The sequence below is a fragment of the Ranitomeya variabilis genome, chromosome 7 (genome assembly GCF_051348905.1).
Source record: "Ranitomeya variabilis isolate aRanVar5 chromosome 7, aRanVar5.hap1, whole genome shotgun sequence".
Taxonomy (NCBI): Eukaryota; Metazoa; Chordata; class Amphibia; order Anura; family Dendrobatidae; genus Ranitomeya; species Ranitomeya variabilis.
In genome coordinates, this window is record NC_135238.1 from 5909552 (window position 1) to 6053730 (window position 144179).

Sequence of the window (144179 nt, forward strand, 5' to 3'; positions counted from 1 at the left end):
GGCCGAAGCCTGAGAAAGTCGAAAGGGAACCTTTAACCCCCCCCCCCAAGGCGTTTGTAGCTGAAAGAGCCAGCTTGTGCAGCACAAAAGATGCAAAAGGAAAAGGTGGCTCTTTTCATCACGCTCCTTGCAAACACAGAACTAAACACTTATAAAATGTGTCCCCTGAAACCGTGAAACCGTCCCGGAGGTGGGACTTTCCTTCGTAATATGACGCAGCACAGCCGTCATTCCTACCCCCCCGGCGCCGCGCCCCGGCTCCTCAGCGTTGTTTGATTCCGTCCCGGAGCCTGCGCTGTTATGTTATCCCTTGGCCAGGCACACTTAGCGCTGCCCATCTTCTGACATCATTTGGTGTCAGGCTGGCTGCGCCTGTGCGGCCGCGCTGGCCGAGAGCCCGCCTCGCAGTGTCTTCTGATTTAATCCCACTGGGGGCCTGGGATCCATGGCCATGCGCAGTGCATATCCTCGCCTCTCACTCCCCTCCCTACAGCTTCTTAAGACTGTGCGGTGTCACGGCCGTGGCATGCTATTAGGGACTAGCTGACACCGAACAGTCTGAAGAAGCCATAGGGAGATGAGTGAGAGGTGGAGGTTCAGATATGCACTGCGCATGTCCATGGATCTCAGGCCCCCAGCGGGATGAAATCAGAAGACAATGCAAGGCGGGCTCTCGGCCAGCGCGGCCTCACAGGCTCAGCCAGCCTGACACCAAATGATGTCAGAAGATGGGCAGCGCTAAGTGTGCCTGGCCAAGGGATAACATAACAGCGCAGGCTCCGGGACGGAATCAAACAACGCTGAGGAGCCGGGGCGCGGCGCCGGGGGGGTAGGAATGACGGCTGTGCTGCGTCATATTACGAAGGAAAGTCCCACCTCCGGGACGGTTTTACGGTATCAGTGGACACATTTTATAAGTGTTAAGTTCTGCGTGTGCAAGGAGCTAAAACAAAATAGCTACCTTTTCCTTGTGCAGCATTACTGCTGCACAAGGTGGCTCTTTCAGTAACAAACGCCTTGGGGGGGGGGGGACAGATTCCCTTACATTTCAGTTGTTGTGTCAGCGTGGCGGTCGCAGGACACATTGCCGGCTACACAGCTGGGGATCAGCTGACGTTACTGAAACCCAATAACACTGGGTCGTATGTTTTGACTGTGCAGACGGCACTTCTGAGCCTCAACTGGCGGTGTTGGAGCCCAGGAATTTAAGTTCAGGTGGTAGAAAGATGAACACAACAGGAGACCTGGATAACATATACAGTGACCTAATTATTTAATCAGGAGGAGGAGTGGCAAATTCCTGCGAGATCCAGGCCTTGTTCATTTTCAGGAAAGTAAGCCGGTCAACGTTATCGGAGGATAGTCGCATGCGACGGTCAGTTAGTACACCACCTGCAGCACTAAAGACACGTTCCGATAATACACTGGCCGCAGGGCAAGACAGCACCTCCAATGCATACTGGCTTAGCTCTGGCCATGTATCCAGCTTTGAGACCCAAAACTTGAAAGGGGAAGAGCCGTCTGGGAGTACAGCAAGAGGGCAAGACATGTAGTCTGTCACCATCTGACGGAACCGTTGCCTCCTGCTGACTGGAGCCGTCTGTGATGGTGTAGACTTTTGTGGGGGGCACAGAAAACTGTGCCACAGTTGGGCCATACTGGTCTTGCCTTGGGCAGAGGCACTGCTTCTGCTCCCTCTTTGTGCAGAGCCTCCACCACTGCCTGGACGCACTGAGCTGCTTTGGAATGCACTAGCAGCACTTCTCTCAGTTGGAATGGAGAAGATGATGGAATTGACCAGTGTGTCTTGGTACTCCCGCATTTTTTGCTCCCGGTTCAACGGTGTGATGAGGCTTTTTCTACGTTGTCCCGGTAGCGAGGATCGAGGAGGGTGAACACCCAATAATCAGACATGTTGAGAATGTGGGCGATGCGGCGGTCGTTTCTCAGGCACTGCAGCATGTAATCCACCATGTGCTGCAGACTGCCAACTGCCCAAGAAACGCTGTCCCCTGCTGGAGGCGTGATATCTGCCCGCTCGTCATCACCCCACCCTCGCTGTACACACTGAGTACTGGACAATTCGGTAACTCCCTCCTCTGGACGGATGTCTTCCTCCTCCATTGACTCCTCCTCATCCTCCTCACAAACTGTCCCCTGCCTACGCGTTTGTGAGGAACCACGTGGCGCTGACTGTCCAGAAGATGATGGAAATGGTGAATCCTCATCCTCCACCTCTTCCACAACATCATCCCTTAGCGCTTGCAGTGATTTTTCAAGCAGGCAGATAAGGGGGACAGTCATGCTGACTAGTGCATCATCTGCACTCGCTATCCGCGTGGAATAATCAAAGGGACGCAAAACCTGGCAGACGTCATTCATAGTGGCCCACTCTGTGGTTGTGAAGTCTGTACGGCGCTGACTGCGACTTCTTTGCGCCTGAAGCAGCTGGTACTCCATTACAGCTTGCTGCTGCTCACACAACCGCTCCAACATATGTAACGTGGAATTCCACCTGGTAGGTAGGTCACATATGATGCGATGTTCCGGCAGGCGGTGTCGGCGCTGCAGAGCCGCAATGCGCGCTTTTGCCGTGCTGGAACGCCGCAAGTGAGCACACTCTAGGCGGACCTTGTGCAGCAGTGCATCAAGATCCGGATAGTCCCTCAAAAAGCTCTGCACGACCAAATTGAGCACATGTGCCAGACATGGGATGTGAGTGAGGTTGCCGAGGCCCAGAGCTGCCACCAGATTTCGGCCATTATCACACACTACCATGCCTGGCTGGAGATTCGCTGGCACAAACCACACATCGCTCTCCTGCTTGATGGCATTCCAGAGCTCCTGCGCTGTGTGGCTACGATTCCCCAAAAAAATTAATTTCAAGATGGCCTGTTGACGTTTGGCCATGGCTGTGCTCATGTCGGTCGTAACAGGTAAACGTTCATCACGGGTCCATGTGGAGGTGGACTGTGACGGCTCCTGCAGCGATGATTCTGAGGAACTGGTGTAAGAGGAGGAGTCAATGCGTACAGAATGGATTCCTGCAATCCTTGGAGTGGGCAGGACACGTCCTGCGCCACTCGCACGGTCTGTACCCGGCTCAACGACATTAACCCAATGGGCAGTGAGGGAAAGGTATCGCCCCTGTCCATGTTGACTGGTCCACGCATTGGTGGTGAGGTGGACCTTGCTACTGACGGCGTTCAGTAGCGCGTGTTTTATGTGTCCCTCCACATGCTTGTGCAGGGCAGGGACGGCTTGCCTGCTGAAGTAAAAGCGGCTGGGCACATTGTACTGTGGGACTGCCAATGACATCAAGTCACGGAAGCTGTCAGTCTCCACCAGCCTGAATGACAGCATTTCCAGTGAAAGAAGTTTGGCAATGCCTGCAGTCAGAGCCTGTGCTCGTGGGTGGTTTAACGAGAAAGGCCGCCTTTTCTCCTATGCCTGTACTACCGATGGCTGTAGACTGGGCTGGGAGTGTGTGGATGACTGGGAAAGTGGTGCTGCGGGTGGAATTACAGCGGGTCTCTGGACAACAGGGCCAGAGGTTCTTCCACGGCGATCCTGGGAGGAAGCCGAACCAGCTGCGTGTGAGCTAGAGGAAGAGGCAACACGAGCTGAAGAGGTGGTAGCTGCCGCTGTTGGTTGGCCTAGCTCTTCAGTGTGTTTTTCTAACTCCGCCGGGTGCCTGTTGCGCACATGTTTCCACATGTTGGAGGTATTGAGGTTGCTGACATTTCGACCTCTTTTGACTTTTTGATGACACACCTTGCATCTGACATAGCAAATGTCATCTGCAACTGTGTCAAAAAAGGACCAGGCACTGCAAGTCTTGGGAGCGCCCTTTTTGGCTTTTGGAAGAGACGTGCTCCTAACGGGTGCCAAAGCGGAGGCTGCAGGATCCGCAGTCTTCCCCCTCCCTCTCCCTCTTTGGGCCGTACGGGGAATCTCTTCCTCAGAGCTGCTCCCACCACCTTCCTGTCCCTCACGCCAAGATGGGTCAAGGACCTCATCATCTACACTACCCTCTGCCCCCAACTGCTCCTCCTGGGTAGTCTCAGCAGCAGAGCACGCACCAGTAAGTGGCACCTGAGTGTCATCATCAGCTGATGCGGCCTGCGATGTGGTGACCGGAGCCACTGGCCCACCCGCCTCTTCAGAGGAAGAGAGAAAAAGCTGTTGGGCATCACTGCACCCTGCCTCTTCTTCCATTTCTCCAATGCTGCTTGGCTGGCCCCCTGTTTCCAAGCCAAGAGATTCAGAGAACAGAAGTAGAGACGGCTCCTGTCCTGGGCTCTCTGTCTGCCTGGGCAATTTGGCAGGTGGTGAAGAGACAGATGGCTGCTCTCCAGTGCTCTGTGTCTGAGAGGATGTGGCACTAATTGAAGTTGATGCATTAGCTGCCATCCATCCGACAACGGCTTCAATTTGGTCTTCACGCAGCAGCGGTGTATGGCGCTCTGACACAAAGCTGCGCATGAACGACTGTTGCCTGGTGAATGTGGATGCTGATGAGTCACCGGTGCCCGCAGCAGGCACAGAATCCCCACGTCCCCTCCCTGCTCCGCGCCCACGCCCACGCCCACGTGCCTTACTCACTGCCTTCTTCATCTTGGTTGACTGATAAAGATAAGCAGAAAAGTACTAACGGCTTTGTGTGCTTATTCCTGAGCAACTCCTCCTAACAGGTATAAGAAACACTAATTTTCTAAAGTGTGGACTAGACTTTAATATGAGCTAATGTGGCCTACACAAATGTAAAGTGGTGTAACTGGTGTGTTTGGTGAACTTTATTATTTATTTATTTTTTGGGGGCTGAACTGACAACGGATAGAGCTGCAGTCACACGGAGACCGTGCAGACAGACGTAAACGGCGCTGCAAGGCCCAAAAACCCTCCTCTACGTTATCCTATGTAGTGTTTTTCCACAAGTTAGCTGGAGACGGGTGGAAAGACACTAATAGGAATTTTTTGAAAAAATGTGCAGCAGCCTGCACTACTTAAAACAAAATGAAAATTGATTTGGCGGTATGACGCAGTGAACAACCCTGAGCTGGAGACAACCAGGCTACGGCTGCTCACAGACTACAGGGCGAGCTGCAGTCACACGGAGACCGTGCAGACAGCCGTAAACGGCGCTGCAAGGCCCAAAAACCCTCCTCTACGTTATCCTATGTAGTGTTTTTCCACAAATTAGCTGGAGACGGGTGGAAAGACACTAATAGGAATTTTTTGAATAAATTAGCAGCAGACTACACTACTTGAAAAAAAAAAAAAAAAAGAACAGTATGAGGCAATGAACCACCCTCCCTGAACTGAATACAACCAGCTATGGATGGCCTATGTGGCTGCACTCAGACTAGAGAGTGGGCTGCACTCACACACACACACACACAGACCCTGCAGATCGCTGTGAAAACAGCGCTACAAGGCAAAAGCAAGGTGAATAGTAGGTGAACACAGCGGTTGCTAAATTAGCCTTTGGAAAGCACAAAGAAGCAAATCGCTATCTCTAAACTGGCCCTCAGTCAGCAAACAGCGTCCTGTCACTAACTGAATTCACAGCAGAGTGATCGCAAAATGGCGCCAGCGACTTTTAAACTGCATCATGACATCATTTCAGCAGCCAATCACAGCCTTGCCAGTAGTTTCATGCCCTCCATGCTAAACAGGATGTGCCCACACTTGGAATCATTCTCATTGGCTGAATTTCTGCATTTTGAATCTTGGAACTTCCGATTCCGGTATCCGATACGCGGCAAGTATCGGAATCCCGGTATCGGAATTCCGATACCGCAAGTATCGGCCGATACCCGATACTTGCGGTATCGGAATGCTCAACACTACTGATGACGTGAAGTGTTAGATGTGTGTATTATAGTCAGGAAAGTGAAAGTGAAAACATTTAAGGCACATTTACAAGAAACTGCAGATGTTTCACTTGAGGGGCCTCACCCTAGATCAGAAATCCTTGTTTCCTGGCTATATAAAATATCGCAATGTATCTCAGGTCACTGCAGTACTAAAGCTCCATTCTCCATATTATCCATTACTTCTGCTTTGTGTGTGACTTCTCAATATCTTTTTACTAAGAACTGGGGCGGGGGTTGGGTGATCAGGAGCCCAAACCCGAAGGAATATGTCCCCTTCTGCCACCAAAAATGAAACTCTACACACATACCATCATATATGTATAGCTCATGATATCTCTATTGGTCAAAGACCGTTATTACCAATAATACCTCTACACAAGGCTGAAATAATACCACCACACCACAACCACTGCATAGTCAATACATAATACTTCTATGGAGCAAAACAAACTACAAAGACCGCTATTACCAATAATACCTCAATGCAAGACTGAAACAATGAAACTGTTACCTAATTTAAATAATTAAAAAAAAACACTAAAATGAACCAATATAACTGTCAGTTATAGATGAAGTGGGGCCCTGGGAAAAAGCTTAACGTGGGGCCCCACATGCTCACATATTGCACCATCACAGAAACATTTTGGTTGCATTAACATGCGCTGAGTTCACTGTTATGATCCTTAGTGGTTGAGGATCACAAATTACTCCAGCAAGGTGACTAAACATAGGACAAGCTCTAGGGAGGTGGAAAACTGGACTGACCGCAAAACTGAACCTATCCAACCACACTAGAGGTAGCCGGTGAACGTGCCTAAAAATCTTAGACGTCTCGAGCCAGCCTGAGAAACTAACTACCCCTAGAGAGAAAGAAAGACCTCTCTTGCCTCCAGAGAAATAATCCCCAAAAATATAGAAGCCCCCAACAGATATTAACGGTGAGGTAAGAGGAAGGCACATACACAGGGGTGAAAACTGATTCAGCAAAAGAGGCCCACTAATTCTAGATAGCAGAAAATAGAAAAGGGGTCTGTGCGGTCAGTAAAAAACCCTTACAAAATATCCACACTGAGATTTCAAGAACCCCCACACCAACTAACGGTGTGGGGGGAGAAACTCAGTCCCCTAGAGCAACCAGCAAGTAAGAAATCACATTTTAACAAGCTGGACAAAAAAACATGATGAACGCTGATAATCAGAAAATGAGCAAACAAGAACTTAGCTTGTCTTGGAGAGACTGGGAGCAAGGTAGTCACAAGGAATCTGAAGAGCACTGAATACATTGTTAGCAGGCAAGGAACTGAGTATCCAGGTGGGCTAAATAGGAAACCAACCAAGGATAACGAACCAGCTGACGAAGCAACCTGCAGAAAGACAATACTACCCAGTACCACTTGTGACCACCAGAGGGAGCCCAAAAACAGAGTTCACAACAGTACCCCCCCTTGAGGAGGGGTCACCGAACCCTCATCACGACCCCCAGGGCGATCAGGATGAGCTGCGTGGAAGGCGCGAACCAAATCGGCCGCATGAACATCAGAGGCGACAACCCAGGAATTATCCTCCTGTTCATAGCCCTTCCACTTAACCAGATACTGAAGTCTCCGTCTAGAGATACAAGAATCCAAAATCTTCTCCACCACGTACTCCAATTCGCCCTCGACCAGCACCGGAGCAGGAGGCTCAACAGAAGGAACCACAGGTACCACATACCTCCGCAACAAAGACCTATGGAACACATTATGGATGGCAAACAATGCCAGGAGATCCAAACGAAAAGACACCGGGTTAAGGATTTCCAAGATCTTATAAGGACCGATAAAGCGAGGCTTAAACTTAGGAGATGAGACCTTCATAGGAACATACCGAGAAGACAGCCACACCAAATCCCCAACACGAAGTCGGGGACCCACACCGCGGCGGCGGTTGGCAAAGCGATGAGCCCTCTCCTGTGACAATTTCAGATTGTCCACCACATGGCTCCAAATCTGCTGCAACCTATCCACCACAGAGTCCACCCCAGGACAGTCAGAAGACTCAACCTGACCCGAGGAAAAACGAGGATGGAAACCAGAATTACAGAAAAAAGGCGAGACCAAGGTAGCAGAACTAGCCCGATTATTAAGGGCAAACTCGGCCAATGGCAAAAAAGTCACCCAATCATCCTGATCAGCAGAAACAAAACATCTCAAATAAGTCTCCAACGTCTGATTAGTTCGCTCGGTTTGGCCATTAGTCTGAGGATGGAAGGCCGATGAAAAAGACAAATCAATGCCCATATTAGCACAAAAAGTTCGCCAAAACCTGGACACAAACTGGGATCCTCTATCAGACACAATATTTTCAGGAATGCCGTGCAAGCGAACCACATTCTGAAAAAATAGAGGAACCAAATCGGAGGAGGAAGGCAGCTTAGGCAAGGGCACCAAATGGACCATTTTGGAAAAACGATCACACACCACCCAGATGACAGACATTTTCTGAGATACTGGCAGATCCGAAATAAAATCCATGGAAATGTGCGTCCAATGCCTTTTCGGGACAGGCAAAGGCAAAAGCAAACCGCTGGCACGAGAACAGCAAGGCTTAGCCCGAGCACAAATCCCACAAGACTGCACAAAGGAACGCACATCCCGCGACAAGGAAGGCCACCAGAAGGACCTAGCCACCAAATCTCTGGTACCAAAAATCCCAGGATGACCCGCCAACACCGAAGAATGAACCTCGGAAATAACTCTGCTGGTCCATCTATCCGGGACAAACAGTCTCTCTGGTGGACAACGGTCAGGTCTATCCGCCTGAAATTTCTGCAGCACACGTCGCAAATCTGGAGAAATGGCAGACAAAATCACTCCCTCTCTGAGAATACCAGCCGGCTCAGAAACTCCCGGAGAGTCAGGCACAAAACTCCTAGAAAGAGCATCAGCTTTCACGTTCTTCGAACCAGGCAGGTATGAGACCATGAAGTTGAAACGGGAGAAAAACAACGACCAACGAGCCTGTCTAGGATTCAGGCGCCTGGCAGACTCGAGGTAAATCAGATTTTTGTGATCAGTCAGGACCACCACACGATGTTTAGCTCCTTCGAGCCAATGTCGCCACTCCTCAAATGCCCACTTCATAGCCAACAACTCCCGATTACCAACATCATAATTTTGCTCGGCAGGCGAAAACTTTCTTGAAAAGAAAGCACACGGCTTCATCACAGAGCCCTCAGAGCTTCTCTGCGACAAAACAGCCCCTGCTCCAATCTCAGAAGCATCAACCTCGACCTGGAAGGGGAGAGAGACATCTGGCTGACATAAGACTGGAGCTGAAGAAAACCGGTGCTTAAGCTCCCGAAAGGCCTCCACGGCCGCAGGAGACCAATTAGTCACCTCAGAGCCCTGCTTGGTCAAATCCGTCAAGGGTTTAACCACGCTAGAAAAATTAGTGATGAAACGACGGTAAAAATTAGCAAAACCCAAGAACTTCTGAAGACTCTTAACAGACGTGGGCTGAGTCCAGTCATGAATAGCCTGGACCTTGACTGGGTCCATCTCCACAGTAGAAGGAGAAAAAATAAAACCCAAAAAGGAGACCTTCTGTACTCCGAAGAGGCATTTTGAGCCCTTCACAAATAAAGCATTAGCACGCAGGACCTGAAACACCATCCTGACCTGCTTCACATGGAACTCCCAATCATCATAAAAGATCAAAATGTCATCCAGATAAACAATCATAAATTTATCCAGATATTCTCGGAAAATGTCATGCATGAAGGACTGAAACACAGAAGGAGCATTAGAGAGTCCAAAAGGCATCACCAAGTACTCAAAATGGCCTTCGGGCGTATTAAATGCTGTTTTCCATTCATCTCCCTGCTTAATGCGCACAAGATTATACGCACCACGGAGATCTATCTTGGTGAACCAACTGGCACCCTTAATCCGAGCAAACAAATCAGACAATAGTGGCAAAGGATACTGAAATTTGACTGTGATTTTATTCAGAAGACGATAATCTATACACGGTCTCAGAGAACCGTCCTTCTTGGCCACAAAAAAGAATCCTGCACCAAGAGGGGAAGAGGATGGGCGAATATGTCCCTTCTCCAAAGACTCCTTTATATAACTCCGCATCGCGGCATGCTCTGGTATAGACAGATTAAAAAGTCGTCCCTTAGGGAATTTACTACCAGGAATTAAATTTATAGCACAATCACAATCCCTATGAGGGGGCAGGACACTGGACCTGGGCTCATCAAATACATCCTGGTAGTCAGACAAAAATTCAGGGACCTCAGAAGGAGTGGAAGAAGCAATAGACACCAATGGAGTATCGCCATGAATTCCCTGACAACCCCAACTAGACACAGACATAGCTTTCCAATCTAAAACTGGATTATGAGCCTGCAGCCATGGCAGACCCAAAACGACAACATCATGTAAATTATGCAAAACAAGAAAGCGAATCACCTCCTGATGAACAGGAGTCATGCACATGGTCACTTGTGTCCAGTACTGAGGTTTATTCGTAGCCAATGGTGTAGCATCAATTCCCCTTAGTGGAATAGGGAATTTTAAAGGCTCCAAAACAAAACCACAGCGCCTGGCAAATGACAAATCCATCAGACTCAGGGCAGCACCTGAATCCACAAAAGCCATAACCGGGAAAGATGACAGGGAACAAATCAGGGTAACAGACAAAATAAACTTAGGCTGTAAAGTACCGATGGTGACAGATTTATCAATCTTTTTTGTGCGCTTAGAGCATGCTGAGATAACATGAGCAGAATCACCACAGTAAAAGCACAACCCATTTTGACGTCTATGACTTTGTCGCTCAATTCTGGTCAGAGTTCGATCACATTGCATAGACTCAGGTCTCTGTTCAGAAAATACCGCCAAAGGATGAGCAGATTTGCACTCCCGCAAACGCCGATCAACCTGAATGGCTAAAGCCATAGAATCACCCAGACTTGTAGGGGTGGGGAACCCCACCATAACATCCTTAATGGCTTCAGAAAGACCTTCTCTGAAATTTGCAGCCAGAGCACATTCATTCCATTGAGTAAGCACTGACCATTTCCGAAATTTTTGACAATACACCTCAGCTTCATCCTGCCCTTGAGAGAGGGCCAGCAACGCTTTTTCTGCCTGATTCTCAAGATTAGGCTCCTCATAAAGCAGTCCAAGAGCCAGAAAAAATGCATCCACATTAAGCAATGCAGGATCTCCTGGCGCCAGAGAGAAAGCCCAATCCTGAGGGTCGCCCCGCAACAAGGAGATAACAATTTTTACTTGCTGAGCGGAATCACCCGAGGAATGAGGTCTCAGAGATAGAAATAACTTACAATTATTCTTAAAATTCTGAAACCTAGATCTATCTCCAGAAAACAACTCAGGAATCGGTATCTTTGGTTCTGACATAGGGCTATGAATAACAAAATCCTGAATACTTTGTACCCGTGCAACAAGATGATCCACACTAGAAGTCAGAGTCTGAATATTCATGTCTGCAGCTGAGCTCAAAACCACTCAGAGTTCAAGGGAATGAAAAGAAGCTAGACAGACTACAGCACACAAAAAAAAATGTACTCAGGTCATCTTTTAATCCCACTTCTGCGATGCTTTAAACACTTTTGGGCCTGCTATACTCTTATGATCCTTAGTGGTTGAGGATCACAAATTACTCCATCAAGGTGACTAAACATAGGACAAGCTCTAGGGAGGTAGAAAACTGGACTGACCGCAAAACTGAACCTATCCAAACACACTAAAGGTAGCCGGTGAACGTGCCTAAAAATCTTAGATGTCTCGAGCCAGCCTGAGGAACTAACTACCCCTAGAGAGAAAGAAAGACCTCTCTTGCCTCCAGAGAAATAATCCCCAAAGATATAGAAGCCCCCAACAGATATTAACGGTGAGGTAAGAGGAAGGCATATACACAGGGGTGAAAACAGATTCAGCAAAAGAGGCCCACTAATTCTAGATAGCAGAAAATAGAAAAGGGGTCTGTGCGGTCAGTAAAAAACCCTTACAAAATATCCACACTGAGATTTCAAGAACCCCCACACCAACTAACGGTGTGGGGGGAGAAACTCAGTCCCCTAGAGCAACCAGCAAGTAAGAAATCACATTTTAACAAGCTGGACAAAAAAACATGATGAACGCTGATAATCAGAAAATGAGCAAACAAGAACTTAGCTTGTCTCGGAGAGACTGGGAGCAAGGTAGTCACAAGGAATCTGAAGAGCACTGAATACATTGTTAGCAGGCAAGGAACTGAGTATCCAGGTGGGCTAAATAGGAAACCAACCAAGGATAACGAACCAGCTGACGAAGCAACCTGCAGAAAGACAACACTACCCAGTACCGCTTGTGACCACCAGAGGGAGCCCAAAAACAGAGTTCACAACAGTTCACTCCGTAAAATGAGCGCGATCGACAATATTTAAGTCTTCGTTTGTCGACCTCTTTACACAGGATGAGGAAGAACATTGGAGAACAGTACATTATTTTTCTTTTAATGGATTATAAATATTAGCAATATCTTATTACCTGGATGGCAGTTTTGGATCATTCTCCTTCCCCCCTCAATCTTAGCACTTCACTGCTATCACCATATTTATGACCACAATGGCGTGGTGAGCTAGACCAACTCTTTTCCTTTTCCCAGATGTTTTTTTTTCAGATGTTTCAGTTGTTGCAAGAAAAACAAAAAGTTGTAGGAGAAAAGTGTAGGAGAAAGATAACCCCCCCCCCCCCCATGATTCCTCTATGTGGAAACATGAAGGATTTGATCCCATTAGTCATTTCTGTTGAGTTCATACACAGAAGCTATTTTCAGGAAGGCTGGACTTTCTAGACAAATCGTCAACAATCTTAAATATGCATACTATACAACATTGATAGCAACAAGCGTAGATGGAATAAAGGACTTTGTTACAGTGGTGCAAGTAGATTTGTGGATCCACTGTGCCTCTTCTTCCTGACACCTCAGTACAGTCCAATGTACCTCTGGTATCTGAGTCTCATCAGGATCACCTCCACCCTTGGTAGTTAATGTCTGGTGATGAGGTTCTGGATTCTGCTCAGACCCTACTTCTTCCGACCTGGATCCAACCTGAAAAAATGTTGGGCATCAGTGCAGATGCTTTCCACCTCTGGACTCTGTGATTCTTCAGAGCAGACCTCTGATGCCCATGGAATACAATGTGTGAACAGCTCTTCAGAATGGCCCATCTGGGGTTCCCCACAGTCAGTTGGGGGGAAACAAGGATGTTTGAAAAGTCAAATGGCGCTCCTTTCCTTCCGAGCTCTGCCATGCGCCCAAACAGTGGTTTACCCCCACATATGGGGTATCGTCGTACTCAGGACAAATTGTACAACATCTTTTGGGGTCCATTTTCTCCTGTTACCCTTGGTAAAATAAAACAAATTGGAGCTGAAATAAATTTTGTGTGAAAAAAAGTTAAATGTTCATTTTTATTTAAACATTCCAAAAATTCCTGTGAAACACCTGAAGGGTTAATAAACTTCTTGAATGTGGTTTTGAGCACCTTGAGGGGTGCAGTTTTTAGAATGGTGTCACACTTGGGTATGTGGTCCCTAAAAAAAAATGGTGTTGTAAAAATGAGAAATTTCTGGTCAACTTTTAACCCTTATAACTCCCTAACAAAAAAAAATTTTGGTTCCAAAATTGTACTGATGTAAAGTAGACATGTGGGAAATGTTATTTATTAAGTATTTTGCGTGACATATGTCTGTTATTTAAGGGCATAAAAATTCAAAGTTGGAAAATTGCGAAATTTTCAAAATTTTCGCCAAATTTCCATTTTTTTCACAGATAATCGCAAGTTATATCGAATAAATTTTACCACTAACATGAAGTACAATATGTCATGAGAAAACAGTGTCAGAATCGCCAAGATCCGTCAAAGCGTTCCAGAGTGATAACCTCATAAAGGGACAGTGGTCAGAATTGTAAAAATTGGCCCGGTCATTAACGTGCAAACCACCCTTGGGGGTGAAGGAGTTAAGCATAGTGATCAAAATATATATATTTTAAATATATTTATGGAAAGTAAAATATATAATTCTAGAGGCAGGACAGCTCTTTATTGGGATCTCTAGTTGTGCGACTGTCAAGGTTATTGAATTTATTGTTGCACCAAAAATATAAGCGTCTAGTGTAGAAGAAATAATCCCCATGTTTCCTGTGTGTGTCATTTCTATTGTTTTTTTGTGGTTTACCATAGCATATGTTTCTGAGAATCAAGTCTGCACTACCTGACCTTCAGCTGAAATCGTAAGCACCAAAGGCAGGAAGCTCTGGATATCATCTACAAGGTCCAGGCTTTTGATACTGATTAGTGTCTACCATGGTGGAAAACATAGAAAGTTCAAAGTCAGCATTCGGTGCAAGCCATACAGAGTTTTATTCTTCCACCTTTATACACAATGGATACAAATATGTTGCATACATTATATATTCTGATGGCTCCATCAGACAACATAAGCCTATAGGTTGGTATAAGGATATGATGTCACAACCCAATCTGATGGTTCGTTAGGGTAATTAGGTGTGAAATTTGTAATTATAGGGATGTAGAATTCATAGGACCCGGAGTCTACTAATAAGGACCCACATACAAGCAGATACATGGTAACCATGGCTGTAGTATGGCCACTTTATGACCATACGAGGACAGGTATATAATGTAGGGTAACAATCTATTCGACAATTGGGATGAGAGCATGGAAATAACATGGAATGATGCCGATAGAGGAGCTGACTCCAGGCCTGTAACGCTATTTTCATTACACATAATATGACTATATAAAAAATACTTTGTATACAGTCTTGGTCAAACGTCTCCACCTGTTTGTATCTACAGTTCTAATACAGACCTAATATATCAAGTCCTGTGGAGTCTAATGTCTTATTCTTGGTTATTTCTCTTTCTAACTGCAGAATAAGGACATTCGGAAATTTTGTTAAAAGAAGTGCTTAAATTAAAGAGAGTCTAACCAAAGGATCCGACCACACTGCTTGTTTGTAGTCTGTTACCATAGAGATGCATAGGTCTAAATAGGAGCTGAGAACATAAAACAATGGTAGAGGTCAAAACGGGCTGAGTAGAAAGGAAATGTAAAGGTAAATTCCCCTCTATATTTACTGTAAAGTGCATCCACCTTCCGAAGCTTTCTTCTTCTCTTCCTCTCTGAGTCTCGCTGCCTCTCTTCCTCTCTCTTCCTCTCTGAGCTTTCTCTTCACCTCCTCTTCCTTCTTTTTCATTTCTCTTTCATACACAAATTGAAGTACAAATTGTTTCCTCTTTTCCCTTTCATCCTCTGGGGAAGAAAATCTTTCCATTCGATATTCAATGTCTTTAATGACTTCAATGTAGAGCTTCAGAACATCTTCATGTTTTCCTCTTGTCTTTAAGTGATCTTCAGGGGTGAAGTTCTCAAGAGGGAAGATCCTCTCCACATCCATGTCCTCAAACTTGGCCCGGACGTCTCTCAGGTTAGAGTTAGTCTTATGGGTGAGAACGACCACAGGGCATATTCCTGCAAAAGAAGAAATGTTCTCTTGAGTAATTGTGTAATGAGGAGAACTATGTCCTCCAGAATCTACAGATGGTGGAACTACGGACGAAAGATCTAGATAAATCTATAATAACGAGATTATCCAATTTTCTATTCATGGTAATTTCTGTGGCTCATTTTGGAAATTAAAATCATAAACAAAAGAAAAAAGGGACAGACGAGAAATGGAAATGTTAAACTTTACTTTTAGAACTAGAGAAAATATCATACAGTGGAAATAAAAAAATCCTTGAGTCAGACATGACATGTAGCCTCACCTTAGGGCTCATTCCCACTTTCGATGAAATCGGACAAAGGCAATCTGATTAAAAATCGGATTGCATTTGGACCAATGTTATTCTATCATTGTGTGTTCATCTGTGACTTTTATTCTAGCTCGGATCACATTCAGGAACAGAACTCAATGAATTCGAGAAAAAAATTGCACAGCACTCTGACCTTTTCTTTTCGAGTGCTGTCCAATTTTTACACACTGATCTCCTTTGAAAAGCCGGTAATTCATCTGCTGTGTAGTGTAAAGTCACCGCAGGAGCCGACAGGATAGAAGAGATGGATTACAAACATTATATACACGTAGAATAGGTAGATATTTAGATGTCTGTGACAAATACAATTAGTACAGTGTGTGCAGCTTACTGTGCATGTATTTAATTATGAAAAGATTATTTTTCTGAAAAAAATGGCGTAGGCTCCTGCATAATTTTCTTAACCAGCACTTGGAAATCCAATGGCTGGGGGCGAGATGTTTATAGCCTGGGAAGGGGGTGATACCCATGGAGATTCCCAGGCTATTAATATCAGCTCACAGCTGTATACTTAACCTTTACTGGCTGCTAAAATGGGGGACCCTGAAAAAAATGATGTAGGGTCCCCCTATAATTAATAACCAGCAAAGGCTGGGCAGACAGTTGTGGGCTGATATTAATAGCCTAGGAAAGGACCATGATATTGACCGCCAGGCTGAAAACATCAGATCTATCTATATATCTATCTAAAAATGCAGAAAAATTGGAGTCAGCACACCGTTTGTATTGAAAAAAAAGAGCTATTTAATAAGCCCAGTTTTGGTTCAAACAACAGGAACCTTTATCAAGCCTAGACCGAAACGTTGCCTTTCGGGCTTATTAAATAGCTCTTGTTTTCAATTCAAACGGTGTGCTGCCTCGAATTTTTCTGGATTTTCATAATTTAGGTTTGGTATTTGCCTGGGGGGCTCCGCACCCGGACTCTTTATTTGTGCTGCTCTAATTTTCTTATTCTTATCTAGCAATCATCTATCTATCCATCTATCTATCTATCTATCTATCTATCTATCTATCTATCTATCTATTATCTATCTATCTATTATCTATCTATCTATTATCTATATTATCTATCTATCTATCTATCTATCTATCTATTATATATATGTTTAGAGAGTATTTCCTTTGAAAACGATGTGTAAATGACAGAGAATTTCTCTATGTAAAAGCTCATGTTAAAATTGCATTGCAGTTGGATGCAAATGAGATGCTTGGTGTGAAAGATCGTATTGTACTCACGTGAAAAACGCATGACCCTTGCATTATATTCGTCCGACTTTGCCAGAACAAAATCGGACCAGTTTTAAAATCGCTAGTGTGACTCCGGCCATAGGCTGCGGCCGCACTATCAGTATTTGTTCAGTAGTTTTTCTCACCATTTGTAAGCCAAAACCAGGTGAGGAACAATCAGAGGACAAGGTATAATAACAACAAGTGCACCAAATCTGCATGTTTGACCCACTTCGGGTTTGGGCTTCCAAATACTGATGTGAAATACTGATTAAATACTGACAGCATGGTTTTAGCCTTATGCTGAATGTATTCTGGGATGGTCATAATCATTGGATGAGAAAATTATAGAGAAAAAGAAGAAAACGTTAACGCTTGGTATGCCGGCTCTATTGTTACCTGTTAGGTTTCTGGCTGTGGTCAATAGCTCTTTTATTTCGACTGCTTCACCACTGGAGAGCCCTTTTTTTACACTGCAAATGTGAAAAAATGATAATCACATGTTTATAAATAGAAAATCCTACAGAGACTGTTAACTTTAAGGCTTGTTATCAGCTCACACAGTGGTCTTCTAACAATTTCCATACTTATCCAATCATTTGTGTGAATATCACTTATTTTGGTATGTGCCCCTTAAGGTTTTACCCTAGGCTTCATCTGCCACTCTGGTTACCATTGGCTCTGTCCTTTGGCGGTTCCCCCTGGAGGAGCCCACACAGTGCAGTATTAGCTGGCTCCAGCCTAGTTCTGATGTGCCTGCACCACGGACATTGAGTTTATTCCAAGTTGGGGTTATATATACATTATACATTACATTAGATGCATCTGTGCACACTCTGGTCCTGATCCTGAAAAATAATCTATCAGACACATTTTATCTTCTCCTGTTACACACAGCAATATCCAGTATATTGGAGTGCACTAAATATACTGGATATTACCTTTAGCTCATTATACAGTTTACAGCAGCTTGCAAAATTATTCACCCACTTGGCTTTTTACCTTTTTTGTTACATTACATCCTCTGTGTAAATATTATAGTAATCAGATTTGTGTGTGATGTATCAGCATTAAATAGTCTAAAATGGTGAAGTGAGAAAAATATTGGCATAAATTAAATTTATGGAATCAAGTAAATAAAATGTGGCATGTGCATACGTATTCACCAATTTTGCTATGAAGCTCCTAAAAATTTGTGGGGCAAGGAATTCCCTTAATTGCATACTTAGTGACAGGACGTCCCACTGTGTGCAACCTAAGTCTCACATGTGTCCGTATATATACTTTACCTTCTCTGAAAGGCCATAGAAGATATAACACAATTAAGAAGAGGTGTTACTAAGCAAACAACACCATGAAGACAAATGAAATCTCCAAGCAACACCATGAAGACCAACTAGATCTCCAAACAACACCATGAAGACCAATGAGATCTCCAAACAACACCATGAAGACCAAGAAGATCTCCAAACAACACCATGAAGGCCAATAAGATCTCCAGAAAGCATCAGAAAGACCAAAGAGATCTCCGAACAACACCATAAAGACCAAGGAAATCTCCAAACAATACCTGGAAGAACAAGGAGATCTCTAAACACCACCATGAAGAACAAGGAAATCTCCAAACAAGTGAGGGACAAAGTTGTTGAAAAGTACAAGTCATGGTTGGGTTATTTAAAAAAATCCAATCTCTGATTATCCCCTCAGCACCATCAAATCCATTATCATCAACTGGAAAGAACATGGTACCACCAAAAACCTGCTAAGAGAGGGCACCCACCAAAACTCTCAGCAGGGCAAGGAGGGTATTAATCAGAGAGGCAGTACATATACAACAGGTAACCCTGAAGGAGTTGCAGAGTTCGCAAGCAGAGACTGGACTATCTGTCCACACGACCACAGTAAGCCGTACACTACATAGAGGTGGCCATTGTGGCAGAGTGAACAGAAAAAAGCCTTTACTAACACACAAAAAATGTAAGGCTCGTTTTGTGTTTATCAAAAGAAATGTGGGAGATTCCCCAAACGTTTGGAGGAAGTTGCTGTGGTCAGATAACACCAAAATTGAACTTTTTGGCCACCAAGGTAAACGTTATGTCTGGCGCCCAACCCAACACAGCTCATCACCCCAAGATGACCATCCCCACAGTGAAATATGGTGGTGGCAGCATCATGCTGTGGGGAGGTTTTTTGGCAGCAGGGACAGGGAAAATGGTCTGAGTCGAGTGAACGATGAATGGCACGAAATACAGGGATATTCTTGAGCAAAACCTGATTCAGTCTGTCAGTGATTTGAGACTGGGACGAAGGTTCACCATCACCTCCCAACAAGACAATGACCCAAAGCATACTGCTAACTCAAGTAGTTTAAGGAGAAATGTGTAAATATTGTGGAGTGACCGAGTCACAGTCCAGACCTTGCTCCAATTAAAGATCAATGGTCAGACTTGAAGATTGCTGTTCACCAGAGGAAACCATCTAACTTGAAGGAGCTGAAGCAGTTTTGCCTTGAGGAATGGGCAAAAATCCCAGTAGCAGGATGTGGAAAGTTCATAGAGACTTATCGTGTAATTGCCGCAAATGGTTGCTCTGCAAAGTACTGACTTTAGGGGGTGAATAGTTATGCACTCTGAAGTTTTCAGGTATTTTGTCCTATTTGTTGTTTGCTTCACAACAAAAAGAAAACCAAATGTTAACAGGTGTGTTAGGTGTCGAGTTCCCGCCGCTGCACAGGGGGAATCTTGAACCACCTACGCTGCGGTCTCCCATTCTTCTCCGGCCGCAGTGGAGCCTGCTCAGCAGAGATGTCGGTCCCAGCATCTGGCTCAGGCAGATGCTGTGCGCTTGGTTACTGCTGATCTTCCAGACTCAGCCATTGTAACCAGCACTGTTCTGCAGTGAGCAGATGCTCCTGGGACTAAGTCCTGCTTTTCCTCTACTGGGCATGCCCAAGGGACGACCTTTCATTGGAGGTCAGGGGTCACATGTTCCTATTGGACCACTAGGAAGGTCCTGGAGAACTTCCTCTATAAAAGGTTCGCATGGCCACAAGACCATGCGCTAGCATCAACTTATGTTTATGAGCTTAGCTACCTTGTGTTCTGTGTCTGCATATGCTCAGGGTCGGCTGTATAGCCACTAGAATTCCAGCACCTCCGGAGAGGAGTTTGTGTGAGTGAATTTAGGGCTGGCGTATAGCCACTAGATTTCCGGCACCTCCGGAGAGGAGTTGTTTGGGTGCTGACACTGACTGTATGACCACTGTAAGCTACTTGCTCTGTTAGTGAGCTGTGATACTCTGTGAGGTTAACAGGGCACAGCGTTATCCTAATCCCGGTGACTCTGTGAAGCAACAGAGTTCACTCCTATACAGACCGGGTGATGGAACCCGTGTCTATTCAGGCGTTGTACCACCATATAGTGCCACCATTAGCTAGCAGCAGGTTCCACTCCTGCACGGTGGACCCCGGGCTGCGAACACACCAATATTATCTCAATATTTACTTGGTGCGTTCCGCCAGCCCTAACAAGGTGTTGGCACGTTCTTTACATGAACTGATGCAAACTCTCAAAAACAACAGTGAAATTCCAGGTTGTGCAAAACACGAAAAATGCCAAGGGGGTGAATAATTTTGCCATCTAAAGTATAATGATCAATATATATGCAGTATTCAGTATTCAGCTCAACCACTGACCTGTAGACAAATATCGGATAAATAAAATCCGATGTCTGCACATAGCGCTCCGCCTGGACGATTCTGTCCACCAGTCCGATGCCCTTACTCCATGATACTGTTTGATTAAGTGGCAGCAAATTACCTGAAGAAAAAAGAAGAAAAAAAGTTATATGAGAGGAGGAAAGCACAAAGAAATTTTAGAAATTGGTGAAGCATCAGAGATGATCGTTGGTACAATGTTCCCGGAGGTCTGTGTCATCAGTAGACATCTGCATGGAGCGATTTCAAACAATTTGCAATTTGGTTCATGATGTTCACAAAAAGAAATGCTCTGCCCCATTTCACATTTTGATGAAAATTACATCAGCCAGAGACGGGGCCGAGATTTATAGCGATCACATCACAAAGTCTAGCACAGTCGATCAGGTGGACTTATCAGTCAGTATAAAAGACGAGGGCAGGGAACGCAGTGCCATTGTAAGCTTGTACAGTGCAGGGATAGGCATTTAGAGCATTCAGCGTAATCTACACAGGGAAAGAAAAAGTCCTCTTCTGATAGTGGTTTACTAGTTCAGTGCTGAAACAGATTGAAAATGGATGTGAAATTCTCAGTATGTGAATAATAATCCACAGATTCAAGTGTTAAGAGAGAGGTGCTGAAGTTCTGTACCCACAGGTCCACTGCTGCCGTTAGGTGAGATGACTATCTCGTCTAAGGCGGAGGTCTGTGGTGACTCTTAGAGGCGCCATTTTGTCATCCCCGGAAGCAGGTCAGACTGACCCTCAGACAAATGGCACCAGGTGAAACGGTCCAGACATGGACTGCAGTCACCCGTAAAGTCTTTAAATGGTCTAGGTATCCTCAGGACACTGATATTGCTATCAGGTCATCAGCTCTCTATACCATAACTTACTACTCCACAAGATGCAAGCTACTCCCGGCCCACCGCCACTGGTAGACAAGCTGCCAGAAGAGGATATGAAGGCTGTGGTAGACAAGGAACCCGGATTATGGGGGAAACTTCATTGATTTTCATTGTATGTCTCGGGAGTAGGGGTGCTAGTATAGGGGAATGTACTGTGGGGCATTAAGTAAAGGGGCGAGGGTAGCCATCCTACTGTGTATGGGCAGCGTTATACTGGGACATTATACTGTGTATAGAGGCTCTGGGGGCTATCATACTTAGAGGGGGCTGTAGCTGCATCATGCTGTATATACGCCATATACACAAGGTATATACAGATAATGGGACACACAGAAGATAGAGAAATACTGAAGGGACAACATGCGGAGCAGTATGGAGACAGATAGAAATCAGGAATATAGATATTTACCTAATTGTGCAAATATTTCCCCAGTCTCATATTCGTTCATGAAGTTGCAGCCTCGGTTGTCCACCAGAGTGAGTGTGTCGGTGAGCTCGTAGGTGATCCTCTCCGTGGTGTTACCACCATCATTATTCTTCACGTCTGCGTAGGTCTTGAACTCGGTGTCATCCAGGACGTACTTACAAGTGTTGATGAAGGACGATTTCCCATGACCCAAATAACCAAAGAGCTGGAGGAGGACTCGGCAGAAGCCCTTATTATTACAGTCCTTAAGACTGAAGTTCTTGATGTAGTCGGTCATTTCAGGAATGCTCTGCATGGTTCTCACCGGGGATTCTCGGAGACTCGACCTCTCACACACACAAGAGTGGACTGATGATGTGAAGTGTTAGATGTGTGTATTATAGTCAGGAAAGTGAAAGTGAAAACATTTATGGCACATTTACAAGAAACTGCAGATGTTTCACTTGAGGGGCCTCACCCTAGATCAGAAATCCTAGTTTCCTGGCTTATATAAAATATCACAATGTATCTCAAGTCACTGCAGTACTAAAGCTCCATTCTTCATATTATCCATTACTTCTGCTTTGTGTGTGACTTCTCAATATCTTTTTACTAAGAACAGGGGCGGGGGTTGGGTGATCAGGAGCCCAAACCCGAAGGAGTATGTCCCCTTCTGCCACCAAAAATAAAACTCTACACACATACAATCATATATGTATAGCTCATGATATCTCTATTGCTGCAAAGACCATTATTACCAATAATACCTCTACACAAGGCTGAAATAATACCGCCACACCACGACCACTGCATAGTCAATAAATAATACTTCTATGGAGCAAAACAAACTACAAAGACCGCTATTACCAATAATACCTCAATGCAAGACTGAAACAATGAAACTGTTACTTAATTAAAAAAAATGTAAAAAAAAAACACTAAAATGAACCAATATAACTACAAGTTTTAGATAAAGTGGGGCCCTGGGAAAAAGCTGATCGTGGGGCCCCAAATGCTCACATATTGCACCATCACAGAAATATTTTGGTTGTATTAAGATGCGCTGAGTTCACTCCGCAAAAAAAGCGCGGTCGACAATATTTAAATTTTTGTTTGTCGACCTCTTTACACAGGATGAGGAAGAACAATGGAGAACAATTCATTATTTTTCTTTTAATGGATTATAAATAAAAGCAATATCTTATTACCTGGATGGCAGTTTTGGATCATTCTTCTCCCCCCCTCAATCTTAGCACTTCACTGCTATCACCATATTTATGACCACATTGGCGTGGTGAGCTAGACCAACTCTTTTCCTTTTCACAGATGTTTTTTTCAGATGTTTCAGTTATTGTTGCAAGAAAAACAAAAAGTTGTAGGAGAAAAGTGTAGGAGAAAGATAAAAACCCCCATGATTCCTCTATGTGGAAACATGAACGATTTGATCTCATTAGTCATTTCTGTTGAGTTCATACACAGAAGCTATTTTCAGGAAGGTTGGACTTGCTAGACAAATCATTAACAATCTTAAATATGCAAACTATACAACATTGAGTGCAACAAGCGTAGATAGAATAAAGGACTTTGTTACAGTGGTGCAAGTAGATTTGTGGATCCACTGGGCCTCTTCTTCTTCTTGACACCACAGTACAGTCCAATGTGCCTCTGGTTAGGGTTGAGCGACTTTCATTTTTTTAAGATCGAGTCGGGTTTTGTGAAACCCGACTTTGTCCAGAGTCGAGTCGAGTGCAGTCGGCCGATTATCGCTAAAAGTCGGGGATCGACCGAAACACGAAACCCAATGCAAGTCAATGGGGAAGCATAGTCGGCAGTGAGTGGAGGCCAGGAAAACACCTACAGTGCCCAATTTAATGCCAAAAACATCCATTCTTGTTTCTGAAGCTTGTCAATCTTAATTAACTTTATAATAATAGTTGGGCATAGGAAATTGGTGGTCATTTGGCAAAAGTTGTGGGGGGTAGGGCTGGTTCAAGGTTTTACTGGGCCCAGGAAAAGTGGACTACGTCACGGCGGTGGAGCAGTGAGAGGTAAGTATGTCAAGTTTGCAAGTGCTGTGATCCTGAGCAAGCAGGGGGGGCCCACTCGTTCGCATTGGCACTGGCACAGGGCCCCTCAAAGTACAGCGGTGTGTTTGCATGGCGGGGGCGCCTCCCACCGGCAGTGACACTTTTGCATACTCTGAGGGGCCCTGTGCCAGTGACGTTGCCAACGAGTATGCCCCCCCCCACCTGATGAAGGAACCTGCACTTTCATCTGCACCTTCCTCTTTGTCCCTGCGTAAGGTGGTATAACATGCGGGAAGGGGAACCTTACTTTCAGCAGGGTCAGATTCTGGCTGTGTAGAGTGCAAGGGGAATGTAGTGGTCTAGGTCAATGTACCAGCAGACTCATCTAGCAGTGGCTGGGCAATGGGCAGGATGAGGAGGAAACAGATATAGGGCCAAAGAATAAAGTAGGCTAAATGCAGTTCAAAATTGGTAACAGGACTAAACAGGCGGCATTGCTTTGTTCAGTGGAGTAGCAAACCCAGGAGCAGCAGACACTGTTTTAAGGGCCCAACCACACTAGTAGGCCAAATGCAGTTTAATATCTGCTACTGTAGGCCAAAAGCCAGAAGGTTGAAGCTCAGCTGTATTCAGTTGAGGTCAACACCAGGGAGGGGCAGACACCGTTAGTAGGCCCTAAACACCTATTTTTTTAAAAAAAAACAGCACTTAATGAGAGCCAGAAGGTAGAAGCTCAGCTTTATTCATTTGAGGACAACTTGAATTAGGGACTGCAGACAGACTTACCAGGCTGTCCCCTGTGTGGACCATGCATCCAAGACATTAACCCATTGCGCCATAAAGGACACGTAACCTTCCGTGGCCATGCCTACAGGTCCATGTTCTGTTGTCAGGTGTACCTTTGGACTCACAGATTGACAGAGTGCATGGACAATGCGGTCTTTTACATGCTGGTGGAGGGGTGGGATGGCTTTTCTCGCAAAAGAATTGTCAACTGGGTAGCTCATAGCGTGGTACAGCGTAGTCCATCATGGCTTTATTAATATTAAATAAAATAAAAAAATAGGCTCTATGCACTGTAAAATAGGTTCCAGGGGTAAACGGGCAGCATTGGTGTGGTCAGTGGAGGAGGATTGCAAGGAGGCACCGCAGACAGGCTATCAAAGGCCTAAAATACCTAAAAATAGGCTCAAGGCAGTTTAAAATAGGTTACATGGATACACAGGCAGCTTTGTGGTCAGCGGAGGAGGAGTATTGCAAGTAGGGGCCGCAGACAGGCTATCAAAGGCCTAAAATAACAAACAATAGGCTCATGGCAGTTTTACATCGGTTACATGGATACACAGGCAGGCAGCATTGTGGTCAGTGGAGGAGTAATGGAAGTAGGGGCCGCAGACAGGCTATCAAAGGCCTAAAATAACAAACAATAGGCTCATGGCAGTTTTACATCGGTTACATGGATACACAGGCAGGCCAGGCAGCATTGTGGTCAGTGGAGGAGTATTGCAAGTAGGGGCCGCAGACAGGCTAACGAAGGCCTAAAATAACATACAATAGGCTCATGGCAGTTTTACATCGGTTACATGGATACACAGGCAGGCAGCATTGTGGTCAGTGAAGGAGGATTGCAAGGAGTGTCTGACCCAGTACTCCCAAAATATAAATAGATGTTAATGTCTCGCAAAACAAACAAAAAAAAATAAAAAGGGTGGCATACTTAGGTACAGGGGTGGGCTCATCTGCTGAGTTTCTGACATAGTAATTTGGCAGTAAATATTTACTGGTGTCAATATAGGACACTGACCCAGACTACTTTAAGTTGCATCATAGATGTCTACAAATTGGTATTGTCAGTGCCAGACATTGAATGATGTCAGCGAATACACTAAACATTGTTGGAGCTGTGCGAGATAATTTTGCACGTGGTAGAGCACAGTTTGAGCTGGGGGGGGGACTCTCTTGTGGCCGGCGTTACCGCCCCAGGGCCCCTCATGTTACAACGGTGTGTCTGACGTTGGGTGCGCACCACCACCGCCAGAGACACTACATTGTACTATGAGGGACCCAGTGGCAGTGCCGTCGACCAAAAGCGGGCACACCCACCTCTTCAGACAAACAGCACTGTAACGGGTGCTTGAGCCAAGTGGCGAGACCACGGCCCCGTGGGGGGAGTTTTCCCATTGAGGGAGGTGTAAACATGTTGTATGCTGGACAAACAGCTGCTGCAAATTAACAGATTGGAACACTCAGTAAGACCAGTCCACAAGCAAGCACTTTTTATAGGAAAGCTAGGTGTCAGCCGGGAAAGGTGGGGCAAAATAATTTGAAATCCAGGAGTGGTTCATTTTAATGAAGGTGAGATCATCCACATTTTGGGTAGCCAGACGAGTCCTTTTTTCGGTTAATATTGAACCAGCAGCACTGAATACTCTTTCTGATAGCACACTAGCTGCTGGGCAAGCAAGCTCCTGCAATGCATATTCTGCCAATTCAGGCCAGGTGTCTAATTTTGATGCCCAGTAATCAAATGGGAATGACGGTTAAGGGAGAACATCGATAAGGGAAGAAAAATAGTTAGTAACCATACTGGACAAATGTTGTCTCCTGTCACTTTGAATAGATGCTGCAGTACCTGTCCTGTCTGCGGTCATTGCGAAATCACTCCACAACCTGGTCAGAAAACCCCTCTGTCCAACGCCACTTCTGATCTGTGCAACTCGAACACCTCTGCCATGTAGCCCCCTGCAGCTTGTGTGAGACTGAGAACCATCACCGGCGCTGTGTGCTGGGAATGCCTGAATCAAACGGTCTACAAGAGTAGCTTGTTTGGTTGCTAATATTTGTTCGAGGTTCTCATGTGGCATAATATTTTGCAATTTTCCTTTATAGCGAGGGTCAAGGATGCAGGCCAACCAGTAATCATCATCGCTCATCATTTTAATAATGCGTGTGTCCCTTTTTAGGATACGTAAGGCATAATCCGCCATGTGGGCCAAAGTTCCAGTTGTCAAATCTGCGGTTGTGCTGGTTGGAGGGGCAGTTACAGGCAAATCTACGTCACTTGTCTCCCTTAAAAAAACAGAACCCGGCCTTGCAACGCCACTAATTTCTGTTGGCCCAGGAGAAGCTTCCTCATTCAAAAAGTACTCATCCCCATCATCCTCCTCGTCCTCCTCCACCTCTTCGCCCGCTACCGCGTCCTCAACACAGACAATGGCTGACTGTCATTAAGGCTTTCCTCTTCCTCGGCTGCAGACGCCTGCTCCTTTATGTGCGTCAAACTTTGCATCAGCAGACGCATTAGGGGGATGCTCATGCTTATTATGGCGTTGTCTGCACTAACCAGCCGTGTGCATTCCTCAAAACACTGAAGGACTTGACACAGGTCTTGTAGCTTCGACCACTGCACACCTGACAACTCCATGTCTGCCATCCAACTGCCTGCCCGTGTATCCTCCCACAAAAACATAACAGCCCGCCTCTGTTGGCACAGTCTCTGAAGCATGTGCAGTGTGGAGTTCCACCTTGTTGCAATGTCGATGATTAGGCGATGCTGGGGAAGGTTCAAAGACCGCTGATAGTTCTGCATACGGCTGGAGTTTACGGGCGAACGGCGAATATGCGAGCAAAGTCGGCGCACTTTGAGGAGCAGGTCGGGTAACCCTGGGTAACTTTTCAGGAAGCACTGCACCACCAGGTTTAAGGTGTGAGCCAGGCAAGGAATGTGTTTCAGTTGGGAAAGGGCTATGGCAGCCATGAAATTCCTTCCGTTATCACTCACAACCTTACCTGCCTCAAGATGTACAGTGCCCAGCCATGACTGAGTTTCATTCTGCAAGAACTCGGACAGAACTTCCGCGGTGTGTCTGTTGTCGCCCAAACACTTCATTGCCAATACAGCCTGCTGACGCTTGCCACTAGCTGTCCCATAATGGCACACCTGGTGTGCAACAGTGGCAGCTGCAGATGTAGTGGATGTGCGACTGCGGTGTGTGGACGAGCTCTCGCTTCTGCATGAGGAGGAGGAAGAGGAGGAGGGGGGGCGAACGCCTACAGCCAACTCTTTCCTTGACCGTGGGCTAGGCAAAACTGTCCCAATATTGCTGTCCCCTGTGGACCCTGCATCCACCACATTCACCCAGTGTGCCGTGATGGACACGTAACGTCCCTGGCCATGCCTACTGGTCCATGCATCTGTTGTCAGGTGCACCTTTGCAGTCACAGACTGCCTGAGTGCATGGACGATGCGGTCTTTAACATGCTGTTGGAGTGCTGGGATGGCTTTTCTAGAAAAGAAGTGCCGACTGGGTAGCTCGTAGCGTGGTACAGCGTAGTCCATCAGCGCTTTGAAAGCTTCGCTTTCAACTAACCGGTAGGGCATCATCTCTAATGAGATTAGTCTAGCAATGTGTGCATTCAAACCCTATGTACGCGGATGCGAGGATGAGTACTTCCTTTTCCTAACAAGAGTCTCATGTAGGGTGAGTTGGACTGGAGAGCTGGAGATCGTGGAACTAGCGGTGGTGCCGGTGGACATGGGTGAGTGAGAGAGGGTTGGAGATGGTATTCTTGCCGGTGCCCTACATGCAGTGTTTCCTACTGCAAACCTGGCGATTCCCTAACTTCTTTGGCCTGGCGACGAAAGCTGCACAGATACTGCGGGTGGTGCGGGAAATGGTGGGTTTAAAGTGAGGGAAGGGATGTAGCGTTGCTGACTAGCTTCATTGGCCGAGGGTGCTGCAACCTTTAGGGACGTTTGGTAGTTAGTCCAGGCTTGCAAATGCATGGTGGATAAATGTCTATGCATGCAACTTGTATTTAGACTTTTAAGATTCTGACCTCTGCTTAAGGCAGTTGAACATTTTTGACAGATGACTTTGCGCTGATCATTTGGATGTTGTTTAAAAAAATGCCAGACTGCACTCTTTCTACTATCGGATACCTTTTCAGGCATTGCAGACTGAGCTTCTTTAACCGGATGGCCACGCTGTCCTCCAACTGGTTTTGGTTTTGCCACGTGTTTTTGGCCAGATACGGGCCCGGCAGATGGAACCTGTTGTGATGTTGATGCCTGCTGCGGCTCCTCCTCCTCCGCTTCTGAACTACTGCCACCTGCACCCTGTTCCCCCAATGGCTGCCAATCGGGGTCAACAACTGGGTCATCTATGACCTCCTCTTCTATGTCGTGTGCAACTTCGTCTGTGTCACCGTGTAAGCCGGTGGTATAGCGTTCGTGACGGGGCACCATAGTCCCCGCTGGGTTTGATTCTGCCTCAGTACACTGCGAGGGCAATGTTCTGGTCTAAGTCAAAGGAACAGCATAGTAATCTGGCTGTGGCTGTGCATCTGTGCACTCCATGTCCGATTCAACTTCTAATAGGCATGGCCTGTTAACTGTTTCACTGTCTAACCCAGGAACGGTATGTGTAAAGAGCTCCATGGAGTAACCTGTTGTGTCTACTGACACATCCTTCACTGTTGTTCTGGGTGAAGGACACAAGGAAGCGACTTGTTCCTGACCGGGAGCATCCACTGATGATGCACTGCTCTGACATTTGGCACTTTCCGAGGAGGAGGCGAAAGAGCTAGAGGCAGAGTGAGCAATGAAAGCCAATACTTGTTCCTCCTGCTCCGGCTTCAAAAGTGGTTTTCCTACTCCCAGAAAAGAGAGCGTTCGAGGCCTTGTGTAGACAGATGACGTTTTTGGCTCAACAACTCGAGACTTAGGTGCTGTACTGCTTTTACCACAACCACCTGATGCTCCACCACCACTACCATCATTACCAGCTGACAATGACCGCCCACGGCCACGACCTCTTCCACTAGACTTCCTCATTGTTTGCAAAACGTAACCAAAGTAACGCTATTTGTTACAGTAAAACAACTTATAAGTTGAACTCAAACTTCTGTAGGATTTATATATACCTTTATAGGTGCCTGACACTGAAAGGAAAATCAGGCCCAATGTTACACACTAGGTTTTCTGTGCCCCAATAATTTGAGACAGATGGCACACACAGGACCAGCACTCAAGCAGACTTGCCAATATTTATCTCCCACTAACTATTTTTTTTTGAAAAGGGAGAATTTACCCCCCCCCCAAAAAAAGGCCCAGTATTACACAGTGCTTTTCGGTGGCACACAATGAGAGACAGATGGCACACACAGGACTGGCACGGAGGCAAACTTGCCAATATTTATCTCCCACTAACTTTTTTTTTTTGAAAAGGGAGAATTTACCCCCCTTCAAAAAACAGGCCAAGTATTACACAGTGCTTTTCGGTGGCACACAATGAGAGGCAGATGGCACACACAGGACTGGCACGGAGGCAAACTTGCCAATATTTATCTCCCACTAACTATTTTTTTTTGAAAAGGGAGAATTTACCCAAAAACAAAAAGGCCCAGTATTACACAGTGCTTTTCGGTGGCACACAATGAGAGACAGATGCCACACACAGGACTGGCACGGAGGCAGACTTGCCAATATTTATCTCCCACTAACTATTTTTTTTTGAAAAGGGAGAATTTACCCAAAAAACCCAAAAAGGCCCAGTATTACACAGTGGTTTTCGGTGGCACACAATGAGAGAGAGATGCCACCCACAGCAATGGCACGGAGGCAGACTTGCCAATATTTATCTCCCACTATTTTTTTTTTTTTTTAAAAGGGAGAATTTAGCCAAAAAAAAAAAAATGGCCAAGTATCACACAGTGGTTTTTTCGGTGCCACACAATGAGAGAGAGATGCCACCCACAGCAATGGCACGGAGGCAGACTTGCCAATATTTATCTCCAACTAATTTTTTTTTTTTTTTGAAAAGGGAGAATTTAGCCAAAAAAAAAAAAATGGCCAAGTATCACACAGTGGTTTTTTCGGTGGCACACAATGAGAGAGAGATGCCACCCACAGCAATTGCACGGAGGCAGACTTGCCAATATTTATCTCCCACTAATTTATTTTTTTGGAAAAGGGAGAATGTAGCCAAAAAAAAAAAAAATGGCCAAGTATCACACAGTGGTTTTCGTTTTCGGTGCCACACAATGAGAGAGAGATGCCACCCACAGCAATGGCACAGAGGCAGACTTGCCAATATTTATCTCCCTGCAGTTATCTCAGAAAAGTATGGCAGGCAGCTATAAAAAGGACTGCTGCACACAAAAGTGTGGACAAACACACAAGATAGCTGTGCAGAAAGGAAGGAAAAACAGGATTTGTGCTTTGAAAAAAGCAGTTGGTTTGCACAGCGGCGTACACACACAGCAACGCAGCTATCAGGGTCAGGGAGCCTTCTAGGGCAGCCCAATGAGCGACAGCGCTGAGGAAAAAAAAATGTAGCTTCCACTGTCCCTGCAATCAAAAGGTGGTGTTGGACAGTGGAAATCGCTACAGCACAAGCGGTTTGTGGCTTTATGGACCCTGCCTATCACTATCCCTGCTTCTGAAGAAGCGGCAGCAACCTCTCCCTACGCTCAGAGCAGCAGCAGTAAGATGGCGGTCGGCGGGAACTGTCATGATTACCCCAATGGCAGGGGAATAAAAATAACAAAACGGACTAGCTCTCGGGTGATGGAAACTAAAGTTGACCGTGACCTGAACCTGACACAACACTGGAAGTAGCCGAGGGGTGTTCCTACGATGCCCTAGACACCACGCGCCAGCCGGAGATCTAACTACCCCTATCAGAGGAATATACAGGCCTGCCTTACCTCCAGAGATGAACCCCAAAAGGAGATAGCAGCCCCCCACAGATACTGACGGTGAGTTCAGAGGAAATGACATACGTAGGATGAACAGCAGATTTAGCACAGTGAGGTCCGCTTACTAGATAGCAGAAGGATAGGAAAGAGTTACTTCACGGTCAACTTCAAAACACTACTCAAAAACACCATCCTGAAATTACTTTAAAACTCCAGTGACAACTCATGCCACTGGAGTGGCAATTTCAGTCCACAAGAGCTTCCAGCTGCAGAGAGTCACATTGCAGCAAGCTGGACAAGATATACATTAACTAGAAACAAAATTCAACTTAGCTGAACAGGAACTTGAGGCAGGAGAATGCAACAGAATGCTACTGATACATTGTTGGCCGGCATGGGACTAACAGCCAAGCAGCCTTAAATAGGAAACTCCCCTAATGGGTGGCAACAGGTAATCAAGGATAGAAGAAGGCACATAAGTGGCACTACCATAAAACACCACCGGGGGAGCCCACAAACAGAATTCACAACAGGGAACGCCCCTTTATAGCCCCTGTGACGCGGCAGAAAGCAAGCCAATCACTGCAATGCCCTTCTCTAAGATGGTGGGGACTGAGAACTATGTCATCACGCTGCCCACACTCTGCGTCCACCTTCATTGACTGAGAAATGGCGCTTTTAGCGTCATCGAAACGCAACTTTGGCGCGAAAGTCGCGTATCGCATGGCCGATGCAACGCTGGGATCGGCTCGGTTTCATGAGACGCCGACTTTGCCAAAAGTCGGTGACTTATGAAAATGAACGATCTGTTTCACTCAACCCTACCTCTGGTATCTGAGTCTCATCAGGATCACCTCCATCCTTGGTAGTTAATGTCTGGTGATGAGGTTCTGGATTCTGCTCAGACCTTACTTCTTCTGACCTGGATCCAACCTGAAAAAATGTTGGGCATCAGTGCAGATGCTTTCCACCTCTGGATTCTGTGATTCTTCAGAGCAGACCTCTGATGCCCATGGAATTCATGGTGTGACCAGCTATTCAGAGTGGCCCATCTGAGGTTCCCCACAGTTAGTTGGGGGGGAAACAAGGATGTTTGAGGTAACACCTCTGAGAATTGTAAGGTGGAGGAGGAAGAGGTGAGGCCACTTGATGCAGTGCTTGCTGTCCACTGGAGCACATGCTGTTCCTGAGCCTCATCTACAAGGCATACCACTGTGCAGCTGCCAAAGAAAGGGAGTCCAGTAAGCCAGCCAGTGACAGATGTTGTCACTGGTCTTTGGATAGGACGAGATGGTGTTTGTTCAGTTGAGCTTTCATTCATATTAACATCTAACCCACGTATGAGTCACCCGCCAGGGCCATGGAGTACTCGGTAGCAGGTCTGGTCAGCTTACAAGGGGATGTCACGGTGGCGACCCGGTCCGTGGCCCTGGGTGGCTATGTAAAAGGGAAATTGAATAAAGTTTATGTTCGTGACGCCACCTGTGGTATTCGGTCAGTGGGGACCGACACTGCTTTAAGGAGTCCTCTGGGGTGATGTTATTGCAGCTAGATGGTATAACTTCCCACAGGAGAAGTATATCCCCAGGGCTCCCGGTGTGTAGGTGGAAGATGGTGAATGGCGCAGTAAAGAATGAGGACACAGGTTTGCAGTCTCTTTACCTGGTTTACTGAAGACTTCAGGCAGCCACAGTCCAGGGTACCAGATCACAGGATAGACAGAGTCCGGCCAGCTTCGAGGCAAGTTGGGAGTCCCCCTATCCAGGTGGAGTTAAAAGCCTTTCCTCTAGCACGGTGGTGTTGTAGTCCCTTACTGTTATGATCCCAATGGTAGAGGATCTCAGGGGTTTCAGCAAAGTCTGCAAACACAAAAAACCCCAGCTCATAGGGAGGTGGTAACTGGACTGACCGCATACCTGATCCTAGCCCACAACTAATAGCAGCCGGGGAACGTACCTACGTTGATTCTAGACGTCTCGCACCAGCCGGAGAACTAACTAACCCTTTCAGAGAAAATAAGACCTTTACTTGCCTCAAGAGAAAGGTACCCCAAAGTAGATACAAGCCCCCAACAAATAATAACGGTGAGGTAAGAAGAAAGGACAAACGTAAGTATGAACTAGATTCAGCAAAGAGAGGCCCACTATATAATAGCAGAAAAATAGGAAGCGGACTTATGCGGTCAGCGAAAACCCTACAAAAATATCCACGCTGAATATCCAAGAACCCCCAAACCGACTAACGGTGTGGGGGGAGAATATCAGCCCCCTAGAGCTTCCAGCAAAATCAGGAATCACATTTTGAACAAGCTGGACTAAAATTAGAGCAATGAAAATAAACAAAAATAAGAAAGCAGGACTTAGCTTATCTTGTAAAAATCAGGACCAGAAGACAGGAGCAAACAGACATGAACTGATTACATCAATGCCGGGCACTAGACTAAGAATCCAGGAAGTTTAAATAGGAACACCCAAGGCCTAAAGAACCAGGTGTGTGCCAACCTGGGGAAAGAGAATCCAAGTGCCATACCGCTAGTGACCACAAGAGGGAGCCAAGAAGTATAGTTCACAACACCTTACTGCCTATAGCTTCTGATAAGGTCCTCACAGTTCTCTCTGTCCCCCGTATAGGATAGGACACAAACCTGTATGACAGGTGACTCGAGCCTTTTTACAGGATCTCTATCATGACCCGGGCTCTATGCGTCACTTTGCCTCCTGGAGTCCTGGGTATTGAGGTAGACAGGTAACTTGCAGTTCAGCTGTCCTGCCGGTCTCCGCTGTAAGTCGTAGAGTCCCTTACAACTTCGGTGTTCCTGCTACCGGTTATCTGTGCCTCAGAGGGAGGCAGTCCATTCGCAGCTGGTCTTCCCTGATATCACTCTCCTGTGCTTCGCTCTCCTACACGCTCGCTGCAATCTGTTCTGCTTTCGGCATTATCTCTGTCCTGGAGCTGCAGCACTTTGTCGTGGCTGCATTGCTTCTCATACATTCTTCCTGCCTCAGACTGCTCCAGTCTGCTCTCTGGCACTATCTGACTCAATCTGAATGTCTTTCCCTCCAAACCACAATATATATAGGGGAGTCACCTAGGAATAGGATCAAAAGCTCCCCCTTGTGGCCTGGAGTGTGAACATGTTGCATGTTTGTGTTTACTTGGTGAAAGTTATCCTTCATCGCCTCCAAGCGTAACATCACTCTCCCCGTGAGGAAAGCAATGTCACTATGACAACCAGGACCCTGGGGCATCACACGTACTCATTGAACATCAAGCTTATTCCTCCTGCCACCATGACCTCACTTTTTCCCACTTATGTTGTTTGTAGCCTTCCCCTCTTGTAATCTGCTATTTCACAACCTTAGACCCACAACTGTCAGGCATCTGTCACTAAATGAACATTCACTATTTATTTTCTTAGATAGTGTGCTTGAACACTCTCTGCACTGTGACACCGAGCACATGGAGCCAGGTAAACAAGATGTCCGCTTTTTATATTGCCAGGGACATGTGACTTCAGCAACCAATCACAGAAGACCTTCTTTCATGACGTTGTGAATGGATTATGCACCCTGATTGGTTGCCAGAATCAACACTCACAAAGTTAAGTGAAAAAAAAACGCGTGCGCCGCTCCTGATATCTCTCGTTTAACCTCTCCACACCCCTTCCCCTCATCAAGCGCATCCCCCCGCTCATAATTTAGCACCAACCTCCTAGCCAAAGTCATTTAAAACCATTAGTGGAAACACAATGACTTAACAAACTGACACCGACTTTTGCCGAGTTTGAGTAAAAATGCTCATGAACGCAAACACGAATCTGAATGTACTATGTTCATGCCGAATTTGAGATTGGCTAATGTTTTCCTAACCTTTCCACTCATCTCTATGCTTAATTAATTAAAAAAAGATGTCATCTATGCACCGTCCACACACTTCCTTGCATTACCAAGTGGTGGCATGTACAGAAATCCTCTACCAGGTAACACCAAGTTAGGATGTACATGTGCCATACTAGAACCCATGGTGGTCCCAGATAACTGTATTCACCAAACAAAAGATTCCTACAGATCACCTGAAGCTGGATCAGCATAAGCCTGGCTTTATTTGGGTCATCTTTTCAATATTTCACCTGTCTATAAATTATATATATATATATATATATATATATGTATATATATATATATATATATATATATATATATATATATATATATATATATATATAAGAAGTTAACTGGAAACATTTTCTAATCCAAATGTTTTGCCTGTCACATTGTGCCACTTCTTTACTGACTTGTAGAGCATAAAAGAACAGTTACACAGGTAAATAAAATCATGCTCAGCCTGTCGCTCTCTTGTCCGACCATCCCCGCAGCTTCGGACAATTTCACTGTGCGCCATTGTGGAATATATCTATATAAAAAATTGGATGACCCACATCACGTGACATCAGAACCGGAAGCCAAAGTGTAAAGAAAAGATGCCAGAAGAGGACAGTGTGCACTGAATGAAGATGAAAAAAACACGCAGGAAGGAGCAGAGAACAGGACAGTAAAATGCAAAAATAGCAGAGTGTGGTTTAAGATGTCGTAGAACTTTGCACTTTTTTTGCTTTTTCATCATTTATTGGGAGCCTGAAAAAAATGCATGTGAAATCGCAGTTGCATGTTTTATCTGTGCAATAAAATAAAAATACATTTATAAAAAATCAATCAAATAAAAAAACATAAAAAATGAAAATTCATTAAAAGGAAAAAATTAAAGCAAGAAACGCAGCAAGTTGTGATTGTATAATTTGATGCATAAACTTTTTAGGGAAAAACACAGACAGTAGTCTGTTGCCAAAGAGATGCATAATTCTGCATTGGAGCTGCAAACACAAAACAATAGGATATGATATAATGGGCATGTGGGGTGAACTTGTAATCTCTTCTTATTTATTGTAAAGCGCATCTACGTTCTGAGTCTTTCGGCTGATTACTCATCTCTTTGCGCCTCATTTCCTCGCTATGCTTTTTCTGCATTTCTTCTTCCTTCTTTCTTAACTCTCTTTCATGCACAAATTGAAATACAAATTGTTTCCTCTTTTGTCTTTCATCCTCTGGGGAATGGAATCTTTCCAATCGGAATTCAATGTCTTTAATGACTTCAATGAGGAGCTTCAGAACATCTTCATGTTTTCCTCTTGTCTTTAAGTGATCTTCAGGGGTGAAGTTCTCAAGAGCAAAGATCCTCTCCACACCCATGTCCTCAAACTTGGCCCGGACTTCTCTCTGCTTAGGGTTGGTCTTATGGGTGAGAACGACTAGAGGGAAAATTCCTGCAAAAGAAGAAATGTTCTTCTGAGTATGTACGAGGAGCTCTACGTCCTGCCGAAATCATGGTGGAGAAAAAATGAAAAATGTCGAAAAAAAAATTATAATCAGTTTATAAAACGCTATATTGTAACCTTCTATCAGTGATCATTTCAGGAATTCATTATGAAAACCACCGGGAAGAAGAAACAAGACAATAAAGTATGGAGGATTTTGATGTACAGTATAACTTTAGAGAAAATTTGGAGAAAGCACCAAAGAAGGAAAGCCATAAGATCCTGAGATTAGACCTAGCCCACAGCCTTACATAACTCTGGATATACTGTTTTGTGAGAAAATCAAAATCATTGGATAAGAGAATTAAGCAGAAATACAAGAAATCCCATAACCACCTGGCAGTCCAGCGCTACGGTTACCTGTTAGGTTTCTGGCGGTGGTCAGGAGCGCCTTTATTTCGAGTGCTTCATCAGATGAGAGTCCTTTTTTTACACTGGAAATGTGACATTTTTAAAACTTATTATTACTAATAAAAAGTCCTACAGAGGCTTTGCCTACACTATTAATGGCACTAACTTAAAGGGTTTCAGCGGGAGGGGATAGGAAAAAAAACTAATAAAAATTGCATTCACCCCTTAATAACCAGTTATTTTTGGCTTTGCATTTTCATTTCTTGCTCCCCTTCTTCCCAGAGTCATAACTTTTTTATGTTTTCATCAGTATGGCCATGTGAGGGCTTGTTTTTTGCGGGTCAAGTTGTACTTTTGAACAATACCATTGGATTTAACATATTGTATACTGAAAAATGGGAAAAAATTTCAAGTGCGGTGAAATTGCAAAAAAAGCGCAATTCCTACCACATGTTTGTTGGAGTTTTTTTACCATGTTCTCTAAATGCTGAAAAAAATAAAAAAAACCTACCTGTCATTATGATTCTCCAGGTCATTATGAGTACATACACACCAAACATGTCTAGGTGTTATTTTATTTAACCCCTTTCTGACATCTGACGTACTATCCCGTCGAGCTGGGGTGGGCCCGAATGCCCATCGACGGGATAGTACGTCATATGCGATCAGCCACGCTCACGGGGGGAGCGCCGCCGATCGCAGCCGGGTGTCAGCTATCACAGCTGACATCCGGCACTATGTGCCAGGAGCGGTCACATTAACTCCCTAAACGTTGCGATCATGTTTTGTTCCGGCAGCATAGGCAAGCATCGCGCAGGGAGGGGGCTCCCTGCATACTTCCCTGAGACCCTCGGAGCAACGCTATGTGGTCTCTTTGCTCCGAGGGTCTTTTACCTCCTTCTCCCTGCAGGCCCGGATCCAAAATGGCCGCGGGGCTGCTTCCGGGTCCTGCAGGGAGGTGGCTTACCAGCACCTGCTCTGAGCAGGCGCCAGGAAGCCTCCCTGCTGTGCCAGTCAGATAGCTGATCTGACACAGTGCTCTGCAAAGTGTCAGATCAGCGATCTGACACTATAGTAAGATGTCCCCCCAGGGACAATGTAAAAAAAAAAAATTTACATGTGTAAAAAAAATTCCTAAATAAAGAAAAAAAAAAATATATTCTTCCAATAAATACATATCTTTATCTAAATTAAAAAAAACAATAAAAGTACACATATTTAGTATCGCCACGTCCGTAACGACCCGACCTATAAAACTGTCCCACTGGTTAACCCCTTCAGCGAACACCGTAAAAAAGAACCGAGGCAAAAAACAACGCTTTATTATCATACCGCCGAACACAAAGTGGAATAACACGCAATAAAAAAAGGATATAAATATCCATGGTACCACCGAAAACGTCATCTTGTCCGGCAAAAAACGAGCGGCCATACAGCATCATCAGAGAAAAAATAAAAAAGTTATAGTCCTCAGAATAAAGCGATGCAAAAATAATTATTTTTTATATAAAATAGCTTTTATCGTACAAAAGCGCCAAAACATAAAAAAATGATATAAATGAGATATCGCTGTAATCGTACTGACCCTAAGAATAAAACTGCTTTATCAATTTTACCAAACGCGGAACGGTATAAACGCCTCCCCCAAAAGAAATTCATGAATAGCTGGTTTTTGGTCATTCTGACCGGAATAAAAAGCGATCAAAAAATGTCACATGCATGAAAATGTCACCAATAAAAACGTCAACTTGTCCCGCAAAAAACAAGACCTCACATGACTCTGGACCAAAATATGGAAAAATTATATCTCTCACAATGTGGAGACGCAAAAACTATTTTTTGCAATAAAAAGCGTCTTTTAGTGTGTGACAGCTGCCAATCATAAAAATCCGCAAAAAAAGTAAATCAAACCCCCCTTCATCACCACCTTAGTTAGGGAAAAATAATAAAACAAAAAAAATGTATTTATTTCCATTTTCCCATTAGGGTTAGGGTTGGGGCTAAAGTTAGGGTTAGGGTTGGGGCTAGGGTTAGAGTTAGGGTTGGGGCTAGGGTTAGGGTTGAGGCTAGGGTTAGGGTTAGGGTTGTGGCTAGGGTTAGGGTTGGGGCTAGGGTTAGGGTTGGGGCTAGAGTTAGGGTTGGGGCTAGGGTTAGGGTTAGGGTTAGGGCTACAGCTAGGGTTGGGGCTAAAGTTAGGGTTAGGGTTGGGGCTAAAATTAGGGTTAGGGTTGGGGCTAAAGTTAGGGTTAGGGTTTGGATTACATTTACGGTTGGGATTAGGGTTGGGATTAGGGTTAGAGGTGTGTCAGGGTTAGGGGTGTGGTTGGGGTTACCGTTGGGATTAGTGTTAGGAGTGTGTTTGGATCAGGGTTTCAGTTATAATTGGGGGGTTTCCACTGTTTAGGCACATCAGGGGCTCTCCAAACGCGACATGGCATCCGATCTCAATTCCAGCCAATTCTGCGTTGAAAAAGTAAAACAGTGCTCCTTCCCTTCAGAGCTCTCCCGTGTACCCAAACAGGGGTTTACCCCAACATATGGGGTATCAGCGTACTCAAGACAAATTGGACAAGAACTTGTGGGGTCCAATTTCTCCTGTTACCCTTGAGAAAATACAAAACTGGGGGCTAAAAAATAATTTTTGTGGAAAAAAAAAGGAATTTTTATTTTCTTGGCTCTGCATTATTAACTGTAGTGAAAAACTTTGGGGTTCAAAGTTCTCACAACACATCTAGATAAGTTCCTTGGGGGGTCTAGTTTCCAATATGGGGTCACTTGTGGGGGTTTCTACTGTTTAGGTACATCAGGGGCTCTACAAATGCAACTTGACACCTGCAGAACAATCCATCCAAGTCTGCATTCCAAACAGCGCTCCTTCCCTTCTGAGCTCTACCATGCGACCAAACAGTGGTTTATCCCCACATATTGGGTATCAGCGTACTCAGGACGACTTGCACAACAATCTCTGTGGTCCAATTTCTTCTGTTACCCTTGGGAAAATAAAAAATTTGGGGTGAAAATATCATTTTTGTGAAATAATATGATTTTTTATTTTTACGGCTCTGCATTATAAACTTCTGTGAAGCACTTGGTGTGTCAAAGTGCTCACCACACATCTAGATAAGTTCCTTAGGGGGTCTACTTTCCAAAATGGTGTCACTTGTGGGTGCTTTCAATGTTTAGGCACATCAAGGGATCTCCAAACGTGACATGGCATCCTATCTCAATTCCAGTCGATTTTGCATTGAAAAGTCAAATGGCGCTCCTTCCCTTCCGAGCTCTGCTATGCGCCCATACAGTGGTTAACCCCCACATATGGGGTATCGTCGTACTCAGGACAAATTGCATAATAACTTTTGTGGTATAATTTCTTCTCTTACCCTTGGAAAAATAAAAAATTGGGGGCGAAAAGATCATTTTTGTGAAAAAATATGATTTTTTATTTTTACGGCTCTGCATTATAAACTTCTGTGAAGCACTTGTTGGGTCAAAGTGCTCACCACACATCTAGATAAGTTCCTTAGGGGGTCTACTTTCCAAAATGGTGTCACTTGTTGGTGCTTTCAATGTTTAGGCACATCAAGGGATCTCCAAACGCGACATGACATCCTATCTCAATTCCAGTCAATTTTGCATTGAAAAGTCAAATGGCGCTCCTTCCCTTCCGAGCTCTGCTGTGCACCCAAACAGTGGTTTACCCTCACATATGGGGTATCAGCGTACTCAGGACTAATTGCAAACCAACAAATGCGGTCAAATTTCTCCTGTTACCCTTGGTAAAATAAAACAAATTGGAGCTGAAGTAAATATTTTTGTGAAAAAAAATTAAATGTTATTTTTTTTCTAAACATTCCAAAAGTTTCTGTGAAACACCTGAAGGGTTAATAATCTTCTTGAATGTGGTTTTGAGCACCTTGAGGGGTGCAGTTTTTAGAATGGTGTCACACTTGGGTATTTTCTATCATATAGACCCCTCAAAGTGACTTCAAATGTGATGTGGTCCCTAAAAAAAACATGGTGTTGTAAAAATGAGAAATTGCTGGTCAACTTTTATCCCTTATAACTCCCTAACAAAAAAAAAAATGTTGGTTCCAAAGTTGTGCTGATGTAAAGTAGACATGTTGGAAATGTTACTTCTTAAGCATTTTGTGTGACATATCTCTGGGATTTATGGGCATAAAAATTCAAAGTTGGAAAATTGCAAAATTTTCTAAATTTTCACCAAATTTCTGTTTTTCCACAAATAAACATAGGTAATATTAAATAAATTTTACCACTATCATGAAGTACAATATGTCACGAGAAAACATTGTCAGAATCATCAGGAACCGTTGAAGGGTTCCAGAGTTATAACCTCATAAAGGGACAATGGTCAGAATTGTAAAAATTGGCCCGGTCATTAACGTGCAAACCACCCTTGGGGGTAAAGGGGTTAAGTGGTGAAAAAAAATTCCAACGTTTGCCAAAAAGCAAAAATGCACCATTTTCTGATACCCGTAGCATCTCCAGTTTTCGTGATCTCGGATGGTGAGGGCTTATTTTTTGCTCAATGAGCTAAGGTTTTAATGATAATGGAGCGCCCCCAGATGCAGGGCCGCGGGGTACTCGGGCTTCTCAGTCTCAGTTCTGGGGTTGTCACGGTGGCTAGACCCAGTCCATGACCCTGCTAAGGGGCGTCCAATGAAAGATGTGATTTTGGTGCGTGGTGCAGGTCGCGATGAATAACGAGGACACAGGGTTGCAGTCTCTTTACCTCTTTACTGAAGGCTTCAGGATCCGCAATCCAGAGCACTGCTAACAGGGCTGGCTGAGACCGGCCGGTCCGAAGGCACATCCAGAGTTCCCTTTGCAGGTGGAAATCAGTGCCTACCTTCTAGCGCCTGGGTGTTGTAGTACCTCCCTGCTGAGCACCACGGGATAGTCCTCACAACTGTTGTGTCTGTATCTGATGTTCTTTCTCTGATGTTCTTCCTCTGATGTTCTTTCTCTGATGTTCTTCCTCACAACTATTCTGATGTTCTTCTCCGTCCCCCAGATGATATGGCTAGGACGCACCCGTATGACGGGTAGGCCTGGAGTTCTTCCGGGACCCTAGAGTCGCCCCTCTCCCACAATTGCCCCCTATGTCTGCTTAGGTGATTTAGGTGAGACAGACAACCTATAATCAACTGTCCTGCCGCTGTTTGAAGTAAATGCTTGGAGCCAATACTTCCTCGGCGTTCCAGCCACCGGCTACGCGCCTCAGTAGGATGTTGCCATGATCTTAAGGCACGACTCCTACTGGCTTTATCTCCTTTTTGCTGCGATCTCGTTCCTCACTTCTCCACAATATATCTCGCTTCGTTTCCTTTCTTAGGATGCCACCGCAACGGGTGCAGGCGCGGCTCCGTAACGTTCTGTTCTGTTAGCTAGGTCACTGTCAGGATCCCACCCCTGACAGAGCCCCCCCTGAATCTTCCCCCCCCCCGCAACACCCTCTGCCACAGGATGTTGCCTGGTTCCAACCCAGTCAGCTTCTGACTAGTGTTGAGCATTCCGATACCGCAAGTATCGGGTATTGGCCGATATTTGCGGTATCGGAATTCCGATACCGAGTTCCGATTTTTTTGTGATATCGGAAATCGGAATCGGAAGTTCCCAGTGTATGGTTCCCAGGGTCTGGAGGAGAGGAGACTCTCCTTCAGGCCCTGGGATCCATATTCATGTAAAAAATAAAGAATTAAAATAAAAAATATAGATATACTCACCCCTCCGGCGGAGCCTAGACCTTACCGATGTAACCGGCAGCCTCCGTTCCTAAGGATGAGGTGTTTAGGACCTGCGATGACGTCGCGGCTTGTGATTGGTCGCATGAGCGGTCACATGAGCGGTCACGCGACCAATCACAAGCCGCGACGTCATTGAAGGTCAAAAAAACCTCATTCTTAGGAACGGAGGCTGCCGGTTACATCGGTAAGGTCCAGGCTCCGCCGGAGGGGTGAGTATATCCATATTTTTTATTTTATTTCTTTATTTTTTACATGAATATGGATCCCAGGGCCTGAAGGAGAGTTTCCTCTCCTTCAGACCCTGGGAACCATCCAGGATACCTTCCGATACTTGTGTCCCATTGACTTGTATTAGTATCGGGTATCGGCGATATCCGATATTTTTCGTGTATCGGCCGATACTATCCGATACCAATACTTTCAAGTATCGGAAGGTATCGCCCAACACTACTTCTGACTAACTTCCTATCCAGCCCCAGTTTTACCCAAGTGTGAGGAGTGGCCTAATACATAGAACCCTTTGCTCCCCCTGGTGCTGGAATGTGAAATGTAGTGTGTGACTGTGATACCTGGTCAGGTGAACTCTTTAAAGGGAACCTGTCACCACGTTTTTGGAAGATGGGATAAAAATAGCGTTAAATAGGGGCAGAGGTGGGCGTTACATTAGTGTGTGTGTTATGCGTTTATTACCCACCTAAGTTGCCGAAATAACTTTGCAAAGTCTCCGTTTTCGCCTGTCAATCAGGCTGGTCAGGTCACATGGGCGTGGTGTCTTCCCCCAGATTTGGCGTAGTTTTCCGTTGGTGGCGTAGTGGTGTGCGCATGCCCAAAGTCCGGAATCCTCTTCCAGGGGATTTAAAATAGCGCGGTGTTCGTTATTGCATTGGTGATCGGTGGGCGCGGCCATCTTCCTTTGGCCGCGCGTGCGCAGAAGCGGCGCTCTGCTGGCCGCGGCTTCAGGAAAATGGCCGCGGGATGCCGCGCGTGCGCAGATGGATATCGCGGCGGCCATTTTCCTGAAGCCGCGGCCAGCAGAGCGCCGCTTCTGCGCACGCGCGGCCAAAGGAAGATGGCCGCGCCCACCGATCACCAATGCAATAACGAACACCGCGCTATTTTAAATCCCCTGGAAGAGGATTCCGGACTTTGGGCATGCGCACACCACTACGCCACCAACGGAAAACTACGCCAAATCTGGGGGAAGACAACGCCCATGCGACCTGACCAGCCTGATTGACAGGCGAAAACGGAGACTTTGCAAAGTTATTTCGGCAACTTAGGTGGGTAATAAACGCATAACACACACACTAATGTAACGCCCACCTCTGCCCCTATTTAACGCTATTTTTATCCCATCTTCCAAAAACGTGGTGACAGGTTCCCTTCTTTAAGTGCCATCAGATGTACCATCACTCCCCTTAGTGGCGGAGCGTCAGTACTGCAACGACCAGGACTCTGGGGCGCTGCAATAACATTTTTGATTACCCATTATTGCATTTTAATGCAATGCTGCGGCGACCAAAAAAAAACATAATTCTGGCATTTTGACTTTTTTTCTCGCTACTCCGTTTAGAGATCAGGTGAAATCTTTTTTTAATTGATAGATTGGGTGATTCTGAATGCGGCGATACAAAATATGTCTATGTTTGATTTATTTTTTATTTTATTTTGAATGGGGCGAAAGGGGGGTGATTTGAACTTTTATATATTTTTTATTTTTTTATATTTTTAAAAACATTTTTTTTTTACTTTTGGCATGCTTCAATAGTCTCCATGGAAGTCTAGAAGATGCCATAATCCGATCGGCTCTGCTACATAAGTCTATGATCAGATCTCCTGTATGTAGCAGAATTGCTCGCTTGCTGATAGCAATCCGGCAGTGACAACCATAAAGGTCTGCTGGAGACCTTTGGTTGTCATGGCAACCCATCGATGCCCCACAATCACGTGACGGGGTCAACAATTGGGGGGATTTCCAGCACGCTTGCTGGAAGCATGGGTTAAATGCCACTGTCAGAGATTGACATCGGCATTTAACTAGTTAACAGCCGCAAATGGATCGCGATTCCACCCGTGGCTGTTAGAGGCACATGTCTGCTGCTCAAAACAGCTGACATGTGTCAGAAAAGATGTGGGCTCAGTGCCAGAGCCCACATCAAAAGGAGGAAGACCTATATCGGCATGCTATTTTGTCCAATGTCGGAAAGGGTGTTAAAAAGAAATTCATCAATATGTTTAATTAGCACATCACCCTAATTTTCTTTATGAAGTACATTAAATGGTTTCTTGCTACACTTATCTAATAATGGAGATAACAGAGGTGCTGAGGTACAAAGAGGCTGCTCACACTGCTATCTACTCAGTTTATCTGGTCTAATACTGAAGATACCAGAGGTGCTGAGGTAAAACGATGTTGCTCACACTGCTGTCCACTCAGTTTAGCTGGTCTACTACTGGACATACCAGATGTGTTGAGATAAGAAGAGGCTGCTCACATAGCTGTCCACTCAGCTTATCTGGTCTTATACTGGAGATACCTGAGGTAAGAAGATGCTGCTCAAATACAGTAGCTGTCCACTCAGTTTATCTGGTCTAATACTGGATTTCCAAGATGTGCTGAGATAAGAAGAGGCTGCTCACATAGCTGTCCACTCAGTTTATCTGGTCTAATACTGGAGATACCAGAGGTGTTGAGGTAAGAAGAGGCTCCTCACACTTCTGTCTACTCAGTTTATCTGGTCTAATACTGCAGATACCAGAGGTGCAGAGTTAAAGAGAGTCTGCTTACACTGCTGTCTACTCAGTTTATCTGGTCTAATACTGGAGATACCATAGGTGCTACGATAAGAAGAGGCTGCTCACACTACTGTCCAGTTTATCTGGTCTAACACTGAAGATACCAGAGGTGCTGCTCACATTGCTATGTACTCAGTTTAGCTGGTCTAATACTGGAGTTACCAGAGGTGCTGTGGTAAGAAGAGGCTGCACACACTACTGTCCACTCAGTTTTTCTGGTCTAATACTGGAGATACCAGAGGTGCCGAGTTAAGGAGAGGCTGCTTGCACTGCTGTCCACTAAGTTTATTTGGTCTAATACTGGAGATAACAGAGATGCTGAGGTAAGAAGAGGCTGCTCACACTGATTTCCACCCTATCTAATCTAATACTGGAGATACTCAGGAAGCTGAGGTAGAAGAGGCAGCTCACAATGCTGTCCATCATGTCTATCCAATCTAATACTGGAGATACCAGATGGGCTGAGGTGAGAAGAGACTGCTCACACTGCTGTCCTCCCTGTCTATATGATCTAATAGTGGCGATAACAGGAGTGTTGAGGTAAGAGGAGGCCACTCACACGGCTGACCACCCTGTTTATCTGAACTAGTGGTGGAGATACCATTGATGCTGAGATAAGTAGAGGTTGCTCACACTCAGGATGTAGTTGAACACGTATCTGCTTGTAGTATGTGCGCACATTCTAAAGTATCGCATACCCGTCCATCTGGTACTCTTCTTCTGCTACCTATTCCTAGCAGGCCATGGACACACTTGTCCATGGATTTTATTACTGACCTACCGGTATCTGCAGGCAAGACTGCAGTTTTGATGGTGGTAGATAGGTTCAGTAAGATGGTTCACTTTGTCGCATTACCGGCACTTCCAAATGCCAAAACCCTTGTTTAGGTGTTTATAAATTAAGTTGTGAAGAGAGATGAGCGAATTTGATCGGGTCAGGGCTTACTTGGCAAGCTATAGCGCTTGCTGAATAAGCAGCAGAGGGAACCTGACTTATTGGATCGCACTGGCTAATCAGCTGTTCAGCACCGCAGTTGCATGTGTCGCAGCTGTGTGACAGTCACGACACATGCATGGAGAGCCCATCAAACAGGGTCTCCATACACATGTTGTGACTGTCACACAGTAGCAACACATGCAGCTGCGGTTATACCAGTGGTGCTAGGGTAAGAAGAGGCTGCTCACACTGCTGTCCCCCATGTTTAACTGATCTAGTACTGGAGATACCAGGAGTGCTGAGGTAAGAAGAGGCTGCTCACACTGCTGTTAACCCTATCTACCTGGACTATTACTGGAGATACCAGTGGTGCTGGGATAAGAAGAAGCTGCTCACACTGCTGTCCCCCATGTATATTTGATCTAATACTGGATATACCAGGAGTGCTGAGGTATGAAGAGGCTGCTCATACTGCTGTTCACCCTGTCTATCTAGTCTATTACTCTAGATATCAGTGATGCTGTGGTAAGAAAAGACTGCTCATACTACAGGTAATTCTGCCTATCTAATCTATTATCTACTACTTGAAATACTAGTAGTGCTGAAGTAAGAAGAGGCTGCTCACACTGATGTCCACCCTGTCTTTAGGACATAAGGCGGAAGATACCAGGAGTGCTGAGGTAAGAAGAAACTGCTCACACTGCTGTTCACCCTAATCAAATACTGGTAATATATCTACTCTGCTTTCCCTGGCATCTGACTGTCTATGTGCAGCGCATATAATCTTTTTATGATATGCTTTATATCTACTCAGCTTTCCCTGGCATCTGACTGTCTTTGTGCAGCGCATATATTCTTTTTCTGGTATGCTCTATATGTACGCAACTTTCCCTGGCATCTGACTATGTGTAGCACATATAATCCTTTTATGGTATGCTCTTTGTCTACTCAGCTTTCCCTGGCATCTGATTGTCTATGTTCAGCGCATATTAATCTTTTTATTGTATGCTCTATATCTGCTCAGCTTTCCCTGGCATCTGACTGTCTATCTTTTTCTGGTATGCTTTCTTACCTATCATCTTGTTTCCATGATCTGTTTCATTTCTTTTATTATGTTATTCTGGCATATCTTTGAGTGGTCAGTCAAACCTCTCCCTCTCTTTATGACCTTTGCTTAACTCTCAGCATCTGGACTCCCATACCCACCCACCTTTTCATTCACACCTGATTGCCCTTAGCTGGAGATATATTCAGAGCCATGAGTCTGATCCAGACTTCAGTCTGATCCATGTATCTTTCAAATTACATTTTTCAAAGTACAGATTTCGAAGTACCATACTTTGAATTAGACTTGAATTGGACTGGAATTGACTGTAAGGTAATGGGATAGAAAACCACTACAATGTTTCTGTTTCTTTTCACCTTTTCACCTCCATACTACTTTCCTTCTTACAATCTCCTGCAATTCCTCCACCTAGTAAAGAACTAGTCATTTCTCCCTCCATCCTCCCTGTCATGATCTCCATGGCCAGAGAACTAGCATAAGCCTCTATAGGAACAAGCTCTTGGAAGATGTAACTATACTGACCATGAACTAAACCTACCGCATCATCTAGAAGTAGCCAGGTAGCATGTCCTACTTTTTATCCCTATATGCCCAGCGCCGGCCGGAGAACTAAATAATGCTAGCAGAGGGAAATATAAGACCTGACTCACCTCTAGAGAAATGCCCAAAAAAAGGAGACAGAGGCCCCCCACATATATTGGCGGTGATATGAGATGAAACAACAAACGCAGCAGGAAAATAGTTTTAGCAAATTTGAGGTCCGCTTTCTAGATAGCAGAAGACAGAAAGCATACTTTCATGGTCAGTAGAAAACCCTAACAAAACACATCCAGAAATTACTTTAGGACTCTGGCATTAACTCATAATACCAGAGTGGCAATTCCTGATCAACAAGAGCTTTCCAGACACAGTAACGAAACTGCAGCTGTGAACTGGAACCAAAATACAAAAACAAAACATGGACGAATGCCCAACTTATCTAGTAGATGTCTGGGAGCAGGAACAAGCACAGAGAGGCTTCTGATAACATTGTTGACCGGCAAGCATCTAACAGAGAAGCCAGGTTATATAGCGACACCCAGATCTAATCAGAACAGGTGAACAGGGAAGATGATGTCACAAGTTCAATTCCACCAGTAGCCACCGGGGGAGCCCAGAATCCAAATTCACAACAGTACCCCCCCCTCAAGGAGGGGGCACCGAACCCTCACCAGAACCACCAGGGCGATCAGGATGGGCCCTATGAAAGGCACGAACCAGATCAGAGGCATGAACATCAGATGCAGTGACCCAAGAATTATCCTCCTGGCCATATCCCTTCCACTTGACCAGATACTGGAGTCTCCGTCCGGAAACACGGGAGTCCAGGATTTTTTCCACAACGTACTCCAACTCACCCTCAACCAACACCGGAGCAGGAGGCTCAACGGAAGGCACAACCGGTGCCTCATACCTGCGCAATAACGACCGATGAAAAACGTTATGAATAGAAAAGGATGCAGGGAGGTCCAAACGGAAGGAAACAGGGTTAAGAATCTCCAATATTTTATACGGACCGATGAACCGAGGCTTAAACTTAGGAGATGAGACCCTCATAGGGACAAAACGAGAAGACAACCACACCAAATCTCCAACACAAAGCCGAGGACCAACACGACGGTGACGGTTGGCAAAAAGCTGAGTCTTCTCCTGGGACAACTTTAAATTGTCCATCACCTGCCCCCAGATATGATGCAATCTCTCCACCACCGCATCCACTCCAGGACAATCCGAGGATTCCATCTGACCGGAGGAAAATCGAGGATGGAACCCCGAATTACAGAAAAACGGGGAAACCAAGGTGGCAGAGCTGGCCCGATTATTGAGGGCGAACTCCGCCAATGGCAAAAAAGCAACCCAATCATCCTGGTCAGCAGACACAAAACACCTCAGATATGTCTCCAGGATCTGATTAGTCCGCTCGGTCTGGCCATTAGTCTGAGGGTGAAAAGCAGACGAAAAAGACAAATCTATGCCCATCCTAGCACAAAATGCCCGCCAAAATCTAGACACAAATTGGGTTCCTCTGTCAGAAACGATATTCTCAGGAATACCATGCAAACGAACAACATTTTGAAAAAACAGGGGCACCAACTCGGAAGAAGAAGGCAATTTGGGCAGGGGAACCAAATGAACCATCTTAGAAAAACGGTCACACACCACCCAGATGACAGACATCTTCTGAGAAACAGGCAGATCTGAAATAAAATCCATCGAGATGTGTGTCCAAGGCCTCTTAGGAATAGGCAAGGGCAACAATAATCCACTAGCCCGAGAACAACAAGGCTTGGCCCGAGCACAAACGTCACAAGACTGCACAAAGCCTCGCACATCTCGTGACAGGGAAGGCCACCAGAAGGATCTTGCCACCAAATCCCTGGTACCAAAAATTCCAGGATGACCTGCCAACGCAGAAGAATGCACCTCAGAGATGACTTTACTGGTCCAATCATCAGGAACAAACAGCCTATCAGGCGGACAACGATCCGGTCTATCCGCCTGAAACTCCTGCAAGGCCCGCCGCAGGTCTGGAGAAACGGCTGACAAGATAACTCCCTCCTTAAGAATACCTGTGGGGTCAGAGTTGCCAGGTGAATCAGGCTCAAAACTCCTAGAAAGGGCATCCGCCTTAACATTCTTAGAACCTGGTAGGTACGATACCACAAAATTAAACCGAGAAAAAAATAATGACCAGCGCGCCTGTCTAGGATTCAGGCGCCTGGCGGTCTCAAGATAAATCAAATTTTTGTGGTCAGTCAATACCACCACCTGATGTCTGGCCCCCTCGAGCCAATGGCGCCACTCCTCAAACGCCCACTTCATGGCCAAAAGCTCCCGATTCCCAACATCATAATTCCGCTCAGCGGGCGAAAATTTACGGGAAAAGAAGGCACAAGGCCTCATCACGGCGCAGTCAGAACTTTTCTGCGACAACACTGCCCCAGCTCCGATCTCAGAAGCGTCGACCTCAACCTGAAAAGGAAGAGTCACATCAGGCTGACGCAACACAGGGGCAGAAGAAAAACAGCGCTTAAGCTCCTGAAAGGCCTCCACAGCATCAGGGGACCAATCAGCAACATCAGCACCCTGTCTAGTCAAATCGGTCAATGGCTTAACGACATCCGAAAAACCAGAAATAAATCGACGATAAAAGTTGGCAAAGCCCAAAAATTTCTGAAGACTTTTAAGAGAAGAGGGCTGCGTCCAATCACAAATAGCTTGAACCTTGACAGGATCCATCTCAATGGAAGAGGGAGAAAAAATATATCCCAAAAAGGAAATTCTCTGAACCCCAAAAACGCACTTAGAACCCTTGACACACAGAGAATTAGACCGCAAAACCTGAAAAACCCTCTTAACTTGCCGGACATGAGAGTCCCAGTCATCCGAAAAAATCAGAATATCATCCAGATACACTATCATAAATTTATCCAAAAAATCGCGGAAAATATCATGCATAAAGGACTGGAAGACCGAAGGGGCATTAGAAAGACCAAAAGGCATCACCAAATACTCAAAGTGGCCCTCGGGCGTATTAAATGCGGTTTTCCACTCATCCCCCTGCCTGATCCGCACCAAATTATACGCCCCACGGAGATCAATCTTAGAGAACCACTTGGCCCCCTTTATGCGAGCAAACAGATCAGTCAGCAACGGCAATGGGTATTGATATTTAACCGTGATTTTATTCAAAAGCCGATAATCAATACATGGTCTCAAAGAGCCGTCTTTTTTTGACACAAAGAAAAAACCGGCTCCTAAGGGAGATGACGATGGACGAATATGTCCCTTTTCCAAGGACTCCTTTATATATTCTCGCATAGCAGTATGTTCAGGCACAGACAGATTAAATAAACGACCCTTTGGGTATTTACTACCCGGAATTAAATCTATAGCACAATCGCACTCACGGTGCGGAGGTAGTGAACCCAGCTTGGGTTCTTCAAAGACGTCACGATAATCAGACAGGAACTCAGGGATTTCAGAGGGAATAGATGATGAAATGGACACCAAAGGTACGTCCCCATGAGTCCCCTTACATCCCCAGCTCAACACAGACATAGCTCTCCAGTCAAGGACTGGGTTGTGAGACTGCAGCCATGGCAATCCCAGCACCAAATCATCATGTAGATTATACAGCACCAGAAAACGAATAGTCTCCTGGTGATCCGGATTAATACACATAGTCACTTGTGTCCAGTATTGTGGTTTATTATTAGCCAATGGGGTGGAGTCAATCCCCTTCAGAGGAATAAGAGTTTCCAAAGGCTCTAAATCATACCCACAACGATTGGCAAAGGACCAATCCATAAGACTCAAAGCGGCGCCAGAGTCGATATAGGCGTCAGTAGTAATAGATGACAAAGAGCAAATCAGGGTCACAGACAAAATAAATTTAGACTGTAAAGTGCCAATGGAAACGGATTTATCAAGCTTTTTAGTACGCTTAGAGCATGCTGATATAACATGAGTAGAATCCCCACAATAGAAACACAACCCATTTTTCCGTCTAAAATTCTGCCGCTCGCTTCTGGACAGAATTCTATCACACTGCATGCTTTCTGGCGTCTTCTCAGTGGACACCGCCAGATGGTGCACTGGTTTGCGCTCCCGCAGACGCCTATCGATCTGAATGGCCATTGTCATGGACTCATTCAGACCCGCAGGCACAGGGAACCCCACCATAACATCCTTAATGGCATCAGAGAGACCCTCTCTGAAAGTAGCCGCCAAGGCACACTCATTCCACTGAGTAAGCACAGACCATTTACGGAATCTTTGGCAGTAAATTTCAGCTTCATCTTGCCCCTGCGATAGGGACATCAAAGTTTTTTCTGCCTGAAGTTCCAAATGAGGTTCCTCATACAGCAACCCCAAGGCCAAAAAAAACGCATCCACATTGCGCAACGCAGGATCCCCTGGTGCCAATGCAAAAGCCCAGTCTTGAGGGTCGCCGCGGAGCAAGGAAATCACAATCCCAACCTGCTGTGCAGGGTCTCCAGCAGAACGAGATTTCAGGGACAAAAATAGCTTACAATTATTTCTAAAATTCTGAAAGCTAGATCTATTCCCTGAGAAGAATTCCGGCAAAGGAATTCTCGGCTCAGATACCGGAGCATGAATAATAAAATCTTGCAAATTTTGTACTTTCGTGGTGAGATTATTCAAACCTGCAGTTACACTCTGAAGATCCATTATTAACAGGTGAACACAAAGCCATTCAAAGATTATAAGGAGAGAGAAAAAAAAGAAAGACTGCAGCATAGACAGACTGGCAAGTGATCCAATTAAGAGCACAGAGAAAAAAAAAAAAAAAAAAAACTCTCAGCAGACTTCTTATTTCTCTCCTTTCTCAGCCAAGGATTTTAACCCTTTAGTGGGCCGGTCAAACTGTCATGATCTCCATGGCCAGAGAACTAGCATAAGCCTCTATAGGAACAAGCTCTTGGAAGATGTAACTATACTGACCATGAACTAAACCTACCGCATCATCTAGAAGTAGCCAGGTAGCATGTCCTACTTTTTATCCCTATATGCCCAGCGCCGGCCGGAGAACTAAATAATGCTAGCAGAGGGAAATATAAGACCTGACTCACCTCTAGAGAAATGCCCAAAAAAAGGAGACAGAGGCCCCCCACATATATTGGCGGTGATATGAGATGAAACAACAAACGCAGCAGGAAAATAGTTTTAGCAAATTTGAGGTCCGCTTTCTAGATAGCAGAAGACAGAAAGCATACTTTCATGGTCAGTAGAAAACCCTAACAAAACACATCCAGAAATTACTTTAGGACTCTGGCATTAACTCATAATACCAGAGTGGCAATTCCTGATCAACAAGAGCTTTCCAGACACAGTAACGAAACTGCAGCTGTGAACTGGAACCAAAATACAAAAACAAAACATGGACGAATGCCCAACTTATCTAGTAGATGTCTGGGAGCAGGAACAAGCACAGAGAGGCTTCTGATAACATTGTTGACCGGCAAGCATCTAACAGAGAAGCCAGGTTATATAGCGACACCCAGATCTAATCAGAACAGGTGAACAGGGAAGATGATGTCACAAGTTCAATTCCACCAGTAGCCACCGGGGGAGCCCAGAATCCAAATTCACAACACCTCCCCAGCCATCTCACCTGTTTCTCACAGCTGTTCCTCCACATACAATCCTTTTTCTCCAGACTCACACAGACGCATCATGTCCTATCCTTCTCCCACCTTGTAATGCTCTGTCTGCTGCTCCTCATTGCTGGCGACATATCGCCAAATCCTGGCCCTCCTCAACACATCCCCACACTCATTTCTAACACCCTACCACAATCCTCTACACGTTTTCCCAACCATGATAACCTCATACCCATTCATCCAGCCCCCACTCCCCCGGTCCACCTACCTGGAGCACTATGGAATGCATGCTCTGTCTGCAACACACTGCCATTTATCCATGACCTCTTCATCACCAACAAACTCTCCTTCCTTGCCATCACTGAAACCTGGATTACCCTCTCTGACTCAGCCTCTGCAGATGAACTTTCTTATGGCGGACTCAATCTCTCTCACACCCCTTGTCCCACCAGCAAATGTGGTGGAGGAGTTGGCTTGCTCCTGTCTGACACCTGCTCCTTTGCCCCAATTCCGCTACCACCCTTTGCTACTGTTCCTTCATTTTAAGTGCACTCCGTCCGCATCTATTCCCCTTCCAACCTCCAGCTGGCTGTCATCTACTGCCACCCAGAACTAGCCATCTCCACCTTTCTCGACCACTTCACCACCTGGCTACTTCATTTTTTTTCTGCTGACATCCCCACTATCATCATGGGTGACTTCGACATCCCCATTGATGCTTCCACCCCAGCTGACTCTAAACTTCTATCACTCACTGTCTCCTTTGGCCTCATTCAGTGGTCCTCTGCGGCCACTCACAAAGATGGCCACACCCTGGACCTTATCTTCACCCACCTCTGTTCCCTTACTAATCTCAAAAGACTCACCCCTCTCCCTGTCTGACCACAATCTACTGACATTTTCTTCCCTCTCCTCTCCTAGTACACAGCTCCCACTCCACAAACTCACCCACCCTCACAGAAATCTCAAAAACCTCAATTTACACTCACTCTCCGAGTCCCTTCTCCGTCTTACAGACATAGCTTCCTTACATGAAACATATGCTGCTGCCACTGTTTATACCACCACATTAACAGCAACACTTGACTTGGTCGTTCCTCTTGCGCATAGCAAAACTCGGACAATCAACAGGCAGCCCTGGCTGACCAGCCTGACCAAAGAACTGAGACGGGCTTCCAGGGTTGCTGAGCGGAGATGGAAGAGATCCCGTTCTGCTGAGCACTTTATCGCATAGAAGCAGTGCCTCGCCAGCTTCAAGTCCACGCTCACTGCCGCAAAACAAAATTACTTCTCATTTCTCATATCCTCCCTGTCTCACAACCGTAAACAGCTTTTCAACACTTTCAATTCTCTACTCCATCCCCCAGCACCTCCTTCCTCTCCTCTAATTTCTGCTGAAGACTTTGCCTCTTTCTTTAAGCAGAAGATCGATAACATCAGAAAAAGCTTTGGCCTGCAGCCCCCAATGCCCCTCCTCTTAACTGCTCAGCCCTGTTCTTCCAAAACCAGCTTCTCCACCATGACAGAAGATCAGCTCTCCACCCTTGTGTCAAGATCACATCTCACCACTTGCACACTTGACCCGCTCCCGTCCCACCTCATCCCTAACCCCACCACAGTCTTCTTCCCAACCTTAACACATCTCTTAAACTTTTCACTTGCAAATGGTGTCTTCTGTTATGATGACCTGGTGGTTAAGAGCACTAAGAATGACCTGATGAGCAAACTAGTAATACAGGACAAGCTCTGGGAAGTGGGAGCTTTGCTGACCGCAACCCCTAAACCTATCACAACAACTAGAAATAGCCGTGGAGCGTACCTGACTCTGCCTAGACGCCTCTTCACAGCCTAAGAGCTAACTACCCCTAAAGATAGAAAATAAGGCCTAACTTGCCTCAGAGAAATTTCCCAAAGAAATAGGCAGCCCCCCACACGTATTGACTGTGAGTTAAGATGGAAGTCACAAACACAGGAATGAAATAGGTTTCAGCAAAGGAGGCCAGACTTAACTAAACAGACTTGAGGATAGAAAAGGTATATTTGCGGTCAGCATAAAAAACTACCAAAAAACCACGCAGAGTGTGCAAAAGAGACCCCACACCGACTCACGGCGTGGAGGTGCCACTCTGCATCCCAGAGCTTCCAGTTAGCCAGGCAGAATCATGATAGCAAGCTGGACAGAAAACAGTGGTAAACAAAATAAGCTAGCAGGGACTTAGCTTTTGCTGGAGTTGACAGGTCATCTGAAAGATCCAAGAGCAAACTGAACCAGTACTAGGACATTGACAGCTGGCATTAAGTAATGATCTAAGTGGAGTTAAATAGAGCAGCCAGCCTAGGACTAAACGAGGTCAGCTGAGGAAAGAACCTCAGAACCAGCAGCTCCACTCACAGCCACCAGAGGGAGTCCATGGACAGAACTCGCCGAAGTACCATTCATAACCACCGGAGGGAGTTTGAGAACAGAATTCACAACAGTACCCCCCCCCTTGAGGAGGGGTCACCGAACCCTCAGCAGAGCCCCCAGGCCGATCAGGACGAGCCAAATGAAAGGCACGAACAAGATCGGCAGCATGAACATCAGAGGCAACCACCCAGGAATTATCCTCCTGACCATAACCATTCCACTTGACTAGATACTGAAGTTTCCGTCTCGAAATACGAGAATCTAAAATCTTCTCCACCACATACTCCAACTCCCCCTCAACCAACACCGGGGCAGGAGGGTCGACGGAGGGAACCATAGGAGCCACATATCTCCGCAGTAACGACCTATGGAACACATTATGGATGGCGAAAGAAGCTGGAAGGTCCAAATGAAATGACACAGGATTAAGAATTTCAGAAATCTTATAAGGACCAATGAAACGAAGCTTAAACTTAGGAGACGAAACCTTCATAGGAACATAACGAGACGATAACCAGACCAAATCCCCAACACGAAGTCGGGGACCAACACAGCGACGGCGGTTAGCGAAACGTTGAGCCTTCTCCTGGGACAATGTCAAATTGTCCACCACGTGAGTCCAAATCTGCTGCAACCTGTCCACCACAGAATCCACACCAGGACAGTCCGAAGGCTCAACCTGTCCTGAAGAAAAATGAGGGTGGAAACCAGAATTACAGAAAAAAGGCGAAACCAAAGTGGCCGAGCTGGCCCGATTATTAAGGGCGAACTCAGCCAAAGGCAAGAAGGACACCCAATCATCCTGATCAGCAGAAACAAAGCATCTCAGATATGTCTCCAAAGTCTGATTGGTTCGTTCGGTTTGGCCATTTGTCTGAGGATGGAAAGCTGAAGAAAAAGACAAATCAATGCCCATCTTAGCACAAAAGGACCGCCAAAACCTCGAAACAAACTGGGAACCTCTGTCCGACACAATGTTCTCCGGAATGCCATGTAAACGAACCACGTGCTGGAAAAACAATGGAACCAAATCAGAGGAGGAAGGCAATTTAGGCAAAGGTACCAAATGGACCATCTTAGAGAAGCGATCACAAACCACCCAGATAACCGACATCCTTTGAGAGACAGGGAGATCTGAAATAAAATCCATGGAAATATGCGTCCAGGGCCTTTTCGAGACCGGCAAGGGCAAAAGCAACCCACTGGCACGAGAACAGCAGGGCTTAGCCCGAGCACAAGTCCCACAGGACTGCACAAAAGAACGCACATCCTGTGACAAGGAAGGCCACCAAAAGGATCTAGCCACCAAATCCCTGGTACCAAAGATTCCAGGATGACCAGCCAACACCGAACAATGAACCTCAGAGATAACTCTACTAGTCCATCTATCAGGGACAAACAGTTTCTCCGCTGGGCAACGGTCAGGTCTATCAGCCTGAAACTCCTGCAGCACCCGCCGCAAATCCGGGGAGATGGCAGACAAAATGACCCCCTCTTTGAGAATACCAGCCGGCTCAGGAACTCCCGGAGAATCAGGCACAAAACTCCTTGAAAGGGCATCAGCCTTCACATTCTTAGAACCCGGAAGGTACGAAACCACAAAATCGAAGCGGGAGAAAAACAGCGACCATCGAGCCTGTCTAGGATTCAACCGCTTGGCAGACTCGAGATAAGTCAAATTCTTGTGATCCGTCAAGACCACCACGCGATGCTTGGCTCCTTCAAGCCATTGTCGCCACTCCTCGAACGCCCACTTCATGGCCAACAACTCTCGATTGCCCACATCATAATTGCGCTCAGCAGGCGAAAACTTTCTAGAAAAGAAAGCACATGGCTTCATCACTGAGCCATCAGAACCTCTTTGAGACAGAACAGCCCCTACTCCAATCTCAGAAGCATCCACCTCGACCTGAAACGGGAGCGAAACATCTGGCTGACACAACACAGGGGCAGAAGAAAAACGACGCTTCAACTCCTGAAAAGCCTCAACGGCCGAAGAGGACCAATTGACCACATCCGCACCTTTCTTGGTTAAATCAGTCAACGGTTTAACAACACTAGAAAAATTAGCGATGAAGCGACGGTAAAAATTAGCAAAGCCCAGGAATTTCTGCAGGCTCTTCACAGAAGTAGGCTGTCCAATCATAAATGGCCTGAACTTTAACAGGATCCATCTCGATAGTAGAAGGGGAAAAAATGAAGCCCAAAAATGAAACCTTCTGAACTCCAAAGAGACATTTAGACCCCTTCACAAACAAGGAATTAGCACGAAGGACCTGGAACACCATTCTGACCTGCTTCACATGAGACTCCCAATCGTCCGAAAAGACCAAAATATCATCCAAATATACAATCATGAATCTATCCAGGTACTTTCGGAAGATGTCATGCATAAAGGACTGAAACACAGATGGAGCATTAGAAAGCCCGAATGGCATCACCAGGTACTCAAAATGGCCCTCGGGCGTATTAAATGCTGTTTTCCATTCATCGTCCTGTTTAATACGCACAAGATTATACGCCCCTCGAAGATCTATCTTAGTGAACCAGCTAGCCCCCTTAATCCGAGCAAACAAATCAGACAGTAGCGGCAAAGGGTACTGAAATTTGACGGTAATTTTATTGAGAAGGCGGTAATCTATACAAGGTCTCAGAAAACCATCCTTCTTGGCCACAAAAAAGAACCCTGCTCCCAACGGTGATGACGACGGGCGAATATGCCCTTTCTCCAAGGACTCTTTTACATAACTCCGCATAGCGGCGTGTTCTGGCACAGATAAATTGAACAGTCGGCCCTTCGGAAACTTACTACCAGGAATCAAATTAATAGCACAATCACAATCCCTATGAGGAGGTAGGGCACTGGATTTGGGCTCATCAAATACATCCCGGTAATCTGACAAGAACTCAGGGACTTCAGAAGGATGGGAAGATGAAAGTGACAACAATGGGACATCCCCATGTACCCCTTGACAACCCCAACTGGACACAGACATTGATTTCCAATCCAATACTGGATTATGGACCTGTAGCCATGGCAAACCCAAAACGACCACATCATGCAGATTATGCAACACCAAAAAGCGAACATCCTCCTGATGTGCAGGAGCCATGCACATGGTCAATTGAGTCCAGTACTGAGGCTTATTCTTGGCCAAAGGCGTAGCATCAATTCCTCTCAATGGAATAGGATACTGTAAAGGCTCCAAGAAAAAAACACAGCGCCTGGCAAACTCCAAGTCCATCAAATTCAGGGCAGCGCCTGAATCCACAAATGCCATAACAGAATAGGATGACAAAGAGCAAATCAGAGTAACGGACAAAAGAAATTTTGGCTGTACAGTACCAATGGTGGCAGACCTAGCGAACCGCTTAGTGCGTTTAGGACAATCAGAGATAGCATGAGTGGAGTCACCACAGTAAAAACACAGCCCATTCTGACGTCTGTATTCTTGCCGTTCAGCTCTGGTCAAGGTCCTATCACACTGCATAGGCTCAGGCCTCTGCTCAGAAGATACCGCCAAATGGTGCACAGGTTTGCGCTCACGTAAGCGTCGATCGATCTGAATGGCCAAGGACATAGACTCATTCAGACCAGCAGGCATGGGGAATCCCACCATAACATCCTTTAGGGCTTCAGAAAGACCATTTCTGAAAATTGCCGCCAGGGCACACTCATTCCACTGAGTAAGCACAGACCACTTTCTAAACTTCTGACAATACACCTCCGCTTCATCCTGACCCTGACACAAAGCCAGCAAGATTTTCTCTGCCTGATCCACTGAATCTGGTTCATCATAAAGCAGCCCAAGCGCCAGAAAAAACGCATCTACATTACGCAATGCAGGATCTCCTGGCGCGAGGGAAAATGCCCAGTCTTGAGGGTCGCCACGTAGCAAAGAAATAATGATATTTACTTGCTGAATGGGGTCACCAGAGGAGCGGGGTTTCAAAGCAAAAAAACAGTCCACAATTATTTTTGAAATTCAGGAACTTAGATCTATCCCCAGAAAACAAATCAGGAATTGGAATTCTGGGTTCCAACATCGGGTTCTGAACTACATAATCTTGAATGCCTTGCACCCTTGCAGTGAGTTGATCCACACAAGAGGACAGACCTTGAATGTCCATATCTACACCTGTGTCCTGAACCAACCAGAGATTTAGGGGAAAAGAAAAACAAAACACGCTGCAGAGGAAAAAAAAAATGGTCTCAGAACTTCCTTTATCCCTCTATTGAGATGCATTAACACTTTACGGGCCAGCTGTACTGTTATGATGACCTGGTGGTTAGGAGCACTAGGAATGACCTGATGAGCAAACTAGTAATACAGGACAAGCTCTGGGAAGTGGGAGCTTTGCTGACCGCAACCCCTAAACCTATCACAACAACTAGAAATAGCCGTGGAGCGTACCTGACTCTGCCTAGACGCCTCTTCACAGCCTAAGAGCTAACTACCCCTAAAGATAGAAAATAAGGCCTAACTTGCCTCAGAGAAATTTCCCAAAGAAATAGGCAGCCCCCCACACATATTGACTGTGAGTTAAGATGGAAGTCACAAACACAGGAATGAAATAGGTTTCAGCAAAGGAGGCCAGACTTAACTAAACAGACTGAGGATAGAAAAGGTATCTTTGCGGTCAGCATAAAAAACTACCAAAAAAAACACGCAAAGTGTGCAAAAGAGACCCCACACCGACTCACGGCATGAAGGTGCCACTCTGCATCCCAGAGCTTCCAGCTAGCCAGGCAGAATCATGATAGCAAGCTGGACAGAAAACAGTGGTAAACAAAATAAGCTAGCAGGGACTTAGCTTTTGCTGGAGTAGACAGGTCATCTGAAAGATCCAAGAGCAAACTGAACCAGTACTAGACATTGACAGCTGGCATCAAGTAACGATCTAAGTTGAGTTAAATAGAGCAGCCAGCCTAGGACTAAATGAGGTCAGCTGAGGAAAGAACCTCAGAACCAGCAGCTCCACTCACAGCCACCAGAGGGAGTCCATGGACAGAACTCGCCGAAGTACCATTCATAACCACCGGAGGGAGTTCGAGAACAGAATTCACAACAGTCTTCCCCTCATCCTTCAAACATGCCTCAATCACACCCATCCTCAAAAAGCCCTCCCTCGACCCATCCTCCATATCTAGCTATTGCCCGATATCACTTCTCCCCTATGCCTCAAAACTACTGGAACAACACATCCATCATTAACTGTCCACCCACCTCTCCTCCTGCTGCCTCTTTGACCGGTTACAATCTGGCTTCTGACCGCATCACTCAACTGAAACTGCCTTATCTAAAGTCACCAATGACCTACTAACCGCCAAGAGCAAGCAACACTACTGTGTCCTCCATCTCCTGGACCTGTCGGCTGCCTTTGACACTGTGGACCACTCCCTTGTGCTACAGATTCTCTCTTCTCTCGGCATCACAGATTTGGCCCTATCCTGGATCTCGTCATATCTAACAGACCGGACATTCAGTGTCTCCTTCTCCCACACAACCTCCTCACCTCGTCCCCTGTCTGTCAGTGTTCCATAAGGCTCAGTTCTAGGACCCCTACTCTTCTCCATCTACACCTTTGTCCTGGGACAGCTCATAGAATCCCATTGTCATGGGGCTACCGCGAGAGAGAGGTTCCAGAGAACCGCAGCGCTCTGGGCTTCATTCACACACGGTGAACAGAAGCTCTTCTCCTGAATTCTGACCTGGTTGTCTTGTGCCAGCAGGGCAGGAGTTAAACCTTGTTGCTGAAGTTGCTGAGAGCTTGGTCTGTCAGCTGAATTGGTTTTTGTAATCTCCTCTCCTATATAGACTCGGCTTTGACTACAACTGTTGTCAGTGATCAGTTCTGCTGCCTGAAGTGGGAAGGAGCGTGGTGTTAGGAGTTTGGAGGTTTATCTACAGAGATTGTTGTCTGCTGTTTTGGTTGCATGTTAAACCTGTTTTCCTTCCTAGTTTTTCCCCCCTCTTCCCTTCTCTGTGTTTCCTCTGTGGCTGTGTGAGCATTTGGTGAGTTTCAGATTTTAGTTACCTTGTCTGTTTACCCTGTTTGCGTGTCATATTAATACACTGGTGCAGTCCTCCTCCCCTGGGGGGAGAGGGGGCCACTGATATCCCTGTCTCCTGTGCAGGCCCTACGCTGGCGGCTCAGGCCTCCTAACCATTATAGGTACCCCTGAGATAAGGGTAAGCCAGAGCCCCTTTATAGTGGCAGGGACAGGTGTGGGTCCCAGTACGCTGTCCTGCCCCTTTATCGCCGTTAACGGCGTGACAGTATTACTGACCAGTAAAATTTTCTTGGTCCAATATGGACCCCATTGCTGCTTTAGCTGGACAATTGCAGCAACTCAGTTTAGAGGTGGATGCCTCTGAGGTAGGGGTGGGAGCTGTATTGTCACAGGGGATTTCTCCGAGTAAGTGGCGTCCATGTGCATTTTTTTCTAAAAAATTATCTCCTACTGAGAGGAATTATGATATTGGTAACAGGGAGCTGTTGGCAATTAAATGGGCATTTGAAGAATGGCGCCATTTTTTTGGAGGGAACACTTCACCCAATCATGGTGATCACAGATCACAAAAATCTGTTGTATTTAGAATCTGCGAAGCGTCTCACACCTAGGCAAGCTAGGTGGTCTCTGTTCTTCGCCAGGTTCAATTTCTACATTACGTATAGGCCAGGAAGCAAGAATGTCAAGACTGATGCGTTATCCCGTTGTTTTCCGGGGGGTGGGGATAATTGTGAGCCAGGTCCTATACTGCAGAAGGGTGTAATTGTCACCGCAATTAATTCGGATCTTGAGAAAGAGGTGGTAGAGGCGCAGGGGATGCCCCAGCAGCCTGTCCTTTAGGTAAACTGTACGTTCCTGCTAATCTTCGTCTTAGGGTCATCAATGAACATCATGATTCGGTTCTGGCCGGACACCCTGGAAACAGTAAAGTTGTAGCATACATAGTACATACAGGGAGAAAAATATTAATACATACAGCAGAGATATAGAAAAAGAATATATAACTACCCCATGTATGTATGTTAGGACCCAATAGGGACAACTGCAAAAAACAGATATCCTAATCACCACAAAATGCAGATAAATACCATAAAATATCACCTTTATTTATACTAAAATAAAACCAATACATATAGATAGGTACAGAGGAAAAGGTGAGGACAGTGGAGCACTAAATGACAGTACAAAAAGCCAAACAAAGGGCCAAGGGTACCGCCCACAGCATACACATACCATAGAATATACTCGGCTATCAACCCATAAATATGGATGAATGAATATAAAGTAATAAATATAAATACAACAACCTAATCATTACCAAGCCAATAATGTTGTAAAATAGCATATAATACCTGGTATGTGCAGCGGTGGTGGCAGAAGAGAGATTCAACTCAATGCTGAGAAGACGACAAAGTTCTCTCCAGAACCGAGACGCAAACTGGGGACCCTGGTCACTGACAATTTTGTCCGGCATACCGTGTAAGCGGAAGATGTGTTTTATAAACAACGCTGCCAAGGCCCGTGCAGAAGGTAGCCGTGGAAGCGGCACCAAGTGCACCATTTTAGAAAAATGGTCGGTGATAACCCAAATGATGGTGCAGCCATGAGACTTGGGTAAGCCCATCACAAAGTCCATCCCGACCATCTCCCAGGGCCTGTCTGCCACCGGCAAGCGATAAAGTAACCTAGCTGGCCGTTGTCGAGGAGACCTATTTTTGGCGCAGGAGACACATGCCTGAATATAATCTCCGACGTCACGAACCATATGCGGCCACAAGTACGTCCTCGCCAGCAGCTCAGATGTCCTCTTTGTCCCAAAGTGTCCACCCACCCTGGATGAATGAGCCCAAGAGAGAACCTCCGGTCGCAAATTAGTAGGTACAAAAGTCTTGCCCGGAGGCACAGACTCTAGTGAAACCGGAGCTACGGTTCTCAGGCTCTCAGAAGGGACAATAAGCCAAGGCTCCCCTTCCTCCTCCTCAGAAGACACAACGGAGTGAGAGAGAGCATCAGCACAAATGTTCTTCTCCTCAGAGAGAAAATGGAGGGTGAAGTGGAATGGTGAGAAGAACAAGGACCATCTGGCCTGACGAGAATTTAGCCACTGGGTTGTTTGTAAGTATACCAAGTTTTTGTGGTCAGTGAAGACTTGGAAGGGAAAGCAAGCCCCCTCCAAAAGATGTCTCCACTCTAAGAAGGCCAACTTCATTGCTAGCAACTCCCTGTACCCGATGGAATAATTCCTCTCCGCTGATGTGAAGGTCTTGGAGAAGAAGAAGCAAGGATGCTTTCGACCTTGAGCATCTTTTTGGAAGAGGACTGCTCCAGCACCAACGGATGAGGCATCCACCTCCAATATAATCGGCTTATCAACATCGGGATGATGTAAGATGGCAGCGCTAGCAAAATGAGACGTAATAGAAGTGAAAGCCTTGGAAATCTCTTCAGACCACAATTTGGAATTTGCTCCCTTCTTGGTGAGGGCTACCAAGGGAGCTACCAAAGTTGAGAAGTGGGGAATGAACTGGCGATAGCACTGCTTTAAGAGAATGGGGTTCTTGCCAGTCCATCACAGCCTGTAGTTTAGCAGGATCCATAGCCAATCCCTGGGCGGAGATGATATAGCCCAGGAAAGGTAAAGACTCCTGCTCAAACATACACTTCTCCAACTTTGCATAGAGGGAATTTGCCCATAAGAGGTCGAAGACTCTGCAAACATCTCTTCGGTGGGAGTCAATATCTGGAGATAAGATGAGAATATCATCCAGATCGACTACGACCGAGGTGGAGAGCATATCCCGGAAGATATCGTTAACAAAATCTTGGAAAACGGCTGGGGCATTGCAGAGCCCGAAGGGCATCACCAGATATTCATAGTGCCCATCCCTGGTATTAAAAGCTGTCTTCCATTCGTCCCCCTCACGGATGCGAATCAGGTTATAAGCAGCCGCAGATCTAATTTGGTAAATACCCTTGCTCCCCGTAGCCTATCAAAGAGCTCAGAAATCCGGGGCAACGGGTACTTATTCTCAACGGTGATGGCGTTAAGACCCCTGTAATCTATACATGAACGTAATTCTCCGTTCTTCTTCTGCACGAAGAAGAATCCCGCCCCTGCAGGTGACACTGACTTCCTAATGAACCCTCTTGCCAAATTCTCCTGGATGTATTGGGACATAGGAAGAGAGAGAGGATAGACCCGTCCCCGAGGAGGTTCTGCTCCTGGCATGAGTTCAATAGGAAAGTCATAGAGGCGGTGAGGCGGAAGGGTCTCCGCAGCCTTTTTGGAGAACACGTCTGCATAGGACCAATAGCACTTGGGAAGGGAAGAAAGATCTGCGGGTATGTCGGTAGTGGAAACCTGAACGCACTTCCTCACACTTCTGCCCTTACATGATTCACTACAACCCAATATCCTCCCAGAGGTCCACTCAGTATGTGGGGAGTGGAAATGGAGCCAGGGTATTCCCAGCAGAATCTTGTCCATTCCCTCGGGAAGGACAAGAAGGGAAATAATCTCCTGATGGGAAGGGGACATGGATAATGTGAAAGGGATAGTCTGATGTGTGATTTGTAAGGGCAGTGTCAACCCATTCACTACTCAAACAGTCACCGGTTTGGCGAGCATTACCAGTGGTATAGCGTGGTGATGATCAAAGGCAGAGGACATGAAATTCCCCTCTGCTCCTGAGTCCACACAAAGCTCGACTGTTAGAGTGGATGAGCCTAAAGTGATTGTCCCTTTAAAGGACAGCTTGGAGGAAAATGCCGCTGTGTCTAGTGAACCACCTCCAATGGTTACTAGATGCGATTATTTTCCTGACCGCTGTGGATATTTATTAGCATAATGTCCTAACTGTTGGCAAATATTACAGACCACGGGTACTCGAGCGGCCCGGGACTTAGGTCCCGCTCGAGAAACGTCCATGGCTTTATGGGAGTCGGATGCCTGAATGGAAGATTCTAGAGGTCTGGCGAAGGTGGGAGCCAGCTGGAACCTCTGCCTACATTGGGTCCGCTCTAACCTCCGCTTATTAAAATGGAGGTAGATGTTGGTCGATATTGTAATGAGCTCCTCCAGTGTGGTGGGAATCTCCCTGGTAGCCAAGGTGTCAGGACTCTGAACATTTTTTACCTTTTGTGCATTACTGCCCTTTTCCAATATGGCGTCTTTGGTCTCATGTGCACTTGTCTTCCTGCTATAAAACTCCACCCCAGCCTTCAGTCTGCGCTAGATTATTCTGCTTTGCATCCAGCTCCTGATTACTCCCTGGCCTTGCACCTGCACCTGCTCCTGTGAACCTGTGTTGGAGATCCTACCACTCTGCTCTGAGTTCCTGTTGCATACACCAGTGTTCAGTAATCCTCCCTTATCTGCTGCTCGTGTTACTTCCATCTGCATTTGTTAGACATGTAAGCTGCTTCTCCTGCTGCAATAACCTGAGACTATTACCCAGGCCTCCCTGGTTGAGCTAAGATATGATTTGAACTGCCTTATAGCATATGTATCCGTGTCTGGACTAAGTCAAGGATCTATTTGTGTCGAGTTTCCTCAAGAATAACTGTGCTTCATAGACTTTCTGTTTGTTTGCATCTACCTCTGAAGTTTCCTATTGACTGCTAAGCTGCGTTTTTATTTGCACCAAGTGTTGTGGACTTGAGTTTCTCTCTGCAACTGTTTGAATCACCGTGTGATAATATAAACTTTACCACTTATAAAACTGTGTCCTGTTGTCTTGTTCCACGCAAAGAGTCTCCTGAATTATCCCCTATAATTATTACACAAGGTGTCCTTCACATGGTCTGCCAGTTCGTTCCAAAACACCGGAATAAGGACTTTATCCGGCCACTCCAGCTCTGAGACCAGAGTCCGGAATTGGATGGCGAACTGGCTGACCATAGACGAACCCTGTGTTATTGCCAACAGTTGGAGCGCCATATCGTGGGTGACACGAGGTCCTAAAAAGACCTGTTTCAGAGAGTCCAGGAAGAGAGGAGCACTCTGCACCACACGATCATCACGCTACCACAGCGGCGTTGCCCACTCCAACGCCCTGCCCAACAAAAGGGATAAAATAAAACCCACTTTTGCCTGTTCCATAGGAAAACGTGCGGCCAGGAGCTCTAGATGTATGGAGCACTGACTCACAAATCCCCGACATTTCTTACTGTCACCAGCAAACTTGTCTGGAAGCGGGAGATGGGATAAAGTCAGAGCAGGAGTGGCAGAGGACAAACTGGCTGCAGCTACACTTGCAGCCTGAACAGCGACTTCGGTAACATCCTCAGCTGAGGTTGTGCGTTCTAGAGCCGCCAACCTACCCTCCAGCTGCTAGATGTACTGCTGTAGACGCTGATCATCCACCATTTACTAGCCAGACCCTGGCGCTAGTATTCTGTTAAGGGCTGGCAGAACACACCGAGTAAATAGTGAGATGATATTTGGTGCATTCGCAGCCCGGGGTCCACCATGCAGGATAGAAACCTGCTGCTGGCAAATCGCGGCACTATATGGCGGTAGAAGCAAACTCTGTTACTACACAGAGTCGCCCATAAAGAAAGCACTGTGTCCTTTTTTGCTCACAGTACACAGCAACTGCTGAGCTGATAGCAGTCTGTGATCACGCAGTCAAAGAGGCACACATACAATCTCCTCACCGGAGGTGCCGGTATTCTAGTGGCTTATTTCAGCCGGAGCCCTGAATGCACACACAATCTCCTCACCGGAGGTGCCGGTATTCTAGTGGCTTATTTCAGCCGAGCCCTGAATACACACATGTATGACCACATTGGCGCAAAACTCATGACATGAATTGATACTAGCGCATGGCCGTGCGGTCATGTGAACCTTTTATAACTGCAGCGACTACAGGACTTTCCCAGAAGGACCAATGGGAGGCTGCCACAGAACTTGAGCAACTTCAGGACCTTCCTAGAGGACCAATGGGACTTACATAGTTACATAGTTACGTAGTTATTAAGGTTGAAGGAAGATTTTAAGTCCATCTAGTTCAGCCCATAGCCTAACCTAACATGCCCTAACATGTTGATCCAGGGGAAGGCAAAAAAAAAACCATGTGGCAAAGAATAAGCTCCACATTGGGGGAAAAAATTCCTTCCCGACTCCACATACGGCAATCAGACTAATTCCCTAGATCATCGCCCTATCAAGGAATCTAGTGTATATACCCTGTAACATTATACTTTTCCAGAAAGGCATCCAGTCCCCTCTTAGATTTAAGTAATGAATCACTCATTACAACATCATACGGCAGAGAGTTCCATAGTCTCACTGCTCTTACAGTAAAGAATCCGCGTCTGTTATTATGCTTAAACCTTCTTTCCTCCAGACGTAGAGGATGCCCCCTTGTCCCTGTCACCGGTCTATGATTAAAAAGATCATCAGAAAGGTCTTTGTACTGTCCCCTCATATATTTATACATTAACATAAGATCACCCCTTAGCCTTTGTTTTTCCAAACCAAACAGCCCCAAGTGTAATAACCTATCTTGGTATTGCAGACCCCCCAGTCCTCTAATAACCTTGGTCGCTCTTCTCTGCACCCGCTCTAGTTCAGCTATGTCTTTCTTATACACCGGAGACCAGAACTGTGCACAGTATTCTAAGTGTGGTCGAACTAGTGACTTGTATAGAGGTAAAATTATGTTCTCCTCATGAGCATCTATGCCTCTTTTACTGCATCCCATTATTTTATTTGCCTTTGTAGCAGCTGCCTGACACTGGCCACTGAATATGAGTTTGTCATCCACCCATACACCCAGGTCTTTTTCATTGACGGTTTTGCCCAGAATTTTAGAATTAAGCACATAATTATACATCTTATTATTTCTACCCAAGTGCATGAGCTTACATTTATGCCCATTAAAGCTCATTTGCCATTTATCAGCCCAAGCTTCTAGTTTACATAAATCATCCTGTAATATAAAATTGTCCTCCCCTGTATTGATAACCCTGCAGAGTTTAGTGTCATCTGCAAATATAGAAATTCTACTCTGAATGCCCCCTACAAGGTCATTAATAAATATGTTAAAAAAAAGAGGGCCCAATACTGACCCCTGTGGTACCCCACTACTAACCGCGACCCAGTCTGAGTGTGCTCCATTAATAACCACCCTTTGTTTCCTATCCCTGAGCCAGCTCTTAACCCACTTGCACATATTTTCCCCTATCCCCATTACTCTCATTTTATGTAACAACCTTTTGTGTGGCACCGTATCAAAAGCTTTGGAAAAGTCCATATACACTACGTCCACTGGGTTCCCTTGGTCCAGTCCGGAACTTACCTCTTCATAGAAGCTGATCAAATTAGTCTGACATGAGCGGTCCCTAGTAAACCCGTGCTGATACTGGGTCATGAGGTTATTCCTCCTCAGATACTCCAGTATAGCATCCCTTAGAATGCCCTCCAGGATTTTACCCACAGTAGAGGTTAAGATTACTGGCCTATAATTTCCGAGTTCAGTTTTTGTCCCCTTTTTGAATATTGGCACCATATTTGCTATACGCCAGTCCTGTGGTAAGACCCTGTTATTATGGAGTCTTAAAAGATTAAAAATAATGGTCTATCAATGACTGTACTTAATCCCTTAATGCCATATGATGTACTATCCCGTCGAGGTGGGGTGGGCCTTAATTCCCACCGACGGGATAGTATGTCATAGCGATCGGCCGCGCTCACGGGGGGAGCGCGGCCGATCGCGGCCGGGTGTCAGCTGCCTATCGCAGCTGACATCCGGCACTATGTGCCAGGAGCAGTCACGGACCGTCCCCGGCACATTAACCCCCAGCACACTGCGATCAAACATGATCGCAGTGTACCGGCGGTACAGGGAAGCATCGCGCAGGGAGGGGGCTCCCTGCGTGCTTCCCTGAGACGATCGGTACAAGGCGATGTACTCACCTTGTACCAAGCGTCTCCTCCCTGCAGTCCCCGGATCCAAAATGGCCGTGGGGCTGCATCCGGGTCCTGCAGGGAGTACTTCCGGGTGCGGTGCAGGCGCTGGTAAGCCTGCACGGCTGTATGTCAGATCGCCGATCTGACAGAGTGCTGTGCAAACTGTCAGATCGGCGATCTGTGATGTCCCCCCCTGGGACAAAAGTTAAAAAGTTTAAAAAAAAATTCCACGTGTAAAAAAAAATAAAAAAAAAAATTCCTAAATAAAGAAGAAAAAAAAAAATATTATTCCCATAAATACATTTCTTTATCTAAAAAAAAACAAAAAAACAATAAAAGTACACATATTTAGTATAGCCGCGTCCGTAACGACCCCACCTATAAAACTGTCCCACTAGTTAACCCCTTCAGTGAGCACAGTAAGAAAAAAAAAAAAACGAGCCAAAAAACAACGCATTATTATCATACCACCGAACAAAAAGTGGAATAACACGCGATAAAAAAGACAGATATAGATAACCATGGTACCGCTGAAAATTTCATCTTGTCCCGCAAAAAACGAGCTGCCACATAGCATCATAACCAAAAAAATAAAAAAGTTATAGTCCTCAGAATAAAGCGATGCCAAAATAATTATTTTTTCTATAAAATAGCTTTTATCGTATAAAAGCGCTAAAACATAAAAAAATGATATAAATGAGATATCGCTGTAATCGTACTGACCCGACGAATAAAACTGCTTTATCAATTTTACCAAACGGTATAAACGCCTCCCCCAAAAGAAATTCATGAATAGCTAGTTTTTGGTCATTCTGCCTCACAAAAATCGGAATAAAAAGTGATCAAAAACTGTCACGTGTCCAAAAATGTTACCAATAAAAACGACAACTCGTCCCGCAAAAAACAAGACCTCACATGACTCTGTGGACCAAAATATGGAATAATTATAGGTCTCAAAATATGGAGACGCAAAAACGTTTTTTGCTATAAAAAGCGTCTTTTAGTGTGTGACAGCTGCCAATCATAAAAATCCGATACAAAAACCTGCTATAAAAGTAAATTAAACCCCCCTTCATCACCCCCTTAGTTAGGGAAAAATAATAAAATAAAAAAAAATGTATTTATTTCCATTTTCCCATTAGGGCTAGGGTTAGGGTTAGGGTTAGGGCTAGGGTTAGGGTTAGGGCTAGGGTTAGGGCTAGGGTTAGGGCAAGGGTTAGGGTTAGGGTTAGGGCTAGGGTTAGGGATAGGGTTAGGGTTAGGGCTAGGGTTAGGGTTAGAGTTGGGGCTAGGGTTGGAGCTAAAGTTAGGGTTGGGGCTAAAGTTAGGGATAGGTTTGGGGCTAAAGTTAGGGTTAGGGTTGGGGATAAAGTTAGGGTTAGGGTTTAGATTACATTTACGGTTAGGATTAGGGTTGGGATTAGGGTTAGGGGTGTGTCAGGGTTAGAGGTGTGGTTAGGGTTACCATTGGGATTAGGGTTAGGGGTGTGTTTGGATTAGGGTTTCAGGTAGAATTGGGGAGTTTCCACTGTTTCGGCACATCAGGGGCTCTCCAAACACAACATGGCATCCGATCTCAATTCCAGCCAATTCTGCATTGAAAAAGTAAAACATTGCTCCTTCACTTCTGAGCTCTCCCATGCGCCCAAACAGGGGTTTACCCCAACATATGGGGTATCAGCGTACTCAGGACAAATTGGACAACAACTTTTGGGGTCCAAGTTCTCTTGTTATCCTTGGGAAAATAAAAATTTGGGGGGCTAAAAATCATTTTTGTGGGAAAGGGAAAAAAAAGGATTTTTTATTTTCACAGCTCTGCGTTGTAAACTGTAGTGAAACACTTGGGGGTTCAAAGTTCTCCCAACACATCTAGATAAGTTCCTTGGGAGGTCTAGTTTCCAATATGGGGTCACTTGTGGGGGGTTTGTACTGTTTGGGTACATCAGGGGCTCTGCAAATGCAACGTGATGCCTGCAGACCAATCCATCTAAGTCTGCATTCCAAATGGCGCTCCTTCCCTTCCGAGCTCTGCCATGCGCCCAAACAGTGGTTCCCCCCCCACATATGGGGTATCAGCGTACTCAGGACAAATTGGACAACAACTTTTGGGGTCAAATTTATCATGCTACCCTTGTGAAAATACAAAACTGGGGGCTAAAAAAATTATTTTTGTGAAAGAAAAAATAATTTTTATTTTCACGACTCTGCGTTATAAACTGTAGTGAAACAATTGGGGATGTTCAAAGCTCTTAAAACACATCTAGATAAGTTCCTTAGGGGGTCTACTTTCCAAAATGGTGTCACTTGTGGGGGTTTTAATGTTTAGGCACATCAGGGGCTCTCCAAACGCAACATGGCATCCCATCTTAATTCCAGTCAATTTTGCATTGAAAAGTAAAATGGCGCTCCTTCCCTTCCGAGCTCTGTTATGCGCCCATACTGTGGTTTACCCCCACATATGGGGTATTGTCGTACTCAGGACAAATTGCATAATAACTATTGTGGTCTACTTTCTTCTCTTACCCTTGGAAAAATAAAAAATTGGGGGCGAAAAGATCATTTTTGTGAAAAAATATGATTTTTTATTTTTACGGCTCTGCATTATAAACTTCTGTGAAGCACTTGTTGGGTCAAAGTGCTCACCACACATCTAGATAAGTTCCTTAGGAGGTCTACTTTCCAAAATGGTGTCACTTTTGGGAGTTTCCACTGTTCAGGCACATCAGGGGCTCTCCAAACGCAACATGGCATCCGATCTCAATTCCAGCCAATTCTGCATTGAAAAAGTAAAACAGTGCTCCTTCACTTCTGAGCTCTCCCATGCGCCCAAACAGGGGTTTACCCCAACATATGGGGTATCAGCGTACTCGGGACAAATTGGACAACAAATTTTGGGGTCCAAGTTCTCTTGTTATCCTTGGGAAAATAAAAATTTGGGGGGCTAAAAATCATTTTTGTGGGGAAAAAAAAGGATTTTTTATTTTCACGGCTCTGCGTTGTAAACTGTAGTGAAACACTTGGGGGTTCAAAGTTCTCCCAACACATCTAGATAAGTTCCTTGGGAGGTCTAGTTTCCAATATGGGTCACTTGTGGGGGGTTTGTACTGTTTGGGTACATCAGGGGCTCTGCAAATGCAACGTGATGCCTGCAGACCAATCCATCTAAGTCTGCATTCCAAATGGCGCTCCTTCCCTTCCGAGCTCTGCCATGCGCCCAAACAGTGGTTCCCCCCCCCCACATATGGGGTATCATCGTACTCAGGACAAATTGGACAACAAATTTTGGGGTCTGATTTATCCGGTTACCTGTTGTGAATTTGGATTTTGGGCTCCCCCGGTGGCTACTGGTGGAATTGAACTTGTGTCATCATCTTCTCTGTTCACCTGTTCCCATCAAGATGTGGGAGTCGCTATATAACCTTGCTTCTCTGTTAGTTGCTTGCCGGTCAACAATGTTATCAGAAGCCTCTCTGTGCTTGTTCCTGCTCCTAGACAACAACTAGATAAGTTGGACTTTTGTCCATGTTTGTTTTTGCATTTTTGTTCCAGTTCACAGCTGTTGTTTCGTTACTGTGTCTGGAAAGCTCTTGTGATCAGGAATTGCCACTCTGGTATTATGAGTTAATGCCAGAGTCTTAAAGTAATTTCTGGATGGTGTTTTGATAAGGTTTTCAGCTGACCATGAAAGTGTTCTTTCTGTCTTCTGCTATCTAGTAAGTGGACCTCAAATTTGCTAAACCTATTTTCATACTACGTTTGTTATTTCATCTCAACTCACCGCCAATACATGTGGGGGGCCTCTGTCTCCTTTCGGGGTATTTCTCTAGAGGTGAGCTAGGTCTAATATTTCCCTCTGCTAGCATTATTTAGTTCTCCGGCTGGCGCTGGGCATCTAGGGATAAAAAGTAGGATATGCTACCTGGCCACTTCTAGTTGTGCGGTAGATTAGTTCATGGTCAGTTCAGTTCCCATCTTCCAAGAGCTAGTTCCTATATATGCTGATGCTATGTTCTCTTGCCATTGAGAACATGATAGTTTGACCGGCCCACTAAAGGGTTAAAATCCTTGGCTGAGAAAGGAGAGAAATAAGAAGTCTGCTGAGATTTTTTTTTTTTTTTTTTTTCCCTCTAGTTTGGAGTGTGCTCTTAATTGGACCTCTTGCCAGTCTGTCTATGCTGCAGCCTTTTTTTTTTTCTTTTTCTCCTTCTAATCTTTGAATGGCTCTGTGTTCACCTGTTTGTAATGGATCTTCAGAGTGTAACTGCAGGTTTGAATAATCTCGCCACGAAGGTACAAAATTTGCAAGATTTTGTTATTCATGCACCTGTATCTGAGCCGAGAATTCCTTTGCCGGAATTTTTCTCGGGGAATAGATCTGGTTTTCAGAATTTTAGGAATAATTGCAAATTATTTTTGTCCCTGAAATCTCGCTCTGCCGGAGACCCTGCACAGCAGGTCAGGATTGTGATTTCCTTGCTCCGGGGCGACCCTCAAGACTGGGCTTTTTCATTGACACCAGGGGATCCTGCGTTGCTCAATGTGGATGCGTTTTTTCTGGCCTTGGGGTTGCTTTATGAGGAACCTCATTTGGAGCTTCAGGCAGAAAAAACTTTGATGTCCCTATCTCAGGGGCAAGATGAAGCTGAAATTTACTGCCAAAGATTCCGTAAATGGTCTGTGCTTACTCAGTGGAATGAGTGCGCCCTGGCGGCGACTTTCAGAGAGGGTCTCTCTGATGCCATTAAGGATGTTATGGTGGGGTTCCCTGTGCCTGCGGGTGTGAATGAGTCCATGACAATGGCTATTCAGATCGATAGGCGTCTGCGGGAGCGCAAACCAGTGCACCATCTGGCGGTGTCCACTGAGAAGACGCCAGAAAGTATGCAGTGTGATAGAATTCTGTCCAGAAGCGAGCGGCAGAATTTTAGACGGAAAAATGGGTTGTGTTTCTATTGTGGTGATTCTACTCATGTTATATCAGCATGCTCTAAGCGCACTAAAAAGCTTGATAAATCTGTTTCCATTGGCACTTTACAGTCTAAGTTTATTCTGTCTGTGACCCTGATTTGCTCTTTGTCATCCATTACCACGGACGCCTATATCGACTCTGGCGCCGCTTTGAGTCTTATGGATTGGTCCTTTGCCAAACGCTGTGGGTATGATTTAGAGCCTTTGGAGACTCCTATTCCTCTGAAGGGGATTGACTCCACCCCATTGGCTAATAATAAACCACAATTCTGGACACAAGTAACTATGCGTATTAATCCGGATCACCAGGAGATTATTCGCTTTCTGGTGCTGTATAATCTACATGATGTTTTGGTGCTAGGATTGCCATGGCTGCAATCTCACAACCCAGTCCTCGACTGGAGAGCTATGTCTGTGTTGAGCTGGGGATGTAAGGGGACTCATGGGGACGTACCTTTGGTTTCCATTTCATCATCTATTCCCTCTGAAATTCCTGAGTTCCTGTCTGACTATCGTGACGTCTTTGAAGAACCCAAGCTTGGTTCGCTACCTCCGCACCGAGAGTGCGATTGTGCCATAGATTTAATCCCGGGTAGTAAATACCCAAAGGGTCGTTTATTTAATCTGTCTGTGCCTGAACATGCTGCTATGCGAGAATATATAAAGGAGTCCTTGGAAAAGGGACATATTCGTCCATCGTCGTCTCCCTTAGGAGCCGGTTTTTTCTTTGTGTCAAAAAAAGACGGCTCCTTGAGACCATGTATTGATTATCGGCTTTTGAATAAAATCACGGTTAAATATCAATACCCATTGCCGTTGCTGACTGATTTGTTTGCTCGCATAAAGGGGGCCAAGTGGTTCTCTAAGATTGATCTCCGTGGGGCGTATAAATTGGTGCGAATCAGGCAGGGGGATGAGTGGAAAACCGCATTTAATACGCCCGAGGGCCACTTTGAGTATTTGGTGATGCCTTTTGGTCTTTCAAATGCCCCTTCAGTCTTCCAGTCCTTTATGCATGATATTTTCCGCGATTATGTGGAGAAAATCTTAGACTCCCGTGTTTCCAGACGGAGACTCCAGTATCTGGTCAAGTGGAAGGGATACGGCCAGGAGGATAATTCTTGGGTGACTGCATCTGATGTTCATGCCTCCGATCTGGTTCGTGCCTTTCATAGGGCCCATCCTGATCGCCCTGGTGGTTCTGGTGAGGGTTCGGTGCCCCCTCCTTGAGGGGGGGGGTACTGTTGTGAATTTGGATTTTGGGCTCCCCCGGTGGCTACTGGTGGAATTGAACTTGTGTCATCATCTTCTCTGTTCACCTGTTCCCATCAAGATGTGGGAGTCGCTATATAACCTTGCTTCTCTGTTAGTTGCTTGCCGGTCAACAATGTTATCAGAAGCCTCTCTGTGCTTGTTCCTGCTCCTAGACAACAACTAGATAAGTTGGACTTTTGTCCATGTTTGTTTTTGCATTTTTGTTCCAGTTCACAGCTGTTGTTTCGTTACTGTGTCTGGAAAGCTCTTGTGATCAGGAATTGCCACTCTGGTATTATGAGTTAATGCCAGAGTCTTAAAGTAATTTCTGGATGGTGTTTTGATAGGGTTTTCAGCTGACCATGAAAGTGTTCTTTCTGTCTTCTGCTATCTAGTAAGTGGACCTCAAATTTGCTAAACCTATTTTCCTGCTGCGTTTGTTATTTCATCTTAAATCACCGCCAATACATGTGGGGGGCCTCTGTCTCCTTTCGGGGTATTTCTCTAGAGGTGAGCTAGGTCTAATATTTCCCTCTGCTAGCATTATTTAGTTCTCCGGCTGGCGCTGGGCATCTAGGGATAAAAAGTAGGATATGCTACCTGGCCACTTCTAGTTGTGCGGTAGGTTTAGTTCATGGTCAGTTCAGTTCCCATCTTCCAAGAGCTTGTTCCTATATATGCTGATGCTATGTTCTCTTGCCATTGAGAACATGACAGTTACCCTTGTGAAAATACAAAACTAGGGGCTAAAAAATCATTTTTGTGAAAAAAAAGAATTTTTATTTTCACGGCTCTGCATTATAAACTGTAGTGAAACACTTGGGGGTTCAAAGTTCTCACAACATATCTAGATAAGTTCCTTGGGAAGTCTAGTTTCCAATATGGGGTCACTTGTGGGGGGTTTGTACGGTTTGGGTACATCAGGGGCTCTGCAAATGCAACGTGATGCCTGCAGACCAATCCATCTAAGTCTGCATTCCAAATGGTGCTCCTTCCCTTCTGAGCTCTGCCATGCTCCCAAACAGTGGTTCCCCCCACATATGGGGTATCAGCGTACTCAGGACAAATTGGACAACAACTTTTGGGGTCCAATTTATCATGCTACCCTTGTGAAAATACAAAACTTGGGGCTAAAAAAATCATTTTTGTGAAAAAAATAATAATTTTTATTTTCACGGCTCTGCGTTATAAACTGTAGTGAAACAATTGGGGATGTTCAAAGCTCTCAAAACACATCTAGATAAGTTCCTTAGGGGGTCTACTTTCCAAAATGGTGTCACTTGTGGGGGTTTTAATGTTTAGGCACATCAGGGGCTCTCCAAACGCAACATGGCATCCCATCTTAATTCCAGTCAATTTTGCATTGAAAAGTAAAATGGCGCTCCTTCCCTTCCGAGCTCTGTTATGCGCCAATACTGTGGTTTACCCCCACATATGGGGTATTGTCGTACTCAGGACAAATTGCATAATAACTATTGTGGTCTACTTTCTTCTCTTACCCTTGGAAAAATAAAAAATTGGGGGCGAAAAGGTCATTTTTGTGAAAAAATATGATTTTTTATTTTTACGGCTCTGCATTATAAACTTCTGTGAAGCACTTGTTGGGTCAAAGTGCTCACCACACATCTAGATAAGTTCCTTAGGGGGTCTACTTTCCAAAATGGTGTCACTTTTGGGGGGTTTCAATGTTTAGGCACATCAGGGGCTCTCCAAACGCAACATGGCGTCCCATCTTAATTCCAGTCAATTTTGCATTGAAAAGTAAAATGGCGCTCCTCCCCTTCCGAGCTCTGCTATGCGCCCATACAGTGGTTTACCCCCACATATGGGGTATCGTCGTATTCAGGACAAATTGCGTAACAACTTTTGTGGTCTAATTTCTTCTCTTACCCTTGGGAAAATAAAAAATTGGGGGCGAAAAGATCATTTTTGTGAAAAAATATGATTTTTTATTTTTACGGCTCTGCATTATAAACTTCTGTGAAGCACTTGTTGGGCCAAAGTGCTCACCACACATCTAGATAAGTTCCTTAAGGGGTCTACTTTCCAAAATGGTGTCACTTGTGGGAGGTCTCAATGTTTAGGCACATCAGGGGCTCTCCAAACGCAACATGGTGTCCCATCTCAATTCCAGTCAATTTTGCATTGAAAAGTTAAATGGTGCTCCTTCCCTTCCGAGCTCTGCCATACGCCCAAACAATGGTTTACACCCATATAAGAGGTATAATCGTACTCAGGACAAATTGCACAACAATTATTGAGGTCCAATTTCTTCTTTTACCCTTGGGAAAATAGAAAATTGGGGGCGAAAAGATCATTTTTGTGAAAAAATATGATTTTTTATTTTTACGGCTCTGCATTATAAACTTCTGTGAAGCACTTGGTGGGTCAAAGTGCTCACCACACATCTAGATAAGTTCCTTAGGGGGTATACTTTCCAAAATGGTGTCACTTGTGGGGGGTTTCAATGTTTAGGCACATCAGGAGCTCTCCAAATGCAACATGGCGTCCCATCTCAATTCCAGTCAATTTTGCATTGAAAAGTCAAATGGCGCTCTTTTCCTTCCAAGCTCTGCCATGCGCCCAAACAGTGGTTTACCCCCACATATGGGGTATCAGCGTATTCAGGACAAATTGTACAACAACTTTTTTAGTCCATTTTCTCCTGTTACCCTTGGTAAAATAAAACAAATTGGAGCTGAAATAAATTTTGTGTGAAAAAAATTTAAATGTTAATTTTTATTTAAACATTCCAAAAATTCCTGTGAAACACCTGAAGGGTTAATAAACTTCTTGAATGTGGTTTTGAGCAGCTTGAGGGGTGCACTTTTTAGAATGGTGTCACACTTGAGTATTTTCTATCATATAGACCCCTCAAAATGACTTCAAATGAGATGTGGTCCCTAAAAAAAATGGTGTTGTAAAAATGAGAAATTTGTGGTCAACTTTTAACCCTTATAACTCCCTAACAAAAAAAAATTTTGGTTCCAAAATGATGCTGATGTAAAGTAGACATGTGGGAAATGTTACTTATTAAGTATTTTGCGTGACATATGTCTGTGATTTAAGGGCATAAAAATTCAAAGTTGGAAAATTGCGAAATTTTCAAAATTTTCGCCAAATTTCCGTTTTTTTTCACAAATAAATGCAAGTTATATCGAAGAAATTTTACCATTACCATGAATTACAATATCTCACTAGAAAACAATGTCAGAATCACCAAGATCCGTTAAAGCATTCCAGAGTTATAACCTCATAAAGGGACAGTGGTCAGAATTGTAAAAATTGGCCCGGTCATTAACGTGCAAACCACCCTCGGGGCTTAAGGGGTTAATTACTGCAGTACTCGGGGGTGGATCCCATCCGGGCCCAGAGATTTGTCAATTTTAGTGATTTTTAGACGCCGCTGTACTTCCTGCTGGGTTAAGCAGGTGACATTTAATGGGGAATTTTTATCACTAGTCATTCTGTCTGCCATGGGATTTTCTTTTGTAAATACTGATGAAAAAAAGTCATTTAGCATATTGGTTTTTTCTTCATCCTCATCCACCATTTCACCCAGACTATTTTTAAGGGGGCCAACACTGTCATTTTTTAGTTTCTTACTATTCATGTAGTTAAATAATATTTTGGGGTTATTTTTACTCTCTCTGGCAATGAGTCTCTCTGTCTCAATCTTTGCTGCCTTGATTTGCTTTTTACAGAATTTATGTAATTTTCTGTATTTATTTAATGCCTCCTCAGTACCTACTTCCTTTAATTCTCTAAATGCTTTCTTTTTGTCCCTTATTGCGCCCCTTACAGCTCTATTTAGCCATATTGGTTTCCTCCTATTTCTAGTGTGTTTATTCCCATACGGTATATACTGTGCACAGGTCCTATCCAGGATGCTAATAAACGTCTCCCATTTTCTTTGTGTATTTTTATGTCTCAGGATATGGGACTTGCTGCAGTACCTGAGCATGTGACCCTTGATCTCCAATGAGAGATCTTACCCTGGGCATGCTCAGAAGGGGAAAAGTAGGACTTAGTCCCAAAGACGTCTGCTCGCCACTGACCAGTACTGGCCACAATGGCAGAAGCTGGAATGGCAGCATTAACCCTTTGCACAGTGTCAGACTGGGACCGACGCCTCCACTGAGCAGGAGAAAAATGGGAGACCGCAGTGGAGATGGCTCGAGATTCCCCCTGTGCAGAGGCGGGAACTTGACCCCTAACACATGGTTTGAGATTCCCCCTGTGCAGCGGCGGGAACTCGACTCCTAACATTACCTCCCCTCTTAGGGCTCCCCTCCCTGGACCTTGCTACGCTCAAAGAACGCAATGAGCAGCGGAGTCCGAATGTGCTCAACAGGCTCACAGGTCCTGTCCTCTGGGCCATGACTCTCCCAATCCACCAGATAGAATTTTTTGCCACGTACCACCTTACACCGCATAATAGCATTCACCTTGTAATCGTCCGTGGATGAGCCCGATGTCCCGGCAGATGATTCGGAAAACCGGGATATGTAAACGGGTTTTAGGAGGAACACATGAAAGGTGTCAGTGATACCCAGGCGTGGAGGAAGGGCCAACCTATAGACCACAGGATTGACTTGTTCCAGGATCTTGAAGGGACCTATGTAGTGAGGCGCAAACTTAGTGGACTCAACTCGCAGCCTGATGTTACGGGCGGAGAGCCACACTAAGTAGCCAGGAGCAAAGGTTGGAGCAGGGCGCCGATGTGCATCGGCAGAAACCCTCATTCTCTCCTTGGAAGCCCGGATGGCATCCTGTGTGCAGTCCCAAATGTCACGTGCCTCCACCACCCAGTCTGCCAACCTAGAATCGATGGATGACACGGGCATGGGCACAGGGACATGCGGATGCTGGCCGTAGTTAAGGAGGAATGGGGCCTGCCTGGTGGAGTCAGCTATGGCGTTGTTCAATGCAAACTCTGCCCATGGTAGCAAGGATGCCCAGTCATCCTGCCAGATGGAGACAAAATCTCGCAGGTGTGTGACCAGAGTCTGGATGGCCCTCTCTACCAACCCATTCATCTCGGGGTGGTATGCAGAAGAGAGATTCAGCTCAATGCTGAGTAAGCGACAGAGCTCTCTCCAAAAGCGAGATGCAAACTGGGGACCAAGGTCACTGACAATTTTGTCTGGCATGCCATGTAGGTGGAAAACATGTTTAATGAACATAGCTGCCAAGGCCCGTGCAGAGGGTAACCGTGGAAGCGACACCAAGTGCACCATTTTAGAAAAATGGTCGCTGACTACCCAGATAACTGTGCAGCTACGAGACTTCGGTAAGCCCACCACGAAGTCCATCCCGACCATCTCCCAGGGCCTGTCTGCTACCGGCAGGGGGTAAAGTAACCCAGCAGGCCATTGCCGAGGAGACCGATTCTTGGCGCAGGAGACACATGCCCGAATATAGTCCCCAACGTCACGTGCCATATGCGGCCACCAGTACATCCTCGCCAGAAACTCAAATGTCCTCTTGATCCCAAAATGTCCTCCCACTCTGGACGAGTGAGCCCAAGAGAGAACCTCCAGTCACAAATTGGATGGTACAAAAGTCTTGCCTGGGGACACATACTCTAGGGAAATCGGAGCCACAGTTCTCAGGCTCTCTGAAGGGACAATAAGCCGAGGCTCCTCCTCTTCCTCCTCTGATGACACAAAGGAGAGAGAGAGCGTCGGCCCGAGTGTTCTTCTCCCAGGAGAGAAAATGGAGAGTAAAGTGAAACCGGGAGAAGAACAGGGACCATCTGGCCTGGTGAGAGTTTAGCCGCTGGGTGGTTTGTAAATACACCAAATTTTTGTGGTCGGTGAATACTTGGAAGGGGTAGCGAGCCCCCATCAGAAGATGTCTCCACTCCAAAAAGGCCAATTTCATGACTAGCAGCTCACTGTCCTCGATGGAATTATTCCTCTCCGCCAGTGTGAAGGTCTTGGAGAAGAAGAAGCAAGGATGCTTCCGACCTTGAGCATCCTTCTGGAAGAGGACTGCTTCAGCACTGACGGAAGAGGCATCCACCTCCATGATAAATGGTTTATCAACATCGGGGCAATGTAAAATGGGAGTGCCAGTGAAGTGAGACTTTATAGAGAGAAAGGCCTTGGAGACCTCCTCCGACCACAATTTGGGATTAGCTCCCTTCTTAGTGAGGGCAACCAAGGGAGCTACCAAAGTTGAGAAGTGGGGAATGAACTGTCGATAATAGTTGATGAACCCCATAAAGAGCTGCACTGCTTTGAGAGAATGGGGTTCTTGCCAGTCCATGACAGCCTGTAGCTTGGCAGGATCCATAGCCAATCCTTGGGCAGAGATGATATAGCCCAGGAAAGGCAAAGACTACTGCTCAAAAACACTTCTCCAACTTGGCATAGAGGGAGTTTTCCCGTAGGAGGTCGAAGACTTTGCAAACATCTCTCCGGTGGGAATCTATATCTGGAGAGTAGATGAGAATATCATCCGGATAAACTACAACTGAGGTGGAGAGCATATCCCGGAAGATATCATTTACAAAGTCTTGGAAAACGGCTGGGGCATTACAAAGCCCGAAGGGCATCACCAGGTATTCATAGTGCCCATCCCTGGTGTTAAAAGCTGTCTTTCATTCGTCCACCTCACGGATGCGAACCAGGTTGTAAGCACCCCGCAGATCAAGCTTAGTAATTACCCTCGCTCCCCTCAACCTATCGAAGAGCTCAGATATCAGGGGCAGAGGGTATTTATTCTTAACGGTGATGGCGTTAAGACCCCTGTAATCTATGCATGGATGTAATTATCCGTTCTTCTTCTGCACAAAGAAGAACCCCGCCCCTGCAGGTGACACTGACTTCCTAATGAATCCTTTTGCCAGATTCTCCTGAATGTACTGAGACATTGCCTCCTTTTCCGGGAAAGATAATGGGTAGACTCGACCCCGGGGAGGCTCAGCACCAGGCAAGAGGTCAATAGGACAGTCATAAAAACGGTGAAGCGGAAGAGTCTCCGCAGCCCTCTTGGAGAACACGTCCGCATATGGCCAATAGTGCTTGGGGAGAGAGGAAACATCTGCGGGTACTTCAGTTGTAGCAACCTGAACGCACTCCCTCAGACATCTACCCTCACAAGATTCACTCCATCCCAGAATACTCCCTGAGGACCACTCTATATGAGGAGAGTGGTAGCGTAGCCATGGTATCCCCAACAGGACCTCATCAATTCCCTCGGGAATGACTAGATAATTTCCTGATAAGATGGAGACATGGATACAGTAAATGGAATGGTTTGGTTTGTTATCTGTGAGGGCAGTGTCAACCCATTTACCACTCGTACGGTCACAGGTTTGGCGAGCATCACCAGGGGTATTGCCTGTCGCTGAGCAAAGGCAGATGACATAAAATTGCCCTCCGCCCCGGAATCCACGCAAGGCTCTATCATAAGAGTTGATGGGCCTATAGTAATTATCCCCTTGATGGACAGTTTGGAGGAAAACGTCGCCGTGTCTGGTGTACCTCCTACTACAACCACTAGACGCTGATGTTTTCCTGACCACTGGGAACATCTGGAGGCAAGATGTCCTGACTGCTGGCAGACATGACAGACCTTGAGTACACGAGCGGTCCGGGACTTAGATCCCGCTTGTGACACCTCCATGGCCTCATGTGACTCGGACGCCTGGACCGGAGATTGCAGAGGTTTGGTGAAGGTGGGAGCCAGCCGAAACCTCTGCCTACACTGGGCTCGCTCCAACCTCCACTTGTTAAAACGAAGGTCGATGCGAGTTGATACAGCTATTAGCTCCTCCAGTGTGGCGGGAATCTCCCTGGTGGCCAAAGTGTCCTTCACATCATTAGCCAGCCCCCTCCAAAATACAGGGATGAGTGCTTTATCCGGCCACTCCAGCTCAGATGCTAAAGTCCGGAAATGGACCTCAAAATGGCTGACCATGGAAGAGCCCTGGGTCAATGCCAGCAGTTGGAGCGCCATATCATGGGTGACCCGAGGTCCTAAAAAGACCTGTTTCAGATTGGTCAGAAACAGCTGAGCACTCTGCACCACACGACCGTTGCGTTCCCACAGTGGCGTAGCCCACTCTAACGCCCTGTCTGACAGAAGGGATATAATAAATCCCACCTTTGCCCGCTCTGTGGGAAAACATGCAGCCAGGAGCTCGAGGTGTATAGCGCACTGGCTCACGAATACCCTACATGACTTGCTATCACCAGAGTATTTATCTGGCAGCGGGAGGCGGGATAAGGTCAGAACAGGGATGGCAGTGGATAAACTTGCTGCAGCCATGCTAGCAGCCTGAACAGCTACTGCGGTAACATCTACAGCTGAGGTTGTACGCTCGAGAGCCGCCAACCTGCCCTTCAGCTGCTGGATGTACCGCTGCAGTCGCTGTTCGTCCGCCATTACTAGCCAGACTCTGGCGCTAGTATAATGTTAGGACTGGCGGAACGCACCAATTTATAATATTAGACAATATAAGGTGCGATCGCAGTCCGGGATCCACATTGCAGAGATGACATCTGCAGCTGAGTAATGGTGGATGGACTCTTGCTCACACGTGGATTTGACCTCACCCAGTGTGAAAGGAAATGAACTCTGTTGCTTCTCAGAGTCACCGTAAATACGCTGCACCCTGTTAGCAGTCACAGGATGCAGCTGAAAGACACTAGTGGGATCCCTGTCATGATCTCCATGGCCAGAGAACTAGCATAAGCCTCTATAGGAACAAGCTCTTGGAAGATGTAACTGTACTGACCATGAACTAAACCTACCGCATCATCTAGAAGTAGCCAGGTAGCATGTCCTACTTTTTATCCCTATATGCCCAGCACCGGCCGGAGAACTAAATAATGCTAGCAGAGGGAAATATAAGACCTGACTCACCTCTAGAGAAATGCCCAAAAGGAGACAGAAGCCCCCCACATATATTGGCGGTGATATGAGATGAAACAACAAACGCAGCAGGAAAATAGTTTTAGCAAATTTGAGGTCCGCTTTCTAGATAGCAGAAGACAGAAAGCATACTTTCATGGTCAGTAGAAAACCCTAACAAAACACATCCAGAAATTACTTTAGGACTCTGGCATTAACTCATAATACCAGAGTGGCAATTCCTGATCAACAAGAGCTTTCCAGACACAGTAACGAAACTGCAGCTGTGAACTGGAACCAAAATACAAAAACAAAACATGGACGAATGTCCAACTTATCTAGTAGATGTCTGGGAGCAGGAACAAGCACAGAGAGGCTTCTGATAACATTGTTGACCGGCAAGCATCTAACAGAGAAGCCAGGTTATATAGCGACACCCAGATCTAATCAGAACAGGTGAACAGGGAAGATGATGTCACAAGTTCAATTCCACCAGTAGCCACCGGGGGAGCCCAGAATCCAAATTCACAACAGTACCCCCCCCTCAAGGAGGGGGCACCGAACCCTCACCAGAACCACCAGGGCGATCAGGATGGGCCCTATGAAAGGCACGAACCAGATCAGAAGCATGAACATCAGATGCAGTGACCCAAGAATTATCCTCCTGGCCGTATCCCTTCCACTTGACCAGATACTGGAGTCTCCGTCTGGAAACACGGGAGTCTAGGATTTTTTCCACAACGTACTCCAACTCACCCTCAACCAACACCGGAGCAGGAGGCTCAACGGAAGGCACAACCGGTGCCTCATACCTGCGCAATAACGACCGATGAAAAACGTTATGAATAGAAAAGGATGCAGGGAGGTCCAAACGGAAGGAAACAGGGTTAAGAATCTCCAATATTTTATACGGACCGATGAACCGAGGCTTAAACTTAGGAGATGAGACCCTCATAGGGACAAAACGAGAAGACAACCACACCAAATCTCCAACACAAAGCCGAGGACCAACACGACGGTGACGGTTGGCAAAAAGCTGAGTCTTCTCCTGGGACAACTTTAAATTGTCCATCACCTGCCCCCAGATATGATGCAATCTCTCCACCACCGCATCCACTCCAGGACAATCCGAGGATTCCATCTGACCGGAGGAAAATCAAGGATGGAACCCCGAATTACAGAAAAACGGGGAAACCAAGGTGGCAGAGCTGGCCCGATTATTGAGGGCGAACTCCGCCAATGGCAAAAAAGCAACCCAATCATCCTGGTCAGCCGACACAAAACACCTCAGATATGTCTCCAGGGTCTGATTAGTCCGCTCGGTCTGGCCATTAGTCTGAGGGTGAAAAGCAGACGAAAAAGACAAATCTATGCCCATCCTAGCACAAAATGCCCGCCAAAATCTAGACACAAATTGGGTTCCTCTGTCAGAAACGATATTCTCAGGAATACCATGCAAACGAACAACATTTTGAAAAAACAGGGGCACCAACTCGGAAGAAGAAGGCAATTTGGGCAGGGGAACCAAATGAACCATCTTAGAAAAACGGTCACACACCACCCAGATGACAGACATCTTCTGAGAAACAGGCAGATCTGAAATAAAATCCATCGAGATGTGTGTCCAAGGCCTCTTAGGAATAGGCAAGGGCAACAATAATCCACTAGCCCGAGAACAACAAGGCTTGGCCCGAGCACAAACGTCACAAGACTGCACAAAGCCTCGCACATCTCGTGACAGGGAAGGCCACCAGAAGGATCTTGCCACCAAATCCCTGGTACCAAAAATTCCAGGATGACCTGCCAACGCAGAAGAATGCACCTCAGAGGTGACTTTACTGGTCCAATCATCAGGAACAAACAGCCTATCAGGCGGACAACGATCCGGTCTATCCGCCTGAAACTCCTGCAAGGCCCGCCGCAGGTCTGGAGAAACAGCTGACAAGATAACTCCCTCCTTAAGAATACCTGTGGGGTCAGAGTTGCCAGGTGAATCAGGCTCAAAACTCCTAGAAAGGGCATCCGCCTTAACATTCTTAGAACCTGGTAGGTACGATACCACAAAATTAAACCGAGAAAAAAATAATGACCAGCGCGCCTGTCTAGGATTCAGGCGCCTGGCGGTCTCAAGATAAATCAAATTTTTGTGGTCAGTCAATACCACCACCTGATGTCTGGCCCCCTCGAGCCAATGGCGCCACTCCTCAAACGCCCACTTCATGGCCAAAAGCTCCCGATTCCCAACATCATAATTCCGCTCAGCGGGCGAAAATTTACGGGAAAAGAAGGCACAAGGCCTCATCACGGCGCAGTCAGAACTTTTCTGCGACAACACTGCCCCAGCTCCGATCTCAGAAGCGTCGACCTCAACCTGAAAAGGAAGAGTCACATCAGGCTGACGCAACACAGGGGCAGAAGAAAAACGGCGCTTAAGCTCCTGAAAGGCCTCCACAGCATCAGGGGACCAATTAGCAACATCAGCACCCTGTCTAGTCAAATCGGTCAATGGCTTAACGACATCCGAAAAACCAGAAATAAATCGACGATAAAAGTTGGCAAAGCCCAAAAATTTCTGAAGACTTTTAAGAGAAGAGGGCTGCGTCCAATCACAAATAGCTTGAACCTTGACAGGATCCATCTCAATGGAAGAGGGAGAAAAAATATATCCCAAAAAGGAAATTCTCTGAACCCCAAAAACGCACTTAGAACCCTTGACACACAGAGAATTAGACCGCAAAACCTGAAAAACCCTCTTAACTTGCCGGACATGAGAGTCCCAGTCATCCGAAAAAATCAGAATATCATCCAGATACACTATCATAAATTTATCCAAAAAATCGCGGAAAATATCATGCATAAAGGACTGGAAGACTGAAGGGGCATTAGAAAGACCAAAAGGCATCACCAAATACTCAAAGTGGCCCTCGGGCGTATTAAATGCGGTTTTCCACTCATCCCCCTGCCTGATCCGCACCAAATTATACGCCCCACGGAGATCAATCTTAGAGAACCACTTGGCCCCCTTTATGCGAGCAAACAAATCAGTCAGCAACGGCAATGGGTATTGATATTTAACCGTGATTTTATTCAAAAGCCGATAATCAATACATGGTCTCAAAGAGCCGTCTTTTTTTGACACAAAGAAAAAACCGGCTCCTAAGGGAGATGACGATGGACGAATATGTCCCTTTTCCAAGGACTCCTTTATATATTCTCGCATAGCAGTATGTTCAGGCACAGACAGATTAAATAAACGACCCTTTGGGTATTTACTACCCGGAATTAAATCTATAGCACAATCGCACTCACGGTGCGGAGGTAGTGAACCCAGCTTGGGTTCTTCAAAGACGTCACGATAATCAGACAGGAACTCAGGGATTTCAGAGGGAATAGATGATGAAATGGACACCAAAGGTACGTCCCCATGAGTCCCCTTACATCCCCAGCTCAACACAGACATAGCTCTCCAGTCAAGGACTGGGTTGTGAGACTGCAGCCATGGCAATCCCAGCACCAAATCCTCATGTAGATTATACAGCACTAGAAAACGAATAGTCTCCTGGTGATCCGGATTAATACACATAGTCACTTGTGTCCAGTATTGTGGTTTATTATTAGCCAATGGGGTGGAGTCAATCCCCTTCAGAGGAATAAGAGTTTCCAAAGGCTCTAAATCATACCCACAACGATTGGCAAAGGACCAATCCATAAGACTCAAAGCGGCGCCAGAGTCGATATAGGCGTCAGTAGTAATAGATGACAAAGAGCAAATCAGGGTCACAGACAAAATAAATTTAGACTGTAAAGTGCCAATGGAAACGGATTTATCAAGCTTTTTAGTACGCTTAGAGCACGCTGATATAACATGAGTAGAATCCCCACAATAGAAACACAACCCATTTTTCCGTCTAAAATTCTGCCGCTCGCTTCTGGACAGAATTCTATCACACTGCATGCTTTCTGGCGTCTTCTCAGTGGATACCGCCAGATGGTGCACAGGTTTGCGCTCCCGCAGACGCCTATCGATCTGAATGGCCATTGTCATGGACTCATTCAGACCTGCAGGCACAGGGAACCCCACCATAACATCCTTAATGGCATCAGAGAGACCCTCTCTGAAAGTAGCCGCCAAGGCACACTCATTCCACTGAGTAAGCACAGACCATTTACGGAATCTTTGGCAGTAAATTTCAGCTTCATCTTGCCCCTGCGATAGGGACATCAAAGTTTTTTCTGCCTGAAGTTCCAAATGAGGTTCCTCATACAGCAAGCCCAAGGCCAAAAAAAACGCATCCACATTGCGCAACGCAGGATCCCCTGGTGCCAATGCAAAAGCCCAGTCTTGAGGGTCGCCGCGGAGCAAGGAAATCACAATCCCAACCTGCTGTGCAGGGTCTCCAGCAGAACGAGATTTCAGGGACAAAAATAGCTTACAATTATTTCTAAAATTCTGAAAGCTAGATCTATTCCCTGAGAAGAATTCCGGCAAAGGAATTCTCGGCTCAGATACCGGAGCATGAATAATAAAATCTTGCAAATTTTGTACTTTCGTGGTGAGATTATTCAAACCTGCAGTTACACTCTGTAGATCCATTATAGACAGGTGAACATAGAGCCATTCAAAGATTATAAGGAGAGAGAAAAAAAAGAAAGACTGCAGCATAGACAGACTGGCAAGTGATCCAATTAAGAGCACAGAGGAAAAAAAAAAAAAAAAAACTCTCAGCAGACTTCTTATTTCTCTCCTTTCTCAGCCAAGGATTTTAACCCTTTAGTGGGCCGGTCAAACTGTCATGATCTCCATGGCCAGAGAACTAGCATAAGCCTCTATAGGAACAAGCTCTTGGAAGATGTAACTGTACTGACCATGAACTAAACCTACCGCATCATCTAGAAGTAGCCAGGTAGCATGTCCTACTTTTTATCCCTATATGCCCAGCGCCGGCCGGAGAACTAAATAATGCTAGCAGAGGGAAATATAAGACCTGACTCACCTCTAGAGAAATGCCCAAAAGGAGACAGAAGCCCCCCACATATATTGGCGGTGATATGAGATGAAACAACAAACGCAGCAGGAAAATAGTTTTAGCAAATTTGAGGTCCGCTTTCTAGATAGCAGAAGACAGAAAGCATACTTTCATGGTCAGTAGAAAACCCTAACAAAACACATCCAGAAATTACTTTAGGACTCTGGCATTAACTCATAATACCAGAGTGGCAATTCCTGATCAACAAGAGCTTTGCAGACACAGTAACGAAACTGCAGCTGTGAACTGGAACCAAAATACAAAAACAAAACATGGACGAATGTCCAACTTATCTAGTAGATGTCTGGGAGCAGGAACAAGCACAGAGAGGCTTCTGATAACATTGTTGACCGGCAAGCATCTAACAGAGAAGCCAGGTTATATAGCGACACCCAGATCTAATCAGAACAGGTGAACAGGGAAGATGATGTCACAAGTTCAATTCCACCAGTAGCCACCGGGGGAGCCCAGAATCCAAATTCACAACAGATCCCTATGAATCAGCTCCACTAAACTGGTGATTGGACTCGCTCTGACCCTCGGTGGCTTTTGAGCCCGTGCCTGAGGATGCCCTTAGTCAGATGCAGAGTCCAAGCAGGAGTTCCCACCCTACACTGACCAACTGTCAGGAAAGTGTACTGATTGCGCACGGTGCCGTACAGGCGGGCACTGCGAATAGATGCAGAAATGTGTGCTAAGTGTGTAAGTAGCACTGTCGGGCGCTAGATAGCTTCCACCGTTCGCCAGCAGTCATCATAACTAGGAATGGGAATGATTAAGGAGTAGTGATGAGCGAACGTGCTCGCCACTACTAGTTACTCGCCCGAGTATCGCTATGCTCGGCGTACTCGGCAAGCAGCGAGCATTTTGCGGGATTATTCGGTGGTAACTGGTGTTTCCACCCAGCAGTTTTGGCGGACTTTAGAGACCCAATCATGGTGCAGGGATTGTCTGCCAGGCCATGAAACGCCGCAGCCATCTTTGTTGTGGTCGTGCAGTGATTGGCTGGGCCGCACAGCTTTATCCCGAGTATAAGAGACCTGGCGCCGCCCTGCTCGCCGCATTCTGTTCCTGTTTCAGCAAGACTAGGGAGAGCTGCTGCCGAGATAGGGTCAGAATCGTGGTTTTAGAGTTAGTGTAGGTCTGCAACTCTTACATCCACAACTCCTGAGAAGCCAACAGTCCTTTTTAGGGCAAATTCGTGGGTCCCGATATTGCAGCGCTAGGCAGGCAGGGCACAGCATATCCACATCAGTGCAAGGGCTGCAGGCACTGTATGTGTGTCCATTGCTCCCACTGCATCCCTCCCAAAGCTCCATAACTGCCTGCTGCAGCTTATTTACTGTCGATATACCATTTTTTTTTCCCCAAAATTCCCCCCCCTCAAAAAAAAATATATATACAGTCTGTTCTGTCAGACTGAGGCCTGTTGAAAAATTATATTTTGTCAGGCATACGTAGCATAGTTGTGTGTGCCACCCTTGTGCCCCCTTTTTTTTTTTTTTGATGTTTTAAATTCACCGAAAAAGACCTCACATATCTGCGTGCACCAACTTTGGGCATTGTAGGCCGGTGGACCACTTTTTTTGCTGTCTGAGACTCTAATTCTATACAGCACTATTTAGCTTCCAAAATTACAAAAAGGCCACATATATCTGCGTGCTCCAAGTTTGGTCATTGGAGGAAGGTGTAATTTTTTTTGGGCTGTCTGATAGTCAAATTCTATACAGCACTATTTCGCCTAAAAAAAATTGAAAGGCCACAGATTTGCCAGTGTGGTATTTCTGTTACAGCCGTCATATAGCTCTGCTCCAAGTTTTGTCATTGGAGGCCGGTGGGTGTACTTATTTTTGGGCTGTGTGATACTCAAATTCTATACAGCGCTATTTAGCCTAAAAAGACTTTGAAAGGCCACAGATTTGCCAGTGTGGTATTTCCGTTACAGCCGTCATATATTTCTGCTCCAAGTTTGGGCATTGGAGGCTGGGGTACTTTTTTTGGGGGGGCTGTGTGATACTCAAATCCTATTCAGCGCTATTTCGCATAAATTAACTTTAACAAAAAAAAATTGAATACAGTCTGTTAGGTCAGGCTGAGGCCTGCCTGGTGTTTGGGTTTGAAAAATCATAGATTTGCCGGCATACTGATCACATATTATTTCGCTAGTAATAAAGACATTTGTGTTGAGCATTTGAAATAGTGCAGTAGTCCATTTACAATGGTTAAGGGACGGGGAAGTGGACGTGATGCTGATGGTGCATGCAGAGGACGAGGCCGTGGGCAAGGTGAAAGTGGGCAACAACAAAGACCCACATCTTCTCGCTCGACCTTCCTGTCCCAGTTTCTAGGGGACTGCAGCACACCACTATTGAAGCCAGAGCAGTGTGAAACGGATGTTGGTTGGATAGCGGATAATGCTTCCAGTCACTGAGCCACCACCACCACCTTGTCTTTCACACGGTCAAGTCTGAGTAGCCATGAGTGTGGCCAGAATATTCCTCACCCTCATTCTCCTTCCTCCCACCATGCTGAGTGCCCTGAAACAACTGATCCCACACTTGGACACTCTGAAGACCTGTTCAGTTTTCCATTTCAAGATTCAGAAATCTCTGCCGGTTAACATGAAGTGGGGAAAGATGAGATCGCATGTAGAGCTGCCCAAAGCTTTGACCAGGCGATGGTGGGAAAGTGTCACAAGAGGTGGATGATGATGAGACACAATTGCCAGAAAGTTAGGAGGAGGAGCAGGGTGCGGATGTGGAAGATGAGGTGGTGGATGACATAGTGACTGACCCAACCTAGCAGGAGGACATGCATAGTGAGGACAGCAGTATAAATGGGGAAGCAGGCATATCCCCCCTAACAGGCAGGAAGAAGCAGTGTGGTGGCCACAGACAGAAGGCATGCATCCATTCCCCGTAACACCAACACGAGTGAAGTTGCTATTCCACCTGTGAGATCTTCCCGAGTCTGGATATTTTTTAAAGACTCTGCCGATAATTCCAAACAGGCCATTTGCAGCACCTGCCATGCCCGCATCAGAAGGGGTAGCAAAACAACCAGCCTGACCACCACCAGCATGATCAGGCACATGCAAGTAAAGCACCCAACTTTGTGGGCTGAACCCCAGGCTCCAGGACGACTGCCTGCTGGTCACACCACTGCTTCTTCCACTGTTTTGCGTAGAAGCCAATCCCCAGTACACCGTGCATGTGAAGATGCCTCTATTTCTTCCAGTGTGCTGTACCGGCATTACACCAGCATGTGTCCCACAACATTAGCCGTGCCCTCAACAGTGCTATTACCGGGAAAGTCCACCTAACCACGGACACGTGGACAAGTGCTTGTGGGCAGGGACGGTGCATCTCAATGACGGCACACTGGGTTAACATATTGGAAGCCGGGACCCAGTCGGACCTTGGGATGGAACACATCCTCCCCACACCGAGGATTGCTGGGCCTACCTCAATCAGGGTTTCCCCCACAGTCTACAGCTCCTGCAGCTCCTCCTCGTCCTATTCATCCTCCATGTCTGAAATCAACACATCCGTCAGAAGCTGGAAGCACTGCAGCACTGCCTCAGCCAAGCAGCAACAGATTGTGCTGAAGCTAATCTGCATAGGTGACACACCACACAATGCAGAATAGTTGTGGAAAGCGCTGAAAGAGCAGTCAGATGTTTGGATGACATCGCTGAACCAACAGCCAGGCATGGTCGTGTGTGACAATGGCTGTAACCTGGTGGTGGCTTTGAGGCAAGGTGAGCTCACACACGTATCTTGCTTGGCCCATGTGCTTAACCTCGTGGTTCAAAGTTTTCTGAAAAGCTACCCGGAGCTGCCGGATCTGCTAGTGAAAGTACGCCATCTGTCTGCCCATTTTAGAAAGTCAGCTACAGCTTCAGCCACCCTTGCCGTGCTTCAGCAACGTTTTCAGCTTCCAGCTCACCGACTGTTGTGTGATGTTCCCACGCACTGGAACTCTACACTCCATATGTTGGAAAGGATTTGTGAGCAGAAGAGGGCCGTTGTTGACTACCAACATCAACAAGGCCGTCGAATTTCAGGTCAGACTCCACACATAAGACCTCAGGAGTGGACATGGATGTCAGACATGTAACATCCTCCAAAACTTTGAGGACTGCACCAAGATGGTGAGCGGCGATGACACCATAATTAGCATCACCATTCCGCTTCTCATCATTCTGAAAAACTCTCTGCTCACAATCAAAGAGGATGCATTGCAGGCGGAGCACGAGGACATGGAGTAAGGAAACAGAGGGGGATTACACTCAGTCCAGCCTCATGTCTTCTCAACGTGGATTGGTAGGCAGTAAGGAGGAGGAGGAAGAACAGGAGCTACTTTCATGCGCTATAGACGGTACTACAAACGCATCTGTATTAGCTTCTGTTCAGCGGGGATGGCTTGAGGACAGGGAGGAGGAGGAGGAGGAGGAGGAGGAGGAGGACAACATGGTCAGTCGTCCTGTTGGTGAGGACACGGAAGTCTTGCCTGTTAGCAGTCTGGCACGCATGGCTGACTTTATGTTGCGCTGCATTTCACGTGACCCTCGGATTATCAAAATTTTGGGTGACACTCATTACTGGTTGGTGACACTTCTAGACCCACGCTACAAGGAGAACTTTCAATCTCTTCTGCCTGAGGCAGAGAGGTGTACAAAAATGCTGGAAATAGAAAAAAATCCAGCTCGACGAGGTGGTGAAAAAGCAAAGTTTTGGTACTTTATTCACTTCATATCAAAAAATAGAGGATAAAACAACAGCACAATATAATTAAAAACACTATCTACGCGTTTCTGGTGACATAGCACCCTTAGTCATGACTAAGGGTACCAAAACTTTGCTTTTTCACCACCTCGTCGAGCTGGATTTTTTTCTATTTCCTGCATTCCTCACGCCTTGACACAGTGTTTCCGTGCTCCGAGCCTCCAGGGACTACAACTATGGTGAGCTGGATTTTTTCTTTTGTCTGTACAAAAATGCTGCAGTATCACAGGGCCCTTGTAGCGGGATAAGTTAGAAAATTCCCATGTGAGAATGCTGGCAGCAGATGTGAGAGTTTGCTGTACAACCAAGGACTCCAAGCGAGAGAGACAGAAGTACAATCCAGCTCAGGCAGGGGAATAATGGCCAAGTTCTGGGACAGTTTTCCCAGACCCTCCCATCATGGCAGCACAGAGGCAAGGGGTGCTGTCACAAGAAGTGCAATGTTTGGGAAGATGGTGAGGGAGTACCTTGCAGATCGTACAAACATCCTCCGTGATTCCTCTGTGCCTTGTAATTATTGGGTATCCAAGCTGGACACGTGGCATGAACTGGCTCTCTACGCCTTGGAGGTCCTGGCCTGCCCTGCTGCTAGCGTTCTGTCAGAGAGGGTTTTTAGTGCCACTGGTGGAATTATAACAGATAAGCGCATCCATCTGTCAACTGAAAATGCTGACAGGCTGACTTTTATCAAAATGAACAAGGCCTGGATTGGGTAAGACTTCTGTACACCACCAAGTAAAAACAGAAAAACATAACCTCAAATACATTCTCTCTTTTGGGGAGGTGTATTCTCATGCACCTCTTCACAACCACACATGGGTATACGCTTCCAGATTTGGTTGGTTTGTTTTTATCCTCCTCCTTATCCTCATCCTCCTTATCCAGAACCACTATATCACCAGGGTGAATGTGGTCTGTATGGTGCTTTTTGGCCAAGGGTGCTGTGATGGCTCTCTTTTTTTTATAAAAAAGGACAACTCATTGGGGAATTGTGCATGACATTACACTGGGCCGACTTCTTAACTCTGTCTCCTGCATTCTGTTCTGTACCTGCCAGTAGATCACCTGGGTGAACGTGCTCTGTACGGTGCATGTTGGCCAAGGGGCCTGTGATGGTACTCTTTTCTTTTAAAAAAAAAAGGATTTTACATTGGGGAATTGGGCATGACATTACATTGGGCCGACTTATTAACTCTGTCTCCTGCAATCTGTCCTGTACCTGCCACTAGATCACCAAGGTTAACGTGCTCAGTACTGTTATAGGCTGTTGAAGTTTGGGCTAGGAGAAATATAAGCCACGGCACTCAGGGTGGCTTATATTTCTACATGTTGTATCCTTACACGAGCACCTTGGACTATGTCTGAAACCTTTTCCTTCAACGCAGCAGAAGCGGCGGAAATCCTGTCGAAAGTAACCGCACCTAGCGACTTTCTCCAAATTCCAACTAAAGAAATCAAGAACCGTGATTTGGAACGTGAGTCCAGAAGAGCGGTTAATCTAGAGCTACACATTGTTACAATAGCTGAGTACCTTCGGGTCCAGAGGATTCCACGAGGCCTACGGGTCCCCCTACAACCAACCTTCTTCAGGGAGGATAAAGAGTACTGTGAAAAGTTTGAACATATCCTGAACAAATGTTCAGCAGATCTCATGACCTTAACTCTCTCGTATCTTCAACAAAACCTGGACACAGTGAATACTCAAATAAATGCTATCGAAACTCAATTAACCAGTACCATGCCCCGGGAAGAGTTCCAGGAGCTCAAGACAAAGAATCAGGAACAACTACGGCTACACAGATTGGAGGTGGAAAAAAGGAAAAGATCAAAGTTCCTACGGGATACCGAGGACTATCTACAGAACCGTGTCTATCAGTGGCGGGATACTCGGCATTTCACCAGACGGCACAGCTCGATAAGCTCTTCTGGTTCCACCGACAGCAGGCCCGGGGCTTCAAACTCTGCTTCTTTTTTAGGGAACAATCGTGGCCGCCAAAGAGGAAGACGAGGTGGGGGGGCCAATGCAAGCGGGGAACCCAGAAACCAGGTGTCGACACGCTCACAGGTAAGGACCTCCCCCTGGTAGTGAACATCTCGTCCAAAAGCTTGGACGCACACCAATTGGCCGTCCTCCAGAAGGGGTTGTCCTTCTGCCCAATGTACAAATTTAATTCTTTTGAACTTAGCATGGACCTGCAACGGTTCTATCGGAACCTCCGCTTGCGCGTCCATTTCTCAGCGCAACCCCCAGCATTGAGTCCTGTTAGACAGGACAAATCTCTTCTAGAACTCCACAACCTGGGGCTTCGGAACCATAGCCTCTATATGCCACCAAGGTCCAATCCTCCAGTGGAAACTTTTGTTTCCCTTGTCGAGAGAGATATTCACAACCTCATCCGGCAGATGGACCAAGGGAGCTTCCGGTTCCAGACGAATCTCTCAGCTGCAGAAAAACTTTCACTTGAACAACTTTCGTCCGATAAATCGTTAATTATTAAACCGGCAGACAAAGGTGGGGCTACGGTAGTGATGGATAGGACTGACTACCTGGACGAGGTATTTAGACAGTTGGGGGACACTAGGGTATATAAAATATTACCACACAATCCAGTGAGCCAACTAGTACAGAAAATTGCACCCATTGTCGAGTTCCATTATCAACAGGGCACGATAGACAGTAAGATGAGAGATTTCCTCATCAAAAAGGACCCCATCACCCCCTTATTTTATGTACTTCCCAAGATACATAAGAGATTAACTAAACCTCCTGGCCGGCCCATTGTCTCCCTTACAGACTCAGTCTTATCACCACCGTCAATGGTATTGAAAAAATTCTTACACCACTAGTAAAAACCACTCGGTCCTTCCTGTTGGACACCAATGAGTTCATCCTAGTCATCAAGTCTCTGGGTCCCATATCTCCCTCTTCCTACCTCATTACATGGGATGTCAATAGCTTGTATACGTCCATCGTTCATGAAAAAGGCCTAGCAGCTGTTGACAGATTACTGATCGAGAATAGGATCGATACCAAAATTCGTCATCTTTGTGCCGACCTCCTGGGGTTGGTTCTCCAAGAGAACTACTTCATGTTTCAGGATGTCTTCTATGCCCAGCTACAAGGCACAGCAATGGGCGCGAATGTAGCGCCCCCCTACGCTGTAGCATACATGGCGGCCTTCGAGAACGATTTCGTATTCAATCATCCCCTGTTCACAGCACACTGTAAAACCTGGCGTAGGTATATCGACGACATTTTTTGTATTTGGGATGGGCCCCTTGAGTCATTGATGGCATTTGATCATCATATTAATAACATTTGGCCCGAGCTTGGTTTTTCTATGCAATATGATATGTCCAGGATCAATTTCCTGGATACCGTGACTTATAAAGATAGGGGGGGCCACTTATCCATCGATCTGTATACCAAACCCACGGACCGGAATGGCCTTCTACATTTTACCAGTTGCCATCCACCCTCCATCAAAAATTCTATTCCCAAATCTCAATTCCATCGAGTTGATAGAATTGTCTCTGATGACAGCATTAAACAAACCAGACTCCTTGAGATGGAACAGAAATTCACGGATAGGGGATACCCTCGGAGGATTCTGACCGAGGCCAAACGGAATATATCCGTAAGTAAACCCAAAGATGACTGCAAGAGAATCCCCTTCGTCACCACGTTCCATCCATTCTCGGGCCTGATACAGTCCACCATTAGGAGACACTGGGGTATTCTGACTAGAAGTTACCCCCACATTCCAGAGTTTAAATCACCATTTATGTCTTGTTTTAAGCGGGCAAGGAATCTTAAGGATAGACTGGTTAATGCAGACGTTGGCTCGTGCACCACTGTCCCGAAACAGACCTTTTTACAGACCCAGAGAAAAGGCACATTCCCGTGCCTTAACTGCCTGCAATGTAGCAACGTCCAGAAGGGTTCATCTGTCTCCCACCCCCAGACAGGCAAAGCCATTCCCCTAAAAGGATTTTTCACCTGCGAGTCCACACACGTAGTATATGTTATCAAATGCCCGTGCGGTCTGGCATACGTGGGGGAGACCACGCAGATGGTGAGAGAACGAGTGGCCCAACACAAGTCCACGATTCGATGTAGTAAAACGCACCTTCCCCTTCCATACCATTTTTCCGAAAGGAACCACAATATCTCTCAACTCCGGTTCCAGGTTTTGGAACAGGTAGACATACCTAGGAGAGGCCAAAATCGTACCAGCATGCTTCTCAGGAGAGAAGCATACTGGATTCATACTTTACAGACTCTAGAACCAAGAGGGTTAAATAGGGACTACGACGTCTCAGCTTTTCTGTAACAGTGTGTATATGTGTACATAGTACCAGAGGTGACATTAGCATGTTGGTGTAGCCTGATTGTTGTATAGTATTGATTTTAACTGTACTGCTTCATCATTGTTTCACCATTGTTTATCCATTTCTCTTCACAGAATCGTTAAAATGCACTTTCCGCACCGTGCACTTCACTGGGTATAGTATGCACTCTTTTTGCCATTTTTTCATGTAGAATTTTAAACTTATTCCCCATCATGTCAGAGTGACCTTCTCTTAGTATCCTGCCTTTGGGGGTCGCCCCCGCCGTTACTAGGTGCGCTGCGCTGCTCTTTAGCACCCCTAACACACTCCTAGACTAGCTGCTCCTTGCCCCTGTCATCTATTGCGCAGGCGCCAGCTCTTCCAGCATCAGATCCGTCGGTCTCTCCCTTTCTGCTCTTTGCACATGCGCAGCCTCTCCGGTCACATGACCCTATGACGCGCTGGGTCAGCTGACTCGCTGCGTCCAGCACTTAAACCCGGAAGTGCCAGTCTCCCCCTGCAGCCCTGGAGCGCATTTTCCTGGCGGCACGGCGTCCTCTACACTGGCGGTTACAGGTACAGCAGCGGCTCACTTGGCACTATGCTTCTCTCCACTTCTCTTCCATGTGGTTACTCATCCCCCCTGCTATGTTGCCTCCACAGCGCTTCTGTCCCGGCCAGTCTCTTGCTCTTTTCAGCGTATTGGTCACCTACCACCGCCTGCTATAAGGTATTGCATTGTGTCATGATGTTTTCTAGACTGGACAGTGTAGCTTTGGCATTGCAGTGTCTCATACACATCCCTGCTGTCTTTGTAGACGCCCTGCGCTCCTGCTCCCCTGCTGACTCCTAACCAGTGTATGGTTATATCCGCATATTTTGTTATTGTGGTCTCCAGGTACCTATATTGTAGCCCCTAGCAATGTTATCCTTTTCATATTTCTGTATCTTATCGGTACGGTTATCTGGGACCTGGGCATTTAGTGGTCACTCCCTGGACTTCACTGGCATGATAACAATACTCCTGGGACCCTAGGGTCCATCACCAAGCATCACGCCGAGCATCTTATGTGTTTATGTGCCTGTTTTCTTTTCATTTTAGGCAGCTCACTGTGCACTATACCCGCACATTCCTGTTATTCTGGGGCCACTCCGTAGCCTGTATCCTTATGGAGTAATATATCTGTCAGCCGCATGCCCCATTGTCACTTGGTAGTAGACTGTATATATCACCTCACTGTACATATTTTATCCTTATCATGCTCTCCAGCTCTAGAATCTTCAGCATAGGACGTACGTCTCACATCACTCCAGGCTGGATTCATTTAGACCGCCACGATTGCTGTATTATTATTATCACATGTTTGTGTGACAATATGTTATGGTAAAATGTCATGAGCTGTTCTCTTATATATGCATTTGTATATACGCTGTGCATCATGAATTATTATTATTATTATTATTATTATTATTATTTATTGTTATAGCGCCATTTATTCCATGGCGCTTTACAAGTGAGGAGGGGTATACATAATAAAAACAAGTACAATAATCTTGAACAATACAAGTCATAACTGGTACAGGAGGAGTGAGGACCCTGCCCGCGAGGGCTCACAATCTACAAGGGATGGGTGAGAATACAGTAGGTGAGGATAGAGCTGGTCATGCAGCGGTTTGGTTGATCGGTGGTTACTGCAGGTTGTAGGCTTGTCGGAAGAGGTGGGTCTTCAGATTCTTTTTGAAGGTTTCGATGGTGGGCGAGAGTCTGATGTGTTGTGGTAGAGGGTTCCAGAGTAGGGGTGATACGCGAGAGAAATCTTGTATACGATTGTGGGAAGAGGAGATAAGAGGGGAGTAGAGAAGGAGATCTTGTGAGGATCGGAGGTTGCGTGTAGGAAAGTACCGGGAGATGAGGTCACAGATGTAAGGAGGAGACAGGTTGTGGATGGCTTTGTACGTCATGGTTAGGGTTTTGTACTGGAGTCTCTGGGCAATGGGGAGCCAGTGAAGGGATTGACAGAGGGGAGAGGCCGGAGAATAGCGGGGGGACAGGTGGATTAGTCGGGCAGCAGAGTTTAGAATAGATTGGAGGGGTGCGAGAGTGTTTGAGGGGAGGCCACAGAGCAGGAGGTTGCAGTAGTCAAGACGAGAGATGATGAGGGCATGGACTAGGGTTTTTGCAGATTCTTGGTTGAGGAATGAACGGATTCGTGCAATATTTTTGAGTTGAAGTCGGCAGGAAGTGGAAAGGGCTTGGATGTGTGGTTTGAAGGAGAGATCAGCGTCAAGGATAACCCCGAGGCAGCGAGCTTGTGGGACTGGGGAGAGTGGGCAGCCATTTACTGTAATGGATAGGTTCGTTGGGGGGGTCACGTGAGATGGGGGAAAGATGATGAATTCTGTTTTGTCCATGTTAAGTTTCAGAAATTTAGCGGAGAAGAAGGATGAAATAGTGGACAGACATTGAGGGATTCTGGTTAGTAGGGAGGTGATATCTGGTCCAGAGATGTAGATCTGTGTGTCATCAGCATAGAGGTGATACTGAAAGCCATGAGATTCTATGAGCTGTCCCAGGCCAAAGGTGTAAATGGAGAAGAGCAGGGGCCCAAGGACTGAACCTTGTGGGACTCCGACAGATAGGGGGCGAGGTGAGGAGGTGGTGTGTGAGTGGGAGACGCTGAATGTCCGGTCTGTTAGGTATGATGAGATCCAGGATAGGGCCAAGTCTGTGATGCCAAGGGATGAGAGGGTCTGTAATAATAGGGAATGGTCCACTGTGTCAAAGGCAGCCGACAGGTCGAGGAGGAGGAGAACAGAGTAGTGTCGCTTGCTCTTGGCGGTTAAAAGGTCAGTGGTGACCTTAGTTAGGGCAGTTTCAGTGGAATGGTGTGGCCGGAAGCCAGATTGTAAGCGGTCAAAGAGGGAGCAAGAAGAGAGATGGGAGGACAGTTCAAGGTAGACGTGTTGTTCCAGTAGTTTTGAGGCATAGGGGAGAAGTGATATAGGGCGATAGCTAGATACAGAGGATGGGTCAAGAGAGGGCTTTTTGAGGATAGGTGTGATGGAGGCATGTTTAAAGCTTGAGGGGAAAACACCATTTGTTAGTGATAGGTTGAAGAGATGGGTTAGGGTTGGGATGAAGATTGTGGTGAGGTTTGGGATGAGGTGGGTTGGGAGCGGGTCAAGTGCACAGGTGGTGAGATGCGATCTTGAGAGTAGAGTGGCGAGTTGATCTTCTGTAATGGTGGAGTAGTTGGTTTTGGAGGTGGAGGGTAGGGAAGTTGGGAGGAAGGGCTCTGGGGCTTGTTGACCAAAACTGTCTCTGATGTTATCAATCTTCTGCTTGAAGAATGAGGCAAAGTCTTCAGCAGAGATAAGTGAGGAGGGAGGAGGTGCTGGGGGACGGAGGAGAGAATTGAAGGTGTTGAATAACTGTTTAGGGTTGTGAGATAGGGAGGATATGAGAGATGAGAAGTAGGTTTGTTTAGCTGTGGCGAGTGCGGTCTTGAAAGTAGTGAGGGACTGTTTGAATGCGATTAAGTGGTCGTTGGAGTGGGATCTTTTCCATCTGCGCTCAGCAGCCCTGGAAGCTCGCCTCAGTTCTTTGGTCAGGCTGGTGTGCCAGGGCTGTCTGTTGATTTTGCGAGCTTTGGTATGTGTAAGTGGGGCAGCAGATTCCAAAGCTACAGCTATTGTGGTGTTATATAGAGCGGCAGCGTCATCCGCATTGTGTATGGAAATTATGTCTGTGAGAGGGAGGAGGGATTCAGAGAATGAATGTAGGTCAAGATGTTTAAGATTTCTGCGAGGGTGTGAAAGTTTGTGGGGTGGGGACTCTAGACATGGAGTGGAGAGAGATGAGAATGTGAGAAGGTTGTGGTCAGAGAGAGGAAGAGGCGAGTTAGAGAGGTTAGATAGGGAGCAGAGGCGGGTGAAGATGAGGTCCAGTGTGTGACCATCTTTGTGAGTGGCTGCAGAAGACCATTGAGTGAGGCCGAAGGAGGAAGAGAGAGATAGAAGTTTAGTGGCAGCTGAGAGGGAAGTGTCAATGGGTATGTTGAAATCGCCCATGATGATAGTGGGGATGTCCGCAGAAAGGAAATGAAGTAGCCAGGTGGTGAAGTGGTCAAAGAAGGTGGTGGCTGGCCCTGGGGGGCGGTAAATGACAGCCAGTTGGAGGTTGGAGGGGGAGTAGATGCGCACAGAGTGCACCTCAAAGGAAGGGAGGGTAACAGAGGGTGGCAGTGGGATTGTGGTGAAGGAGCAGTTATCTGACAGGAGAAAACCAACTCCTCCACCATGCTTGCTGCTGGGGCGGGGTGTGTGAGAAAGGTGGAAGCCACCGTAAGAGAGTGCAGCAGGGGAGGCCGTGTCAGAAGGGGTGAGCCAGGTTTCGGTGATGGCGAGGAAGGAAAGTTTGGTAGTAACAAAAAGATCATGGATGTAGGAAAGCTTGTTACAGACAGAGCGAGCGTTCCACAGAGCTCCTGTTAGTGGGACTGGGGAAGCGGGGGCTGGGCGAATGGGTATAAGGTTAGAGAGGTTACGGAAGTTTGTGATGGAGCGTGGATGGGAGGTAGAAATGACTGTGGGAATATGGTGAGGAGGACCAGGATTTGGAGAGATATCACCAGCAGTGAGAAGGAGCAGAGATAGTGTTAGCAGGTGGGAGCAGGAGAGAGCGTGAGGGGGCTGCCTGTGCTTTGAGACAGAGGATTGTATGTTAAGGAACAGTTCTGAGGAGGAGGTGAGATGGATGGGGAGGATTGAAGAGGAGATGAACAGTTCCTTACTTGGTGTGGGGATTGGGGGAGGTTGCAGAAAGTGAAAGATTATAGGGGTAAAAGTGACAACAAACAGAAACATTGTTTACAGTGACTGGCCAGTTACCTTCAGTTCCCTTCAGGTTCAATTCAGGTTTTAATTCTAATGTAATCCACACTTTTAGAACACACTTCTAGAAATCACACTGCAGACTAAAGTCCTGCAGACTTGTGCTATGCAATATATGGAAAACTAAGTGCGGTCAGGTGTGGAGCAGAGAGGAGTGGTCTCTGCTCATCTTGGTCAGAGAATTAAGGGTCGACCAGATGCATACAATCAAGACTAAGTAAACAAGGTCATAAATATCACAGAGTAAGTTGGGGGTTAGCTGAAAGGCATACCATCACAATGCTAGGAGCAGGGGAAAGTCTATGCGCAAAGCTGGGTGATGTATTATGTGCGCTTCATGTAGGAGAGCTGGATGAACATACCATCACAATGCTAGGAGCAGGGGAAAGTCTATGCGCAAAGCTGGGTGATGTATTATGTGCGCTTCATGTAGGAGAGCTGGATGAACATACCATCACAATGCTAGGAGCAGGGGAAAGTCTATGCGCAAAGCTGGGTGATGTATTATGTGCGCTTCATGTAGGAGAGCTGGATGAACATACCATCACAATGCTAGGAGCAGGGGAAAGTCTATGCGCAAAGCTGGGTGATGTATTATGTGCGCTTCATGTAGGAGAGCTGGATGAACATACCATCACAATGCTAGGAGCAGGGGAAAGTCTATGCGCAAAGCTGGGTGATGTATTATGTGCGCTTCATGTAGGAGAGCTGGATGAACATACCATCACAATGCTAGGAGCAGGGGAAAGGAATGTTGTCTGAATATGTTCTCTTCTTTTTTGTATATATGCTTTTCAGTTTCACAACTATTTCTGATGAAGGTCTGATTGTGTAAGACCGAAAACGTTTAAATATTGAACTGGATGCACCGAATAAAAATCTATTTCTCAAATTTGCAAAAAACTCTTCTGAGTGCCAAGTATTTTCTACTTATACTTGAAGTTTGGGCTAGGGGCATGCGATGGCACCAGTGTATTTTTAAAAAAGGTACCCCCATTGGGAAATTGTTTGGCACATCATGCACTGCATTAAAAGTCTCAGAGACCCACACCACTACATTGGCCCTAATTCTTAACTCTGTCTCCTGCAATGTCTCTTTCTTATCTCCGATGACATGACCAGGGTGTACGTGCTCAGTACTGTTATAGGCCGGTGATTTTTGGGCACGGGGGCTGTGAAGGCACTATTTCATTTTGTAAAAACAGGACCCCCACATTGGGGAATTGGGCATTACATTACATTGGGCCTACTTCTTAAGTCTGTTTCCTGCAATCTGTCCTTTAACTGCCACTAGATGACCAGGGTGAACGTGGTCTGTACGGGGCATTTAGGTCTAAGGGGCTGTGATGACACTATTTTAATCAGTCCAAAAAGGACCCCACATTGGGGAATTGGGCATGGCATTCCATTGGGCCTTCTTCTTAGCTCTGTCTCTTGCAATGTCTCTTGTTTAACTGCCACTAGATCACCAAAGTGAACGTGCTTTGTACTGTTATAGGATGGTGAAGTTTGGGCAAGTGGGCTGCGATGGCACTATATTTTTAAGTCCAAAAGGACAACACACTGGGGAATTGGGCATGACATTTCTTTGGGCCTACTTCTTAACTCTGTCTCCTGCAATCTGTACTGTACCTGCCAGTAGATCACCAGGGTGAACGTGCTCTGTACGGGGCATTTAGGTCTAGGGCACTGTGATGGCACTATTTTAATCAGTCCAAAAAGGACCCCACATTGGGGAATTGACCATGGCCTTCCATTGGGCCTACTTCTTAACTCTGACTCCTGCAATGTCTCTTGAATAACTGCCACTAGATCACCAGGGTGAACATGCTTTGTACTGTTATAGGATGGTGAAGTTTGGGCAAGGGGGGCTGTGATGGCACTAGTCTATTTTTACAAAAGGTACCCCCCATTGGTGAAACCACATCCTTGTTGGCAAACACTTCATAACATTTTTGTACCTGAAAGAGCTCACTTGAAAAGCTATTTTTTGTGTTGCCTGGTTGCAAACATTGGACACAATACACTTCATATAAATTTGATAAAGCAATGCTGTTACTTTGCATCAGTAGTTCATTAAAAATATAGCTTTGTCCACTATATTAGTTTCTCTCCTTGCGAGCCTTAACTTTGTCTGCCTCAAATGTACAAATGGAGAATATACAAATGGCGATTTGTAAACAAGATTGAAATACTGTGTACCGAGCACATTCAGACAATCACATTTCTGCATTTCTTGTAAAACATTTAGAAATGTGACAGACAATGCTCATAGTGACGCAGTCTTGATACATGTTTGTTTATTCACTTCACAAACAGGTCTAAGCCTCTATATGTTTGCTGTTTGTCATTGTAAAAGATTAAGGTTTACTGAAACTCTGCCTGTGGTGGTTTGATCTAAATCCTTGTGGCTTTTATTTTCTAGGGGTTTATGGCCCCTCGTCTGATGACTCCATGACATCTCAGTTTCATCCAACCTTGAAAAGTGGCTACTTGAAGGTCTGGGTGAAACTAGAGTTACTACATAGTGTAATTCACTATATAAGACCAGAGAAACATGACTAAGGCAGATGCCAAAACTGTGGTACCTGTACATGTACAGTGTGCTGATACCTGCATAATTGGGGACACCCACGCAGTGTAGGTAATCTCCCAGGGCTTCTCTGTATTGGTGTTGATTCTCTGATATTCCAGATGGATGATGTTTAAAAGCCTCTTGGTGATGATCTAAGTATACTGTATGTAGTTAATCTTCATACATACGTAATCACTATATTTATGTAATTCTTATATGTATTTATTAACCTGTGTATGTTAGCATATACAAAAGTGTACACAATCACACTATTCAATCATACTATTCCTTGAATTTTGTAGTTTGCAATAAAATTGCCTTGTATTGCAAGTATTTGCCTTTTTTTAAAGCCGTATCTGAACCTTAGTGTTAAAAACAGGTCAAATTAAATTGCAAAATTCTCCTGTAAATAATTGTGCAAAGAGGGAACCATCATACCATTAAAAAATACGAGTGAATTTTTCTGGGCCCATCCAGTATGTTGGTTCCAAGGCCTAATGGGGTGCCTATGACTATGCAGCAAGGCTGGCCTTGCCGCCAATGTATAAAACAAAGGAGTACGGGAGTACAAAATGCATATTGTGAAGTGGATTTTCATGGGCCCATCCAGTATGTGGGTTCCAAGGCTTATTGGGGTGCATATGAATTGGTAGCAGGGCAGGCCTTGCATTCAATGCAACACTTTTTCAGGAGTCCCCCCTGGACATCTTATGACAGGGGTATTGAGCTGCATCGTAATTCTTGGTAACCCATCCACTCACAGCATAGGCTACAACAGCTTAGGAGACCCAGAGTTTAATAATGGCCCTTTAAGAAGATTAATGCCGTCTGATGCGCCAGCAAAAATAGGCTCTGTGACTTTAAGAGTCCCTCCTTCGTACATGAAACAAGATGGGTCTCCTTATGTGTCACACACCACATGGCCAGCTAGGGGGGTTACATGTTACAATGACATTTCCCAGTGAATACATTTGTAGTGGTTGAAAGCAATGCTAAAGTTGAAAAACGCTTCAAAAACGCAGCGTCTGAACTAAGCCTAAGTGGGGGAGGAAATTTTCGGTCTGGGGTGAAATATTTGGCCTTACAGGCAAGTCATTAACCTGCAAAGGATGGACCTTGACATATTTCGTTTTCATGTGTTTTTTGTGGCACTGGGAAAAATGGCATGAATCTGGGAAAAAAATGATTAAGGCTGTGAACTAGGAGTCAGGAATGCTTCCAAGGGCGATCCCCATGATTTCCTTGTGTCATTTGAGCAGTGTTTCCATCATTTTCAGACTTTTTTGAGACCTTAAAAGGACCCCCGGGGGGGATCACGGTAAAAATACTCTGGTCTCCCATAGACTTACATTGGGCTTGTTGTTCTAGCCGAGTGCCCGAGTATAAAAATCTGCTCGACCTGAGCAATGAGCACCCAAGCATTTTAGTGCTCGCCCATCACTATTAAGGAGCTTTCATCCATCGACAGACGTTCATCTACACACACACATTATCAAGTTTATACTAGCGCATGGCCTTGCGGCCATGCAAACCTTTTATAGCTGTAGCTCTCAGGGACCTTCCTAATGGTCCAATAGGAGCTGCTACAAGACCTGAGCGTGTGACCCCCAACCTCCAATGGGAGGTCGTCCCGTGGGCATGCTCAGTATGGGAAAAGCAGGACTTAGTCCCTGAAACGCCTGCTCGCTGCTGATCAGCACTGGCCACAAAGGCAGAGCCTGGAAAGAAAGCAGTAACCAAGCACACAGTATCAGCTTGAGTCAGACGCTGGGACCAACATCTCCGCTGAGCAGGCTCCACTGCGGCTGGAGGAGAATGGGAGACCGCAGCAGACATGGTTTAAGATCCCCCTGTGCAGCGACAGGAACTCGACTCCTAACACATGCAACCTTCGATCCTCTCAAGATCTCCTGCTCTACTCCCCTCTCATCTCTTCTTACCACAACCGCATCCAAGACTTCTCCCGTGCTTCCCCCATACACTGGAACTCTCTACCATAACACATCAGACATTCCCCTACCACGAAAACCTTCAAAAAGAACCTGAAGACCCACCCCTTCCGGCAAGCCTACAGCCTGCAGTGATCCTCAGTCTACTGAACCGCTGCACGGCCAGCTCTACCCTCTCCTAGTCTATCCTCACCCATCCCCTGAAGACTGTGAGCCCTCGCGGGCAGGGTCCTCCCTCCTTCTATACTTGTGTGTGCCTTGTATTGATCATGTTTATTGTACTAGTCTATATTTGCCCCTTTTTTCACGTGTAAAGCACCATGGAATAAATGGCGCCATAAAAATGAATAATAATAATGGATACTCTGTATATCTTGGTGTGATTCTAGGTACAGTATGGTGCAGTTCTGTGTATATTATGGTGTGGCTCTAGGTACAGTATTGAGCAGGTCTCTATATATTGTGCTGTGGTTCTTGGTACAATAATTTGCTGTTTTTGGTATATGAAGGTGTGGTTTTCGTATATAATTCAGCATTTTGTCTTTTTATTTGGCCCCTTGTATCGTCTGCTTTGTTCGTGTTGTTTTCTCTGTGTATTCTATTCTCACAGCTGTTCAGTATATGTATTGTATTCTTAGTAATTTAGTTGGTTCTTACATCATCCACTGACCTGTAGACAAATATAGGATATATGAAGTCTGATGTCTTCACATAGCGCTCCGCCTGGATGATCCTGTCCATCAGTCCGATGCCCTTACTCCACGCTACTTGTTTGTTAAGGGGCAGCAAATTACCTGAAAGAATAAAAAGGAAAAGAAAAAGATAAAGAAAGAAAAAGCCGGGGGTAAAAGTGGATTGTTATGGACCACCTCCAGGTTTAGGATGGAGCAATACATGATGGCCATATAGGAGAACATCATTCTCGCAACAGAAACTTCAGCAAGTTAGAAACATGTTTAAATTTTATTCTAGTGAAATTGAATCTCATCCAAGAATTATTACTTATCTTGTAGATAGAAGTTAATTCATGGGGACTGGAATGCCCTATTAAAGTCTTCTAAAAATGATCTCTAGTAATAATGTCTCCTTCATAATATTCTAGTATAATCATATGTAGACAGATACGATAGTAGGAAGAAATCTTAAATATAGATATTTACCTAATTGTGCAAATATTTCCCCAGTCTCATATTCGTTCATGACGGAGCAGCCTCGGTTGTCCACCAGAGTGAGTGTGTCGGTGAGCTCGTAGGTGATCCTCTCTGTGGTGTTACCACCATCATTATTCTTCACGTCTGCGTAGGTCTTGAACGCGGTGTCATCCAGGACGTACTTACAGGTGTTGATGAAGGACGATTTCCCATGACCCAAGTAACCAAAGAGCTGGAGGAGAATCTGGGAGAAGCCCTTATTATTACAGTCCTTAAGACTGAAGTTCTTGATGTAGCCGGTCATTTCAGGAATGCTCTGCATGGTTCTCACTGGAGATGCTCGGAAACTCAACTTCTTCAATGTACAAGGGTGAAGTGAAGAAAAACTGTGTTGGATGGTAATGTTTCAGTGAAATAAAGTGAAGATTGTGATAACTGTTTATGGCCCTACTTTATAACCTATAATAACCCTAATTACGCGCCACGCCTCATTTAACAATGTTATCATTTTGTATGGAAGGTGGCTACAATTGTAAAGCTGGACATAAGTCAAGACATATTAACCATTAGAGCCCTGCTTTACTAGGACATTGAGTAGAGTTGTCCTTGTATTCACTGTTGGATCCCCATACAGATTAGGTGAAAGTAGGATGAATGCGATCAGTCGACAATCTGACAACGTGGATTACTAATGGAGTATATGGATTACTAATAAAGGACTATCAAGTTTTTATATTACCAAGGTGGGAGTGCTGAATACCTTCACTTGTCCCATCTGACAACGTGACCTCCCAACTCTCCCTTGACAGATGATGTTGCAGAAGGGAAGGATCGGGAAGAGGCAATGTCAACACCTGCTCCTTTTGCTATGAGGAGATAATCTGCTGCCATCTGTCCCGCATCGGCATTCTCCTCTGTCCCAGTGAAGAACACGTGAATCCTTGTTTAAACCGATCCCTCATGTTTGGGGGAAGTAGGACAGGTAGATGTTTGCTGAATGAATGTTTGGTTTACATTCATCTCATGTGTTTAGGTAACTTAAGCGCTACCCCTCACCTTCACCCCAAACCTAGCTCTAACATCAACTTTACAGTAATACATACAGCATGCATGCATAGAAATACATACAGCAGCACGGTCCGGTCCGAGTGCCGGTGGTAGCGCCAGGTATTGATGTGAGAGACTCGTGCGAGTTACTCGCATCACAATCATAAGTGTGACCCTGGCCTCACACTGATACCTGCTGATTAAATCCGTCTTGTGGTTGTTGTAGAGTCTTTATTTGCAGTTTTGAGTTAACGAGATTCTCGTGCCCCGGGGTGGCCTGTGGGCGGGGCTGTGGGCGTGGTCTTCATGTGGTGCTCTGATTAGATATTCATAATGCAGCCTGCTGACAGGTCACTGATCCCTCACTGACCCGCCCCCTAGTTTACAAAATGAATATATGTACAGACTAAAAAAAAAAAACATTCTGTCCTAACAGTAACTGTGGTTCATGGTTTCCTGAGAAGTGTAAAAAAAATCTATTTTAAAATGGCGCCTGCAGTAGCAGCTATCACATCACCTCTATATGCACCGATAGCTGCTACTGCGCAGTTGCGGCGGTGCCATTTTAAAAAGTTTTTTTTGTCTCCTCAGGAAACCATCAAGCACAGTTATTAACTGCACATTAAATATAGTCTGTTAACATGGTAAATGCCATTGACAGCGGCATTTAACATGAACACGCCAGAAGCCATGTCACATGACCGCAGGTCGCTGATGGGTGGCATGACAATTCGGGGTCTGCATTTGTTATCGTCAATCTCATATGAGCGCCGCTCCATGGCTGGCGTTCATAGTAGATGAGCATTTCTTCTTCATATAGAGCAGGGCTGAAGCCCTGCTGTGTGTAGCGGGTAGCACAGGCGATCGGATGATGGCAGCTTCTAGTCTCCCTTGAAAACTATTAAAACTAGTAAATAGTAAAAAAAAGTTTTTTAAAAAAATTTAAAAATATAAAACTTTGAATCACCCCCAATGTGCATTTGTTTGCCTTTGTTTTTTATTACGAAAGCTGATATATATATATATATATATATATATATATATATATATATATATATATACATTTTTTGTAATAATTTTTGTAGTATGCTGGGATTCTTGTTTACAATAGAATCTAATCACTAAGATTTGATAAGTCCTATGTTGTTGTATATGCACTTAGCACACTGGCACTTTTTTGATCTATTGTTGCATGGATGATGTGAATACTCCCAAAATATTCCGTATTAGGAAATATGTCACCTTCCTTAGGACTTCTTAAAGATGGCGCCCATGTGCGCAGGCGCATTCACTCATTTACCATTACCTTTTTTGACTAAAGAAATATGGTACCCTCCGTAGGACTTCTTAAAGATGGCGCTGGTATACGCATGCGCACTCGCCCACCTTTTTACTCCTGCATTGACAAAGGTCTCTACAAACTTCCAGTGTGCATCAAATGACGTCAAGGAGGTGTTTCCTCCGACGTACACCGGAGGTGAGTACCGGACTCGTTGCACCTGTGAGTATGGTGGAGCGTCTCCTCATGCGAAGCATCTTACTGGCTAGACTGAAATCTCAAGGGATTTTATATTGTCAGTGTCATAGTGGTCTGTGAGTACTTTGTACTCATCTTTTGGTGGTGAAGATACTAGATGTGTAGCATCTGAAACAGCGGATACTGGAAGCCTGTGCTGGCATTTCTTCTGCGGTGTTGCTATCAGTGTGTCAAGAACACATTTTATAAGTGGTCATAAACTTGTAAATTACTCATGAAAGAATACGTTACGTTAAAACCAAGCACACCATTGTTTTTCTGGTGAAATTCTCAATACGTTTGATGTGTCACATGACCCTCTTCCCATTGGAAAAAATAAAGTTGGATCCAAAATGGCCGACTTCAAAATGGCCGCCATGGTCACCACCCATCTTGAAAAGTTTTCCCCTCCATATACTAATGTGCCACAAACAGGAAGTTGATCTCACCAACCATTCCCCTTTTATTTAGGTGTATCCATATAAAAGGCCCACTCTGTACTAACTCGTAATGACCTGGAGAATCATAATGGCAGGTCAGTTTTAGCATTTAGTGAGCATGGTATAAAAAAGATTGTGAAATTACACTTTTTTGCAATTTCGCTATATATTGAATTTTTTCCCCATTTTCCAGTGCATTATATGGTAAAACCAATGGTGCCGTTCAAAAGTACAACTCGTCACACTAAAAAACAAGCCCTCTCATGCCTATATTGATGGAAAAAATTATGGACCTGGGAAGAGGGGGAGCAAAAAATGAAAGCACAAAAAACCCAAGGTGGTGAAGGGGTTAAAGCCAAAGTGTGTGATGGATGGGGTCATCTTAGGAATTCCTTTCATGTTTCACACTTGGGAGAGGCTCAGAGTCTCGACCCCTTCAAAATTCTCTGCTGTAGCAAAGAATAAATCTGCAGCGTGTAATGTGAGGTGCGGATGTGTAATCTGGAAAGAAAAAGTGAAATTATGTTTTATGTTTCTTGCTTATCTCTCGCTGATGGACTTACGGGAAACTGCAGCGTTTATCATAGGAAACCACACTAATGGCTCCTGATAATAGATAACATTGCTCTAATCTGAACTGCATTATCAAAATAAAGGTCTGTATCTGAGATCATAGCTCGCTGCAGATACACAGAACACATACAAGGACATGTTCAGTATTAACTATTAGAGTGCTGCCTGTCAGTTAACTTTTAATACAGATTTATCCATATGTCTAATGAGAAATCCTAACACTGACCTACCTCTAAATCTAGCCCTAAACTTTGCTCTAATCCTTCTTCTAACATTCACTTTAAATGCAGTCAAAAATTATAACCCTAACCATAGCCTTAATGCTATCCCGAGCCTTAACCCTAACCCTAGCCTTAACCCTAACCCTAGCCTTAACTCTAACCCTACCCTTAGCTCTAACCCTAGCCTTAACTCTAACCCTAGCCTTAACCCTAACCCTAGCCTTAGCTCTAACCCTAGCCTTAACCCTAGCCTTAATGCTAATCCTAGCCTTAACCCTAAACCTAGCCTTAACCCTAACCCTAGCCTTAGATCTAACCCTATCCTTAACCCTAACACTAGCCTTAGCTCTAACCCTAGCCTTAACCCTAAACCTAGCCTTAACCCTAACCCTAGCCTTAACTCTAACCTTAGCCTTAGCTCTAACCCTAGCCTTAGCTCTAACCCTAGCCTTAGCTCTAACCCTAGCCTTAGCTGTAACCCTAGTCTTAACCCTAACTCTAACCTTAACCCTAACTCTAGCCTTAGCTCTAACCCTAGCCTTAACCCTAGCCCTAGCCTTAACGCTAACCCTAGCCTTAACCCTAAACCTAGCCTTAACCCTAACTCTAGCCTTAGCTCTAATCCTAGCCTTAACCCTAACCCTAGCCTTAACTCTAAACCTAGCCTAAACCCTAAACCTAGCCTTAACCCTAACCCTAGCCTTAGCTCTAACCCTAGCCTTAACCCTAACCCTAGCCTTAACGCTAACCCTAGCCTTAACACTAAACATGACTGTTACCTTAACTAAATTTAAACCTATCCTTAAAGGTGTTTTGTGGACTAGGGCTACTTTTTGTCTTACCTGTAGTATGCCACATCCTAACAGAGTGTAATATGCGCACTGTCAGAATTCCACTCTGTTCGCGTGTCACAAGTGAGTGAAATGCAGGACTGATAACAGCTGCTCCCTGCAGCAGCTCCTCAAGAAGTACAATCCATGCACTCAACATCTGTGCTTTATTGGTACAACTATATACAGTACAGACCAAAGATTTAGATACCTCCTTCTCATTTAAAGATTTTTCTGTATTTTCATGACTAAGAAAATTGTACATTCACACTGAAGGCATCAAAACTATGAATTAACACATGTGGAATTATATACTTATCAAAAAAGTGTGAAACAACTGAAATTACGTCTTATATTCTAGGTTCTTCAAAGTAGCCACCTTTTGCTTTGATGACTGCTTTGCACACTCTTGGCATTCTCTTGATGAGCTTCAAGAGGTAGTCACCGGGAATGGTATTCCAACAATCTTGAAGGAGTTCCCAGAGATGCTTAGCACTTGTTGGCCCTTTTGCCTTCACTCTGCGGTCCAGCTCACCCCAAACCATCTCGATTGGGTTCAGGTCTGGTGACTGTGGAGGCCAGGTTATCTGGCATGGCACCCCATCACTCCTTCCTTCTTGGTCAAATAGCCCTGAACACAAACCGGATGGAATAGCATGCCTCTGCAAGATGCTGTGGTAGCCATGCTGGTTCAGTATGCCTTCAATTTTGAATAAATCCCCAACAGTGTCACCAGTAAAGCACCCCCACACCATCACACCTCCTCCTCCATGCTTCACGGTGGGAACCAGGCATGTAGAGTCCATCTGTTCACCTTTTCTGCATCGCACAAAGACACGATGGTTGGAACCAAAGATCTCAAATTTGGACTCATCAGACCAAAGCACAGATTTCCACTGGTCTAATGTCCATTCCTTGTGTTCTTTAGCCCAAACAAGTCTCTTCTGCTTGTTGCCTGTCCTTAGCAGTGGTTTCCTAGCAGCTATTTTACCATGAAGGCCTGCTGTACAAAGTCTCCTCTTAACAGTTGTTGTAGAGATGTGTCTGCCGCTAGAACTTTGTGTGGCATTGACCTGGTTTCTCATCTGAGCTGCTGTTAACCTGCGATTTCTGAGGCTGGTGACTCGGATAAACTTATGCTCAGAAGCAGAGGTGACTCTTGGTCTTCCTTTCCTGGGGCGGTCCTCATGTGAGCCAGTTTCTTTGTAGCGCTTGATGGTTTTTGCCACTGCACTTGGGGACACTTTCAAAGTTTTCCCAATTTTTTGGACTGACTGACCTTCATTTCTTAAAGTCACGATGGCCACTCGTTTTTCTTTACTTAGCTGCTTTTTTCTTGCCATAATACAAATTCTAACAGTCTATTCAGTAGGACTATCAGCTGTGTATCCACCAGACTTCTGCACAGCACAACTGATGGTCCCAACCCCATTTATAAGGCAAGAAATCCCACTTATTAAACCTGACAGGGCACACCTGTGAAGTGAAAACCATTCCCGGTGACTACCTCTTGAAGCTCATCAAGAGAATGCCAAGAGTGTGCAAAGCAGTCATCAAAGCAAAAGGTGGCTACTTTGAAGAACCTAGAATATAAGACATAATTTCAGTTGTTTCACACTTTTTTGATAAGTATATAATTCCACATGTGTTAATTCATAGTTTTGATGCCTTCAGTGTGAATGTACAATTTTCTTAGTCATGAAAATACAGAAAAATCTGTAAATGAGAAGGAGGTATCTAAACCTTTGGTCTGTACTGTATATAGTTGTACCAATAAAGCACAGATGTTGAGTGCATGGATTGTACTTCTTGAGGAGCTGCTGCAGGGAGCATCTGTTATCAGTCCTGCATTTCACTCACTTGTGACTCTGACTTTTGCCTCTTTCCAATGTGCTTTTGCCGCTCCCAATATTACTGTATTTTTTGCATAAAACTTTTAGCATTTAATCACCGTGCCACTGTCTATTTCATCCCAGTCTATAATAAATTGGTGTGTCGCAGTACTCAGTTACATGTGGAGGATAAGTGGTAGGTCATTAAATAATGTCTATCAAAAGAACGATTGATGGATAGGGTAAAGTAAACCGAAGATCCCCTGCAGCACAACATGGCAATAAGAATGCCGGAAGCTGAACAGGCCTAATTTTCTTCAGTACTGATGAAAATCTGATCTAAAGCATTGTTGAAAATTGGTAATTTTTCTGTATTCACAAGTTCCTGTGTCACAGTCCAGGCATGGTCCGAGAGGCCCAGAATGTCTGTGGATCTATTGACCTGAACATGACAGCATCATACTGCACATGCCAACTGCCCAGGCAACAAAGTCTGTACTCGGACTGTGACACACGGATTGGTTTCAGAGAAAAAAAATAAATCTGCTAGAACAGCCGAGCCAATCACCTGACATGAATCCTATAGAAAATCTATGGAAGGACCTAAAGCTCAGAGTTCATAGAAGGAGCCACGGAAGCTTCAGGATGTGAAGAGTGTTTGTGTGGATGAATGGGTCAAAATCCCACCTGAGCAATGCCTGCAACTAGATTCTCCATATAGGAGGCATTGTGAATAGTGTTGAGCGATACCTTCCGATACTTGAAAGTATCGGTATCGGATAGTATCGGCCGATACCCGAAAAATATCGGATATCGCCGATACCGATACCCGATACCAATACAAGTCAATGGGACTCAAGTATCGGAAGGTATCCTGGATGGTTCCCAGGGTCTGAATTATTCATGTAAAAAATAAAGAATTAAAATAAAAAATATGGATATACTCACCCCTCCGGCGGACCCTGGACCTTACCGCTGTTAACCGGCAGCCTCCGTTCCTAAGAATGAGGAGTTTAGGACCTTAGATGACATCGCGGCTGACGTCGTGGCTTGTGATTGGTCACGTGACCGCTCATGTGACCGCTCACGCGACCAATCACAAGCTGCGACATCATCGCAGGTCCTAAACTCTTCATTCTTAGGAACGGAGGCTGCCGGTTACATCGGTAAGGTCCAGGGTCCGCCGGAGGGGTGAGTATATCCATATTTTTTTTTTTTTATTCTTTATTTTTTACATGAATATGGATCCCGGGGCCTGAAGGAGAGTCTCCTCTCCTCCAGACCCTGGGAACCATACACTGGGAACTTCCGATTCCGATTTCCGATATCACAAAAATATCGGAACTCGGTATCGGAATTCCGATACAGCAAATATCGGCCGATACCCGATACTTGCGGTATCGGAATGCTCAACACTAATTGTGAAGCTTAGAATCATAGAATCATAGAATGTTAGAGTTAGAAGGGACCTCCAGGGTCATCATGTCCAACCCCCTGCTCAATGCAGGATTCACTTAACCATCTCAGACAGATGTCTGTCCAGCCTCTGTTTGAAGACTTCCATTGGAGGAGAACTCACTACCTCTCATGGATGCCTGTTCCACTCATTGATCACCTTCATTATCAAAATGTTTTTTGATGCCTCTACACTGTGACATCCCTTCAGATCTTTGTAGACAGCTATTAAGATTTCTCTTAGCCTTCTTTTAAGCAAGCAAAATATTCCAAGATCCTTTCGCTGTTCTTTGTAAGACATACTTTGCAGTCCGTTCCCCATCCTGGTCGCTCTTCTCTGAACTTGCTCCAGCTTTTCAAAGTCTTTTTTAAAATGTGGAGCCCAGAACTGGACACAATATTCCAGATGAGGGCTGACCAAGGAGCAGTAGAGGTGGCTCCATCACTAACAATGGCTTTTCTATGAAGTATTAAATAAATTTTAGTAGAGTATTAAAATACTTTTCCCAGTGTCATTTCTCATTATTACACATAATTTATAGACACCGGTGTGGACTAAGGTTGAACGAAATGGATCGGACAAATTCAAAAATCGCTGACTTTCGGCAAAGTCGGTTTTCATGAAACCTGACGCGATCCTAGTGTGGGATCGGCCACGCGGTCGGCGATCTTCGCGCCAAAGTTGCTTTTCATATGACGCGTTCAGCGCCATTTCTCAGCCAATGAAGGTGGACGCAGAGTGTGGGCAGCGTGATGACATAGATCTCGGTCCCCACCATCTTAGAAAAGGGCATGACAGTGATTGGCTTGCTTTCTGTGGCGTCACAGGGGCTATAAAGGGGCGTGCACGCCGACCACCATCTTACTTCTGCCGATCTGAGCATAGGGAGAGATTGCTGCAGCTTCGTCAGAAGAAGGGATATACCGTATATACTCGAGTATAAGCCGAGATTTTCAGCCCAAATTTTTGGGCTGAAAGTGCCCCTCTCGGCTTATACTCGAGTCATGATCGGTGGTGGGGTCGGCGGGTGAGGTCTGTCATATACTTACCTAGTCCCGGCGCTCCTGTCGCTCCCCCTGCTTGTCCCACGGTCTCCGGGTGCCGCAGCCTCTTCCCCTGGGCGGTCACGTGGGACCGCTCATTAGAGAAATGAATAGGCTGCTCCACCTCCCATAGGGGCAGAGCCGCATAATTCATTTCTCTAATGAGCGGTGCCGGTGACCGCTGATAGAGGAAGAGGCTGCGGCACCGAAGACCAGCTGTCCGGGGGAAGGAGCGGGACGCCGGGAGCAGGTAAGTATTACATAGTTACCTGTCCTCGTTCCACCCGCCGGGCATCGCGCCATCTTCCCGGCGTCTCTCCGCTCTGACTGTGCAGGTCAGAGGGCGCGATGACGCATATAGTGTGCGCGCCGCCCTCTGCCTGATCAGTCAGTGCGGAGAGACACCGGGAAGATGGCGCCGAGGAGCTGCAAGCAAGACAGGTGAGTATGTGTTTTATTATTTTATTGCAGCAGCAGCAGCAGCAGTTATGGGGCAATAATGGACGGTGCAGAGCACTATATGGCACAGCTATGGGGCAATAACGGTGCAGAGCACTATATGGCACAGCTATGGGGCAATAACGGTGCAGAGCACTATATGGCACAGCTATGGGGCAACGGTGCAGAGCACTGTATGGCACAGCTATGGGGCAACGGTGCAGAGCACTGTATGGCACAGCTATGGGGCAACGGTGCAGAGCACTATATGGCACAGCTATGGGGCAACGGTGCAGAGCACTATATGGCACAGCTATGGGGCAACGGTGCAGAGCACTATATGGCACAGCTATGGGGCAACGGTGCAGAGCACTATATGGCACAGCTATGGGGCAATGGTGCAGAGCACTATATGGCACAGCTATGGGGCAATGGTGCAGAGCACTGTATGGCACAGCTATGGGGCAATGGTGCAGAGCACTATATGGCACAGCTATGGGGCAATAATGGACGGTGCAGAGCACTATATGGCACAGCTATGGGGCAATGGTGCAGAGCACTATATGGCACAGCTATGGGGCAATGGTGCAGAGCACTATATGGCACAGCTATGGGGCAACGGTGCAGAGCACTGTATGGCACAGCTATGGGGCAACGGTGCAGAGCACTATATGGCACAGCTATGGGGCAACGGTGCAGAGCACTATATGGCACAGCTATGGGGCAACGGTGCAGAGCACTATATGGCACAGCTATGGGGCAATGGTGCAGAGCACTATATGGCACAGCTATGGGGCAATGGTGCAGAGCACTGTATGGCACAGCTATGGGGCAATGGTGCAGAGCACTATATGGCACAGCTATGGGGCAATAATGGTGCAGAGCACTATATGGCACAGCTATGGGGCAATAACGGTGCAGAGCACTATATGGCACAGCTATGGGGCAATAACGGTGCAGAGCACTATATGGCACAGCTATGGGGCAATAACGGTGCAGAGCACTGTATGGCACAGCTATGGGGCAATGGTGCAGAGCACTATATGGCACAGCTATGGGGCAATAACGGTGCAGAGCACTATATGGCACAGCTATGGGGCAATAACGGTGCAGAGCACTATATGGCACAGCTATGGGGCAATAACGGTGCAGAGCACTGTATGGCACAGCTATGGGGCAATGGTGCAGAGCACTATATGGCACAGCTATGGGGCAATAACGGTGCAGAGCACTATATGGCACAGCTATGGGGCAATAACGGTGCAGAGCACTATATGGCACAGCTATGGGGCAATAACGGTGCAGAGCACTGTATGGCACAGCTATGGGGCAATTGTGCAGAGCACTATATGGCACAGCTATGGGGCAATAACGGTGCAGAGCACTATATGGCACAGCTATGGGGCAATAACGGTGCAGAGCACTATATGGCACAGCTATGGGGCAATAACGGTGCAGAGCACTGTATGGCACAGGTATGGGGCAACGGTGCAGAGCACTATATGGCACAGCTATGGGGCAACGGTGCAGAGCACTATATGGCACAGCTATAGGGCAACGGTGCAGAGCACTATATGGCACAGCTATGGGGCAATAACGGTGCAGAGCACTATATGGCACAGCTATGGGGCAACGGTGCAGAGCACTATATGGCACAGCTATGGGGCAATAACGGTGCAGAGCACGATATGGCACAGCTATGGGGCAATGGTGCAGAGCACTATATGGCACAGCTATGGGGCAACAGTGCAGAGCATTATATATATGGCACAGCTATGGGGCAACGGTGCAGAGCACTATATGGCACAGCTATGGGGCAACGGTGCAGAGCATTGTATATATGGCACAGCTTTATGTGGAGTATCTATGGGGCAACGGTGCAGAGCATTGTATATATGGCACAGCTTTATGTGGAGCATCTATGGGGCCATAATGAACGGTGCAGAGCATTATATGTGGCACAGCTTTATGTGGAGCATCTATGGGGCCATAATGAACGGTGCAGAGCATTATATGTGGCACAGCTTTATGTGGAGCATCTATGGGGCCATAATGAACGGTATGGAGCATCTATTTTTAATTTTGAAATTCACCGGTACCTGCTGCATTTTCCACCCTAGGCTTATACTCGAGTCAATAAGTTTTCCCAGTTTTTTGTGGCAAAATTAGGGGGGTCGGCTTATACTCGGGTCGGCTTATACTCGAGTATATACGGTAGTTAGGGAGGGAAGATTAACCCCCAAACCGCTTGTGCTGTAGGGATTTCCACTGTCCAACACCACCTTTTTTTGCAGGGACAGTGGAGGCTATATCTTTGTGCATGAGCTCTGTAGCTTATTAGGCTGCCTTATAAGGCTCCCTGATAGCAGCATTGCTGTTTGCACGCCGCTGTGCAAACCAACTGCTTTTTTAAAAGCCAAAATCCTGTTGCTCCTTTCTGCACAGTTATCTTGTTTATTTGTCCACACTTTTGTGTGCAGCAGTCCTTTTTGTTGCTGCCATACTTGTCCTGAGATCATTGTAGGGAGATTGAAATTGTACTGCAGTCCTTGTATTTTTTCATATATCTTCCAGCCACTTTCTGCCACTTACATTGTGTTGTGTTATACACTGGGCCTGAGTTGTGGTGCAGTCTCCTCCCAAAAAAGGAGATTCAAATTGTCACAAAGTGGATCTACGTCAGTTCTGTTAGTTTGTCGTATATCAGCCAGCCACTTTCTGCCACTTACATTGTGTAGTGTAATACACAGGGCCTGAGTTGTGGTTCAGTCTCCCCAAAATAAAAAGGGAGATTTAACCCCTTAACGACCGCCGATACGCCTTTTAACGGCGGCCACTAAAGGTACTTAAACCACAGCGCTGTTAATTAACGGCGCTGTGGAAAAAGTGAATAGCGCCCCCCAGAGTCGGATTTTCTCTGGGGTCTCGGTTGCCGAGGGTAGCCGAGACCCCAGAGAACATGATTCGGGGGGTTTTTACCGACCCCCGAGTTGCGATCGCCGGTAATTAACCGTTTACCGGCGGTCGCAACAAAAAAAAAAAACGCGATTTGCCATTTAATTTCTCTGTCCTCTGATGTGATCGCACATCGGAGGACAGAGAAATAGGGTCCCCGATGGCCCCCGATAGCCCCCCAATACTCACCTACCTCCCCCGGTGCTCCTCGTGGCTCCCGATGGGCGCCGCCATCTTTTTTCCGGGGAAAAGATGGCGGGCGCATGCGCAGTACGCCCGCCGCCCGGCACCCGGAAGATCTTTGGGGTCTCGGCTGCCGGGGGTAGCCGAGACCCCAAAGCACATTATCGGGGTCGGTTTGCACCGACCCCTGTTTTGCGATCGCTGTTAATTAAAAGTTTACCGGCGACCGCAAAAAAAAAAAAAAGCGATCTGTAATTCTCTGTCCTCTGATGTGATCACACATCAGAGGACAGAGAAATAGGGGGATTCGGGGACCCTAACATACTCACCCGGTGTCCCTGGGTCCTCTTCTGTCTTCTCCTGCCGGCCGGCTTTTTCATCATGGCGGGCGCATGCGCAGTGCGCCCGCCATCTGCTGCCATCTGCCGGCCGACAGGAGAGACGAGTTGGGGCTAAAATTAGGGTTAGGGTTAAGGTTGGGGCTAAATTTAGGGTTAGGGTTAGGGTTGGGGCTAAATTTAGGGTTAGGGTTAGGGTTGGGGCTAAATTTAGGGTTAGGGTTAGGGTTGGGGCTAAATTTAGGGTTAGGGTTAGGGTTGGGGCTAAATTTAGGGTTAGGGTTAGGGCTAGGGTTAGGGTTAGGTTTAGGCTACTTTCACACTAGCGTTTTTTGGCTTCCGCCGCAATGCGTCGTTGGAGAAAAAACGCATCCTGCAAAAGTGCTTGCAGGATGCGTTTTTTCTCCATTGGCTTGCATTAGCGACGCATTGCGACGGATTGCCACACGTCGCATCCGTCATGCGACGGATGCGTCGTGCTTTGGCGGACCGTCGGCACAAAAAAGCTACATGTAACTTTTTTGTGCGACGTGTCCGCCATTTCCGACCGAGCATGCACGGCCGGAACTCCGCCCCCGCCTCCCCGCACCTCACAATGGGGCAGCGGATGTGTTGAAAAAACAGCATCCGCTGCACCCGTTGTGCGGCGCTTACAACGCTAGCGTCGGTACATCGGCCCGACACACTGCGATGGGCCGAGTACGACGCTAGTGTGAAAGTAGCCTTAGGCTTCTTTCACACTTGCGTCGGTACGAGGCGGTCGCAATGCGTCGGCCTGACGTACGTTGTGAAAATTGTGCACAACGTGGGCAGCGGATGCAGTTTTTCAACGCATCCGCTGCCCAGTCTATGTCCTGGGGAGGAGGGGGCAGAGTTACGGCCACGCATGCGTGGAAATGGCGGACGCGACGTACAAAAAAAAGGTTACATTGAACTTTTTTTGTGACGACGGGGCTAAAGTTATGGTTAGGGTTGGGGCTAAAGTTAGGGTTAGGGTTGGGGCTAAAGTTAGGGTTAGAGTTGGGATTAGGGTTAGGGTTTGGAGTAGGGTTGGGATTAGGGTTACGTTTGGGATTAGGGTTGGTATTAGGGTTATGTTTGGGATTAGGGTTAGGGGTGTGTTGGATTAAGGGTTTTGATTAGGGTTATGGTTAGGGTTGAGATTAGGGCTGTTTTGGGGTTAGGGTTGTGATTATCGTTAGGGTTGTGATTAGGATTATGGATCGGGTTGAGATTAGGGTTATGGGTGTGTTGGAGTTAGGGTTGGAGTTATAATTTGGGGGTTTCCACTGTTTAGGTACATCAGGGGGTCTCCAAACACGACAGCCAATTTTGCGCTAAAAAAGTCAAATGGTGCTCCCTCCCTTCTGAGCTCTGCCGTGCGCCCAAACAGTGGTTTACCCCCACAAATGGGGCATCAGCGTACTCGGGATAAATTGGACAACAACTTTTGCAGTCCAATTTCTCCTGTTACCCTTGTGAAAATAAAAACTTGGGGGCTAAAAATCTTTTTTGTGGAAAAAAAAATATTTTTTTATTTTCACTACTCTGCATTATAAACTTCTGTGAAGCACTTGAGCATTCAAAGTTCTCACCACATATCTAGGTAAGTTCCTTAGGGGGTCTAGTTTCCAAAATTTGGTCACTTGTGGGGGGTTTCTACTGTTTAGGTAGATCAGGGGCTCTGCAAACGCAACATAACACCCACAGACAATTCTATCAAAGTCTGAATTCCAAAATGGCGCTCCTTCTCTTCCGAGCTCTGCCGTGTGCCAAAACAGTGGTTTACCCCCACATATGGGGTACCAGCATACTCAGGACAAATTGGAGAACAAATATTGGCATCCAATTTCTCTTGTTACCCTTGTGAAAATAAAAACTTGGGGGCTAAAAAATCTTTTTTGTGGAAAAAAAAAATATTTTCTATTTTCACTACTCTGCATTATAAACTTCTGTGAAGCACTTGGGCATTCAAAGTTCTCACCACATATCTAGATAAGTTCCTTGGGGGTCTAGTTTTCAAAATGGGGTCACTTGTCACTGCAGGAATTCAGCATCAGCGGTGGAGGCCTGGTTGCGGTGCCCCTCCGGGTGGCTGGGGGAGTCCTCTGCTCCGACCCCACGCTCCGGCTCCGGGCGGCTCGCCATGGCGTCCTCCATGTCGCTCATTTCTTCTTCCTGGTCCTTTTCCCGCTCTCTCCTTCGTGGGCGGTTTCATTTTCTCTGTCTCTGCCCACCATTGAGGATCAGGAGGCGGATCTCGGCTGCTGACGGACACGTCCTCAAGGGGCCGATATATTTAGACTGGGCGGCCATCGTCTTTCGCGCTCTTCAGCTTGTTCACGCCCACTTCCACGCCCTTCTTCTTCTCCTGCGCTCTCCTTAGCGCTGTAATGGCGGCGGTTTTGGCGCGAACTTTTGGCGGCAAGTGACAATCCACAGTCTTTGCAATAAAGTACAGTCCAAGCACAGTAAATCACAGTAAATCACAGTTCCAAGGCACACATGACCTGATTCTTCAGGCTTAAGTAGATCCTGTTCGTGACGCCAAGTTTGGAGCGCCCCGCACCGTTGCAGGGCCAAGGGGTACCCAGACCCGGGCCGCTAGATCTCAGTCCTGGGGTTGTCACGGTGGCTAGACCCGGTCCGTGGCCCTGTCTGTCAGTGGGGGACGTCCGATGAAATGAGGGAGGATAATGGTGGTGTAGTTGTGGGGTGCAGGTCGCGGTAAATAACGAGGACACCAGGTTGCAGTCTCTTTACCTCTTTACTGAAGATTTCCGGGTCCTCAGTCCAGAATACGGTTCACCAGGCTGCGCAAGTCCGGCCGGTCCAATGGCACTTCCAGAGTTCTCCTCACAGGTGGAAATCGGTGCCTTCCTTCTAGCGCTATGTGTTGCGGTCCTCCCCTGCTGTGCTTACGGAAAGTCCCCACAACCGTTGTGTCTGTTTCTTAAGTTCCCTCACAACTCGATTAATTGATGTTCTTCTAATCTTCCGTCCCTCCCTGTTATTCGGGTTGGAACGGCACCCGTTTGTCGGGTAAGCCTGGAGTTCTTCCGGGACCCTAGAGACGCCCCTCTCCTGCATTTGCCTCCCAAGACTTCATAGGTGATATGTGTTAGACAGCCCGCCTGAGACTGACTGTCCTGCCGCTGTTTAGAGTATTGCTTGAAGCTCAGTGTTATAATACTCCCTCGGCGTTCCGGCCACCGGTAGTGCGCCTCAGTAGGGTGTTGCTCCGGTCTTACAGCATGACCCCTACTGGTATTCTCCTTTCGCTTGATCTCGTTTCTCACTCAGCACAATCTATCTCGCTTCTAGTCCTTTCTTGAGTCCCGCCGCTTCCCGGAGCTGGCGCGGACCCGTTACGTTCTTTCTACTGCCGAGCCTCTGTCAGGGTCCCACCCCTGGCAGAGACCCTACTGTCTCTTCCTCCACAACACCCTCTGCCACAAGGTGTTGCTTCGTTCGAATCCAGTCAGCTTTCTGACTAACTTCCTGCCTGACCCCCAGTTTACCCACTATGGTGGGGAGTGGCCTAGTAAATAGAACCCTTAGCTCCCCCCGGAGGCCAAGCTGTGAAATGTCTTGGTGTCTGTGATACCTGATCAGAGGAACTCCTTCAGTGCCATCGGATGCACCATGGCTCCCCATAGTGGCAGAGCCATAGTACTGCAACGACCAGGACTCTGGGGCTCTGCATATACCCCACCAAGGACAACATCGGTAAGGAGTTTGTATGTTCTCCTCATGTTGTCTGGGTTTCCTCCAGTTTCCTGAATACAGCATATGTATCAATACCATTCCGATATTTTCAGATATGACATAAGGGTGGGCCATCTTTCTTAAAACTCAGAAGTACTGAGAAAGTTCTCCACCCACAGAGAGGAGGATGATCAGGAACTTTAATTGTTTAACCTAGAATTATTTGGGATTTTTGTTTTGGGCACACGCCAACCTCAGGAGCAGCCAGTCATCTGCGGAGGCGCTGGTGGCTGCGGGTGCAGTGCTGGTCTGCGGGTGGGAAGCATTTGCAATCATGTCAGGCTGATTTGTTCTGGGTGCAGCTGCACGGCAGTGGGAACTTGTATTCTCTCTACGGCCACTCACTTCCAATTGCGGATGCGGTGCTGGGGTCTGTGGCAATCAGCTGCCTCTGCATGGTGGTTGCCCTCCATGTGCCCGGTCAGACAGCCTGCTCTGCATACACATCCAGTACGGCCGGTTGTCGGTCAGGGTATGGGAGGACGGTTACTTTTGAAGCCACCTGTGTTTTACCTTGTACAATGACAAGTGGGAGGCGGTTACTGCTGGCTGCCTCCAATCACTGCACTTCATCCATTTAAATGCTGCTGTCGATCATCGGCCAGGTCAGTAATCTGAGGACCCTGACTGGACATCTGCAAATTTACATACTGTACCTCCCAGCATTCCCGGCTTTTCTAATGATTAACTGGGATAAATCAACATCGTGTGCATCACACCACAACGATATCCAATGGAAAAGTCAGGAATACCAGGCTGTAAGGAGGTTCGCAGAGCTCCATCAGGGGGGCACAGATTACTGACATGGCGATGGTCTGGAATCCAGAAAATGAATTCTCTCATCTGTACTCCTGTGAAGCTCCCGTGTAATAGGTAAGCCGCCATTTCACAACATTCTGCAATGCTATAGTGAAACCACAGTTCTCCCATGAAGCCCAGCCTGTGCATAGCGGTAAAACAATCGCAGGTTCAAGTAACTGTGAAAACTAACAGATAAAGTACAGAGTTAAAAAGATTCTTTCCACAATTGGATGTGATAAATAAAATGTTCCTGTGCTGAGATAATCTTATAAATGTCTCCTGTTGTGTACTGTGTAATGGTCTGATCATACCACATCTCATGGGTGGGGAGGACACAGGAGAGTATACAGACATTACAGTCTGGGATCACAGGTGATGCTTTCTGAAGGTAAAACATTTCCCTGATTTTCAATGTTTTACCTCACAGGGAGCAGCTGTACTCTGCTGTGGTGATGGCTAGTGTTGAGCATTCCGATACCGCAAGTATCGGGTATCGGCCGATATTTGCGGTATCCAAATTCCGATACCGAGTTCCGATATTTACTGCATATCGGATACCGGAATCGGAAGTTCCCAGAATTCAAACTGCACGAATTCAGCCAATGAGGAATGATTCTGAGTGTGGGCACATCCTGTTCAGCATGGTGGGCATGTAACTACTGGCAAGGCTGTGATTGGCTGCTGAAATGATGTCATGATGCACTATAATAAACACTGCCGCCCTCTCTGGCTCACTCTGCTGTGAATTCAGTTAGTGACAGGACGCTGTGTTCTGACTGAGGGCCAGTTGAGATAGCGATTTGCTTCATTGTGCTTTACCCAGGCTAATTTAGCAACTGCTGCGTGAGAACCTTGCTTTTGCCTTGCAGCGCTGTTTTCACAGCGATCTGCAAGGTCTCTGTGTGTGTGTGAGTGCAGCCCACTCTCTAGTCTGTGTGCAGCCATAGGCCATCCATAGCTGGTTGTATTCAGCTCAGGGTGGTTCACTGCCTCATACTGTTCTATCCATTTCATTGTCTTTTTTTTGCAAATAGTGCAGCCTGCTGCACATTTTTTCAAATAATTCCTATTAGTGGCTTTCCACCCGTATCCAGCTAAATTGTGGAAAAACACTACATAGGATAACGTAGAGGAGGTTTTTGGGGCCTTGCAGCGCCGTTTACGGCTGTCTGCACGGTCGCTCTGAGAGTGCAGCTCGCCCTGTAGTCTGTGTGCAGCCACAGCCGGTTGTATCCAGCTCAGGGTGCGTCACTGCCTCATACCGTAAAATACATTGTCCTTTTTTGCAAATAGTGCAGCCTGCTGCACATTTTTTCAAATAGTTCTTATTAGTGGCTTTCCGGAGGATATGGCTGATAGACACTCTGGGATTCTGTAGAGCAGAGAGGTGACATCTGGGCCAGAGAGCTAGATCTGAGTGTCATCAGCATAGAGATAGTACTGGAAGCCATAAGATGTGCCCAGGTATTTCTTAGAAGTTTATACTTTTGACCCTGAAGCTAAATACGGTAACTTCCTGTGGTCTCTATAGAGGTCTGGTCAGGGCCGGACTGGCCATCGGGCAGTTCTGGCAAATGCCAGAAGGGCCGGTGGCAGTAGTGGGCCGCTCGAGTGTGCCGCTGTCGGCACACTCTCCCCGCTGTCCACGCACTCCCGGCCCCGCATTCAACTATACCGGCGTCTATGACGCCGGTACAGTTGAATGCAATGATGGAGGAGAGAGCGTCTGCTGATGCTTCCTCTCCCATCATTCCCCGCTCTGCCTGCCGCTAACACTGCGGGTGCGCGATGACGTCATATCATCGCGCACCTGCTGTGAGACCGGGCGGGCAGACTGCGACTGCTGAGACCAGAGCAGCGCGGGGCAGGAGGAAAGGTGAGTAGACTGTTTTTTTGTTTTTTTTTTATCAATGAGTGATGACTGGATTGTGGAGCTATTGGGGGGGGGGGCTGTGCTGCATTCCATTCTATGGGGCTGGCTGCATTCCATTCTATGGGCCTCTGCTGCATTATATTCTATGGGCCTGTGCTGCATTATATTATATGGGGCTGTGCTGCATTCCATTCTATGGGCCTGTGCTGCATTCCATTCTATGGGCCTGTGCTGCATTATATTCTATGGGGCTGTGCTGCATTATATTCTATGGGCATGTGCTGCATTGTATTCTATGGGCCTGTGCTGCATTATATTCTATGGGGCTGTGCTGCATTCCATTCTATGGGCCTGTGCTGCATTGTATTCTATGGGCTTGTGCTGCATTATATTCTATGGGCCTGTGCTGCATTATATTCTATGGGGCTGTGCTGCATTATATTCTATGGGCCTGTGCTGCATTATATTCTATGGGGCTGTGCTGCATTATATTCTATGGGCCTGTGCTGCATTGTATTCTATGGACCTGTGCTGCATTCCATTCTATGGGCCTGTGCTGCATTCCATTCTATGGGCCTGTGCTGCATTATATTCTATGGGCATGTGCTGCATTGTATTCTATGGGCCTGTGCTGCATTATATTCTATGGGGCTGTGCTGCATTATATTCTATGGGCTTGTGCTGCATTATATTCTATGGGGCTGTGCTGCATTATATTCTATGGGGCTGTGCTGCATTCCATTATATGGGCCTGTGCTGCATTATATTCTATGGGCCTGTGCTGCATTGTATTCTATGGGCCTGTGCTGCATTCCATTCTATGGGCCTGTGCTGCATTCCATTCTATGGGCCTGTGCTGCATTATATTCTATGGGCCTGTGCTGCATTGTATTCTATGGGCCTGTGCTGCATTGTATTCTATGGGGCTGTGCTGCATTATATTCTATGGGGCTGTGCTGCATTCCATTCTATGGGCCTGTGCTGCATTATATTCTATGGGCCTGTGCTGCATTGTATTCTATGGGCCTGTGCTGCATTATATTCTATGGGCCTGTGCTGCATTATATTCTATGGGCCTGTGCTGTATTATATTGTATGGTGGCTGGCTGCATTACATTCTATGGGGGCTGTGCTGCATTCCATTCTATGGGCCTGTGCTGCATTATATTCTATGGGCCTGTGCTGCATTGTATTCTATGGGCCTGTGCTGCATTCCATTCTATGGGCCTGTGCTGTATTACATTCTATGGGGGCTGTGCTGTATTACATTCTATGGGGGCTGTGCTGCATTACATTCTATGGGCCTGTGCTGTATTACATTCTATGGGGGCTGTGCTGTATTACATTCTATGGGGGCTGGGCTGTATTACATTCTATGGGGCTGTGCTGTATTACATTCTATGGGGGCTGTGCTGCATTACATTCTATGGGGGCTGTGCTGCATTACATTCTATGGGGGCTGGGCTGTATTACATTCTATGGGGGCTGTGCTGCATTACATTCTATGGGGGCTGTGCTGCATTACATTCTATGGGGGCTGTGCTGTATTACATTCTATGGGGGCTGTGCTGTATTACATTCTATGGGGGCTGTGCTGTATTACATTCTATGGGGCTGTGCTGTATTACATTCTATGGGGGCTGTGCTGCATTACATTCTATGGGGGCTGTGCTGTATTACATTCTATGGGGGCTGTGCTGTATTACATTCTATGGGGGCTGTGCTGCATTACATTCTATGGGGGCTGTGCTGTATTACATTCTATGGGGGCTGTGCTGTATTACATTCTATGGGGCTGTGCTGTATTACATTCTATGGGGGCTGTGCTGCATTACATTCTATGGGGGCTGTGCTGTATTACATTCTATGGGGGCTGTGCTGCATTACATTCTATGGGGGCTGTGCTGCATTACATTCTATGGGCCTGTGCTGCATTATATTCTATGGGCCTGTGCTGCATTATATTCTATGGGGGCTGGCTGTATTACATTCTATGGGGGCTGGCTGTATTACATTCTATGGGGGCTGGCTGTATTACATTCTATGGGGCTGTGCTGCATTACATTCTATGGGGGCTGTGCTGCATTACATTCTATGGGGGCTGTGCAGCATTACATTCTATGGGGCTGTGCTGTATTATAGTCTATGGGGGCTGGCTGTATTACATTCTATGGGGGCTGTGATGTATTACATTCTATGGGGGCTGAGCTGTAATGCTGGATACAGCTGTAATTATATGTTATATAGTCGTGTTACACTCCCCTCACTTCTTGTAGCCTACAAGTGTACAGAGATATTATACAGTCACCATGTGACAAGTGGGCCTGTGTAACTTCAAATGCCAGGGCTGAATTTTAGTCCCAGTCTGGTGTTTATAACGTCTGGTTATTATCACAGATTGGTTTATGCCGTGTGCGCTCTGCCCCCATTTCTACTGTTCGTACATTTATCTCTTACTTCAATGTAACATTTTTGAATAAAATAAAGAACTTCACCCGGATCAAAAAGCACAAGAAAGGTTTTATTTTTCCATGGAAGTTTCCATCCTGCAAGGATTTACCCTGCGCCCTACATCCCCCGTCATCTGCAGGTTCCCTCTGCCGTGAAATAAGGACAGTACAAGGTAAGCGATAGTTCAGGGCCCTAAGACTCTCAGGTTATGACTTGTAATCTTAAAGGGGTGTCATAAAATCAGAAAAACATGCTTGCTTTCACCCCCAAACAGCGCCACACCTCTCCATCTGGCCAGGTCTGGTATTACAGCTCAGTTCAATTCACTTCAGAAAGATATAATTACAGAAATTATTCAAAAGAGAAAAATTAAGAAATGCAATAATTCAGAAATATCTGTAAATCTGTCTTCTATTTTAGAATGTATGTGTTATTACATCTCCACCATGCACTCAGGATCCTCAGACACAAGTCAACCTAGAAATGCTTGTGCCAATGATGAAATGACGATGCCCGGGATACCGCCATATACTCGTGAGACCATGATAGCGATGGTGCTGAGCGCAGATATTACGGTAGGCAGACAGTTAAGGAGTTTTATGTCTTCTTGCTCTTGTCTCAAGTCATTGACCTGTTCCTGGTACATCCTGGCGTGTTCTTCATACCCCTGCGACCTGTACATGTCCCGCTCCTGAGAAGACAGGAAGAAAGTAGGAACAAATATGGCGACATTAAGAGGATATCCAGAAAATGTCGGAACGGCAACAATAATATTTTCTAGATCTTATGAACGACAGGACACTGGGGGTCCATCTCAATAAATCCTGACGCAGGATAGGAAAAGTCTCCTGAAAGAAAAAATCAAGTGTCTACACTAAGTCCAACGTGACGAGTAGCTGATCTGTCTGAGGAGCCACCTACAGGGATGTACTGCATGGTTACCATATATAAACAATAATATGGCCTCGCAATAGGTTTTACCTTCTACATAGCAAATACAAAGATTGTCCACACTGAATATACACGAGTGAAATGGGCTCGTGTGCATCCTCCGGTGGATCAGCCAACTCCGGCCACAGGGGCCTTCAGGAACTGATGGAGTATGAGCCAAGTTAGTGCCACACTCTGCGCCATTTACATGATTCGTTACTACGGGAGATGGAGGTGATCAGCCTGTGATATTGAAGCGATGGCCCGGGGACCACCACGGTGCAGGAGACTACTGTACACAAGACGAGGTGCAATCAACAAAGGATAGATTTATTGGGAGACAGGGAATGGAGGGGACATGGAAGATGCAAAAGCGTATTTACAATAGCAAAAGATAATGCACATGAGTCAACTTGTCTATATAACCGCACAGTGCTTCAACAATCATAAACTCAGAATCTATCTCACCAGCAACTTTACACAATAAAACATATATAGCTCAATGCTACTCTGCATATATCCTCCCTGGCCTCTACTACGCAGGCCACACGGATACCGTGCTCTGGCTACTGTAGCCTGCACTAGACCCTAACTGGTGCACCAGGCAGGAACAGACTCACGGTGATGTTGGGGACACAGGTCCAGTCCCAGGGGGCCCCCAAAAGTCCACAACGGTGGTGCGCACGGATTCCTATCAGCTCTGCTAAGCGTGGTCTTCTCCTTGCTCCTGGAAACTGTAAGTCCCCTTTCAAGTATCTTCGTGGCTTCACCAACCAGCGCAGAACAGCCACTCTTTGCTGTAAACAGGAAAGTCTATCTGACAAACACAGTTCGTCTCAAGCTGTGTACTCTTTCTTGCAGCCAAAGTCTCTTCCTTGCAAAACAGGACGGATCACAACACACAGTCTTTTTATCTTCCCTCTGGAGACTTCTTCCTGCACGCTGCTATAGCTCCACCTCTTCCCTCAGCCTTGAGCAGTCCATAGCAAAACAAGAGCAGGGGAGAACAGCAGAACATACCATCACATAGACAAAGGGGGGTGCAGCCTCTTAAAGTGACAGCGTGTTTCTTATTATGCATAACAGCACCACCCTCTTACATGCCTCCCTTCTTAATGATGGTCGTCCTCGGCCATCACAGCTTCATGGTAAAAGTATAATGAAGGAGACAACAAAGGTATACAAACAGACAGAGCACACTGTTCTACATATCGGACTGGTGGAACCCCTGCATTAGACCTCTGGGATCTCCGAAGCTCTTGGCTGTCAGGCAAGGCTTGACTATCTTCCAGAGGAACACTTGTTGCAGGGGACACTGTGAGCTCTTGTCTGGTTTCATCCTCACATGGCGGTACTGGTACATCCATGGGATTACCGTTTCTGGGCGGCTGAGGACCCCCTACTGTGTCAGGGACGGTCCACCACTCCTCATCGATTTGGCCATCAGGCATGACAGATTCAGGAGGTGGAGTGGCTCCTTCAGGCGACAATGGCGTAGAACAGACCTCAGACCGACAAGGCCGCAGCATATTTCTGTGAAGTACTCTAGGGGCGGATGCCCCATTCTCAATCTGTACCTTGTAGACAGGGCCGTTAGCATACACTCTCTCGATAACCTTGTACGGCTGTACTTCCCATCTCTCGCTTAGTTTTCCCTTGGGGCGTTTCTCTCTGACCAACACTCGGTCTCCAGGTTGGAGCGGTAACTCTTGAGTCGGTTTGCGGGCCGTATGTTCTTTTTCTTGCAGTTGCTGACCCGCCAACCGCCGTATCGTTTGCAAACGTTGTCGATGCTCTTTCACCCATGAGGTGACATTTCGCTCCATCAGCTCCTCTGGCTGTTCCAGATTCAGCTCAATGATCTCTCGTCCAGCTCTTCCAAACAACAGTAGATAGGGGGTGTAACCCGTGGTGGAGTGGACCCGATTGTTGTAGGTCCAGACCAATTCCGGCAGATAGTCTGGCCAACACACCTTCTTATCCTCTTCCAATGTTCTCAGCATCTGAAGCAAGGTTCTGTTAAAGCGTTCGCAAGCTCCATTGCCTTGAGGATGATAAGGGGTGGTCCGGGACCGCTCGATGCCATACATGCGATACAATTCTTCCATCACCTTGCCTTGGAAACACGCGCCTTGGTCGGAGTGGATGCGCTTTGGGCACCCATACACCCGGATGAAGTCTTGGCAGATGGCTCGCGCCGCCGATTCCGCAGTCTGGTCTCTAGTCGGGGTTACTACTGCGAAGTTAGAAAAATGATCGGTCATCACCAAACAATATTGCAGCCCCCGGGCCGAGTGTCCCACGAGGAGATAGTCGATCATCAAGACTTCCAATGGCTCCTTAGTTTGTATGGTCTGGACGGGTGCCCTCTGTTCAGTACTCTTAATGAGGTCACATACTCGACACTGCCGGCAAACCTCTTCCACCACAAGCTCCAACCGAGGACAATAGACATGCCGCTGCAACCATTGGTAGGTCTTTGTGGAGCCAAAGTGCGCTCCGAATTCATGGGCTTCTTTAGCTATTTCTTGAGCCATTCTTCCTGGGATGACCACTTGCCACCTTACTTCCATATCTTTTGGCTGTTGCTTCTTACGATATAGTACTGACTCTCTCACTTCCAGTCTATCCCACTGGTGCAACACACTCCTCATTTCAGAGTCCAGATCATCTCTTTCTTGTTTGCCAGGCTTCCGCTTTTGCGTTACCCACCATTTCATCTGTCTCAGCCCTTTGTCTTCATCCTGAACGTGTCCCCATTCTTCATTGGTTCTTCCCAGGGACCGAGGTAAGGCACAGGCCTCCCTTCTTGACTGGGCCACAACCATCGGGGGCTTGAACTTATTAAAGTCTGGGGTTTCCTCCTCTTCAAGTTGTTCATCAAGATCCCCCACTGGAGTCTCCACAGGCACTCTGGACAGCCCATCCGCATTTGCGTTTTCGGTAGCAGAGCGATAGCGGATAGTAAAGTCGAACTTGGCCAGGCGAGCCATCCACCGTTGTTCTAAGGCCCCCAGTTTAGCATTCTCAAGGTGGGCCAGGGGATTATTGTCTGTTCGAACTTGAATTTTTGTACCTGTCAGGAAGCCTGCAAACTTTTCTGTCATGGCCCACACCAGAGCCAGGAGCTCTAACCGGAAGGAGCTGTAATTGTGAGGGTTTCTTTCGCTGTCTCGCAGGGACCTGCTAGCATACCCGATGACTCTCTCATGTCCATCCTGTATCTGAGAAAGTACGGCACCGAGTCCATGTAGGCTACCATCGGTGTACAACAGGAACGGTTGATCGAAGTCTGCGTAGGCCAAAATCGGGGCCGAAGTAAGGGCACTCTTTATAGCCTGGAAGGCCTCGTGTTGTCCCTGTGCCCAGGGGATGCGCTGGGTCTTCGGCACTCCAGCGGTCCCCCTCAGCAACTCATTGAGAGGACCGGCCATCTTCGCGAAGTCTTTAACAAACCGACGGTAGTAACCCGCGAGTCCCAGGAAGGCCTGGAGTTCTCTCACTGTTTGAGGGACTGGCCACTTCTGGATAGCAGCCACTTTTTCTGGCGAGGGTAGAACTCCATCTTGTGACACAATGTGACCCAGGTACTCGATCTCCCTCTTGAAGAGGTGGCATTTCTTTGGCTTCAACTTCAGGTTATGAGCACGCAATCTTCCGAGTACCTGTCCAAGCCGGGCAAGGTGGTCTTCGAAAGAGGACGAAAACACAATGATGTCATCCAGATAGATCAGGGTAGCCTCGAAATTTAAATCTCCCAAGCACTTTTCCATCAGCCGTTGAAAGGTGCCTGGAGCATTGGAGAGCCCGAAGGGCATCCGGTTAAACTCGAACAGTCCCATAGGGAGAATGAAGGCAGTTTTCTCTCTGTCTTTCTCTGCCACGGCTACTTGCCAATATCCGCTTGCTAGGTCCAGGGTGGAGAAGTACTTGGCTTTCCCCAACGCTGTCAAGGATTCCTCGATGCGGGGCAATGGATACGAGTCTCGAACAGTGCAGGCATTGAGTTTTCTGTAATCTACACAGAACCGGATGGTCCCGTCCTTTTTCTTGACGAGCACCACCGGGGCTGCCCAAGGGCTCTGACTACTCTGCACCACTCCTGAATCCAGCATCTGCCTCAGTAATGTTTTCACCTCTTGGTACATTTTGGGCGGGATCTGCCGGTATCGTTCTCGAATTGGACGAGCTTCCCCAGTCGGGATCTCATGCGTGATGGCTTCAGTACAGCCGAAATCTTCGGCATGACGGGCGAATGTGGCCTGATTCTTCCACAGCATAGTTTCTATCGCTTGCACACGCTCAGGGCCCATAGCCTTCACATCCACTTCCATTTGCTCAAGGATGACCCGTCCACTCCACTCCGGGGATGGTGTCTCTTCGTCTTCAGCAGCAACTGCCAGGGCCCACCCCACGCCTTCTTTCGGTGATAAAGACATCTCCTTCTGACTCACCACTTCACCCTTATGCAGGTACACCAGGGCCAGATCTGTCCCTCGTGGCAAGGCGACCTCCCTGGGGCTCACATTCAAAGCTCTTATGGGGACATGTCCTCGCTGGACCACAGCTATCGTACGAGCTATCATGACTTCTTGATCCACTCCTCCGCCTACCACAGGCTGAACAACCACTTCCAACCCATCAAGGTTGCGGTGAGTCCCCACTGGGAGGTACACTATAGTTTCTTGCTCGGGAGGTAGGATTACAGGTTCTTTCCCAGGAGCCCGGATGACCCCTACCGTCTGATAAGATGGCACACTCTTCTGCGTCCCACAGACGCGGATCAGTCGTTGAAGGGCTTCTTGAGTAGGCTTATGTGGGGTAGCCTTCTTCCAATATCCACTTCAAGGACTGGGCTTATGTTATAAATCTTCAGGGTGCATTGCAGCCGAGACACCCAGTCGGACAGTGGCATATTCTTGCCGTCAAATTTTGGGAGCACACTAAATATGGTGCCCATAGGGAGTGTCCTTGCAGGGGTTCCACCAATGCCCACAGCATCCCCATTAATGTTAGCATTCCCACCATTGCTGTCTGCTGCCTCCATCTTAGTGACAGTACCCTGCTCGCAGCGCCACTTGAAGCGATGGCCCGGGGACCACCACGGTGCAGGAGACTACTGTACACAAGACGAGGTGCAATCAACAAAGGATAGATTTATTGGGAGACAGGGAATGGAGGGGACATGGAAGATGCAAAAGCGTATTTACAATAGCAAAAGATAATGCACATGAGTCAACTTGTCTATATAACCGCACAGTGCTTCAACAATCATAAACTCAGAATCTATCTCACCAGCAACTTTACACAATAAAACATATATAGCTCAATGCTACTCTGCATATATCCTCCCTGGCCTCTACTACGCAGGCCACACGGATACCGTGCTCTGGCTACTGTAGCCTGCACTAGACCCTAACTGGTGCACCAGGCAGGAACAGACTCACGGTGATGTTGGGGACACAGGTCCAGTCCCAGGGGGCCCCCAAAAGTCCACAACGGTGGTGCGCACGGATTCCTATCAGCTCTGCTAAGCGTGGTCTTCTCCTTGCTCCTGGAAACTGTAAGTCCCCTTTCAAGTATCTTCGTGGCTTCACCAACCAGCGCAGAACAGCCACTCTTTGCTGTAAACAGGAAAGTCTATCTGACAAACACAGTTCGTCTCAAGCTGTGTACTCTTTCTTGCAGCCAAAGTCTCTTCCTTGCAAAACAGGACGGATCACAACACACAGTCTTTTTATCTTCCCTCTGGAGACTTCTTCCTGCACGCTGCTATAGCTCCACCTCTTCCCTCAGCCTTGAGCAGTCCATAGCAAAACAAGAGCAGGGGAGAACAGCAGAACATACCATCACATAGACAAAGGGGGGTGCAGCCTCTTAAAGTGACAGCGTGTTTCTTATTATGCATAACAGCACCACCCTCTTACATGCCTCCCTTCTTAATGATGGTCGTCCTCGGCCATCACAGCTTCATGGTAAAAGTATAATGAAGGAGACAACAAAGGTATACAAACAGACAGAGCACACTGTTCTACATATCGGACTGGTGGAACCCCTGCATTAGACCTCTGGGATCTCCGAAGCTCTTGGCTGTCAGGCAAGGCTTGACTATCTTCCAGAGGAACACTTGTTGCAGGGGACACTGTGAGCTCTTGTCTGGTTTCATCCTCACATGGCGGTACTGGTACATCCATGGGATTACCGTTTCTGGGCGGCTGAGGACCCCCTACTGTGTCAGGGACGGTCCACCACTCCTCATCGATTTGGCCATCAGGCATGACAGATTCAGGAGGTGGAGTGGCTCCTTCAGGCGACAATGGCGTAGAACAGACCTCAGACCGACAAGGCCGCAGCATATTTCTGTGAAGTACTCTAGGGGCGGATGCCCCATTCTCAATCTGTACCTTGTAGACAGGGCCGTTAGCATACACTCTCTCGATAACCTTGTACGGCTGTACTTCCCATCTCTCGCTTAGTTTTCCCTTGGGGCGTTTCTCTCTGACCAACACTCGGTCTCCAGGTTGGAGCGGTAACTCTTGAGTCGGTTTGCGGGCCGTATGTTCTTTTTCTTGCAGTTGCTGACCCGCCAACCGCCGTATCGTTTGCAAACGTTGTCGATGCTCTTTCACCCATGAGGTGACATTTCGCTCCATCAGCTCCTCTGGCTGTTCCAGATTCAGCTCAATGATCTCTCGTCCAGCTCTTCCAAACAACAGTAGATAGGGGGTGTAACCCGTGGTGGAGTGGACCCGATTGTTGTAGGTCCAGACCAATTCCGGCAGATAGTCTGGCCAACACACCTTCTTATCCTCTTCCAATGTTCTCAGCATCTGAAGCAAGGTTCTGTTAAAGCGTTCGCAAGCTCCATTGCCTTGAGGATGATAAGGGGTGGTCCGGGACCGCTCGATGCCATACATGCGATACAATTCTTCCATCACCTTGCCTTGGAAACACGCGCCTTGGTCGGAGTGGATGCGCTTTGGGCACCCATACACCCGGATGAAGTCTTGGCAGATGGCTCGCGCCGCCGATTCCGCAGTCTGGTCTCTAGTCGGGGTTACTACTGCGAAGTTAGAAAAATGATCGGTCATCACCAAACAATATTGCAGCCCCCGGGCCGAGTGTCCCACGAGGAGATAGTCGATCATCAAGACTTCCAATGGCTCCTTAGTTTGTATGGTCTGGACGGGTGCCCTCTGTTCAGTACTCTTAATGAGGTCACATACTCGACACTGCCGGCAAACCTCTTCCACCACAAGCTCCAACCGAGGACAATAGACATGCCGCTGCAACCATTGGTAGGTCTTTGTGGAGCCAAAGTGCGCTCCGAATTCATGGGCTTCTTTAGCTATTTCTTGAGCCATTCTTCCTGGGATGACCACTTGCCACCTTACTTCCATATCTTTTGGCTGTTGCTTCTTACGATATAGTACTGACTCTCTCACTTCCAGTCTATCCCACTGGTGCAACACACTCCTCATTTCAGAGTCCAGATCATCTCTTTCTTGTTTGCCAGGCTTCCGCTTTTGCGTTACCCACCATTTCATCTGTCTCAGCCCTTTGTCTTCATCCTGAACGTGTCCCCATTCTTCATTGGTTCTTCCCAGGGACCGAGGTAAGGCACAGGCCTCCCTTCTTGACTGGGCCACAACCATCGGGGGCTTGAACTTATTAAAGTCTGGGGTTTCCTCCTCTTCAAGTTGTTCATCAAGATCCCCCACTGGAGTCTCCACAGGCACTCTGGACAGCCCATCCGCATTTGCGTTTTCGGTAGCAGAGCGATAGCGGATAGTAAAGTCGAACTTGGCCAGGCGAGCCATCCACCGTTGTTCTAAGGCCCCCAGTTTAGCATTCTCAAGGTGGGCCAGGGGATTATTGTCTGTTCGAACTTGAATTTTTGTACCTGTCAGGAAGCCTGCAAACTTTTCTGTCATGGCCCACACCAGAGCCAGGAGCTCTAACCGGAAGGAGCTGTAATTGTGAGGGTTTCTTTCGCTGTCTCGCAGGGACCTGCTAGCATACCCGATGACTCTCTCATGTCCATCCTGTATCTGAGAAAGTACGGCACCGAGTCCATGTAGGCTACCATCGGTGTACAACAGGAACGGTTGATCGAAGTCTGCGTAGGCCAAAATCGGGGCCGAAGTAAGGGCACTCTTTATAGCCTGGAAGGCCTCGTGTTGTCCCTGTGCCCAGGGGATGCGCTGGGTCTTCGGCACTCCAGCGGTCCCCCTCAGCAACTCATTGAGAGGACCGGCCATCTTCGCGAAGTCTTTAACAAACCGACGGTAGTAACCCGCGAGTCCCAGGAAGGCCTGGAGTTCTCTCACTGTTTGAGGGACTGGCCACTTCTGGATAGCAGCCACTTTTTCTGGCGAGGGTAGAACTCCATCTTGTGACACAATGTGACCCAGGTACTCGATCTCCCTCTTGAAGAGGTGGCATTTCTTTGGCTTCAACTTCAGGTTATGAGCACGCAATCTTCCGAGTACCTGTCCAAGCCGGGCAAGGTGGTCTTCGAAAGAGGACGAAAACACAATGATGTCATCCAGATAGATCAGGGTAGCCTCGAAATTTAAATCTCCCAAGCACTTTTCCATCAGCCGTTGAAAGGTGCCTGGAGCATTGGAGAGCCCGAAGGGCATCCGGTTAAACTCGAACAGTCCCATAGGGAGAATGAAGGCAGTTTTCTCTCTGTCTTTCTCTGCCACGGCTACTTGCCAATATCCGCTTGCTAGGTCCAGGGTGGAGAAGTACTTGGCTTTCCCCAACGCTGTCAAGGATTCCTCGATGCGGGGCAATGGATACGAGTCTCGAACAGTGCAGGCATTGAGTTTTCTGTAATCTACACAGAACCGGATGGTCCCGTCCTTTTTCTTGACGAGCACCACCGGGGCTGCCCAAGGGCTCTGACTACTCTGCACCACTCCTGAATCCAGCATCTGCCTCAGTAATGTTTTCACCTCTTGGTACATTTTGGGCGGGATCTGCCGGTATCGTTCTCGAATTGGACGAGCTTCCCCAGTCGGGATCTCATGCGTGATGGCTTCAGTACAGCCGAAATCTTCGGCATGACGGGCGAATGCGGCCTGATTCTTCCACAGCATAGTTTCTATCGCTTGCACACGCTCAGGGCCCATAGCCTTCACATCCACTTCCATTTGCTCAAGGATGACCCGTCCACTCCACTCCGGGGATGGTGTCTCTTCGTCTTCAGCAGCAACTGCCAGGGCCCACCCCACGCCTTCTTTCGGTGATAAAGACATCTCCTTCTGACTCACCACTTCACCCTTATGCAGGTACACCAGGGCCAGATCTGTCCCTCGTGGCAAGGCGACCTCCCTGGGGCTCACATTCAAAGCTCTTATGGGGACATGTCCTCGCTGGACCACAGCTATCGTACGAGCTATCATGACTTCTTGATCCACTCCTCCGCCTACCACAGGCTGAACAACCACTTCCAACCCATCAAGGTTGCGGTGAGTCCCCACTGGGAGGTACACTATAGTTTCTTGCTCGGGAGGTAGGATTACAGGTTCTTTCCCAGGAGCCCGGATGACCCCTACCGTCTGATAAGATGGCACACTCTTCTGCGTCCCACAGACGCGGATCAGTCGTTGAAGGGCTTCTTGAGTAGGCTTATGTGGGGTAGCCTTCTTCCAATATCCACTTCAAGGACTGGGCTTATGTTATAAATCTTCAGGGTGCATTGCAGCCGAGACACCCAGTCGGACAGTGGCATATTCTTGCCGTCAAATTTTGGGAGCACACTAAATATGGTGCCCATAGGGAGTGTCCTTGCAGGGGTTCCACCAATGCCCACAGCATCCCCATTAATGTTAGCATTCCCACCATTGCTGTCTGCTGCCTCCATCTTAGTGACAGTACCCTGCTCGCAGCGCCACTTGAAGCGATGGCCCGGGGACCACCACGGTGCAGGAGACTACTGTACACAAGACGAGGTGCAATCAACAAAGGATAGATTTATTGGGAGACAGGGAATGGAGGGGACATGGAAGATGCAAAAGCGTATTTACAATAGCAAAAGATAATGCACATGAGTCAACTTGTCTATATAACCGCACAGTGCTTCAACAATCATAAACTCAGAATCTATCTCACCAGCAACTTTACACAATAAAACATATATAGCTCAATGCTACTCTGCATATATCCTCCCTGGCCTCTACTACGCAGGCCACACGGATACCGTGCTCTGGCTACTGTAGCCTGCACTAGACCCTAACTGGTGCACCAGGCAGGAACAGACTCACGGTGATGTTGGGGACACAGGTCCAGTCCCAGGGGGCCCCCAAAAGTCCACAACGGTGGTGCGCACGGATTCCTATCAGCTCTGCTAAGCGTGGTCTTCTCCTTGCTCCTGGAAACTGTAAGTCCCCTTTCAAGTATCTTCGTGGCTTCACCAACCAGCGCAGAACAGCCACTCTTTGCTGTAAACAGGAAAGTCTATCTGACAAACACAGTTCGTCTCAAGCTGTGTACTCTTTCTTGCAGCCAAAGTCTCTTCCTTGCAAAACAGGACGGATCACAACACACAGTCTTTTTATCTTCCCTCTGGAGACTTCTTCCTGCACGCTGCTATAGCTCCACCTCTTCCCTCAGCCTTGAGCAGTCCATAGCAAAACAAGAGCAGGGGAGAACAGCAGAACATACCATCACATAGACAAAGGGGGGTGCAGCCTCTTAAAGTGACAGCGTGTTTCTTATTATGCATAACAGCACCACCCTCTTACATGCCTCCCTTCTTAATGATGGTCGTCCTCGGCCATCACAGCTTCATGGTAAAAGTATAATGAAGGAGACAACAAAGGTATACAAACAGACAGAGCACACTGTTCTACATATCGGACTGGTGGAACCCCTGCATTAGACCTCTGGGATCTCCGAAGCTCTTGGCTGTCAGGCAAGGCTTGACTATCTTCCAGAGGAACACTTGTTGCAGGGGACACTGTGAGCTCTTGTCTGGTTTCATCCTCACATGGCGGTACTGGTACATCCATGGGATTACCGTTTCTGGGCGGCTGAGGACCCCCTACTGTGTCAGGGACGGTCCACCACTCCTCATCGATTTGGCCATCAGGCATGACAGATTCAGGAGGTGGAGTGGCTCCTTCAGGCGACAAT

The 144179-nt window shown here is 46.5% G+C and overlaps 2 protein-coding genes across 2 annotated transcripts; both read right to left on the minus strand.

Annotated features, from left to right (window-relative positions):
- Positions 1-13243: 13243 nt before the first annotated feature.
- Positions 13244-22472, minus strand: LOC143785107 (uncharacterized). Its single transcript, XM_077273779.1, has 4 exons — positions 22020-22472; positions 20703-20826; positions 17407-17480; positions 13244-15436 (listed from the first exon to the last, which is right to left on the minus strand). The coding sequence occupies exons 1-4, from the start codon at positions 22330-22332 to the stop codon at positions 15039-15041; spliced, it is 909 nt and encodes a 302-aa protein (XP_077129894.1). The 5' UTR covers positions 22333-22472; the 3' UTR covers positions 13244-15038.
- A 14207-nt stretch (positions 22473-36679) lies between these two features.
- Positions 36680-109960, minus strand: LOC143784203 (uncharacterized). Its single transcript, XM_077272135.1, has 3 exons — positions 109859-109960; positions 37476-37549; positions 36680-37064 (listed from the first exon to the last, which is right to left on the minus strand). The coding sequence occupies exons 1-3, from the start codon at positions 109927-109929 to the stop codon at positions 36682-36684; spliced, it is 528 nt and encodes a 175-aa protein (XP_077128250.1). The 5' UTR covers positions 109930-109960; the 3' UTR covers positions 36680-36681.
- Between the last annotated feature and the right edge of the window lie 34219 nt (positions 109961-144179).

Excerpts from the sequence above, each read along its gene's own strand:
- LOC143785107 (XM_077273779.1), bottom strand. The coding sequence starts at position 22,332 with ATGCAGAGCATTCCTGAAATGACCGACTACATCAAGAACTTCAGTCTT. Across the intron at positions 20,827-22,019 it reads GGAAATATTTGCACAATTAG|GTAATTTGCTGCCACTTAAT; the intron begins GTAAATATCTAT and ends TTTTTTCTTCAG. Across the intron at positions 15,437-17,406 it reads CACAGCCAGAAACCTAACAG|GAATATGCCCTGTGGTCGTT; the intron begins GTAACAATAGAG and ends CTTCTTTTGCAG.
- LOC143784203 (XM_077272135.1), bottom strand. The coding sequence starts at position 109,929 with ATGGACAGGATCATCCAGGCGGAGCGCTATGTGAAGACATCAGACTTC. Across the intron at positions 37,550-109,858 it reads TATCCTATATTTGTCTACAG|TGTAAAAAAAGGACTCTCAT; the intron begins GTCAGTGGATGA and ends TCACATTTCCAG. Across the intron at positions 37,065-37,475 it reads CACCGCCAGAAACCTAACAG|GAATTTTCCCTCTAGTCGTT; the intron begins GTAACCGTAGCG and ends CTTCTTTTGCAG.